Source organism: Physella acuta, unplaced genomic scaffold, assembly GCF_028476545.2.
Source record: "Physella acuta isolate Inbredline_101_S28 unplaced genomic scaffold, ASM2847654v3 ptg001431l, whole genome shotgun sequence".
Taxonomy (NCBI): Eukaryota; Metazoa; Mollusca; class Gastropoda; family Physidae; genus Physella; species Physella acuta.
Genome location: NW_026732946.1, coordinates 1 through 130,000, shown reverse-complemented (window position 1 = coordinate 130,000; position 130,000 = coordinate 1). Strand labels below are relative to the sequence as shown.

Sequence of the window (130,000 nt, the reverse complement as noted above, 5' to 3'; positions counted from 1 at the left end):
GGAGTTTGTGAGTGGAGAGTGGAAAGGGGTTTTAAAAAATTGTATTTTGCGTGAACTTTTCGGTCGACAGACCGTTATCCAACGGATAACCGCAGGTCGTCTAGTGTACATTAAAAATTAAAGACATGTTGAAAATTTCGAGGCAAATTGTTTGAAAAATTCTTATTAAATGTAATTATCTTTAATTATCCTGTAACTATCCTGTAAATCTGGGGGAGATTATCTGCGTCCCCTGCAGTGTCACAGAGAGGCTCTTGGACGGCGAGTTAAATAAATGATGTATCTGTAACAACAGTACGGCTTTACGCTACAGATATACGCAAGGTGCAAATAACTACAACATTGGCAAGGTGTGAGGTATGACTGCTTTGCTGGTAATCAGTGCTTCTTTCATTCATGTTTCCCGGCAAAAGGGCACCCCCTCCCTTCCTAGGATCACGCCCACCCCTCCGTTAAAGTCGGACCCAAACCGAAAAAGAAAGGATTGCAAATACACCAATTCATCTTCGAAAATGGGGAGGGATCGGGCACGCTCTGGGAAGGGAAGAGGTAACCATCGTGTGGCAAGAGTTAAATTGGAATCCCCGGGAGGAAGGGGAACGTAGGCCGGTCAAGGCCATCACGGAGTAGGACGGTGGAAGGAGGGGCTAGGGCTATCTGGCTTACGTGGGCACAGATGGAGAGAGCTGTCGAAAACAGAGTCTGGTGGAGAGGTGTAGCTGCAGCCCCCTGCTCCTAAAGGTTTACACAAGAATATGTCATTGTCTACCTTCCCTCCAGGACGAAAAAGATCAATATCCAATATAAATTGAAATATATACTTTGACCACCGCATCTTCCACCCCTTGTTAACTTTCAAATCCCCCCCCCCCCCTTTCTTTCCCTACCAGAGCTAGTTGGCTCTTAGTAATCTCATGGCTTAGAGTTCAGGTGACGTAGGTGTGTCGCTGGATGTGTCGCTGGATGTGTCGCTGGATGTGTCGCTGAACGGGACCTGACAGGTAGGCCGACCACATTATCAGCTACATCTGCACGACGTAGGTCGAGTCGGTAAAGCTCATGATTGCGAAACCGAAAAGTCTCGAGTTCGAACCCTCGGGCAGATGAGGCTCGTTAGCTAGGGACAGCCACTCTTCTAGGAGAGACAACTCCAAAATGAAACAACTGCTGCCTTGTAGATGAAGCAGGCTGAAATCGGAGTCAATGGCCTCAATGGCGCATGAACAGTTGACACGTATCCTTAATTGTGATGGAGGCGTGGTTGAGTCGGCAAAAAAGCTCATGGTTGATAAATTCGAAAAAGTCTCGAGTTCAAACCCTCTGGCAGATAAAGGCTCGATTCCTTCCAATACTAAAAATTAAGAACGAAGAAGAAGAAGACCAGCACGACGCTGGTTTACTTAAAAAACATTTTTGTATAGCTGTGATGTATTACAACAGGGGTCTCCAAACTACGGCCCGCGGGCCGAATGCGGCCCGCGCGGTCCTCTCTTCCGGCCCGCGGAGATTTTTTTGTCCACGGAAAAATCGTTTGTTGGTGATGGCTGAAGAACTTTGCCCGGAAAAATAAAAGACATGCCGGGAAGAAACTGGCCCCCAAACTGAAAATTAATAGTTAATGCGGCCCTCGGACTGAAAAGTTTGGAGACCCCTGTATTACAATATCAAATTTGTCATCTGTATCTTGTGACAGGTGCTGTGATAGTCCTATTACTGTTATGATTTTTTTTTTAATGTATTTCTTTTTTTTTAAATTTCCGTTCCTTCATACAGCAGGGCCTAAAAAAATCGGACCCTGATGGAGAAAAAAAATATTAAAGCCCCTTTTACAATTTCCCGGGCCTCTTGTAAACAGCCAGTCCACCCCTGCCTCCAGTTGACGGCCTAGCTGAAAAAAAGTTATCACCAAATGAAATTGCTTTCGGATTTGATGTCTAGCTTGTTAACGAAATGTCTTGGACATTGTTTACAGGGAGATAACTCTCCTAGAAATCCTCAAAGCACAAACGCAGCCAGTTAAGTGAGATATTGTCGATATGTGGAAAAAAAAACGTTTTTTTTATTATTAAAAAAATGTGATCATTAATTAAATTCAGATATTCAACGATAAAATTTTATATTTTTAGTTGTGTTTTTTATATATTTTTAAAATAAAAAAGCGCTTGATCCGTCAACTTGCTTTTCTATAGATACAGCAAACCGTTTTATAATGTTTGCTGCGTTTTTCCTTCGTTCAATGAATCTTCTTCCTTCTATTTACTTTCTAGAAATGTATGAAACTGATGTCCTTTTGTAACAAATATGTGTGCAATGTTATGTTGATGTTGATGTTAATAATTTCAATAATAAAGTTTTATTTAAAAAAATAAAAAATAAAAAATTACTTTCTCTATATTCGAAGTAGGCCTATAGAGTAGAAAATCTTGTAATCGTGCAAAATAAAAATCAAGATTTTTGCAAATCTCGACGTTATACACCTCCCTGGGTCGGAAAAACATAGTTTTGCAATCTTGTCCGCATGTCTATGTGTGTGTATGTGTGTGTCTGTGTGTCTGTGAACACAATAACTTGATTATTGTTACAGCTAGGTTGATGAAATTTCATACACAAGTATTATATCGAATTTCTAGTTCTGTATCAACTTTTCAGCGATTTCCCGTAACCGGAAGTGGAACTTTTGGTTTTTCAAAAGCCTATAACTTGAGTTATAGGCTTTTGAAAAACAGACCGATAAACGAAATTCCACTACAAGATCAAATTCTCTGCCTTCTTTCAATTTATGAGCAATTTTCTTTAACCGGAAGTAGTAATTCACGCTATTTCCAATTCATCAAAAACGCATATAAATTTATAAAGTACTAGTATTCCATTCTATTATACACATACCGTTTGACGTTCACCTGTGTGCAATTCTTGTGTTGCAAGGGATCCCCTCCAACAAAGTTAAGTATACCTGTCAACTGGTTATGCGCCATTGAGGCCATTGATTCCGATTTCAGCCTGTTTTTCTTTTTGGATTTGCTTCCATAGCCTTTTTCCAACCAAGAACAAACTTCAAGGCAGCAGTTTTTATTTTTATTTTGGAGTCCTTTCTCATTGAAGAGCTGCTGTCTCCAGCTAACGATTCTCATTTGCCCGAGGGTTCGAACTCGAGACTTTTTGATTTAACAACCACGCCAACCCCTGTTTTAAATTGAAAAAAAAAATCTTCAAAAAAAAAATCTTTTGTCCTACCACTATTTAAAGTAAATGGATTGGCCACACACTCAGGAAGCCTGTATCCAGCATAACAAGGCAGGCTCTCACCTGGAATCCACAAGGCAGGAGGAGGAGAGACAGACCAAGAAAGACCTGGAGACGTGACCTGGAAGAAGACACCAAGAAGATTGGATACACCTGGGGACAGTTGGAGAGACTTGCCCAGAACAGAGACGCCTGGAAAGCTCTTGTCAGCGGTCTATGTCCCAGTAGGGACGACAGGCAAACATGACATGAACATGACTATTTAAAATGTAGCAATCACTGCTGCCCTCGGTGCTTCTCCGTACTCCGCCACTCCTGCCTACTAGTGGTGCCCCTAAGACACTTCCTTTTGCTTGACTATAAACTACTATCAATAAGTGCTATTCAATGCTAGTTCATTAATTATTATTATTATGTTCATGGTTGATAATGTAAACACACTATCCAGCCTGTAATCAGACATTGATACGTAGACACATGCAACAGCGGCTGTGTCCGATAGATGATATTTTTCCTCCTCACTAGTAGTCAGCTTACTTAATTCTTGCTAGAGTACAGAGGCGTAGCGACTCTTCCCGGCGCCCGGGGACAAACTTTCGATTTGCACCCTCAAACTTTCGATTTGCACCCCCCTCGAACTTTTCATTTGCACCCCCCCCCTCGAACTTTCAATTTGGCGCCCCCCTAAGGTCGGCGCCCGGGGACATATGTCCCCCCTCGTCCCCCCCTCGCTACGCCTCTGCTAGAGTATATAACCCCCTCTCCCCCCCCCCCCGTATTAACTGTAGTTTCACTCTATGTAATGTGATCAATGTAACAGCGAATGTATTTTAGTTTACTGCTCTTAATGTGACCACCCTCTGTTTTGCCCCACACCCAAAAACACAGCAACCATAGCAACCACAGAAATCACAGCAAACCACAGCAAACCACAGCAACCACAGCAACTACAGGGGCCACAGGAGTCATAGCAACCACAGCAAACCACAGCAATCCACAGCAAACCACAGGAGCCACAGGAGTCATAGCAGCCACAGCAAACCACAGCAACCACAGGAGCCACAGCAAACCACAGCAAACCACAGCAAACCACAGCAACCACAGCAACCACAGGGGCCACAGGAGTCATAGCAACCACAGCAAACCACAGAAAACCACAGCAAACCACAGCAACCACAGCAACCACAGGGGCCACAGGAGTCATAGCAACCACAGCAAACCACAGCAACCACAGGAGCCACAGGAGTCATAGCAACCACAGCAAACCACAGCAATCCACAGCAAACCACAGGAGCCACAGGAGTCATAGCAACCACAGCAAACCACAGCAACCACGGGAGCCACAGGATTCATAGCAACCACAGCAAACCACAGCAACCACAGGAGCCACAGGAGTCATAGCAACCACAGCAAACCACAGCAATCCACAGCAAACCACAGGAGCCACAGGAGTCATAGCAACCACAGCAAACCACAGCAACCACAGGAGCCACAGGATTCATAGCAACCACAGCAAACCACAGCAATCCACAGCAAACCACAGCAAACCACAGCAAACCACAGCAAACCACAGCAAACCACAGCAAACCACAGCAAACCACAGCAAACCAAATCAACCACAGCAAACCACAGCAACCACAGCAACCATAGCAACCACAGCAAACCACAGCAACCACAGCAAATCACACAAACACTGCAAACCACTGCAAACCACTGCAAACCACAGCAACCACAGCAACCATAGCAACCACAGCAAACCACAGCAACCACAGCAAATCACACAAACACTGCAAACCACTGCAAATCACAGCAAACCACAGCAACCACAGCAAATCACACAAACCACTGCAAACCACAGCAACCATAGCAACCACAGCAAACCACAGCAACCACAGCAAATCACAGCAAACCACAGCAAACCACAGCAAACCACAGCAACCACAGGGGCCACAGGAGTCATAGCAACCACAGCAAACCACAGCAACCACAGGAGCCACAGCAAACCACAGCAAACCACAGCAACCACAGGGGCCACAGGAGTCATAGCAACCACAGCAATCCACAGCAAACCACAGCAAACCACAGCAATCCACAGCAAACCACAGCAAACCACAGCAAACCACAGCAACCATAGCAACCACAGCAAACCAAATCAACCACAGCAAACCACAGCAAACCACAGCAAACCACAGCAAACCACAGCAATCCACAGCAAACCACAGCAAACCACAGCAACCACAGCAACCATAGCAACCACAGCAAACCACAGCAAATCACACAAACCACAGCAAACCACAGCAACCACAGCAAACCACAGCAATCCACAGCAAACCACAGCAAACCACAGCAAACCACAGCAAACCACAGCAACCACAGGAGCCACAGGAGTCATAGCAACCACAGCAAACCACAGCAACCACAGGAGCCACAGGAGTCATAGCAACCACAGCAAACCACAGCAACCCACAGCAAACCACAGCAAACCACAGCAAACCACAGCAAACCACAGCAAACCACAGCAAACCACAGCAAACCACAGCAAACCACAGCAAACCACAGCAAACCACAGCAAACCACAGCAAACCACAGCAATCCACAGCAAACCACAGCAAACCACAGCAAACCACAGCAACCACAGCAAACCAAATCAACCACAGCAAACCACAGCAAACCACAGCAAACCAAATCAACCACAGCAAACCACAGCAACCACAGCAACCATAGCAACCACAGCAAACCACAGCAACCACAGCAAATCACACAAACCACTACAAACCACAGCAAACCACAGCAACCACAGAGGCCACAGGAGTCATAGCAACCACAGCAAACCACAGCTATCCACAGCAAACCACAGGAGCCACAGGAGTCATAGCAACCACAGCAAACCACAGCAACCACAGGAGCCACAGGAGTCATAGCAACCAAATCAACCACAGCAAACCACAGCAACCACAGAGGCCACAGGAGTCATAGCAACCACAGCAAACCACAGCAACCACAGCAACCACAGGGGCCACAGGAGTCATAGCAACCACAGCAATCCACAGCAAACCACAGCAAACCACAGCAAACCACAGCAACCACTGCAAATCACACAAACCACTGCAAACCACTGCAAACCACTGTAAACCACAGCAAACCACAGCAAACCACAGCAAACCACAGCAAACCACAGCAAACCACAGCAAACCACAGCAAACCACAGCAAACCACACAAACCACAGCAAACCACAGCTAACCACAGCTAACCACAGCAAACCACACAAACCACAGCAAACACAGCGTAAAGAAAGCGATACAGGCAGACCGCTGACACACGCTTATCCTCGTTTACCGAATTCCAGGTATAAAACAGGGATTCAAAAGTACTCACTGACACATTTCGTTTAAATAATCTGTTAGCTTCAAAACTATTTGAAAATGCACGAGTCTAGGTAGATGTGGGATAGAACAAATTAGCAACACTCGCTGGTAGCATTGCACTCCGGTAGCAACACTCGCTGGTAGCAATGCACTCCGGTAGCAACACTCGTGGGTAGCATTGCACTCCGGTAGCAACACTCGTGGGTAGCAATGCACTCCGTAGCAACACTCGCTGGTAGCAATGCACTCCGGTAGCAACACTCGTGGGTAGCATTGCACTCCGGTAGTAACACTCGTGGTAGCAAGTCTCGCTACCCATGTTGACAGGCGTGCGTGCAATAAAGAACGGCACCTGCTTATTAATGCAAGCTGAAATACAGCTTGCATCACCATCATTCATGAAAACTTCCCTCGCCAAAAACATTTGAAAGAAAGGCGGAATCCACCTTCAACAAAACGTTTGTTCCGCGGATTAATCCTGTCAGCTAATCTCACCTTACTGCTGGTGATGGTTTAATCCCACCCTGAATACATTTTTTTTTAGATTTATGACATTTTTTCTCTCGTTAAATCTAAAAAGGTTCTTCGCCTTTTTAAAAGACGCTTGCTAGTTTTTATTGTAAATTCTCAATTTTTTTTAAAAACTGCTTTTTTTTTATCGTCTACTGATCAACAGAAAAAAATAATTATAAAAACTGATCCTCTAAATCAGAAATGCAAACTCGCTGGTAGCATGCGGCCCACAAGAATTTGATGGGGTCCACAAAGCCATGAAAAAACATTGCAATACAATGCACCTTTTGAAATAGCTCAATTTTATTCTAAACGGCTGTATCATAAAAAGGAGTTCAGTTGATGCGCTAAAGTAATAAAATCTTTGTAGCCCTATATCGGCGTGTCTGGGTGTTCATCCCTATCTTCTAGTGTAAAATTGGTTCAAATCTAGGTGCCTTCTTTTAGGACATTCACTCGGGCATAAAGGGGGGGGGGGGGGTCGGGGGTAATGTTTAGCGCGTGTGTAGACGTCGAGGGGGGGGGGTCCGGGAGCACCTTCCTTGTTCAGGGGAGCACTAGACGTGTTCAGGGGAGCACTAGACTTGTTCAGGGGAGCACTAGACTTGTTCAGGGGAGCACTAGACGTGTTCAGGGGAGCACTAGACTTGTTCAGGGGAGCACTAGACTTGTTCAGGGGAGCACTAGACTTATTCAGGGGAGCACTAGACTTGTTCAGGGGAGCACTAGACTTGTTCAGGGGAGCACTAGACTTGTTCAGGGGAGATCAAGACTTATTAAGGGGAGCACTTGACTTGTTCAAGGGGGCACTAGACTTGTTCAGGGGAGATCAAGACTTATTCAGGAGAGCACTAGCCTTGTCCAGGGGAGCACTAGACTTGTTCAGGGGAGCACTATTATTATGTTCATAGTTGATAATGTAAACAAACTATCCAGCCTTTAATGAGACATTGATATGTAGACACATGCAACATCGGCTGTGTCCGATAGATGCTATTTTTCCTCCTCACTAGTAGTCAGCTTTCTTAATTCTTGCTAGAGTATTTAACACCCCCTCCCCTCCCCCGGCCCCCCCCCCCCCCCCCACCGTATTAACTGAAGTTTTACTCTATGTAATGTGATCAATGTAACAGATAATGTCTTTTAGTTTACTGCTCTTAATGTGACCACCCTCTGTTTTGCCCAACATCCAATAACACAGCAACAATAGCAACCACAGCAACCACAGCAAACCACTGCAAACCACTGCAAACCACAGCAAACCACAGCAACCACAGCAACCACAGCGTAAAGAAAGCGATACAGGCAGACCGCTGACACACGCTTATCCTCGTTTACCGAATTCCAGGTATAAAACAGGGATTCAAAAGTACTCACTGACACATTTCGTTTAAATAATCTGTTAGCTTCAAAACTATTTGAAAATGCACGAGTCTAGGTAGATGTGGGATTGAACAAATTAGCAACACTCGCTGGTAGCATTGCACTCCGGTAGCAACACTCGCTGGTAGTATTGCACTCCGGTAGCAACACTCGTAGGTAGCATTGCACTCCGGTAGCAACACTCGTGGGTAGCAATGCATTCCGGTAGCAACACTCGCTGGTAGCATTGCACTCCGGTAGCAACTCGTGGGTAGCAATGCACTCCGGTAGCAACTCGTGGGTAGCAATGCACTCCGGTAGCAACATTTGCTGGTAGCATTGCACTCCGGTAGCAACACTCGTGGGTAGCATTGCACTCCGGTAGCAACACTCGCTGGTAGCATTGCACTCCGGTAGCAACACTCGTGGGTAGCAATGCACTCCGGTAGCAACACTCGTGGGTAGCAATGCACTCTGGTAGCAACACTCGCTGGTAGCATTGCACTCCGGTAGCAACTCGTGGGTAGCAATGCACTCCGGTAGCAACACTCGCTGGTAGCATTGCAGTCCGGTAGCAACACTCGTGGGTAGCATTGCACTCCGGTAGCAACATTTGCTGGTAGCATTGCACTCCGGTAGCAACACTCGTGGGTAGCAATGCACTCCGGTAGCAACACTCGTGTGTAGCAATGCACTCCGGTAGCAACACTCGTGGGTAGCAATGCACTCCGGTAGCAACACTCGCTGGTAGCAATGCACTCCGGTAGCAACACTCGCTGGTAGCATTGCACTCCGGTAGCAACACTCGCTGGTAGCATTGCACTCCGGTAGCAACACTCGCTGGTAGCATTGCACTCCGGTAGCAACATTTGCTGGTAGCATTGCACTCCGGTAGCAACACTTGTGGGTAGCAATGCACTCCGGTAGCAACACTTGTGGGTAGCATTGCACTCCGGTAGCAACACTCGTGGGTAGCAATGCACCCCGGTAGCAACACTCGCTGGTAGCATTGCACTCCGGTAGCAACACTCGTGGTAGCATTGTACTCCGGTAGCAACACTCGTGGGTAGCATTGTACTCCGGTAGCAACACTCTATAGTAATCAATCCAACAAAAGGAAATATCCCAACAACAAACCACGCTTCAATGACTCGTTCGCCTTAACCCAACCCTTACCTCCCACCCAAAGTGGTTTGACCACATGAATATTTTTTTCCACCCAATTCCAATAGTTTTTACTTTCTCGTATATACGAAGTATAGAGAAAGTATTGTAATCGTGCAAAAAAAAAAATCGAGATTTTTACAAATCTCGACATTTTACACCTCACTGATACCGAAAAACATAATTTTGCAATCTTGTCCGTATGTCTGTGTGTCTGTCTGTCTGTCTCTGTGTGTGTGTGTCTGTCCGTGTGTAAAGTTTCGCTACCCATGTTGACAGGCGTGCATGCAATAAAGAGCGGCACCTGCTTATTAATGCAAGCTGAAATGCAGCTTGCATCACCATCATTCGTGAAAACTTCCCATGCGGAAAACATTTGAAAGAAACGGGGAAACCACCCAACAACATCGGGCACATATTCACAAAACTTTTGTTCCGCGGATTAATCCTGTCAGCTAATCTCACCTTACTGCTGGCGATGGTTTAATCCCACCCTGAATACATTTTTTTTTAGATTTATGACATTTTTTCTCTCGTTAAATCTAAAAAACTTCTTCGCCTTTTAAAAGACGCTTGCTAGTTTCTATTGTAGATTCTCAAGAAAAAAAAAATCATTTTTTATCGTCTACTGATCAACAGAAAAAATATTATAAAAACTGATCCTCTAAATCAGAAATGCAAACTCGCTGGTAGCATGCGGCCCACAAGAATTTGATGTGGTCCACAAAGCCATGAAAAAACGTTGCAATACAATGCACCTTTTGAAATAGCTCAATTTTATTCTAAACGGCTGTATTATAAAAAAGGTTTCAGTTGATGCGCTGAAGTAATAAAATCTCTGTAGCCCTCTATCGGCGATCTGGGTGTTCATCCCTATCTTCTAGTGTAAAATTGGTTCAAATCTAGGTGCCTTCTTTTAGGACATTCACTCGGGCATAAAGGGGGGGGGGGTCGGGGGTAATGTTTAGCGCGTGTGTAGAAGTCGAGGGGGAGGGGGGTGGTCCGGGAGCACCTTCCTTGTTCAGGGGAGATCAAGACTTATTCAGGGGAGCACTAGACGTGTTCAGGGGAGCACTAGACGTGTTCAGGGGAGCACTAGACTAGTTCAGGGGGGGGGGCAATAGACTTGTTCAGGGGAGCACTAGACTCAGTGGCGTAGCGAGGTCGGGTGTCACCCGGTGCGGCACTTAATGGTCTCACCCTCAGAGGCGTAGCGACCCTTCCCGGGGACATACTTTCAAGTTTTCGATTTGCACCCCCCCCCCCCCTCAAACTTTCGATTTGCACCCCCCCCCCCTCAATTTTTCTCTATATATTTTGCTATTTTTTTGGCTTGGTGTCACCCCCCTAAATGGTGTCACCCGGTGCGGTCCGCACCTTTCGCCCCCCCCCCCCCCCCTCGCTACGCCCCTGACTAGACTTGTTCAGGGGAGCACTAGACTAGTTCAGGGGGGGGGGGGCAATAGACTTGTTCAGGGGAGCACTAGATTTGTTCAGGGGAGCACTAGACTAATTCAGGGGAGTTCTAAACTTGTTCAGGGGAGCACTAGATTTGTTGAGGTGAGTTATGGGGAGTTATGTGAAGAGGAGTGCTGGGATGTAAAAAGAAGGCAAGTTTATTTCTTCATGTCTGCTGTACCGCAGAGGTAAATAGAAAAAGAAGAAGTACATTTTGAAAGATTAAAGTTTGCCGAAAATCGAGGCGGATTTACGTCATCAAAACATGTGCTTGTTAGAACTTCCGGCTGCGTCTGAGCAAAAATGGCTACCATGGTACAAGATTCAGCTACTGTAGTTCGGTCAGATCAAGATGAGAAACCTTTAAGTGAGACGTCCTTGTGTGGACATAGTTAAACACGAGGTGATTCAGGATTGTGTATTGAAGTTGTTGCTTTCAGCAGCCTGTTAGGGAGTGCACGTGTAGGTGCGATACACGCAGGATAAAATATTAAGTGGAAGTAAGTCAGATTTGTTAGAATATTTAGATTTAGATCTATTTATAATTTGTTACATGTATACTACATATCGTTATTTTAATTTAAATTAATCGTTTTGCGATTACATTTTTTGAGGGTACGCGTATGTAATTCAGTAAGTTAACACACTATATTATTTAAGGGTTTTGTTAAAGTATCGATACCGGCAAAAATAACTTCGATCCGGTCCTAGCTTTGAGCATGAATTTCACCTTGTTTATACTGGCGACATGTATACCATACATGTCTAGAAAAAAAAATCGCAGCAAGAAAGTATACAAGTTCCGTGGGAAAATAAAATTTCAGATAACATTAACTTGTTGGGAATTTTTTTTTTCTAGACATGTATGGTATAGGCCTACATGTCGTAAGTGTAAACACGTGTTAGGTTAGCATCGTTATATTGATCATGTTGTAATTGTGTTTCGATTCTAATTAAATAATACCTGCAGGGCAATACAGTTCAGTATTGAGTTTTGTTTATTCATGTTCTAATTTTTTAAAATTCGATTCCAGCTTTTTAAATCTGCTGGTATCGAAGTAAAATTCAGGGTTAGTACTATGTTTAGGGTCGCAGTTAGATTCGGAACTAGTATTATGGTCAGGGTTATAGTTAATTTGGTGACAGTATCAAACATAGCATCCGTTACGCTCTGTTGGAGCTTCTACAAGTACCATTCATTGAACTGTTAGGGCTAGGATGTGTGTTAAGACCAGGGCTAAGGTCAAGGTAATTGTTGACGCCAGAATGATTCTCGTTGCTATGTAGTCACCAGGAGACGGATGTGGTAAACATGTTGATGACGTGTTATTTACGCAACTTTATACTTCGTTGTGTAAAGCATCTTTTTAGCGCAATTTCCATACTAGACTATTGCGATTATTAACTCGTCAAGGATGGATGTGTGTCCGCAGGTTTAAGTCGTATCTCCTCCTCAACGAAGCAATATCGAGGACTAGTTCCAAAAGCAAATATGTTAGCAAGTTCCGAGGATGATTGTGGGCCAAAAAAATTCCCGGAATTCCATCCTGGATTTCCCGGAAAAGCCAAAAAACCTCGGAAAAAATGCAGTTTTTGGCCCATATCTCGGCAACCAGACCACATAGCGACTTGAAACATTTACCAATCGATTCCTGCCATAATTTAGAACAATATTGCCGAAGAAAGTTTTCAAAAATATCCTTTCGTTTGGTCACAAAAAATTAATTAAGGAAATTGCGCTTAAATTGTTTTTTTTTAATCGGTAAGGTTTATTAAGGGGTGAGGGCTAAGAACGGGTTCGGCGATTGCCATTGAGAATTTAGATAGAAAATATTTTTTTGTATAAGAATATTCTGTTTCTTTATTACCTGCGGCAGGTGATATATCAGTGTATGTATGCGGTCTTTATTCATTTTTGGTCTCAGTTCGGGGTGATAATTGAATTTGTCACAATGTGATATGAGGTACGAGACAGTAGCGTCAGTTTCTTATTGGCTACTTTATCACAAATGCAGGCTGTTTTCTTCTTCTTCGTTCTTAATTCTATTGTTAGAAGGGATTCCCTTCAACACAATGAAGCATTACGTCTCAACTTGTTATACGCCATATAGGCCGTTGACTCTGATTTCAGCCTTGCACGCTATCAAATACGAAGATGGGGGAGGGAGGGGGAGGTGCAGGGCAGGTGAGGGTGAGTAGAAGCGGTGATTGGTCCACCTGTGTGCAATGTCCATACATCTCACCTTTTCAGAAATTACGAGCAAACATTGCTATTTTTATATTAATTAATTACCTGTATAGAAACAGCCCACGCAGTCCCCCCCCCCCCCCCTTTACACTTTTCGTCAAGTTACGCGCGAGGCAAACATACAGACAGCTCCTTCCTTTTTATTTGCCGCTACTTCTTTCATCCTCGGCTCAACGCTCTCCACTCGGGACCACTCTACTCCACCTGTAAACGTTGGTCCCTCGTCCGCATTTAGTTCGTCAGGTGTTTTCTAACCCGGCTTTCAGTATTTTATTCGTGTCTGTCTCCTTGCGTTATCTAGAGAACAAATGTTTCATCGTTAAAAAAAAAAAATCCCACAATATAATTTTGAGGAGCTTTTCTCTTACGTCCGCGTTTGTTCGAGCGTGTAGCCAATGATGCCACTCAAATGTGCCACCTTTCTTTTGTGTTTTATCTCAATACATGTTTCTTCACAGTCTCATTTCGGACTAATATAACATGGAAGATTGCATATTATTATCCCGTCCTATTTACTTAACACATGGGGGTAGTCATTCAGTCCCTTTGAGCTGAGCGATTTCATCAATGTCCATTTTAACTCACGGAGTTAATCCCATATATATATATATATATATATATATATATATATATATATATATATATATATATATATATATATATGTGTGTGTGTGTGTGTGTGTGTTTGTGTTTGTGTGTGTGTGTGTGTGTAAGTGTGTGTGTGTGCAAAGGTTCGTAAGTTTGGGTGAGTGAGGGCCCTACTCATTTGCTGAAAAAAAGTATAGACAACAAAGAAGTTAGTTCCACATTACTCACGCTGAGACTTTTCACCTATTGTGGTCAGTGATAGACCATTTCAGATGGTGATTTCGATAATTAAAGGGTTGTTCTCATACAGAACTCCCCACAATGTCTTTAATATACAATGAGACCATTGCAGATGGAGATGTCGATACTTAAAATTAAGGGTTGTTCCCATACAGAACTCCCCACAATGTCTGTATTATAGAATGAGGCCATTGCAGAAGGAGATGTCGATACTTAAAATAAAGGGTTGTTCTCATACAGAACTCCCCACAATGTCTGTACTATAGAATGAGCCCATTGCAGATGGAGATGTCGATACTTAAAATTAACGGTTGTTCCCATACACAACTCCCTTCCAGATCTTGTGTTCTGACAGGAACAATGAACTGAGACCTGGTTGGGTTGGTTCTTGAGTGTGTGTGCGTGTGCGTGTGTGCGTGTGTGTTTGTGTGTGCGTGCGTGCGCGCGTGCGTGTGTGTGTGTGTGTTATTACATTTAGTGCAATTAGGAAGCTTGGCACGTGGTTAATGGGGTGGGCAATTAAATTTTAAAACTTTTATAGCTTTTTGGGGCGTCGGGGGATGAAAGATATTCGGCTGTTGTAATGGACCGCTACATGTCTTGTTAAATCTGTCCTGTTTATGAATACCAGATTTTTGAAAGATAGACGATAAAAGGTTTTTTTTAAAGAGATTTTTTTTACAATCTTTTTTTTTCTACCCACTCCACCACCCCCTCCCCCTCCCCACCCCCACCCCCCTCCACCCCCACACCACACACTTTATCTTCGTTGTTATAACCCAGTGTCGTTTTCCCAAAACTATTTTTTTTTAATTATGATAAAATACTTTAGGCTGCGTTGAAAATTTTTCAAGTTACATTTTTGGGTGGGGGGGGGGGGGGGGTTGATTTTGATTCGTAAATTTGTAGTTGTAGTGCTTTGGTTCGTTGGCCTTTTTTTGTTAATGGTTTACGAAATTTTAAAAGTACTTTTTCCGAAAATGATGCTTCAAACGACTTTGCAACATCTGCTTCCTTCTGCCTAGTCGTGTTCTTGCTGTTATCCTTATTTGTCTACAAGGTTGTGTGTTGGATTACTTTCTGGTTCACTATCAAAACCACAACTGGTATGCTTGGATAGCTGGAGATGTTGCTGTCATTTTTTCCGAAAATGATGCTTCAAACGACAGATGAAGTAGAGTTTAACTGTTATTTATACATTAAATACGGTTTAAAAGACATACACTTACAGACACAAATATATATATTTATTAATAGACATATTTAGGATAATAAATTTTGGATTTTTTTTAAACAAAAATCTGGCATGAAAACACGTGTGTTGTATCACGGATCAGAAAAAAAATCCTTTGGACACTTTTTTCATCAAACACCTCCCCTCACCACACACCCACACACACACACACACACATTTACACTTTTTCAACCATCAAAATGAGTAGAGTTGATTTCACAAAATTCTTGAAACTTTATCACCGTGTTTTATTATACTTTGTGTTCATGAAGTTTGAATGTTTAATCTTACTTAAGTAAGAAAACTTACTGTTTAATCCTTAAAACCACCACCAGTCAATTCTAGAGTGTATTCCCTATTCTCCTAAACGTTAATCTAAAATGTTACAAAATGTATGTCCAATCCAACAGAATTGGTTCACTTGTGTTTTTTATGCTGAAATATTCTTGAGTGTACGTACCCTCAAACAAAAATATATTTAGACATACAGCGGTGTTTAATTATCATCATTTTCATAATATATATGTGTGTGTGTGTTCGTGCATGCGTGCGTTCGTGCGTGCGTGCGTGCGTGTGTGTGTGTGCGTGCGTGTGTGTATTCGTTTGAGGGTGGTTAGATAGGTATATTTTGTTCCATAAAAACATAAGTAGTATATATATATATATATATATATATATATATATATATATATATATATTGTTATTGGTGGTAGTTCTGCTTGCTGTAGGCTTACTACTACAAATATGACTGAGATAATATTATATTTTCTTCCAAATCAGGTAGTTGGTCTAGAGTTACCTGAGTAAATATTTTATCGCAGGATCTAGTACGTTCACTGAATACTCTCAAATAATGTTGGAACATTGGATGTCGCCGTCTGATCGTTGCAAGTAACTACTGGGGACAAAATGTCCAGTCAATGTCCAAGTAGAGATTGTTTGGGGAAATCTGGTAAGGTCTGACCTGTGAACCGTGTTTTACTCATATATATATATATATATATATATATATATATATATATATATATATATATATATATATATATATATATATATATATATAAACTTGTGTCTGACTGTGTATTTGTTTGTGTTTGTGTGTGTATGTGAGTGTTTGTGTGTACAACCTATCATACATCAAAATCGGGGGTTGCTCCTCTGAATTGAGCTCCATAACGTTTTACTACTAAAGGTTTTGAGAAGGTCCCAGTGTCAAGCAAAATTGTCTTTAATGGATTCGAACCGTTGACTTCATTTCCTTTCTTGACCAAGGCACATAGGGCAGATAAAGTAGAGTTGATCTGTTTTAATGACCATTGGCATGTGCGCTCACTGCCCAGCCGCCTTGGATTCCTTAACGTGAGTCAGATGCCCATCAGAACTTGGACGGACAGACTTGAGGATGTGAACGCTTGACATTTGGGTTAGCAGTCGTCAGCTCTATGACCAAAACCGTAGGCTTTGGGGGGGGGGGGGGGCAAACCGTCGACTTAAAGAGAATTTTTTTTTTAATCAAGTCCAAAACATTAGCACACACAAAAATAAAATATCGCATTACATCCCCCACCCCCTGGTTGGTATGATTGACGCTGAACAATCATAACAGACTGGCATGTAGGAATTAGACGCCGAGTATCAAATAAAAGCTTAAAGACTTGTGTTCTGCGGCCGCACTTACGGCTGTCACAAGGGCACATTCAGTCTGAAGGGGACTGCATGATGTCTCCTTCATGCCGTCCATGGAATTTTCTAGAGTGACAAAAGAACTATACATGTCTTCGCAGCAATTACGTTGTCACAGCATACGTTGGAAAGGGGGGGGGGGGTAGGAATCGTTTAGAAGTCAAATGTATAGTGTCTATATATATAATGTCTGTATATAGGGTCTATATATATATATATATATATATATATATATATATATATATATATATATATATATATATATATATATATATATATATCGTATTTATATACATGTCTACAGTTCGAGTTCTGTGTAAGAACTTGGGTGTAATTGGGTTTTTAAAATTATGTAAGCATTCGAGAAATACTTACGTGATACCTACAGATAAACGGTAGATGAGGATCTGGTATGGGAATCTTTAAATGTTAGTTTGGAATTCGATCTTTCACAATCAACGTTAAAGTCCAATTTGACGTCATAGTGGTAACTGGTGATAATTAGACGGTGATAATCATAGTTGATGAGGTAATTACAGGGAAGGGAGCAACATAGCTGATTAAAAAGTATGAAAGCCAGTACATCACAGATCAAGTTCTGCGTGCGTACTTGAGATGGTACGTCTAATGCACGTGTGAGCGACAATTACGGGCGTGTGTCCTGTATTCAGGGGAGTGAATTGACAACCTGACGCTGACCTTGTGAGTGGTTTCAAGGTCGCAGTGAAATAGAGGGCGGGGGCGATCGTGGAGACTCTACAGTAGGCCGTACAAATATCATAGTGGGGAAGTGCTGAGGGTCTTAGTAACGCGCCGCATTATGGGATAGTGGTCATGGGCAGCAGGGGCCATTATGGAGGGGCTAACAGTCAATAGGCTAGGACCAAAGGCAGAGGGTATAAATGGGGCTAATAGTAAATGGCTTAAACCAATTAAAGAGAGGCTAAAAGAGACTAACAGTAAATTGCTGTGTTTTTTTAAACTAATGTTTATCATTACATTGTGACACCTTAAAAAAGAATACCAATTAAATCGGCTCATGCAAGCACCTAGTGCTTAAAAACCCCAGTTTTTTAAAATTACCTAAAACTAATTTGTAAAAAGTTACATCATCTTTATAAATCAACACAGTCATACTTCAAAATAAAAATCTCTTTAACATTTGATATTTTCTAGTCAAGTAATCTGTAAGTATTGTAAGGTGAGTGAGCAATATCTTCATATGCCATTCCTACTGAATCAGATAGCATGTACAGGTCCATTAATTTTTATAACTAATATTCCAAAACATTTCTGAGTTGTTTTTTTTTAAATCAAAATACTAAGTGTAATTTTAAAATACAAATTGATAATTCAGCCTAAAACATAAATCAAATACTTTTGATAGTACAGCAGTCACACAGCTGTATGAATAATGACATGAAGTGTGGCATTGAAAATTAAACCAACCCCATAATAAAGAATACTGGCTGTAATTGTACTATTGTAGCATCTAGAACAACCCCAGGAAAGACAAAAATAAATTCCTGAGTCTACATGGTCCCAGCATTGACTTGGTGATGCTATCTCTATAGTTTTCATTCATTCCTTGCTGCATGTTGTCAGAACTCACAGTTTACTAAATATTAAACGTTGCTGATGCTTTTTCTAGTCCATGAATGGCTTCTTTTTTTGAAAGTCTTCAAATTTATAGCATCTTCTTCATGTCCAAGAGGCATCGCATTAAAATCTTTTGCTCCAACAGTTAACATAGCTTCATTATATTGTTTAAAGTAATATATCCCCGTCCAGTTGGGTCCAGCATACCAAACACGGCAGTTATATTTGATTCGTTAAATTTTATTTCTACGGTGTAAAACCTTTATACTCAAAGAAAACGCAGCAGAGTTTTTTATTATAGAATAAGATTCCTTAGATTATAAATAAGAAAGCAAAAAATATTTTTAAACAGTTTTATAAAAATGTATAGAAATAAACAGTTAAATGACGATATAAAATTTCTAACTTTCTTGGTTATATTTTTAAAACAACTTATACATATTTTAAAATCCTAAAAGTGATATCTTAGATTTAAGGTTCAAAAGAATCTTTTAAAACACTTATCATCACTTCTCCGAGTTACGTAAAGGGAAACAATTCTGTAAATATTGTCTCCCTTTCTTTCAGTGTAAGAGATGTCCGGGCTGGATGACTGCTACCTTCCCAGCCTCAACAAAACATCATCCTCGGACTTGGAGTTCTACGAGACCGTCACCACCTCCGTCCTCGCCGTGGTGCCAATGTTCCTGATCATCATGGGGACGGTGGGGAACATCCTGACCCTCATCGTGCTCACCAGCAAGGCCATTAGCCACAAGAGCTATAGCTTGGCCATCAGCCTGCGTTTTTTGGCCTGTATGGACATTCTGGTGTTGTGGACATTGCTGGGCCGACATTTTGTCTCCGGTGTCTTAGGCGAGGATATACGGAACTGGTCGTTTGACGTGTGCAGGTAATTAGTGCATTAATTAGTGGAACTGGTTGTTTGATGTGTGCAGGTAATTAGTGCATTAATTAGTGGAAGTGGTTGTTTGATGTGTGCAGGTAATTAGTGTATTAATTAGTGGAACTGGTTGTTTGACGTGTGCAGGTAATTAGTGCATTAATTAGTGGAACTAGTTGTTTGACGTGTGCAGGTAATTAGTGCATTAATTAGTAGAACTGGTTGTTTGATGTGTGCAGGTAATTAGTGTATTAATTAGTGGAACTGGTTGTTTGACGTGTGCAGGTAATTAGTGCATTAATTAGTGGAATTGGTCGTTTGACGTGTGCAGGTAATTAGTGCATTAATTAGTGGAACTAGTTGTTTGACGTGTGCAGGTAATTAGTGCATTAATTAGTGGAACTAGTTGTTTGACCTGTGCAGGTAATTAGTACATTAATTAGTGGAACTGGTTGTTTGATGTGTGCAGGTAATTAGTGTATTAATTAGTGGAACTGGTTGTTTGACGTGTGCAGGTAATTAGTGCATTAATTAGTGGAATTGGTCGTTTGACGTTTGCAGGTAATTAGTGCATTAATTAGTGGAACTAGTTGTTTGACGTGTGCAGGTAATTAGTGCATTAATTAGTGGAAGTGGTTTATTGACGTGTGCAAGTAATTAGTGTATTAATTAGCAGAACTGGACGTTCCACGTTTGCAGGTAATTGGTGTATTAATTAGAAGAACTGGACGTTTGACGTTTGCAGGTAACTAAAGCATTAATTGCCGGATTGTACTTTTTGTGTTATACGGGAATGGTATAATTGGTGTGGGCATATAATTAGTGCATTAACTAGCAGAACTGGTCGTTTGGCGTATGCAGGTAATTAGTGCATTAATTGTAATTGTTCTTGAAATTATGGGCTGGTATTCAGTGTGTGGATACCGTCCCATGTTGTATCTACTTCCAGGGTTAACGTTGTTTCGTAACCTTGACCCTGATATCAGACTTAATCGACTCTCACGGAACCCCACCACCACCAATGATTACACACGAAAAAAATTCGCTCATCAAGGACACAAAACGGACATGTTATTAATATAAATATGGTTATAAAAACCTGACTACTTTTTGTTGGACTTTAGTAAAGAGTGGATGTATTTGATGTTTTAGTAATTTCGGTAATTAAAGATATTAAAAAATAAAATACAAAACAATTTGGTTTTAAAGTGGTTATGGAGACATAAACAAAGACCTCCTGGTATCCGATCGACTAGCATGACATTTAGAAGACAAAATGTAAACATAAATGACAGGACTATATCGTGTAGTTTAATAGAGTATAATTTTATTTTAAAATGTTCTTGGCAAGGTTTTGTAAACAAATAATATGATATGGGGCTGTCAGAATATTGAGCATGGAGTTCCTATTCAGCCAATCAATGTTTGTCTGACGAAAGTGAAACTTCCGGTTATAATTTAGGCTTGTTAAAATATATAGAATTGTAGGCTTTGTAGCCTTGAACTAAAAAAATGAAATTATTTTCAAGTTCTGTAGATTTTTCCCCCTCTTATAGAAAGTATAGAGGAAATATTGTAATCGTGCTAAAAAAGCCATCGTTTTTCACTAATCTCGACGCTTTACACCTCCCTGAGTCGGAAAAACATAGTTTTGCAATTTTGTCCCTCTCTCTCTGTGCGTGTGTGTGTGTGTCTGTGTGTGTGTGTGCGTGTGTGCCTGTCTGATTACCGTTACAGCTAGGTTGATGATTTCATATACAAGTATTATATCAAATTTGTTGTTCTGTATCAACTTTACGGCGATTTCCGAAAACCGAAGATGGGAGTTTTTCTACTTTCAATTTTTCAAAAGACTATAACTTAAGTACTGTTTCAGAAACATGAATGAAATTTCACATACAAGTAAAAGATTTAATCCTCTGCCTTCTATCAAATTTTGAGTAATTTCCATTGAACGAAAGTAGTAATTTACGTGATTTCCAATTTCGCAAAAAAGAAATATGAATTTATAAAGTACTATTATTCCGCAATATTATACAAATATTGTTTGCCGTTCACATGCCGTTATTTTTCCTTCGAGAATCTATTATGTTTTAAAATGTTTAAGTATGTAAAATTTGATTAAAAATCATGTCTATATCCCGAGGTGCCATATAATTTTCAAGGGAGGTAACATTTTTAAAATAATTATTTTTCAAACAATTGTACACTATTTTAAACAAACAGAAAATGACGAAGTATAGCATTTGTTTCAGTTAAAAATTAAGTTGTTATATAAAATACGTATCTTAATTAAATAAATAAATTATTTTTAATTGTAATATAAATTATGAGATATACTGTTCATGTAACCTCTGTAGTTCTAATTCCATTTTGTCATACATTTCGAACTTTCCAATATGTTGTCTGAAAACGGACTTGAAACAACAAACAACAACATTTTCTCTAAAATTAGCATATTACTGTTTAAATTTAAGCACTCCACACCTCAGCCATCACTAAATAATTAATTATTCAAACCCTCAAATGTTTTTGAAAACCTAAGCGAAGCTAGGCAGTCTGCCTAGTAATAGAATATTCTAGAAAGTTTAGCGGAGATCACTCCCGCTTTATTTTAAATAATATTTCAAATGTTAAATTGATGGCCAAGTTTTGTAAACCCTCAATTAAATGTCGTAAGCCTACTACGACAAACATCACTGAAAAATTTCAACCGTAGATGTCCGTTTAAAAAAACAGCGGTTGTGGCTTTATATTTGATTACCACAATTAATAATACTAAACTTAAGAACGACACAACACATAGAAAACGGTTCGTAATTTCATCAATCTTTACTACAACAAATAGCATACCTGGATCAGCTTGCTGGCTATATAAACACAAATAAATACTGTGAATGTTCGCAATCACCTTCCTGAAACATTAAGACGAAATAAATGGCGAGAAATTTTCTCATAACATATCACGATTCTACTGGTTTTATCATGTTTGACGTGAAATCGTGACGTAATCATAGCACAAACTGACTGTAAACACCAAATATAAGAACTAGCTTGAAAAAAAAAATGTGTAGCCAGTTAGCTAAGGATTGAAAGTCGATGTGTTATAAAGTGTCGAGTGATTTCTGTTTTCATGGGTATATTTTGTTAGAAAAATTTGTTATATTTTATCAGTGTAGGTTGTATTAGACCAGCGTTCATTTCAGGTGTCTACCCCCCCCCCCCCCTTAAATAGGAAATAGAATGTATATAGAAAATAAATACTTTTATCAGTGTCCGGCTCACCCCCCCCCCACCCCACCCCCACCCCCGGAATATTTCGTCGTCCGCCTTCCCCCCACCACCTCCACGTCAGTTTCAAGTAATCCCCCCTCCCCATAAGAAAAAAGTCTGAAAGAAACACTGTACAAGACAACATCCACACAGGACGCTGGGTTAACCAAGTGCTGTTGGGAAAGAGATGTGATCTCACGGTCTGTCGTTTTTTGTTGTTGCCATGGTTACAGACATCAGAGACATGTCCAGATACAAGAGACAGATATTTGAGACACAAACATATCAAGATACAAGAGACAGATATTGTAGACACAAACATATCAAGGCATTGAGTCGCACTGTTTTTTTTAGACAGAGATATGCGGGCATTAAGTTTCTCTGTTGTTTATGTACACACAAGGGCAACGTATATCTTTTTACAAGCTATTTTTTTAAACGTGTTTCTTCTGTCGTGTTTATTGCTTTATCCGCCCGTCATGGATCGAAACCTACGAGCGAAATTTCAACCACTTCTATCGAACCGATTTGTTTCAAACTTGACAAGTAGCTCAATGCAATGCGACCTAATTTTGTCATAACTTTTACAATTAGATTTGTAAATTTTTTTTTAATTAGTTAGAGATTGCTTACCACAGAACTAAGCTGATCACGGTATTACACACTTTCGCTGTGTTTAATTGGTGCGCATGTTTAAAGTCATGCCATTCGGTTGGCCTCCAATACCCTAGCAGAGATGACGGGCAGTAAATGAATAAATGAATGAATTGTATTATTTTTTTTTAAATTAATAGCACTGTTTCTGCTTTACGCTGTTTCCGATTTATCAAAAAACGCATATGAATTTATAAAGAATTAATGTTCTGCACTATTATACACACACTGTTTACTTTTCACTTGGTGCGCAATTCTTTTTTCTACGAGATTCTATTCTATTTTAAAAAGTTTAAGTATTTAAAAATTGATTTTTAAAAAATTCAATAGCACTATCTATTTAAAAGTAAAAATTAAACTGTAAATAATAAAGAGCTACTACAGAGAAGGCCTACTAAAATGTATGCAAATGTAAACGCTTGTTGTTATAAATGCTTTTTTACACATTATTTTTTTCTCTCAGCTGATTATGTACAAATTTGGTCTTTTATTCTATCTGTTGGTTAGATACAGATTTGGTCCTTTATTCTATCTGTTGGTTAGATACAAATTTGGTCCTTCATTCTATCTGTTGGTTAGATACAAATTTGGTCCTTCATTCTATTTGTTGGTTAGATACAAATTTGTTCCTTTATGATATATGTTGGTTAGATACAGATTTGGTCCTTTATTCTATCTGTTGGTTAGATACAAATTTGGTCCTTCATTCTATCTGTTGGTTAGATACAAATTTGGTCCTTCATTCTATCTGTTGGTTAGATACAAATTTGGTCCTTTATTCTATCTGTTGGTTAGATACAAATTTGGTCCTTCATTCTATCTGTTGGTTAGATACAGATTTGGTCCTTTATGATATCTGTTGGTTAGATACAGATTTGGTCCTTTATGATATCTGTTGGTTAGATACAAATTTGGTCCTTTATTCTATCTGTAGGTTAGATACAGATTTGGTCCTTTATTCTATCTGTTGGTTAGATACAGATTTGGTCCTTTATTCTATCTGTTGGTTAGATACAGATTTGGTCCTTTATTGTCTCTGTTGGTTAGACACAAATTTGGTCCTTTATTGTCTCTGTTGGTTACATACAGATTTGGTCCTTTATGATATATGTTGGTTAGATACAGATTTGGTCCTTTATTGTCTTGGCGGGTTATTGTTTTTTTTTTATAAACTGAAACCTTGACATGGGGTTCAACCTTTTTATGAAAATATTCATGACCTTGGACGGACAACCTAAAAATATTTTTATCGCAACCCTCTCAGGCGTCTAACACGTGTACATAACCTTAGCCAAAAGTGGCTCACAGCATCTTCATAAATAATTCAAATGTTTCGGCGGACGACAGCTTATTGATTTCTCGCGTGCGCGGAAACCATTTTTCCGAGGGGTAAAAATCCGCCCGTGTGCGGGAGACAGCGGTGGAGACAATGAGTACATCTTTTTTAATGCAGTGGATCTGGCGGCGCTCGTGCTGTGCGCGTGATTGGGGAGCGTGAGCAAAAATGTAAACAATTTTTTTTTGTTGCATTTGCTTGTCCCGTAAACCAGCCATCTAAAATGGTTCGGCCTTTGTCGTGGTGCTGTGTTTCAACCACGGTTTTTGGTGGTGATGGTGCGACGACAGCCTTGTTGTGATGGCGGTGTAGGACAAGGCGGGGGATTGGCTTTGTTGTTGTAGTTCACGGGTCTCCAAACTTTTCAGTCCGAGGGCCGCATTAACTATCAAATTTCCGTTCGGGGGCCAGTTTCTTCCGGGCATGTCTTTGATTTTTCTGGGCAAAGTTCCTTAGCCATCACCAACAAATGTTTTTTCCGTGGACAATAAGATCTCCGCGGGCCGGATGAGAGGACCTCGCTTGGAGACCCCTGTTGTAGTTCAACAAACTATAGGGGACAATTATGTCAAGCAGGACCGTCAGTTCATCATTGGGGGGGGGGACCAGAATGGCGCAATGGCAGGACTTGACGTAGTCTGTTCAATGTTTACGGTTTGTAAGACAATGAACATGTCTGTCTACTAGCTTTGTAAGACAATGAACATGTATGTCTACTAGATCTAGGTTTGTAAGACAATGAACATGTCTGTCTACTAGGTTTGTAGGACAATGAACATGTCAGTCTACTAGATCTAGGTTTGTAAGACAATGAACATGTATGTCTACTAGATCTAGGTTTGTAAGATAATGAACATGTCTGTCTACTTGCTTTGTAAGACAATAAACATGTCTGTCTACTAGGTTTGTAAGACAATGAACATGTCTGTCTACTAGCTTTGTAAGACAATGAACATGTCTGTCTACTAGCTTTGTAAGACAATAAACAAGTCTGTCTACTAGCTTTGTAAGACAATGAACATGTCTGTCTACTAGGTTTGTAAGACAATGAACATGTCAGTCTACTAGATCTAGGTTTGTAAGACAATGAACATGTATGTCTACTAGATCTAGGTTTGTAAGACAATGAACATGTCTGTCTACTAGCTTTGTAAGACAATGAACATGTATGTCTACTAGATCTAGGTTTGTAAGACAATGAACATGTCTGTCTACTAGCTTTGTAAGACAATGAACATGTATGTCTACTAGATCTAGGTTTGTAAGATAATGAACATGTCTGTCTACTAGCTTTGTAAGACAATAAACATGTCTGTCTACTAGGTTTGTAAGACAATGAACATGTCTGTCTACTAGCTTTGTAAGACAATAAACATGTCTGTCTACTAGGTTTGTAAGACAATGAACATGTCTGTCTACTAGCATTGTAAGACAATGAACATGTCTGTCTACTAGGTTTGTAAGACAATGAACATGTCTGTCTACTAGCTTTGTAAGACAATGAACATGTCTGTCTACTAGCTTTGTAAGACAATGAACATGTCTGTCTACTAGATCTAGGTTTGTAAGACAATGAACATGTCTGTCTACTAGCTTTGTAAGACCACAAACATGTCAGTCTACTAGCTTTGTAAGACAATGAACATGTCTGTCTACTAGGTTTGTAAGACAATGAACATGTCTGTCTACTAGCTTTGTAAGACAATGAACATGTCTGTCTACTAGGTTTGTAAGAAAATAAACATGTCTTTCTACTAGGTTTGTAAGACAATGAACACGTCTGTCTACTAGCTTTGTAAGACAATGAACATGTCTGTCTATTAGCTTTGTTAGACAATGAACATGTCTAACTACTAGCTTTGTAAGACAATGAACATGTATGTCTACTAGATCTAGGTTTGTAAGACAATGAACATTTCTGTCTACTAGCTTTGTCAGACAATGAACATGTATGTCTACTAGATCTAGGTTTGTAAGACAATGAACATGTCTGTCTACTATCTTTGTAAGACTACAAACGAGAAAATGTTCAATGCATTTGGTCGAGACGATGTCTCATGTTAAATATAGAACCAGCACCATTTGTTTTTAGCCATGATTTACGGACTAAAGTATTTAGCTTGCTATACTTTATTTTATTTCCCGAAATATATTTCTGATATTTAAAGACTACTTTTTTTACTTTCTCGTATATACGAAATATAAAGAAAGTCTTGTAATCGTGCAAAAAAAAAATCTAGATTTTTAAAAAAATCTCGACGTTTTACACCTCCCTGAGTCGGAGAAACATAGTTTTGCAATCTTGTCCGTATGTCACTATTATGCATATTTTGTTTGGAGTTCACTTGGTGTGCAATTCTTTTTTCTACGAGATTTTATTCTATTTTAAAAAGTTTAAGTATTAAAAATCATGTCTATATCCCGATTTGCTATCCCCTTTTGTTTTATATCAGAATATTCGATAAATTTTAGGGGAGATCACTCTCGGTTTATTTCGAAATTAGTGACAATTATAGAATTATATTTTTATCGACAAGATGGCGTAAGACTCAAATACCACTTTAAGCTGAAGAGCTCTTCTCGAGTTGACGAAATAGCTTTGACTTTAAGAAAGAAACGCGCGATATAATCCAATGAGCTAATGAATAGATTTGTCAGGGCAAGCTAGTAGAACGTTCTAGAAACAGAAATCATGTGTGAGATATCAGGGGCACGTATAAGCTTGTTTCTCAGAAAGCCGTTGCTACCAACACTCGATTTGGCGTGTGTGTAAACAATTTATCTGGCAAGACGACGATTTCAAAAAGTTTTAACTTTTTGCCTGTAGACCTTTTGCATTAGGTGGGGGCTTATCTGAACAAGATTCCGTAGAACTACATGTTTTGGATAACATGAAAGACCATAATAACGAAGGGGTTCGTTTAACGGAATTGTCCTTAAAATGGAATGGTTCGTATAACCGGTTTTTGTCTAAGCAAGTGGTTATTGATCAATGCCCCTAAATAAAAACAAGACTGCAATAGCACAGCGTCCCTCTACTCTGTAATAATCAGAAGCTCGACCACCATGATGTCAGAGTAGAGAGTTCGTCAATATTGTGATGACCTTTAGCGCTTTGTAACGTCAAGCAAAGGTCAAGGTTAAAAAGCGTTGTTGCGTGCCCACCAGCTTCATTTCACGCACGTACGCGCATTCACACTCTTACACTTTTATAATGTATTAATAAAATACATATTGTATTGTGTATTCTAAAAACACACACTACACCGTATATTTTCTTTCGTTATTTTCTAGATTAATATTATTGATATTCTTTATGTAAACTACCCTTTAAATAACACACTGTTGATATTGTGCGATTATTTCATAATTTTAACATAGTATCAAATATTATGTAAAGTAGTTGCAATAGTAGATCTTGATTGACTTAATATTAAAATGTGTTAAAAAATTTGCCCCATTATAAATGAAGAACCTGTAAGATGCAATAAAACAAAGAAAACCTGAACATATTCAATATTCCTTAAAAGGTTGTTTTAAAGGTCAGGGACCTTTGTGAATATCTCCTCCTAATAAATTACGAAAGCTAAATTGGGGGAGATTGGCGGACTTGAAGTGGTTAGCAACTCAGATTGGCGTGGTAAATTAAAGGTGCTAATCAATTATCTAATTAGAAGCTCGTGAAATCACTGGTAAATATGTTCCGGGGGCTTTATAGGAAAATTAGCCCATGATGAGTTTTTTTAAGATATTGATGAGAATCGTCCAAGTCTGGTACAAGTCACTCACCATTATAAGCACGTGCCCATGGCAGTTTGTGAAAGCCGGCCATATGAAGGCTGTGTATAACAGCACTCACCCAATCACAGTTAAAGTAAAGTTTATTTTTAGACCTAGCGATTTATTTGGCTGGTGAGGTAGAGTTCATATGTTTTACATATAAAGGGATGGTGTGGTCAGCATTATGCCAAGCTGTCTGTGGTTCCCTAACATCATTCAGGTACCAAATATAGCTGAGTAGACGCAGGGACGTCCTACAATCAAAAGTCCTAACAAAGATCTGAACTCAACACCTTCGGGGTATTATCCAAAGGCTCTACCATTCGACCACGCCCTTTACAGTACAAACTCTTTGTAAAAAAAAAAATTAAAATACCCACAAATGTTTTCACTACAGAAATAATTAATTGACACAGTATCACTAAGAAACATTAAAACAGTATCAGAAACATTAAAACAGTATTAGAAACATTAAAACAGTATCAGAAACACTAAAACAGTATCAGAAACATTAAAACAGAATCAGAAACATTAAAACAGTATCAGAAACATTAAAACAGTATCAGAAACACTAAAACAGTATCAGAAACATTAAAACAGAATCAGAATCATTAAAACAGTATCATTTAGAGCCAAAATTTAACGAAACCAGTTACAAAAAAATGTATTCATAACTACGAACTATTCCCCATGTATGTAATGCAATAGCAGCTATTGAGACATTGAAATTGTATATGTATAACTATAAGCCCCCTACATTTGCCACTAAGAGATATTTGTTCCTGTCCCTTTCTTTACAAAGGAAATGTGGCTTTTCAGCTTTTTTATATATATTGTCGTGTTATAAACGTATAATTCTCAAATGTCAACCTTTGTCAGGTGAATGCTATACACGTTGAGAATGTGAAGAGAAAATGTAAACGTGATATTTAGACTTGACAATGTGTTAACACTGTGTAACCTGATATATAGGGTTGACTCGGACTTTGTAACTCGATATATACGGCTAACATTTTGAAGAAAAAAAATGTGCAACTTAATATATAGGGTTGACATTTGTACAGTCTGTGTAACTTGGTATATAGTACTGACACATCTAAAAAAATTGAGTAACTTGATATATTTTACTAACATACTTAAAAATTGTTTACCTTGATATATGTTACTAACACGTTTTAAAATATTGTACCTTGAGTAACATTGAAACATGGTTCCGACACATCTAAAGATTGTGTACCTTAATATTTAGGACTGACATTTGTTTATACTCTTGGAGCAGGACATTACCCCCCCCTACGTCAGTCCCCTACCCCCGGACATTTCGCCCCTATACCCTACCCTTCTACCCCTCCCACCTCCCCGTCAATCACCCTACCCCCGGACATTTCGCCCCTATACTCTACCCTTCTACCCCCCTCCCCGTCAATCACCCTACCCCCCGGACATTTCGCCCCTATACTCTCTACCCTTCTCCCCCCCCCCCCCCCCAGGATCCACAAGACTTGGCACATCTTCTGTACGACCGTGGTCAACTGGACCCTCGTCCTGATCGCAGTCACGCGCTACGTGTCCATCGCCTACCCCTTCCGGTCCCACCTGATGGTCACTGAGGGCCGGACCCTGGTCTTTCTGGGCATCATCATCGTCATCTCGGGCTGTGCCTCGCTCATCCCCTACAAGCAGTACGTCAGGTGAGTTGGCAGGTGGGTACCCGGTACCCGGGCGGGATGGGTACCCTGGACATTACGGCAAAGGCGTAACGACCCCTCCCGGCGCCCGGGGACAAACTTTCAATTTGGCGCCCCCCACCCCCATATATTTTTTATATTTATAATTCAAAATAGCAGCTTAAGTCAGAGGGTCGGCGCTCGGAGACATATGTACCCCACGCCCGCCCCTCCCCCCTCGTCGCTACGCTTCTGCATTACGGATACCGGTACCCAAATAGAGATGGGTACCTGGACATTACGGATACCCGTACCCAAATAAAGATGGGTACCTGGACATTACGGATACCAGTACCCAATAAAGATGGGTACGTGGGCATTACGGATACCGGAACCTAAATAAAGATGGGTACCTGGACATTACGGATACCGGAACCTAAATAAAGATGGGTTCCTGGAAATTACGGATACCGGAACCTAAATAAAGATGGGTACCTGGGCATTACGGATACCAGTACCTATATAAAGAAGGGTACCTGTATATTAAGTGTACCCAAATTAAGATGGGTACCGTGTACCCGGTGAAACCGTTACCCTACCCTGATTAGTATCACTAATATACAACAAGACAACTGCTCACTATGTTGATCTCAGATAAGTTATACTTATATGTCACACTTACTCTACTCCACCTGCTCAAATAGGCACAATATAAATTTACAGATACCTTATAAAACGTTGTTAAATTGATGTTCTTTTTTCTGTAAGGGGGAATGTTACCTAGGAATTTGTATTACGTGACGAACAAATGGTTTTCACATTTGCCTACATTTCTTAACTCTGTCACTCGATATTGCCTTGTCAAGAATATATATTTTTGTGTGTGCAAAATATCATATCTGTCGTGGACTTTCATCCAATCGACCTGGCTAGGTTCTAGACTAACGTGAAACCAAACTAGACAGAAGTGACGAGGTCTATGTTGAAGTCATAGCCCCTGTGATGAAAAAAAAAACAGTTGGAAGAGTCTGGTTTTGTGTCATATACCTTAAACGTTGGAAAACTTTTGAACAAACTTTTTTATTGCAAGCTTTTGAAAATATAAAGTAGCGAGATTTCAGGGCAATTTTTTGACATCTCGTGAAGCTAGTTTTAGGGCAATTTTTTTTTCATCTAAGTAACAAGATTTCAGTGCCAAATTTTAGCATCAAGGGTAACAAGATTTCAGTGCCAAATTTTAGCATTTAGGGTAACAAGATTTCAGTGCAAATTTTTTATATCTTAGGTAACACGATTTCAGGGCAAATTTTTGACATCTAGAATAACAAGATTTCAGGGCAAATTTTGTATATCTAGAATAGCAAGATTTTAGGGCAAATTTTTTATATTTAGAATAGCAAGATTTCATGGCAAATTTTTGACATCTAGAATAACAAGATTTCAAAGCAAATTTTTGACATCTAGGGTAACAAGACTTGAGTGCAATATTTTGACCTTTAGAGTAGCAAGATTTGAATGAAAGGGTAGAAACAGAATTTAAACGAACGCTCCTAATATTTTTACATGCAACCTGATCGCCTCCTCTGGACTTGAAGAAAAAATTCTTTAAAATTATAAATTCTCCGGTTGTTGTTGATTGGTCAATCTTTGTAGTAAAATGAGATCAGCCTCTGTTTAAATTTTATTCTTGTAATCTAGTAATGGCTCTGGTAGAGTTTTACTATTTTACCAAATTGTATTCAATCACGTTCAACAAGGCCATTAATCAGTGCTCAAATTCGAACTCGTATTTTGAGAAGCGATTTCTTTCTACTTCAATACGTGCACAATTTAAATAGGCATCCGATGTACAAGTTTAGCCTAGTGGTTGTGTACATGTATGTTGTAGTCGTCGTGTACACAATATAGTCACTGTGTAAATGTAGTAGTCGTTGTGTACATCTAAAGTACCAGTCGCTGTTTACATTTGTACTGTAGTCGCGTTAGTTTTCTTATAGTATTAAAATAACGGGTTGTGTGACTATAGATGAGTGTGCTAATCTAATTTAAATTTAATTTGACATTCATATAACGATTATGAGTGATTATAAAATATGGATAAACATGCCATATATCCTAATTGTGTGTTAACCCATCATTCATGTGGGCCCCTTGTAGAGCATAGGGACTCGAACACACATCTCCATCGTACCCAGTTTTCGACGATTCTTCCAGTTAGGCCCACGACATTCCGACTGTTCCTGTTCAATAACAACTGATCATTTCCATGTTTATTTTGATCTTCCAGTCTCTGATTAAATATTTATGTTTTTGTGTTCCAATGCAACAATTTACAAAATATTTATGTTTTATGTTCCCGTACAACAATTTACAAAATATTTATGTTTTTGTGTTATCGTACAGCAACTTGCAATTCAATGAAGAATACTTAGTGGAAACCTATAACCTGACGCCCATGGAGTTTTTACATTTGACCTGCGACCTTTGCCCCCTGAACCCCAAGGCCAATGTGTCCCATTACAAGTTCCTGTTGATGTTGCCCAACTTTATCGTGCCGATGGCGTGTGTGCTGGTGTTCCACTGTCGGATCGTCAAGACGTACCACTGGCTCTTCAACAAGAGGCAGAAGCTGCAGCAGCAGTACACGGAACAGGGTGGGTTGAGGTTCGAATCTTCTGTATCACACAGGGGTGGGGAGTGGCATGGGTAAGATGTGAGGGACAGGGTGGGTTGAGGTTCGAATCTTCTGCACCAAATAGGGGTGGGGGGGAGTGGCATGGGTTAGATTTGAGGGATAGGGTGGGTTGAGGTTCGAATCTTCTGCACCACACAGGGGTGGGGGGTGGTATGGATTATATTTTAGGAACAGGGTGGGTTTAGGTTTCAATCTTCTGCACCACGTATGAGGTAATAAATTAGTTGTGTGAATAAAGAGGAGGGGACGATTGAATAATCTCTCCTGGGCAGATGAGGTACGATAACACGTATCTAGAATAGACAACTCTAAAATCAAAACAACTGATGCCTTATAGTTTGTTCTTGGTTGGACAAAAGGCTGTGGAGGCAAACCCGAAAGAAAAGCAGGCTGAAATCAAAGTCGTATGACATATATGGCATATAAAAAAATGGCACGTAATACTTAATTGTAATGGAGGGAATCTCATCCAACACTAGAATTAAGAACGAAGTAGAAATATCTCTATTAGGTAAATATTGAGTTATCCGTGAAGCCACTGTACAAACTTGCTGATTTAAAAGATTTACAACTTGGTGTTTTACAGTACTTTTAACAGACACTCATAATTCAATGTAATGTCTTTTTGTTCATCTCAGTGGAGCGGATCAGCTTCCTAAAGAAAAGCGTCAAAAATGGCTCGGTGACGTGTGAGGACATCAACAAGATGGAACACTTCGACATGTCCACGTCCAAATCCCCGCGCTTAGACCCTAAGCTCTTAAACTCCAACGAAAACATTGAGCTCAAGTCGATTCTGAGGCAGAGTAAACCCACGGGTCACTCATTAAAGAAAGCGAGATTCTCGCATATCATGGACATGGAGACTTCCAAAATTCTAATCTTCGAAGACGACACTGAAGACCCGAATCAGGACGTGAAGCATCTCTCCTTCTCCACGCTAGTCGACCCCTTCTGCATCGAAGAGCTCAGGCTGTGGATTGACAACGAAGAGAAGGCTCTGAAGCGGACGCAGACGGCTGTCGACATTCTCTCCATGGCCTTGAACCTCGGCTGCCCGTACAGGATGAAACGGAAACTCTCCGTGGACGGCGAGGTGTTAACCCCGACCCCCACGCCGTGGTGCCGGTGGCTCTTCATCAAAGTCTCCACCCTCAACATCATCTACATCTCCACCGTCCTGATGTTTCTCTTCAACACGCCCTACGTCGTGTGGTACATCTTCTCGCCCTTGTTTTTCGGGCACTCGCGAAGGGAAATCACCCAGCGCATGTCCATGCATGCCTTAATCAGCATCTGGCAGCTGGCCAGCAACGCCGTGAACTGTATCGTGTACGTGTTCCTCAACAACAAGATGCAGGAGGCGTTCAGGAGCTACCTCTCGCGGCGCTCTGTCAGCGAACACGTGGAAGACTTCGTGGAATAATTCGACGAGTTGTTTGGTTTTCTCGATTAGCCATACCCTCGCTGTCGTATATCTATTATATCGCTCGTGACAGTAGATTATAGATTAGGGTTGGGTTTGGGTTAGGGTTTGGTTAGGGTTATACGAAGCGTTGGTTTTAGTTGTTTTAATTTCCCCTTGCATTTAATTTTTTTTTTATCAGCTATACTAGAAATACAAACATGAGGGTATGGCTAATCGACTTGTGTCAGTTTTTGTTTTTTAATGGTGTGAATGAATAAAACCATGTTTTCATTTTTTTTTATTTTATCTTAGAATATTTTGGAGCTTGTACAAAATCAATGTATGCACGAGTTAGAAAGACAATTACTACATGAACATATTCACTATTATCATATTCGGTCGGACGAAATAGTATTTTCCATATCAGTTAATTATCTGAACTAACTGCAAAACGAATCGTTACATTACCCGTTAGAGCGTGTAAAAAAAGAACATAGTCCCAAATCTGATTTGAGTGTTTTAGCATACAGAGGACAAACATTACTGGCAACACAAACATTACTGGCAACACAAACATTACTGGCAACACAAACATTACTGGCAACACAAACATTACTGGCAACACAAACATTACTGGCAACACAAACATTACTGGCAACACAAACATTACTGGCAACACAAACATTACTGGCAACACAAACATTACTGGCAACACAAACATTACTGGCAACACAAACATTACTGGCAACACAAACATTACTGGCAACACAAACATTACTGGCAACACAAACATTACTGGCAACACAAACATTACTGGCAACAATCTGCTTAGCGAGACGGTCACAGGAATATTTATTGTCTCCCGTGTAAATTAATGCAGTCTAGACGTTAATGGGGACATTAATGTTAATACGTATGAATATAGACTGGGAACTTCGACTAGGAAATTCGTGGTGGGATATTCATGGTGGGATACTCATGGTGGGATATTCATGGTGGGATATTCATGGTTAGAAACTATTCATGGCTTAAAACTAGTATAGACCTAACCTAATACTAACCTTGGAGATCTGGACAAAACTGAGGCAATCACACACGTTTTCATACGCCGTATATACCCTTTCATAAACTGGTACAAACCGGACTATTACAACTCACTGCACGAGAACTGAACAAGGACGAACGGGATAGGGTACCTAGTAACAACAACATTCACCCCCATTCATCCCCCTTCACTCGTTCGCTACAATATATATTCGGCTGGTATATTTTCGTGGAATATTCGGAAAATATATTCAGCTGTGGTGTTTGGCTGAAATATTCAACTAACTATTCTGATGGGATATTTACCGGGAAAATTCGGTACATCCGTCTGATGTATTAAGCTTGACCATTCGACAGGATCTCCACCATTTATTTTAGAGAAACAGGGACTGAGGCGTGAAATTAACGAAAAGAAAAATTTGTTTATGAAAATATACCAACGATTCCTCATTGTTAAAGCCCACTTTACCCACTCTTGATTCCCATGTCGGTTGAAAATGTTTAGCTACTGCTCTAGGTATGTTACCACCTAATTTTATAGTATTTTTAAAACTTTTATAAAATCTTAATTTAATAGCTAAATACATTTAGTTTCTAGAAAGTCTCAATTTTACTCTCACGGGATTAAGTCAGTCGGTTATCTCTGATTTTTAAGGGACGGAGTGGCCTAGCGGTAGAGAGCTGGTCCGCTAACCCATAAGACTCGAGTTCAAATCCGGGTTTAAAGCAGTAGACCGTCCCTGAGTCCACCCAGCTTTGATGTGTACCTAACTCACGTTAGGGTAAGTAAAGGCTGGGCATAGTGCTGACCATACTATACCTTCATATGCTGAGGTCACAGAAACAAGTAAACTCTACTTCACTTGCCCCATAAACCGTATGGTTTAAAAGGGAACTTTACTTTGTCTCTGATTTTACCCAGCCCAGATGGATACCGGGCAGGAATCGGGGAAAGTAAATGCGGCTGAGCAGAGTGCTGAGCACTTTGTGCCTTCATATGTCGATTCCAATAAACAGGAGAATTCTGCTTTATCTATATTATCGCAGATCACATGCTACTAAGAGTTATGTGATCCATAGTTACGTTAGTAGGAAAGGACATCTATTCCCCCAGTCAAAATGTCTAAAATAACACCTAGAATAACTCTAAAATAACACCTAAAATACCTCTATCTGTTCACGCATACAGACTGAGACGACAGACAGACAGGCGGAAATACAGATAGATGGAGATATGAAGACAGACAGAAGTTGTTGACGACTTAAAGTACGTGCGTATGTTCTTTTGGAAAACTTGATACGGTTCAAGATAGCTTGAGTTTCTTTCGTGTGTTGGCTACGTCATGCTTGCTCCTGCACCTACATGTGATGTGGCTGCTCGTATATCAGATGGTGATGTTGACACTGCTCGTGTATTAGATGGTGTTGCTGTAGCTACTACACCAACATGTGATGTTGCTGCTCGTATATCAGATGGTGATGTTGGTGTTGTTCTTTTACCAGATGGTCTTGCTGTAGCTACTACACCATCATGTGATGTTGGCGCTACTCATATCAGATGGTGATGTTGACGCTGCTGTTATACCAGATGGTGTTGCTGTAGCTACTACACCAACATGTGATGTTGCTGCTCGTATATAAGATGGTGTTGTTGTAGATACTACACCAACATGTGATGTTGGCGCTCGTATATTAGATGGTGATGATGTTGCTGCTCGTACATCAGAAGGCAACGTTGTAGCTTCTACACCAAAACCATCTTGCCGTAGAAAAAAGAAAGAGCGGGCAACAATTTAGATTTTATAAAACAACAAATGAAACCACAGAGTCAAGGAATGATTGTAGCATACACAAAAAAAAAATAATTAAAAATCAATCATTTGATGGTGCTTTTATAATAACGGTCATAACTTAAATCCTTACTTTAGTATTACCTAACTTTAATTAGTACACAAAAACGGATTAGGCAGTAAAAAAACAGCCCGATTCTATACGAATTTTCAACATTTTATTTTTGTAAAACAGATAAATAAAAATGTCAAAGCGCTTTGTTTAGATGTAGATTTTTATTTCAATGTAAATTCTAAACCAAAAGCGATATAGGACAGCTTAAAAAAATTTAAATTACAATTTAATTTATCTTTATTTTATTTTTAATTTAATTTTTTTTAATTAAAAAAAATGTTTGTTGTAAATGGAAAAATTTAAACTTCTTTGTGTTTCATTTAGATCAGGGGTCTCCAAACTACGGCCCGCGGGCCAGATGCGGCCCGCGAAGTCCTCTCATCCGGCCCGCGGAGATCTTTTTGTCCAAGGAAAAATCGTTTGTTGATGATGGCTGAGGAAGTTTGCCCAGAAAAATCAAATACATACCTGGAAGAAACTGGCCCCCGAACTGAAAATTGACGGGTAATGCGGCCCTCGGACTGAAAAGTTTGGAGACCCCTGATTTAGATAAATAGAATCTAAAGTAAAAGAGATTGGTAACTCAAAATATTTTTTTAAACTAATTTTAACTTCACTTTTTAAATAACTGTATTTACTTGATTTATTTTTATTTTAAACATTCCGTGTTATTCTTATTGTTTTCGACATTTAATATTATTACATTTTTTGTTATGTTTCCTCTTACCGAAACTTCAAAGGTATCAACTTTTGTTTTTCGTTTTTATTTCTGAGCTATTTTTTCACATGCTGTATGTTGATACCGGATATTGTTGATGCCGACAGCGAAAGAACCGACGCCGTACAACAGCTGTCACTGGCCTTAACATGAGACGCGTTTTCATTATGCTCCATTACAAGTTGGGGCGGGGAGAGGAGGGGGATTCTTTTTTTTTCCAGCAATTACTGCATAAGTTGTTTAATTAAATTTTTTATTTTATTTTTTTTATTTTTGACTTTTCATCATCCTTTGATAAAGATGTGCATAAAAACATGCTGCTGTTATCAATGGAAAGTGATAGAAGTGTGCAGCTGTCAGTTTTGTTGTTGTTTTTTTTGTTTTTTTTTGTTCTAAAAACTGGAGGAACAAAACAGGTTCGCACGGAGAAAGGATTTTTTTTCACTTGGGTCAGGGTTGTTGTTATCTGGTGTAAAGATTAGCAGTGTTTCTTCCAGACATTTTTCTCCGGGGGCAGGGGGGGGGGGGACGACTTGAAATTTTTTTTGGGGGGGGGGGGTGGGACTTGAAATTTTGGGGGGGGGGGGGGGGCGGACTCTGTAAAAAGTGTATATTTTCTATATAAATTCCATTTCGGGTGGGGGGCGAAGTGATGCCTGGAAGAAATTCTGACGATTAGGCCGGCGTCTTTACGTGTGCTTGTTTTGTCCAGGGTTTCATTCAGACTGGTTTCTCCGGGTGGGGTGGGCAGTTAAAACTTTCAACTGGGGGGGGGGGGCACTTAAACGTTCTGGGATATTGGAGGCTAACGTATATAAATTGTATTTATAAATTGTATTTTTTTTCATTTCGTTCGTGGTGAAAGGGGGGGGGGGGGAGGAGGTTGAATGTGACCCCTTCCTCTCCCGAAAAGATGCCTGAAAGAAACTCTGGGTTTATGTAACACCGACTGTGCCTGCCGATAAGAAATCATACACTAGTACTCACACATAGAAAGGGAATATTCTTTACCAGTATAAAGCTGTATGATATTTTCCTTTAACTGACCACCACTTCAAAATTATATAAAATTCCTATCTTTGACACCTCCCCCCCCCACCCCCCGCACACACAAAACAACGCAAATACAAATAGTTTTTTAACATAAAACTTATAATTGTAAGATAATTTCTGGGAATCATATTCAAAAAATAGCTTGTCACATAGGCTAAAAGTTCCTTATGTACTGTAGTGAAATATCCTAATATTGTGTTAGAAGCCAGTCGCGTCGACGTGTGAGAAAATTAATAAAATCTTAGGGACACTGTTCGATATGACTCCCCTGACCCCCTAACCCCAGGGTATGACAAAATAACAAGGCGCCCCCCCACCACATTTTATTGTGTCATATGTGGACAATCTCAACCTATAATTCTTGCATGAGTTCCCATACCTGAGGGAGGGGGGGGGGGGGGGGGGTGGGGTGGGGGTAGAGAGAGTTGTTTGAAACAAGTCGCGACTCTTGCCACATCCCCAATCGTTACACCTCGTTGGAAAGTGGGTGGGTTGGTGGGTAGGTGGGTGCGTGGGTAGATGTGTGGATGGGTAGTTAGGTAGGTGGTTGGGTGTTTGTGTATATGATATAGATTATGCACATTTCCATTTTGCTAGCTTAGTTACAAAACTCGAACTTTCAAACTGGTTTGGCGTAAGGTTAGTTCATTAAGCCAATTGAGCCCTACATTAAAAAGTGCGTTTTCATTCAAGCCCAACGCACTAATTAAGGCTGTCGCAAGAGATGTAACATATTTCAATGAAATTTCATTTTTCTTTTTGCGCTTTTTTCTGTGTGCGCTTTTTTCTGTGTGCACTTTTTTCTGTTTGCGCTTTTTTCTTTTTGCGCTTTTTTTCTGTGTGCGCTTTTTTTCGTTTGCGCTTTTTTTCTGTTTCTCTTTTTTCCGTTGCGCATCTTTCTGGGAACCCACATACTTATATGGGTATGCCTTTTAAATTAATTGAACATAATACCATTCTTTGAACATACCCCCCCCCCCCCCCACACACACACACTTACTCCAACGTAAGTGCACCCACACCTTACGTTCATTTACATTGGATGAAGGTGAGATTGGGGCGCAAAAATGTATATATTTCCAGGTAGAGGTCGCACTGTTTGTCATCTCACAACGTATATTTTAAAAGGTCATAAGTGGCTGGGGGGGGGGGGGGGCTTCTATAAATAACGTCATACACCGGGTGGAAGATATAAAGTGGGTGTGTCAAGGGAGGGGGAGATAATGCAAAACATTTATTTTCCTAATTATGGCTTCTTTTGTTAAACTAATTACTCAGATGTGTGTAGCTAAATGAGATATTGAGTTTTTAATCAAGCAATCTCCATTAATAGCAGTTTGAACTCCCCACTCCGAACCACTTTATTTTTGTTAGTGTAGAATTAATAACAAGACATCTAATTAATATTACTGCAGGTATCTGGATACTTAATATAAATGACAATGGGGGGGGGGAGGCGCCAAACTGCTAATTATTTATGTTTTTATTTAGGAGGTGTTTTAAGCCTTTCGCCCTTAACTGAACTTACCCCCTCAACCCCAACTAACTCTACACAACCAACTGCACCTAATCCCCTACCAAATGCACCTAATCCCCTACCAAATGCACCTAATCCCCTACCAAATGCACCTAATCCCCTACCAAATGCACCTAATCCCCAACCAACTGCACCTAATCCCCTACCAAATGCACCTAATCCCCTACCAAATGCACCTAATCCCCAACCAACTGCACCTAATTCCCTACATAACCATCTAACCTTTATTTAGCTACTATACACAGAAAAAAAAACGGACTTCAATATGCCAACTTTATTAAAATATTCTATTCATCTTTCTGTTTACATAATGCCAACTTAAATTTACAAAAGAAATAATTAAAAACCATTGTCGTAAGCTAATCAATAATTAATTCAATTGACCTGGTGGGTAACAGCGTGTCAGTTATTAGGAATTGTGTTGGACATCGGTGATCGCTCTCTTTACAGTTCACTGGGTATGGTTTAGCGACTTTTATTTAAAACACCGTAAGAATCATACAATTAGACTTTTATTAAAAACACCGTAAGAATCATACAATTAGACTTTTATTTAAAACACCGTAAGAATCATACAATTAGACTTTTATTAAAAACACCGTAAGAATCATACAATTAGACTTTTATTTAAAACACCGTAAGAATCATACAATTAGACTTTTATTAAAAACACCGTAAGAATCATACAATTAGACTTTTATTTAAAACACCGTAAGAATCATACAATTAGACTTTTATTTAAAACACCGTAAGAATCATACAATTAGATTTTTATTTAAAACACCGTAAGAATCATACAATTAGCTCGGATTAAGGTCAGGGCCTGGATTACAGATTATCGATGCAAAAATAGAGTGGTATATTTCTTGCTGACGTATTTTTGGTAACGATTTACCTAAGGTACTTCCGCATCTCATTATAGATGAGGTACCTCCCTTAGTTGGGGTACCTCCCACCATAGATGAGGTACCTCACCCCCTTAGCTGAAGTACCTTCCACCATAGATGAGATACCTCACCCCCTTAGCTGGGGTACCTCCCACAATAGATGAGGTACCTCACTCCCTTAGCTGGAGTACCTCTCACAATAGATGAGGAACCTCAATCCCTTAGCTGGAGTACCTTCCACCATAGATGAGGTACCTCACTCCCTTAGCTGGGGTACCTTCCACCATAGATGAGGTACTTCACTCCCTTAGCTGGAGTACCCCCCCCCCCTCATAACAACACACTATTCCTGTCACAACACCGTTCCCCCATACCCCACCCCAGCTCCAAGTAGAACCAATAACATTTTTTTCTACTCACTTTAGGCTTTAAACAAACACGCTCGCCTCCCCTGCTGTGTATATGGACGCCATCTGCTACCAAATTATATGAAAACATCTATGGAAAATACAATTAAATGAAAACATTATTAAATATTAGTTATATCTTATTAATGAAACATTTTGGTATAGATTTATTGAATATGGAAAAAGGGATTGGTCCTTTGAGAAAGAAAGAAACATGGCTGTTGCACGATACCTTTTTTATATCGGAATCGACTACATCACTTTTTGTTCATAATGTTAAAAAACTGGCTTTCCTGGTTACTTAAAATGTCGATACTTTCAAAAGCACGGACAGTTTTTGTCAGAATTATTTATTTTTTTATTATTTTCGCCTTACCTTAATCTTGTTCATTATACTAGTCCAAGCCTTTGCCCTAACCCTAATTTAATACTTCTCAGTTGCCTTAAAGCAAATCGATAGCATGGGAAAATATAACTCGATACGATACTGAATAGCCCAAAGGCGTTTACTCCTGCAAGAGAATATGAGTGACGGCACATGACCTTTTGAACTCTGCACTCAAATATTAAAATTGCTGCACCAGATTTTACAGACTTTTCAAACTTGAAGATTATTTAGTTTTTGTGAAATAGCAATTTCATTTTCCATTATTATTTCCATTTCAAACTCAAGAAGATTATAGTTCACGATCATTGTAAGAAAAAAAGAGCAACGATTACATTTTCCGATCATTTTCCAATTTTAAAAATTTCACCACAAAATTTTTATAATTTTCCGCACCAACTTAAAAAAATATTGAACGCAACTCTGATTTCGTTTTCAAATGTAAACATGGCGACTTTTAGCGTTACCATTTTTATGGTACTGTGTTTTCATGCGGCTAGAGCGCATTGTAAGAATTACAGTACTTAATTAGAGTATTTAATCAGAGTTTTAATTACGGTATTTAATTAGAGTATTCGAGTGCTGCTTATTCGATGTATACTGTAACGTGCCTGTGTATTATAGATCTAAGTGGCTTAGCATTTCTCTTTCGTGTGCAATAGCCTAGGTGTAATATTGCCAAATGTTATTTTAGGGGTCGTTTTAGCGTTATAATATAATTTAATTCGGTCAATACATGTTCAGGATGGGATGGTGTGGCATAGCGGTAGAGCGCTAGACTGCTAACTCGAAAGTCTCGAGTTCGAATCGTGGTTCAAGTCAGTAAAGGTCCCTAATTGGTACCTAACTAACGTTGGGAAAAGTAAAGGCCCAGACATAGTGCTGACCACATTATCTCTTCATCAGTGGCGTAGCCAGGATCGTCTCAAGGGGGGTTCCAATTTTTACCCGTGGACAAACTTTCGATTTGCATCCCCCCTTCATACTTTTTATTTATATACCGAGGGGTCTATGGGGGGTTATGACCCCCCCCCCCCCCTAACCCCCCCCCTGTCTACGACACTGCTCTTCATATGCCGAGGTTATATGAACTCGACTATATCTAAAGAGCTATCTTTATACATATGAAGCACTTTGTAAAGTCGTAGCCTTGCTGACGCTGCAGCATTTGTTTAGAGAAGTAGCAATGTGGACAGCTGTAGCATTGTCGATAGCTGCAGCAATGCCTTGCTAGTTATGTAGCATTGCCTTACTAGTTATGTAGCATTGCCTTACTAGTTATGTAGCATTGCCTTACTAGTTATGTAGTATTGCCTTGCTAGTTATGTAGCACTGCCTTGGTAGTTATATAGCACTGACTTGCTAGTTATGTAGCATTGCCTTGTTAGGTATGTAGCACTGCCTTGGTAGTTATATAGCACTGCCTTACTAGTTATGTAGCATTGTCTTAAGCGCTATGGTGAAGCGTTAACTGTAGTTTTCTCTAGTCGTACAACATCCCCTTATGTTGTAGCCTTATCTTGTAAAGTAGCGTCGCCTAACAAAGCTGTTCACCTTGTGAACAAAACAGTTTGCTGTTGATTGAGACTCTCCACTCATTGCATACAGTCTGTATAGTTGCATTAAGTATAGCATGAAAGGGAACCTGAGTTCATTATTGTGGAAGTGGGGAGGTGGTATTTCAATAATCAACAGCTGCAACAAAGGTATTTCACCCTTTGAACTAAATATTTTGATGTATTATATAATCGATACTGCAAACACTTTAATTTGATATATTTGGACCACACACGTAGTAGTTATCAGCGATACTAAGGATTCGATTACTCAAAGTTTATGTACATGTGCGTGTATGCATGAACGTGTGTGAAAGAATGCAAGTGTGTGTTGTTGTTTTTTTTGTACAATGTACGTGTATGAATATGTGGTTGTGCGCGTATATGTATGTATTTGAATGTGTGAGTGATGTGTGTGAATATGTGACTATGTGCTATGTGTTGTATTTGTATGTTTCAGTGTTGTGTGAATATGTTACTGTATGCTATGTGTGTGTGTCTGTATGTATGTTATGTGTGACAGTGTGACTGTGTGTTATGTTTGTGTGTCTGTATGTTTGTTGTCATGTGTGAATGTGTGACTGTGTGTTATATGTGTGTATATGTATGTATTTGATGTAAATGTGTGTGAATATTATGACTATACGCTCTTAAGTGTGTGTATCCTTATGTGTATTATGCAAGTCTGTGTATGTATACACACCTCAGATCCAGCTACTTACAGAGAACACGATCATACATGATCCGGTTCATTAACTTCGCGGATCAAAAGAAATTCTAAGCTCGGTTAAGCTCGGCTAAATCTGCAAACCTAATCTCTAGCTTGCGTTGTTTACTTCTCTCTCCTTGTTTCCCCACTGAATCTCATTGTGCAATGTTTTTGATCCGTTTTACGGTCATCAATAGTCGTTAAACATCCGACGTTTGTTTAACTCATGCAAGAATGACGTTGCGCATGCGTCAAATAAAGAGGAGCAGACGTGTAGAGGAGTGCAGGCAGACGTCACAGTTTTTTGAAAAAACAATATTTTGATATTTTATTCACATTTTTTTAAAAAAAATGACGTTTGTCGAATGAATTGTGTGTTTTGAGCTTTATGCGAAAATTTATCCTTATCAAATTGCTGAGAGTGATAAGAAATTTATTATGTTAAAGTTTGTGACGATAGCTGCTTATTATATTACAGTTTAGCACAAGACGGTGCCTATTATATTTATAGTTTGTGAAGAAATTTCACCGTCATATTAGAATTTATATCATCCCTATTCAATTGCCGTCTGTGAAAATAGTTCCATATTTTATTGCAGATAATTAGAAAATGCTGCTATTCCATTAGAGTTTGTGGCAAAAATTCCATATCATATTCTCTTACAGTCTGTGACGAAGGGTTCTACGGCCACAAGTGTGAACACAAGTGCGGAAACTGTGTGGGGGGCCCCATCTTCTGTGACGCCGCCCAGGGTTTCTGCGTGAACGGCTGTACCTGGGGCTACCAGGGGGACACCTGCAAGGAGAGTAAGTTTTACCTGACCTACCCGCAGGTGTTGGGGTAACCTAGGTATACAAGCATACCTGGAGTTCAAAACACCTGGTCGTCAAAACATGAATTTGTGGTCGTTACAAAATTTATTTTATTTCCTATAAACGACATTCGTTTTAGATTAAGTATTCCACCAATGGTAACTTACGCCTAATGGGAGGGGGGGGGGGGGTAATTGAGAATTATTCATGGACTATTTATATCTTAAGTCTGGTCAGCCCTCATCCCAATCCGCCACCCGTTCTAACCTTAGTTTTCCCAATGCGTCAACTCAAGGCATGTTGCTATCCCCAGAGTGTAACGCCGGTACCTATGGAATCTCCTGCACAGGGGTGTGCTCACCCCACTGTAACGACACCACTTGCCATCACGTGACCGGGGAGTGCTGGGACAAGGGGTGCCACCCCGGGTACACGGGGCCCAAGTGTACTGAGAGTGAGTAAGAGTCACTGACGCACAATTTTGATGAACCCGCCTTTACGTCTAATCGACAACAAAAGCTTCGCAATGACACCCGACGCCGCAGACTGAAACTGCACACTGACTCTCAATTGACTCTTAAATCATTGACCATCCACGACCTGTGACGCCCGACTCTGTCACTGCAATTTTCTTATGACGCGCAACCTCACTGACTCTTAACTTTATTGATCGTATCCTACTGCTGACGCACGTCTTTCTCCATTACTCAATAGCCGCTTTATGATAAGCTGTCAATGACTCCCAACTTTACTGACTCTCAATGACTCTCAATGACTCCTTACTTTGCTGACTCTTAATGACTCCCAGCTTTACTGACTCTTAATGACACCCAACTTTAACGATCCTCAATAACTCCCAACTCCTGACTCTCAACTTTACTGACTCTCAATGACTCCCAACTTTACTTACTCTCAATCACTCCCAACTGCTGACTCAACTTTACTGACTCTCAATGACTCCCAACCAGTGGCGTGCACTAAATTTCCCTACCAGCTAGAGGGTGGAGGGACTAGAGGAGCGCTGTGAAGAAATTATTTTTTTTTACGAAAAGACGTACCCAGTCGACATGGGATCCGAACCCGCAACCAACTCAATCACGACTCCTAGGGGACTAGTTAAGTCCCCCGAAGTGCACGACAGCACGCCAGTAGTAAAAAAAAACCCTGATTAAGACCACAAGATCCACCTACTTCTAAACAACACTTAGTTCCCTGATATCTCCATGCGTGTCACCTGTAAACTGTCACCTGTAAACCACCTGTAGACAACCTCCATGTGTCCTCAGCGTGCCCCAAGCACACGTACGGCGACAACTGCACCCTGAAGTGCAACTGCACGCATGACTGCGGCTGTGACACCGTCCACGGGCTGTGTGTCACCATCGACCAGTGTCGGGAGATGAAGTGGAAGGCCGAGCAGGATCTGAAGGCGGAAGGTACCTGGTTCCTCTCTCTCTCTCTCTCTCTCTCTCACTGACCCAGTGGCGTACGCAGAAGGGGTGCTGCGGGGGGGGGTGTAATAACCCCAAAGGACCCTTACCTGACTAACATCCATTTGGCGAGTGTGCGCGAGTGTTTCCTTTTGAAATATTTTAAATATCTTATCATTCTTAAACTTGTTATGAAACTAACACACGCACACATGAATATATATATATATATATATATATATATATATATATATATATATATATATATATATATATATATATATATATATATTTATATATATATATATATATATATATATATATATATATATATATATATATATATATATATATATATATATATATATATATATATATCAGCTAGCATTATGTTCGTCTTATTTCATGTGAGTCAGCCAAACGACGCTACGAGCGACAGGCGGGGACTGAGCCAGCATCAGGCAACACCAAACGTGAGTACTTCTGTCCATCCACCGCTGTCAACACTGCCGAGATCGTCAACACTACTAACAGTACCAACACTACCATCCTTGCCAGCATTGCCTTGTTTTATTGACATCTTCTCACTCCATTGTCCAAATTTTTTAGTTCTTTTATTTTTATATCCGTACGGTTTGCGGTTGTGTTTTGTTTTGTAGTTGTTTTTTTTTTTTTTTTTTTTTTCCATGCCATGATTTTTGTGTTTTTTTTTTACTGTTTAAATATCCTAATGATTTTAATGTATTAATATTTTTAGTTCATTTTTTTTTAATTTAAATTTATTTGGTACTGTATAAATTTGTTAAAAAATTAATTGAAACATATTAGGCAAATGGGATAAATTTTTTTATTTCATTCTGTCTCAAGGGGGTACTCAGATGATGTGTTCGGTGATGGAGAAAGAGTTTCAAGAACTCATGCTTAAACGTGAGTGGTGACCTACATGCAGTCTGTGCACTTAGTTAAATAACCTTTAGCGAGACTACGCACTTAGTTAAATATCCTTTTTAGGTAGCCTGGGCCCCTAGTTTGGTTAACCTTTAGGTAGCCTTCACCCCTAGATTGAGTAACCTTCAGGGGCCCCGTCCCTGGTTAGGAGCGTGCGCCCTGGTTAACCTTTAGGGAGCCTGCGCCCTTGGGTAGGTAACATTCAGCGAGCCTGGTTAGGTAACTTTTAGGGAGCCTGCGCCCTTGGGTAGGTAACATTCCGCGAACCTGGTTAGTTAACCTTTAGGGAGCTTGCGCCCCTGGATTTAGAGCTGGATGAAAAGTCGAAGTTTCAGAATCTTGATACACCGCCTGTCATTCTTCTTGGTAGAATCAATGTCTTGAAAGTCTTGAAGGAAAAAAATTGCCATCTTCAATGAACCGAACCAACCTGTTAGTATAAACTACATTGTGTTAAGGATTAGCTTAGGATTCTTGCATTGTCTTCGGCGATACACGCCTTATAGAACACCTGTGTAAAACAAATCGATTGGTATCCAACATTCTAATATTCATTCACCTTTAAGCCGTGACTATTAAGCTTAGTAAAAGTGGAGTTACGTTTTTGAATCTGATGGTGAATGGGGGGGGGGGGGGGTAGATAAAGTAGAGTTCACCTGTGCCTGTGGTCGCGGCCTGTGACGGGTTACCTTGTCGCTTTCACTTTCGCAAACATATCACGTGCACGTTAGAACTGGTTAGACTTAATTTAAGGATGTCCTGTAGACTCAAGCCCCGGGTACCGAACTCGAGACTTTCTGGTTGACAGTCGCAGGCTCCACCACCCAACCACGCCGTTCCATTGGCTTAGTAATGCCAAGAAAAGAAATCTACCTCTCTGTGTTACAGTACATGAGGCCATCTTTATGGTAGTGAAAGTGGTCGTTGTTGTGGTCTGTATTTCAGTGACCAACAAGGTGGACATCCCCCAAATGCCGCTGTTTATCGTCCTCAGTGTTACCATGATCATCATGTTCATCTTGGGTATATGGTAGGTCCAGTTATCCTCAGTGTTACGATGATCATCATGTTCATCCTGGGCATCTGGTAGGTCCAGTTATCCTCAGTGTTACAATGATCATCATGTTCATCTTGGGTATATGGTAGGTCCAGTTATCCTCAGTGTTACCATGATCATCATGTTCATCCTGATCATCTGGTAGGTCCAGTTATCCTCAGTGTTACCATGATCATCATGTTCATCCTAGGCATCTGGTAGGTCCAGTTATCCTCAGTGTTACCATGATCATCATGTTCATCCTTGGTATCTGGTAGGTCCAGTTATCCTCAGTGTTACCATGATCATCATGTTCATCTTGAGCATATGGTAGGTCCAGTTATCCTCAGTGTTACCATGATCATCATGTTCATCCTTGGTATCTGGTAGGTCCAGTTATCCTCAGTGTTACCATGATCATCATGTTCATCCTGAGCATATGGTAGGTCCAGTTATCCTCAGTGTTACCATGATCATCATGTTCATCCTTGGTATCTGGTAGGTCCAGTTATCCTCAGTGTTACGATGATCATCATGTTCATCCTAGGCATCTGGTAGGTCCAGTTATCCTCAGTGTTACCATGATCATCATGTTCATCCTGATCATCTGGTAGGTCCAGTTATCCTCAGTGTTACCATGATCATCATGTTCATCCTGATCATCTGGTAGGTCCAGTTATCCTCAGTGTTACCATGATCATCATGTTCATCCTGATCATCTGGTAGGTCCAGTTATCCTCAGTGTTACCATGATCATCATGTTCATCCTAGGCATCTGGTAGGTCCAGTTATCCTCAGTTACCATGATCATCATGTTCAACCTTGGTATCTGGTAGGTCCAGTTATCCTCAGTTACCATGGTCATCATGTTCATCCTTGGCATATGGTAGGTCCAGTTATCCTCAGTTACCATGATCATCATGTTCATCCTGAGCATATGGTAGGTCCAGTTATCCTCAGTGTTACGATGATCATCATGTTCATCTTGGGTATCTGGTAGGTCCAGAGATTAGTGAGTTGACATTGCAAGGGGTCGAGGTTAGGGTTAGGGGTTAGAGTTGTGTGTGTGGGGGGGGGGTTGTCTTAAGGCGATGGGGTTGGTTTTCTAGTTAATGTTGGTCTAGAGATAAGGTTGGAGTATAATTTATCTTGGTCTAGTGTTAAGGCTGGTTTGAAGTTAAAGTTGGCTATGAAATAATGTTGGCCAAATGTTAAGGTTGGCCATGAATTAAAGTTGTCCAAAAGTTATGGTTTGCCATGAATTAAAGTTGTCCAAAAGTTATCGTTAACTATGAATTAAAGTTGTCCAAAAGTTATCGTTGGCTATGAATTAATGTTGGCCAAAAGTTATTGCTAGCCATGAATTAAAGTTGCCCAAAAGTTAAGATTTGACTAAAGTTAAGGTTGGTTTAAAGTTATGGATTAAACCGAGTTAAGAGTTAAATGGCGGTTAGTATTAATTTGGGTTAGTGTTTTCTCTAATCTAAATCTAACTCATGAATTGTATTCATTTGTATTCATCTGGGGGGGGGGGTGTATGTGCAAGCTGTGTAAAAAAAAAAAGATGCTGGCGTTTAGAGCAACATGATAAATACAATTATACGTGTCCGACAATGGTATGACAAAGACGACCTTGCATTAAAGCCGGTTAGTCTGGGGCATTAGCATAACGTAATCGACCTCGTCCCGACCGTAGGCGTAATGGATTTCTGCACAACCAAATCCAATTCAGCCTCGTTCTCGTTGGGCTTATGACGTCACTGGATCTCCTACTTCCTGATTTGTTTTTTTTTTTTTTTTTTTTAAATAATCGATTCCACGTTTCGTACTTGTTTATTATTTATCTATGCCGTAAACTGAAGCATATGATGGGGAATTAAGCGCAAATGAGAACGCTGCAATCGTGTTTAATGACCGCCATTGAAGCAGAACTTAGGCTATAAATAATAGCGTAGACTGACATTTCCGCCTGCGTTGTAAAGGGTGCTCTTAGAGTATAAAAAAACATGATTCAATGCCTATTATATTGAACTATTTTCTGGGCAACGCCCATGGTTTCTGTGACGCGGACAGGCGCATATTTGCGCATGTCAAAAAGAACGTTTTGAAATCTTAGGCGAGATTTGACGAAGAGTCGGCCATGGTTTTAAACATTGCATTAAAAACGTTTGGTTTTTTTTTTGTTACTGAAAAATTACAACATAGACAACATGAATTATTTATCTAATTAATAAATAGAAATTGATTTTTTAGAATCATCATTTAATTTTTTTTATAGACTCGCAATCACTTTTTAAAAACACAACTTGCCTTCCTTATTCACAATTTGTATCCCTTATTATTCACAATCACCTCAATTGTTTAAAGTTTGTTTCCCTTATTCAAAACTCATTATCTCCCTTATTCACAATTACCTCCCTTAATCACATTTACCTCCCTTAAACAACAGCTTCTCCTGATAACAGGAAACACCTAACATGAAGACGTTATCTGCTAAGGAAGAATTTCATAACTTGCATTCGACACACACACACACACACACTCACACACACACACACACACACACGCACGCGCGCGCACGCATACACACACACATACACTCACACACACGCACACACACCGCGCGCGGTAAGAAAGCGTTACATCAAATTTTTCTTTATGAAATGTGATTGTCCAAAGCCTTCAGTTAATGTTTAGACCTGTGTATTGAAAATAGATTGGACAAAAAAATTAAAATTATTAATAACAAGTTGCTCTTCATTTGTATCCCTTTACTAAAGGTAAAAAAAATCAATTTATATTGTATATTTTCTTTTTGAAGCAATCGAAATCTACGATTGTGTGTAAGTGGGGTGGGGGCCTAAGGTATTGTAAAAGCGTTTATCATATCTTCAGAAAATGTGTTTAGTTTACTATGTTAAACACATATAAAGGCTTGTCATTATTTTTTAAAAATCATTTTAAACCGTTTCAAGCATACACTCACGCTTTAAAGAATCCTCTTTAGACCTAGCTATCCACTGGGCAGATGAGGTAAAGTTCATGTTTCTTGAAAAAAGGGGTGGTCAGCATTTTGCCCATTCATGGGTAAGGTCCTCTTCAGAGCTAGGTGAACTCAAGGCTGTTCATCTGACTTGAACTCGGATTGGAACTGGCGATTTTCGTTTAACAGGCTAGTGCTAATATGTGAATAATAAACAATTGATCTACTAAACAATACAAGTTTCAAGATAACATCAATCGGAACTGATATAGGGTCAGCGTGGTCGAGTCGGTATAGCTCGTTGTAAAAGCCTCGAGTTCGAACCCTCTGGCAGATGAGGCTCGTTAGCAGGGGACAGCCACTCTTCTCCAACTCCAAAATCAAACAACTGCTGCCTTGTAGTTTGTTCTTGGTTGGACAAAGGCTATGGAAGCAAATCTAAAAAGAAAAGCAGGCTGAAATCGCAGTCAATGGCCTCAAGGTGCATAACCAGTTGACACGTATACTTAATTGTGTTGGGGGGGGGGGATCCCTTCCAATACTAAAATTAAGAACGAAGAAGTAGAAAGAGCTTATATTTTTTTTATTGTTTAACCACAGCGATTTTCTCGTGCAACGGTCCAAGGATAACTACAGAGCCAACTGGGAGAGGGAGCATCTGGACAAGGCCCTGGAACTCGCCGAAAACAGGGGAACTTCCGAGAAGCAGGAGGATCAACAACCGTCGGAAACTAACGCATCTAGTGCACAAGATCAACAAGCGTCGTAATGATTCGTTTTACGACGTTGTTTTTTTTTTAGTTTATTTACCACTTCACTCATTGATTCCATCCGAATGACGTATTTAATATATGGTGTTGACGTCAGTTTATCAAATGTATAGTTTTTCGCTGTTTTGAAATCGGTTCATTTTCAATTTTTTTTTTGTAAAATTTGATTAAACAGAGCTTTTGGCCTTTAAGTAATACATTATTTTTTTTAAACTAGTATTTGATCACATTTTGTGTGCAACTGTGTATGCAGCAGGGTAAAAAAAATATTAAAAAAAACTTCGCTGTGAACGGTGCCTTTTAAGCCATGAGGAGGAAGCATGAATGAAGAAAAATAGGGTTAATGTTTTGAAACACCTCGGATGCCAGGAGTTCATCCAAACCATAATAAATTTAGCTTTCGTTTATAACCCCTAATAATAACCATGGACTTATCTGCAAGAAGAAGAGCTGTTTCATTGTTTAACTTATTTTTAAACAAAAAATACATAAATTAGGCTGTTATATGATCTCAAAACAAATACGTTTCGGCCATTTCTGAAACTTTAGAATAATATAGCAGTCAAGTAATTTTAAAAGGAAAGGCTTTGATTCAATTTTTTTTCTCACAGAATAGCGTAATTTGGAAAAATATGGATGGGCAAGTTTCGTGTGGATTTAATTAAAATTTGCACGGAGCCTGGGTTCTTTGGGGGGTGGGAGGGAGGGGTGAAAGTCGTTTATTTTACCTCCACACCGCCCTGAGTTAGAGTTCCCTCGACACCGCTATGTGTTAGCCTTACTGCAAACCACCGCCCAGTATTAGCGTTACCTCGACACCGTTATGTGTTAGCCTTACTGCACACCGCCCAGTATTAGCGTTACCTTGACACCGCTATGTGTTAGCCTTACTGCACACCGCCCAGTATTAGCGTTACCTTGACACCGCTATGTGTTAGCCTTACTGCAAACCACCGCCCAGTATTAGCGTTACCTTGACACCGCTATGTGTTAGCCTTACTGCAAACCACCGCCCATTATTAGCGTTACCTCGACACCACTATGTGTTAGCCTTACTGCACACCGCCCAGTATTAGCGTTACCTCGACACCGCTATGTGTTAGCCTTACTGCAAACCACCGCCCATTATTAGCGTTACCTCGACACCACTATGTGTTAGCTTTACTGCACACCGCCCATTGTTTAGCGTTACCTTGACACCGTCTAGCTTTAAAAAAAAAAAGAATCGCCTCACTCAGTAATTTTGACCTAGCCCCACACTCAACGCATAATTAAAGAACCCATGGACGGGGTTTAACAATTATTTGGTCCCATGTGTTGAGTGGCGGGGTGGGGGGCGACTCGGGCGGCAAAAAAAAAATGAAAATTAATTCATCGACTAGTCTAGTAGGTGTTACCCCTTTTGTTTTTTTTGCGTCAAATGAATTGAAAATAACTTAAACACAACCATCCCATCTAATGAAGTTTTGTCTTGCTTTTTTTTTTTTTTATTACAAAAGATGTAACAGTTATTGTGCTGGCTCCCACATTTAAAACTTTAGGTTGCCGGCTTTTATCATTCAACTTTGTAACAAAAAAAAGTTCTGTCGTTCCGTTTAAAATTTATTTTTACGCGTTTTTTTTCCAGGTAATTTTCTATCTATTTTTAGGCCACTCAATAAACTTGTGTATTTAAATATTTTTTTTGTTCAGCTTCAATCAACATTTCCTTTTCATTCTAATTTTTGTGCCCGTACAATTTGTTTATTTTTATCGAACAGTTTTTTTTATTAAACTTCTTTTTATCAAACGCTAGCGAGTTCTGGATAATGGGCAGATAATCCGACACAAAAGAACGTGTAGAAAAACAAACCAAAGCGGCTTCTAAAATAAAAAATCCAGGTAATATGTTTGACGCATAGGCGTATAGCCTACACTTTTCTTCTAAAAATGCATACACTAGTAGCGATCTTTCAGCTACAGTTGATTACATGATGTAGATTAAACTTTGTATTTGTTAGCTGGTCTAATTATCTTAGGTTAATACTTTATTATATATTTTATGTGTGATATGATAAGTTCGTGTAGGGGTCATCCATAAATGACGTCACGCTTTTTTGACGATTTTTACCTCCCCCCTCCCCTCCGTCACACGTCGTCACAGAGCCAGACCCCCCCCCCTAAAATGACGTCACACCTCAGCCTACAACCCCCCTCAAAATTGCTGTTGAATTTTTTTTAAAACATTGATATTTTTCCAAAATCGTGTCTGAACTCTGTCAACATAGAGTATTTTGATCAATTCCTGTTACAATTTATTAAAACCGTTTATTAAAACGCGAAATAACGGCTAAAACTCGTTTTCTAACATTGCTTTTTTATAATGCAAAAGTGTGACGTCACACCATCTACCCCCTCAGCCTTATCACACACCGTCACAAAATTACGGACTCCCCCGTGCGAGTGTGACGTCATTTATGGATGAGCCCCTAAACTTAAAAGTCCAACTAATTTTAGCGCCATTATTTTCAGGGTTCTTTTTAAGAACCTCCGAACAGTGGCGGAACTAGAAAAAAAGGGCTCCCCCGCAAAGAAAAGATTAGGGCCCCCTATATATATATATATATATATATATATATATATATATATATATATATATATATATATATATATATATATATATATATATATATATATATATATATTTATTTATTTATTTATTTATTTATTTATTTATTTATTTATAAATATATCCTGAGTAATTTAGTCTACTTCATTGCAATAAATAACCATTCTGAGAGAACAAACCAGAAAAAATTTAGTCCAAACTCATTTAGTTATATGGAATCTTCATTTAAATGCTGGTCAAAAATATATAAAGACGTTAGCTTGATTCGTGAATGGTTTCTCGCGTTATGTTTATTTTTTTCATTTTTGGCTTTTATAATATCAATTTTGAAAACATTGATTTTTATATCTATATTATTGTATAGTACGTCTTATTTAAGTAGCAATTCAGAGAATCAATTGCTTTTTAATATACAAAGTACAAAACTATTTAAATGAGCTTCGTGGGCATCCCTATTTTAAAGAAGGGCAGTAAGTCATGGAAGTAGTGTGAATGTTTACCTACCTTTCAAACTATAGCTCTTGTAGGTTTTAAAATATTTTTCTACGCAACAATCTCTGCTATAGTAGATCTGGTTTTTTTTTTTTTTTACAAAACCACTTTCAAGATGCATGAAAAACATAATTTTTGAAAAAAAAATTCAATGTTTTTTGGTAGGAACTGGGCCCCTAAACGTCCTGGGCCCCCCCCCCCCCCGCATTGCGGGGTCTGGCGGTATGGTAGTTCCGCCCCTGCCTCCGAACCGGAAACACGCCCATCCCTATGTCTGCTGGTTCTAATTTTGTTTAAATGATGACATTTGTCATTGCAGTCTCGGACAAAAAGTATGGCACACAGAGGACGCCAATTTCCATTAAAATAAATCTAATTACGCATTAAGGAATTTCCCATGTAAAACAAAAACGCATGACATTTAAATAATGGAATGTCTGCGTTTAAAAAAAAACAAAAAAAAAAGATTTTTAGATTCAATTATTATATTTTAATCAGAAAATTAATGCAATTTATATTAATTATAATCTAATAAAGGTGCCCATAAATCGATAAGACAGATTATTAGGCTAGGTTATAAAAATAGCCCAGGAAGCATTGTCTGTTTAAAAAAAAATTAAATATAAACTAATTACTTACTTTTACATAACTATCTTTTTAATTGTAAAAAAAAATTAAATATAATTTGCATGTAAAAAAAACAAAAAAAAAAAAAAAACCACCGGAATTTTATTTTAAATGGGACATTGTATGAATAAATGTTAGAGGGGTTAACTTTCCAATTACAACTCATCCCCTCCCACCTTACTCCCATCAACTTTGGCTTTCCTTTTGCCGTTTTTACCTCCCGTCTAAATCCGAGAAGTCACTCGTCAAGAATGGTGGTCACACTGTCGAAGACGTTCTTTAAATGCAGAAGTCATGAATAATCAGAAACTTCATTTTCCGGTGTCATCCTTGTTGTTTTTGTGCTTTTTTTTTCCATTCTCGTTCGCTTGAAGCCCCGAGGTAAAAAAATAAAAAATAATAATCAGTCGGCTCTTGAAATGACTTTCGATGGTCTTGCCTTAAATCTACCCTTGCCCAATACTCACTAGATGATAAGGTAAAAGCCGACCTCGAAATCGTGCTCCACATAGAAAACACCAGGCTTAAAGAACAATGTGATGTTTGTTTTATAAAACATTTATGCTTCTAAGAATTGCTGTATCGTTATAGTACTATTCTTGTTAGGCTTTTCACATTTCTAAAAAGTCATGAATATGCCCGCACTGTAAGTTGGAGGGAGGGGGGAGGAGAGTTTGATAACACCCCCTTCCAGTTGGACATTCCTTGCAACAACAAAAAATCACCATCATCTTTTCCCGTACGTTCAAAAGACACATGGGGCAGATGAAGTAGAGTTTATCTGTTTCAATGGCCTCGGCATACGAGGATAGTGCGCACAGCCGCATGTGCTTCACTACCATGAGTCAGTTACCCATCAGAGCTGAGTGAACTCAGAGACGTCCTTCAGCCTTCCTCTAAACCTTCGTCATAAACACTATCTTTCGGCCACGTCGCCCTACAGATCCTGTGTACACCTATGGACATAAATAATTATAATGTTTTCATTGCATTACGTGATTCTTACAAGGTGGACAGCAATTGTCCAATCGACCAAAGTTCAAACCTAGACAGGAGTTCTGGCGGGATCATCGAGTCGGTAAAGCTCATGGCTGCTAAACCAAAAAGTCTCGAGTTCAAACCCTCTGGCAGATGAGGCTAGATAGCTGGGTCCAGCAACCCAGCTAGGAGCTAAGAAGAGACAACTCCGAAATTAAACAAATGCTGTCTTGTAGTAAAAAGTTTGTTATGGTTGGACAAAGGCTATGGAAGCAAATCCAAAAAAAAAAAAAAAAAAAAGTAAGCTGAAATCGAAGTCAACAGCCTTCGCGGCGCATAACCAGTTGACACATGATACTTCATTGTGTTGGAGACAATCTCTTCCAACACTAAAGTTAAAAACGAAGAAGAAGAAGAGAACATCGCTACATCATTGTGTCCTGAATTTGTTTATGAAGCGTAGTATGTCACATTCGTCAATAAGGCTGTTTTTGCTAACTAAACTTGACATTTGTCACTATGATTTTGATTTTTTTATTAAGTGAAGCTGTTAACGTTTACAGTCAAAATAAATGAGGCTATAACTTAAAACTTTAAGGGAATGATAACGTAATTGGTTTTAGATCTTTTTTTAGCGCAATTTCCATTCTGGAGAATTGCGTTTATTAACCCGTCATTTCTGGATGTATGAATGTATGAATGAATGGATGGATGGATGTGTGTCCGCAGCTTTAAGTCGTATCTCCTCCTCAACGAAGCAATATCGAGGACTAGTTCCAAAAGCAATTATGTTAAGCAAGTTACGAGGATGAACATAGGCCAAAAAAATTCCGGGTTTCTTTCATGGATTTCCCGGAAAAGCCAAAAAACCTCGAAAAAATGCAGTTTTTTTGCTCATATCTCGGCAACCAGACCACTTAGCGACTTGAAACATGTACCAATCGATTCCTGCCATAATTTAGAACAATATTGCCGAAGAAAGTTTTCAAAAATATCCTTTCGTTCGGTCACAAAAATTTTTTTAATTAATTAAAATTTGGACCGAATTAGTAGGCATTTTTATCCAACCACACCACACGCGTCATCACGTTCAATAGCTGCGCCATCACGTTCAATGGCTGCGACATCATGTTCGGTAGCTAGGCGCGCAATGGTTTTTAGTCATGTAACTCTATTGTAAATAAAACATGTAAAATACTGAAAAAAAAATTAATAAAAAACGTTTTAATAACTAACCAATGGTTTTACTAACCCTGCTCTTGATTTACGCTACGACAGAGCTATTTTTAGATAACATAAGGAAATCGCGCTTAAATGTCACTAGACTTTTTAATTAACTTGTTTTTAAATAGGGAGGCGATAAAAAACGATTAAAAAAACAACTCATACTTGGGCTACCCGCCTTTGTTCACGCAAGTCTTTAAATTCGGTCTCAGAAGTACTTTGTCATTTCAATAATGAGACGTCACACATTGTCACGAAAGTCCAACGCCCCCCCCCCCTACTTCCCCGCTTAGATTGTGAAGTCATGGACGGCTCCTAAAACCGCTAAACTAAGAATCCTTTTGCTAAATGAAAATCTTTTTATCTCAGACAATAATTAACAAAAGCTGAATTCTTTATCAACAAATTCTAGGAAATGGTGCGAATATTATTGAGTTTTAAGAATGTTTCTGTGCCATTTTAAAAATTTAAGACGGATCCTTGATTCTAAGCAACGATTCTTCCGCACGCAAATTTTCACTTTAAACCCCGGATTCCATTCTCTGTCACATCGGTCTCTTCTTTTTTCGTTTCTTTTTTCTGTTTCGAATTTTTATCCAGTTCTCCTTCTAGAAACGTCTCTAGGGCTGGCTTTTCAAGATAATTTTTGTACAAAAAGTTTAATTATTAAATTGAGGTTACCAGGTGTAAAATTTTGAATCATCCGTTCTAGTTCTCGTCTACTCTATTTAAAACTCTACAGACTACAGTGTGAAGAAACTCAATGAGTTTTTATCTGAGTACGTGTAGTAATGTGATGGTTTCAACTGCTGACAGCGAAAGGAAATCATACTTGTCTGCTGAAGTGGTTTGCAACTGCAGTGGAGTATGTATGTGACTGGAGGTGTTGAAGTTTTAAGCAGGAGGGGGTGGCTGGTCCGTATACAGGGGGGGGGGGGGTATTGACTGGGTCGTATACAGGGGAGGGAGGGGGTGACTGGTCCGTATACAGGGGGGGGTATTGACTGGGTCGTATACAGGGGAGGGAGGGGGTGACTGGTCCGTATACAGGGGGGGGTATTGACTGGGTCGTATACAGGGGAGGGAGGGACTGACAGCGCTGTATGCAGGGGGGGGGGGAGGAATCGGCTGGGCTGTACACAGGAGGGGGGGCTGACTGGGCCGTACACAGTAGGGGTACACATGGAGGGGGGGGGGGCTTCCTGGGTTGCAGAAGGGGGCGGGGCAATATTTATCATCGTGCTGCTATCACAAATTATGAACAGTCATGGTTATAGAGTATTAATTGGCTTCGGGTGTTTTTCATGGGGGGGGGGGTATTGCAGCGTATTCCGTCCCATAGTGCTTATATCGAGGTTTGGGTTTATGTCATGGGGGTTTATGTCATGGGGGTTTATGTCATGGGGGTTTATGTCATGGGGGTTTATGTCATGGGGGTTTAGGTCAAAGTGGTTTAGTTCAAGGTGGTTTAGGTCAAGGTGGTTTAGTTCAATGGGGATGTGGTGGGCTTATGTAAAAAAAAGGGGGTTTTAATCAAGGGGCCTATGTCGAGTGGGTTTAGATCAAGGGGTTTATATCCAGGGGGGGGGGTTATGTCAAGGGGATTTAGGTCAAGGGGGCTTAAGTCAAGGGGTTTATTTCAAGAGGCTTATGTCCAAGTAGTAAAGGGGCTTAAGTTAATGGGATTTGTGCCAAGAGGGTTTACGTTAATGGGGTTTATGACCAAAGGGGCTTATGTTCGTGGGTTATTTGTCCAGGCTTTACCTGTCATGACATGAGCTGCCTGTACCCTACTGTCCATAACTCAAGGTCAGAATGCTGACACACATTGAGGTGGGTCACGGTGTCCGTACAAAATGGGCCAACCAAAAAGTTGGAGGAACTCAACAGAACAAATGTTGGAAAATCACGTGCTTCTTGACTTGCCAAATAAACATGTAAATTATGTTTTGGGGGATTTCTATCAACTTGGAATATTTAAAATTCTATTTATATTTTTGTAAAACGTTTGATTAAAATAATTAAGATTAATTGCTCAGCAAAATTGTAATTATGTAAATATAATATTTCAATTTTTAAAGTTCTTTAAGATATTAATCAATGATTTTTTTTTTATTTTTTTTTCTAATCAATGATGAATTATTTTCTGTTGTATGTACTTAAAACGCAACAATTGAATCATCACCAAATTGCTTTTTAATATAAGAAGAAGAAAAATCCAAATAGGGCCTATTCTTTTTTTTTTAAATAATAATAATAATAACAATATTATAATAATGATAATATAATTAATTTCTTAAGATAATCATCATTACATACTAAATGTTTCCACACAACTACAGTAAACAAATTATTTCGACTGTGTGGGTCAAGTTGACCAAAAGGCCATTTTCTTTCACAAGTTACTGCCCTTGGCACCGTTGTTATTCTAACAAGGGAGATAATCACCTAGCGAACATTCTTAATGTATAGTGAAGTATCCTGTCAGACCGAATGCTCTAAAGGGCAGATGGAATATTGTTCTGTTGCAGGATCATACAGTCAGCGCCGTGCCCAGTCATCTTACTTTATGACTTAAGTCAGGTTCCCATCAGAACTGGGTAGACAAACTCGCAACTTTCGTTCAAGAAAACGTATACTCTGCCACCCTATCACACCATTCCATACAGAGGCGTAGCGATGGGGGAGGGCAGGGGGGGGGACATGTGTCCCCGGGCGCCGACCTTAGGGGGCGCCAAAATGGGTTTGAAAAAGTAAATGAAAGTTTGAGGGGGGTGCAAATCGAAAGTTTGAGAGGGGGGGGGGTGTAAATGGATCGAAAGTTTGTCCCCAGGCGCCGGGAAGGGTCGCTACGCCTCTGATTCCATATTTCTATTATTACAAAAATACAATTTAAAATATTGCATCAACATACATCGCCTTGATTTTGGTTATAAAAAGTGAAGTAAAGCTCCCTCTTTCTGATCTAACGATCCATAAGGCAGATGAAGTAGAGCTCATGTTTCTTGACCTCAACATTTGAAAGGATGGTATGGCCAACACTATGCCCAGCCGCCTTTTTTTACCCAAAGTGAATCAGGTACCCGTCAGAGCTGAGTGGACTCAGTCTAGTAGTCCCGAGTCCAAACCGAGATCCGAGTTCGTGAACTTCGGACTGGCAGCCGAACGCTCTACTATTCGACCACGCCGTTCCATTATAAAAGATATTTTTTTTAATCTAGCGGTCTGTAAACACGGATTTAAAAAAACAACCAAAAAAAACCTTGGTTTTGATGTGTCTCCGTTGATGGACATGTTTTTAATTCACGACTTGTTAACATCCATTTATAACGTGTCATTGTGTTTACATTTAATCAATTATTGTTTTGTTTCGGTGCATATCATCTGTGTTATTTTTTTTTTAACTCGGCTATATCTGGGTTAACATATAAAGTCCATAATATTTCGACATCGTTGACATATGTAGAACTTGTAATATTTTCCCATCGTAAATAGGTGGCTTTGAACTCACCCTCCCCCTCTTTCACATACTCTACCCCCACCTCCACCCCCCTCCCACCCGAAGAAAAAAGTTAGGAGGGGGAATTTCGCTGTTGGGCCTGAACATCGTACCCGTGGAGAGGGGTAAGCAGTAGCGTACGCAGGGGGGGAGCAGGGGGAGCGGCCGCTCCCCCTCTGGTCATTTTCAGCAAAGTGGCGCCTTTTTTGAAACTTTTTAAACTGAAAGTTTTAAACAATGATATTTGTTAAAAAAATATTTTTGGTCGGCACAGCTAAGTAAATCACAAAATTTCTTTTCATGCAGCAATATTGTACTAGAGTAGTAATGTCTACGTTTACAACACGTATTAACAGCTGCATCAGTTTGCCATTCTAAAAATAACCATTACGATGCATTGCAATGTTTAAAAAACCTCTACGGGTAGTACGACTTGGCAAGAGGGGTGTTAAGTTTAAGGCAACTGTATAATGTATTTGCTTACGAATAAATGAATTAGAAAATGTTATACATAAAACTTCACACATAATTACTTTATATATACAGTTTAAATCGTGTGATTAATTTTAAAAAAAATTACAATAAAGAAACAAATACAACTGATGTGGCACTTCTATTTAAATTTACTTATGAGCAAACTGCGTAGTGGCGGGGAAATTTTGACAAGGCCAAAGTGATTACAATTACAAACTATATGAAACAGTTACAACCCCCCTCCCCCATGGACCCCTCTGTAAAAAAAATATTGTCATAATACCACTGCTACTTATTTAAATCTATTTCTGTAATATGTATTAGTGTAATATATATTTGTGTAATATATATGTATGTTTAGAACAGTCATCTAAAAACTGTCGCTATGTTCACTCTGAGTTGGTTATCCCCCCCCCCCCCCCCAACACACACCTCACCACCACAATTGTGTAGAGCGACATTAATGTCACACCTAGGTATACACTGGGTTGGATAACTGACCTAAATTGACCGGACAGTGGTGAATGAAGTTGAACCCCCCTCCCCAACCCACCCCGGACTGATCTGTTAAGTACATGTAGAAAAACGCGTAATGATGTACCAAAGTACCATGCCGCCAGAAAATTAGCTTTTTAAACGTAAAACTCTGTGAATACTGTTTTTGCAAGTACCAGTAAAAAGGTGTGTGATCAATACAGTGATCTAACCCATACCTTTCACCATGTTAAAAAATGATCTTTAAAGAACACAAAGAAGCAGTAGTTAATTAAAAATATATGATCTGAACTAAAAGACCAATATTTTCATTTAGTTAAATTCCGAGTGTTTTTCAACTGAATCGAAAATTGTGATTTTATACCAACTCTGATTTTAAAAACTTTCATTATGCTGTAATACTTTAGCATTTATGATGACGATATATTAAATTCTGATTATAGACAAAAACATTTTGTAAACACGAATAGTGTTAAACAATTTTATTATAATCTAAAGTAATTATTTATTTGTGTTGACATTTATAATTAAATGTGTAGAGATATACATATTTATATTAAGAGAGTGATTATTTCCCCTATTTCACTTAACTTAAATAATTTCCCAGGAATTATTATGTAAGAAAATTTTTTTTACAAGAATTACAAAACAGATTGTGTTACGTTCATTGTTTTTGGTTGTAGTGTGTATATATATATATTTTTGTTTAGATTGATACAATTTTTGTTTTGTCGGCATACATTGTGTGTTTTTTCTTATTTCTTCAGAGTGCTACTTTCAATTTATTTTACATCATTTCAAAATAATGACATATAGCTACAAATTATATATATATATATATATATATATATATATATATATATATATATATATATATATATATATATATATATATATATATATATATATATATATAAATTCGGCGCCTTTTTTTTGCTCTTTTCGCTCCCCCTACAACGAAAACCTAGATACGCCTCTGGGGGTAAGGCTGCATAAGTGTGTGTGTGGGGGGGTGGGGGGGGGGTGGGATTGAGACACCATGAGAGAATGAATCACTGCCTTAGACGATCATTGATTTAAAAGTCGAGATCTGCGCATGCTTTGTTCACGTGACTGTAAGACAAGACACTGAAGCCCCATCACCCCTGTCCTCTCGTGTGCAACTGCGCCAGTTACGTGCGTTCACTGCTCTTAGGGCGACAAAAAAATAGTTCTTCTTACTTGAAAGGCCACATTCCGTCAAATGCCATTACATCTTCAATCAGACTCAAGATGGCGGGGTAAAAAATTAAAAAAAAATAAAAGATTTTTAAAAAAAAAGAACAATTACTTGAATTGGGCCGTCAAGAATAAAAGGACAAAGAAAAAATTCAAAGGATTCCTTGACCTATTAACTTGAAGAAGATTCCAAGTTTTTAAAAAACCCATTCCTTCAATGTGACAGGAGGGCGAAGTGTGCCGCTAGGAGAAAGAAAATGGCGAGCTCGAGAAAAACGATTTGACAAGAACAGCGACCAAGGATAGTAAAAACTAAGCTGCAAGTTTTTTTTAAAATACTTTTTTTGGGGGGTCATCGATAAATGGCATCACAGAAAGAGAGAGTGTGTGTATGTCGTAAGGTCGTCCAAAAATGGCTTTACACTAGAGGCGTAGCTAAAGGAGGGCTTTCGAACCGGGCGCCGACCCGTAGGAGGCGCCGCTAAACTGGGTAGAAAAATAAAATAAAAAGCTCATTATGAGATGCATTACTGAATTATACTAAGCCGAAGTTAGGAAAAACAGACTGCTACTTGGTTTTAAGGACTGTTTTCTACACCAGTTGTGAGATACCAAAATAAAAAACCGTCCGACTCATTAATTACGTTTGGCAAAAAAACGCCCCCTCCCACAATTAGGAACAGTCGCCATGTATATATAAATAAAGGTTGGGGGGGGGGGGGACGACGACGACGACTGATATTTAGCCCTAGACGCCGGAATGGGTCGTTATGTCTCTGCATAACACAAACGGGTTTTAAGAGAGGGACTGGGGGGGGGGGGCATCCATAAAAAACTTTACTACACCAGGGGAGTTGGAGCTGTCGTTCTTTAATACAAGTAGACACCAAGGTGTTTGGCGGGGGGTTGTCTATACATAACGTTAAAAACCTAGAATAAATGACGTTAAAAGCTAATGGGGATTAGATGCTGTCCATAAATAAAGCTTAACACGAAGGGTAGATGGGGGGGGGGGGCGTCCATAAAATAGTGTAGGTAGCGTGGTGTTATATGAGAGATGAGGGGGGTTAACAAAAGCGACGTATTTTTGGTAATATTTATGAAAAAGAATAATGAGAAATATACGCTTCGTGTATTTGACTCTGCTTGAGTTAAGAGGTTCGTGACGTCTTTTTTTGCGGGAAAGGGGTGTGGGTGGGGGGGGGGGGGGGGGGTGTGCCTAACCTCATGTAAAAGTGTCAGACTATAGGGATTGACCTAGATCTATAATTTACATGAAGGCGTGACGTCACTTTATGAAAGTGCTGTCAAGAAGAAAATACAATTTTGTTATTGTTAAACTATTGTGTACGAGCCGCCCCGCAGCGTAGCATACGCCGCTATGTAGTTGTTTTATTTTCTACTTTTCAGTAATTCATAATTTGTGAATTCGACAGTACCAATGCTGCCATTGAAAATATTTGCTTTAAAACACTAACCCCCCCCCCCTCCCTTTCCCCCAACCCCTACCCTACACCTCCCCCCCCCCCCCCCCCCCCGTGAAAGCAGCCTCCTCTTAATAACCTCCTGTAAGTTTAAAATCGTTTCAAACTAAATTATCTGCCCCTGATAGCCGTCACTAAACCCGTTTACGATTTGTAAACATTAACGTGACCACAGCTCACCAGACAATGTAGGGGGTGGGGTGGGGGTGGTAGTGATAGTGACCGAGAGAAAGAGAGGGGACTGCAAGGAGGCGCTTGCAGCTTGTTTTCTAACGGATCCCAGAGGAGAATTATATATATAGATACTCGTAGTTAGAAGAACGACGTAGAGAAAGGAGGGGGGGGGGGGGGTGAATGGCACTAGTGTTCATCACCGGAAGAACCAATTAGCATATTAGGTGACAAATTGGGCGTTACATAACACGTCAATTCATATTGCATACGCAATTATTTCAATAGCCCGTACTTAAAAAAAAACAACAACATAATAATAATTCTAAAATAATTGCCTATGGTAACCCAAGCTCACTCATGGGAGCGAAGTCCGACAGTACCCTATTGAGAGTCATTTTTTTTTTACTTAGTGTGATGACTTTTTGAGAGGGCATGAAGTGATGTTTATTTTTTTTTTTTTTATTTTTTTTTTTTTTACGTACGCTCGCGATCGTACTGCTGTCTGCTGACATGTTTTTTAAGTGGATGATGAGTGGTTCTCGGTGGTAAATAGAGCAACCGCGGTCGGACGTGTTGCGAAAACGTCACAACGTGCCGATTGAATATAATCGGTCAATAGAGGGTATAAACGACGTCTTACAATTAGGGGGGAGGGGGGGGGGGGCGGAGCCGCGGGTTAGTATTTAATTACACCGTGTTTTAGTTGAGAAGAGCGTAAGAAATATGCATGAAAGAAATACACGTAGTATTTCTTTAAAATAAAAAAAAAACAAGAAAAATTTCATAATTTACGTTAGGATATTCTTGTCATTTTTTGGGGGTTCGGGGGTATAAGTTAGTAACGTAACGTTATACCAGGTGGGGTGGTATTTCTGACGGTGACCGGGAAAATGCGCAACAGAAACTGCGCCTAAAAATTTTCGCATAGAATTAAAAATCGAACATTTATAGTAGGCCCTATAGTTATAGACATTGGGAAGGATAGATCACACATACATTCGTACATTTTAGCATAACACATTTTTTTTTCCGCGGAATAATTTCTGCCGTATAAATTAAAGGGAAAAGAAAAACCGTTTAAAGCAGAGTGCATCATTTATGCACTTTTTAATATCAATATTTTTACCTACAATTGTAAGCCATCGGATTATTTTGGTTTTACATAATCATAAATGTATTTTCTTTCCGATAGATATAACCCATTACAAGGGAAGTAACAGCAGGGTTTAAATAAGGTACATAACATTAAAGTGTAAACAATAAGTAACAATAAAGGAACAACCAAGGGAAATAATAATTAAAAGACTTAATGGAGAAAGCAGTAGAAAACACTCAAGGGAATATTGTGGACTTCATTAAGCAAGGAACCAGTTAATGAACTCGATATTTAGTGCGCAGGGTACCAGGTTATGGACTGACTGGAATCAGTACCCTACTGTCGTGTTACACTGTTCCTGTTGAACTCACTCCAGTCATCAACAGGTATCATTTTCTTTGGAAACTGTCTCTATCATGGCATCCCTGCAGAGGAAACTTCTAGAACAGAGATGTAATGATACATAAGCCTTTACTTGTTGCATACAGGGGTTGTCTAATCAAGTTAAGGGTTGTCTAATCAAGTTTAAGGGTTGTCTATCAAATTAAGGGTTGTCTATAAAGTTCAGGGTTGTCTAATCAAGTTAAGGGTTATCTTATCAAGTTTAAGGATTGTCTATCAAGTTAAGGGTTGTCTAATCAAGTTAAGGGGTTGTCTAATTAAGTTTATGGGTTGTCTATCATTGGCATCACAAAGCTGAGATGTTTGCCCACATAAATTAGAACAGGGTTAAGAAAGTGATGTCACATTCAAGCGAGTTTGAAGTTTTTTTAACTGAATTTTTGCAGGTAGCCTAGCTCGCTTTTTTTAAATAACTTTTTTTGTAAAAAATAAACAATCTTTACAATGTACGTAGGCTTTTTAAATAGAGATTAGTCATATTTTAAAAGAACAGAAATTTCAGTTATGTAGAGGATGGTTCTGACTTTTTGTGAAGATGTGAATGTGTGACAATGGGTAGTGGGGGTGAAATATTGCAAAAAAAAATTAGATAATTTAAGTGGCAATGTAATAAAACAAAGACTAAAATATATGAACAAAATTTATTGAATAGCTGACAAAATGTTTTCATGTGTCATTAAATAAAACAACAGACAAATATCAAATAAAAACTTACACAAGCAGGTAAAAGAAAAAGTCCTCAATGATCTAAAACAATAAGCATTACCACTGTTGACATGATCACCTAGAGAAAGCAGTTTTACAATGCTAAACCTTTGTTGCGGTACTAAGGGAGACAATCGGAAAAAATTGTAAGACTAAAAATCTTTTTACAAGTTACAGTTCCTTTCACAAAAGAGAATTTGGTCATTTTTTTGTTTTGAACAAGTAATAGTGGCAAATCCTAAAAAAATTGATATCAGAATACAACATAAATATCAATTTAGATTATGTATAGACTGCACATAAACTTGAACATTCAAACTAAACAAAATAAAAAAGAATGTTGTATCACCTTGACTTCAGACAGAAAGAAAACCCAACTTCATGCGAAATATGATACAAGGTTGACAACATCAAAGATGTTTCCACTTTCTTGACACTATGCTTGAATATTTCCGTCTAATTACACATCACTTTAAATAATAACTTAATAACATGTTAATTATCCTCCCAGCTCTAATCACAGTACCAACAGAAACAGTTACCTGTAGCTTGTATCTACAAAATTACACTTTTAAAAAAAGGAAAATTGCCCATGAACAATACTAACAAGAATAAACAACCACCATAGCTTCTAAGCACAGATATTTAAAATGGACACTGAAAGGAACTCACAAAAAAAAGTATTTATTTAAAAACTGTACACAAAGTAGAAAATACTTTGTGTGGATTTTGTTCATATTCCAATGACCATGCTGAAAAATGAGCTACAAATTTGGTGAACACTTTAAATATACAAAGGAGAAAAATAAAAAAAAACACATTTCATGAAGAAGAAAAAAAACCAAAGTAGAGTTTATAACTAAATTAATGAAAGACATTCACACTTGTCTGGTTGAAATACAAAATTCTCAGTGATGAATAGTTGTAATACTAGTCTGACATGTAAGTTGTTTTCTTCGTTACTTGGTATAAATGATAGAGAGTAGACATTAAAAGCTGAACACCAAAGCATAAGTTCTATGTTTTTTAAACAACCCAAAAGTGATCCTACCCGTTCACCAAGATGGATGAATACAAGCAAACTGCTGGTGCTGGTGCCAGGCAGATGTGGTCATGTTGGCGAAGGAATGCTGTTGTACCACAGATAGTTACATCAACAATCACAAGTACACTAACAAACTCAGCAGGTGAGATCTAGCTGGTGTGTGTGTGCGCGGATGGGCTCACTCTACTCATGTTGACGACAATGACAAAAGAAAAGTAGCGGATGGCCGACCTAAAACTATTCTTTGAATACGATTTCACAGAGTCACTTTTTCATCCACAACTCCAGGAATATTTAAGAGGAAAATTTTATTACATGAAACGGGTAAGTAAATATTTTAGTAATATTTTAAAATGTATATTTAAATGCACATTATAGGGGACCATACAAGAAAAAAAAATGGGCACTGGGACCACTGGCACTAATTATAAAATATTTTTGTATCACAATATTAATTCATCTCCCTTTTCAAGATAACTTCAGGTAGATCCTATTTAAAGCTAACACATAATCCTAAGGATTTGAATAAAGTACATCCAAAACATGTGTTAACTAAGTTGATTTTGTGCAAAAATATCCATGATACCTACTTATATATTGAACATCATGACAAATTTTACACCCCAAACAAGTAAGTCTCAAAAGCATTTTATGGTTATAACCATTGCAACAAAATTTCAAACCAATGTATCCCAAATTTAAACAAAGAAACATTTGTTTATAAAGACTTCACTAACAAACAACAGATAAAAAATTACATTACTGACATAGAGGAAACAAAATGGTTCATTTCACACCAAAAAAATATGAAGTATTTGTTTCTTCAACCTTTTTCCATGCACAACTGATTATCCAGAAAAAAAAAAAAAAAAGTTAACCCAGAAAATAAACTGGACATTAAATATACATCATATTAAATGAAGCTGTACTACAGTGCCAGGTTCATTTAAATTTTTTTTTTCAAAATTGCTTTTTAAAAAAAAATGGTTTTGCTGTGAATAAAAAGAGAATGCATACACCAAGCTTGGTGGGAAGAATTATATATGCTATAGTTAAACAATGACTACACCAACTACACTGGAAAGTTATTTAAAAAGTTCTGACAATTATATGAAACAAAGCAACCTCAAGGGTAAAGTGTAGTAAATTCAACATGGTGACAGCAAGCAAAAAAAAAATTCTTATAAACTCAGGTAGGTTCAAGACAGCTGTGATCTCATGCAGCTATCAATGTAATACACTTTTAATAATTAACCTTTTAGTTCGTCAAAATCACAAGTAAGATTTGGGAAAGAAAAAAAATATTATCAGATGGCTTGTATAACAGAATATTTTGAGCACTGGCAGCTTTGACACATAGTTATCTAGTTTAAAAATTCAAGTGCGGCTGTTGGTCAGACAAGCAAAAAAAAAAAAAATTTAACCCATATATTTTTTTTGAAAAAGAACTGAAGCCAGTAGAGACTAGGACAAGACAAACTGAGGCTGCCAGAGGCCTAATACTTGTGTGTTTATTCTCCAACAGCTTCCACATCTGTGTGCTTCACTTTGGAGAAATCAAAGTCCTCTCCGGTAATGCGCTTGAAAATATCCAGCACATCATCACAAGTGGTTTCAAAATGAGTTGTGGCATCGTAGGATTTGGAGATGAATATCTGAAAATGGAAAACAAATTTAAACTTATTTAACTTAAACTTAATTATTTTTCTTTATTTTCTTGATAACTAGTAGTAGCTATTCAGCAAAGTAATGACTAAGCAATTTAAATTCTTGGAGCTGGCACAAATTTTTCTGACTAGGTACATTGTTATGTAAAAAGTGACCAAAATAAAATATACAGAAAGGTAAGTATAAGGTTTAGTTTCCAGCAATTATTACAACTATTCTACTACCATGATCAAACTATAAAAGATTACAGACAACTTTCAAAATGTTATAACTCCTGTCTTAAAATTTTTCCACACACTAGATTAGTACACAAATTGTTGTCTCACCTTGTTCTCTTTGCCATCATCTTTAGGCTCTAATAGGTCAACAACACTAACAAATCTGTTAAACAAGTAAAACAAATCATTTGAATCTCTTGGAAAACATAAGAAAATAATAAGCATGCAGGAAACATGCATTTAAAGTGTGAAACTTTATTACAAGTTATAATAGCTTGTTACTAAAACTTGTACACATTCATTTTTTTCTCTAAATTTTACGCTTTAATAAAGCTAAGATTCCACACGCTGTACATAGCAGAACTGGACATTTTAAGGATGAAATACAACTATAAATCTTCTTTCTTCTTCTTCGTTCTTAATTATTAGTGCTGAAGGGGATCGAGATTTATCTGCCAGTGGGTTTGAAATCGAGACTTTGTTCGAATTTATCAACCATGAGCTTTTTGCCGACTTGACCACGCCTTCAACACAATTAAGCGTTACGTGTCAACTGGTTATGCGCCATTGAGGCCATTGACTCCGATTTCAGCCTGCTTTTCTTTTTGGATTTGCTTCCATAGCCTTTGTCCAACCAAGAACAAACTACAAGGCAGCAGTTGTTTAATTTTGGAGTTGTCTCTCCTAGACGAGTGGCTGTCCCCAGCTAACGAGCCTCATCTGCCCGAGGGTTCGAACTCGAGACTTTTCGGTTTAGCAACCATGAGCTTTACCGACTCGACCACGCCGACCCCCAACTATAAATGTTTTATCAGTTACTTGTACTTTTTAAAAACCAACACAGTTTAATAAAAGTATTTATATTTATCAAACTTTTAAGTCCAATAATAAAAAAATTTCTTAAAAATTCCATTAAATTGATCGAACTAGCTCCACCCACCCACTTTTAAAGCTGTAATTAATTTATATTTTCAAATATATTTTTTCGAGCACTCCAAGTCATAACCTCACAAACCTCTCAGGCTGGTTTATTTTTTCTTTGTACACTTTTAAAATTAGGCTAGTTCTAATTACTGAAGACAATTTTATAACTTGGTCATCTTTCCCCCTTAGAAGAAAATTTAAAAGAATGATACCAATACTAACAGATGTTGGCCTTTTGCATCATGCAACGCATCGCAACGATATAAGTGCATAGTAATTGTGTGGAAAATGTTTCAGTAAAGTTCTCTAAATAAAGAGAGAAAGACAAAAGAATCCTTTACTTTTCTTCTATTGCTCCCAAGAGGTCCAGGCCTGGCTGAAGCTCTGCCTCAGGGTTGTTAGTCTCCACTGTTGTGGCTACAATGGCCAGGTAGTAGTTTTTGGCACAAACATTGTGGGCAGCTGACACCATACACACATATATATCTGGTGAGAAAACATGCACATATTTAATTTATTACATTTAAGTCAATATATATATATGCAGATCTGTTGAATAAACAATCTCATGAGTGGCCATACAGGGTTTCTACACAAAAGTTAATTTCAAAATCCTGGATTCCCAGAGGAAACAAAAAACTCTCCTGCCTTATATAAAATGCATAAAACATGAGCAAAAATTTAAAATTTATTATATGAATTACTAGCCACAAAAACACAATGGAGAATAATAACAGCATACCATATGGATAACACTATATACAAACAATAAACATATGTATACACTCTCCCTTGTTTCATGAACCACTTTTGAGTCAATTTTCAAAGAGATATTTGTAATTTGATCCTGTCTGCTTTAATAGAAAAGTATGATGAATTTTAAATAAAAAATTCTTTATGACTGCTATTACGATCTGCATTTTCAGTCAATCTTAAATTCTATAAACTTTTAAAGAGAAGTCCACTAACAAGAAGTGAGACTTGGCTCAATTTCTGGTTTCTCAAAAACATTAAGAATTAAATTATTTTATAAAGCAGTATATTCTTAATACTTTTCCCCGCATTATTTTCCTCAAACCACTTGCTAATTTTGGCACAAACTCACCTACACTGCCATAGCCTAATTCCACTGGAAGTGCTGTCCCAAACCTTAATGTCATTTACAAATATTTTAAAAGTTTATCTGAGATTAATACCACTTTATTTATTGGTGATTATAATATATTTTGAATTATTTCTTTTTAAAAAATCCCTATAGTCCTTAGGAAATTTGAAAATTACCCTAGGTCTATCTGTAATGTTTCTTCCTCTAAGAGTTAACATAGCTTGACCAACTAAGTCAACATCAGTAGGAGGCAGTAGTAGACTCATTGGCGACAGGAAAGTAGAAACAGAATTTTTTAAAAATTGTACATCAGATGCACCCAACTGTTAGTAACAAGGAGTGTAAGAAATAAAAAAAAATTCCTGTCTAGTGTTAGACAACACATGAAATCTCTCCAAAATGGGCTGATCAAGTCAATTTTGGCATCACATAAGAAAGTGATCAGTCATAATAAAAATAAAAGGACTTTGTGTTTAGACACAAGAGATTTTATAAAAGTGTTGACAGCAAGGAGAAAAAAAAACAGCACTAGATGAAATCTTTGCAATCCCAGTTTAATGAAAAATGCAAAAATAAAAAGAGCATACATAAAGTTAGGGGTGACTGAATTTTAATAAAGACTTGCACTTGCACACTTGCAACATGTGGCAGCTTTGATGTTATCTAACAAAGCTGTGAACACTGGATTTAACTTACAATGTGAGTTTCAAACTTAGCCATAGGAGATGGAGGCTGAAGGAGTGACAGAAAAGCCTAAGTAATGTAGCTAAATGATAGGAACTTGCTTTTGTTTACTGAACTTGTGTGAGACTTTATTGCTTTTTCTGTTTGAGACACACACAAGTTGCACAATGCCAACAAAACGCTTCAAACAAATTTTAATGCCGAGATGTATTGTCATGTTCTACTACTGTCGATTGAAGGACAGCTAATTTATTCAAAATAAAAAACCCACAAAGAGTTTTTAAATCCAAAAATTGGAACTCAAACTGACATATAGAAACTTAAACTGAACAGAAAAGCAAAAACACATTACCAAAAACCTGACAAATTATCATAAACACACAAAAAATCTCACAAATTTAATTGAGGATAATTTCAGGAAGCAGTTGGAACAAGAGTTTACATCTGTTCCTTCAAAAGATTATTTTCAAAGCACATGTTCAGGTTAAACACTTACCATCGTTCCTGTTGACCTGGTTTTGGGGAATGATGATTTGAACTGACTGTCCATCCTTGGTATTTTCAATTGGATGATTTAGGATGCAGATTGCACGAACAACCTTAGTTATGGAAATATAGAATCTTGTTATAATTCCCTTGCCACTTGTCTTATCACTTATTTAAAAATAAACTTTAAAAATAATGGCTGACATTTATAATGACTAGAAATTTCCATAGCAACTCAAAAGCACGGAAGCGTAACCACTTGATTTCATAAAAACATTGAAGTCACTTTGTTAAAAGATGTAATGTAATTTTGACATGTTAATTTTTTTTTGTTTTTATGGAATGAAGTAAGCCACTTTAGAATTTTCTCAAGAAACCATTCAGTTTTTAGTCAGTCTACTCACCTGTCCTACTTTCTTGCAGTGATCTGGGGCATAGGTTGGATCACAAACTACAATACTACATTTGGCAGTGTCTTTACCATCAGACACACCCACCACATGGCCATCCTCCATGACTATTTTGTCAACTGGTTTGTCCAACATGTAAGTACCACCATAAATTGCACTCAACCTACAAAATGGTAGGGAAATGTCTATCATATGTTTAAGTTATAGTAAAACAATTAAAATAGTATTAGAAAAATAAAGCAATTGCTAAAGAATAGAACCACTATTTAACACACATACACTTTTAAGTTAAACATGTAGACCAAATAGAATACTTTCACAATTTTAGATCACTTTCAGCTTTTTTTTTCTTATTTCTTTTTTTTATAACTAGCTTTAAACAACATTAACTAATTTCATTAATTTGAAACTGTTGAACAATGATGTATAGATTATCCAAGTTTAAGTATTCATTTTTAATTTTGATAAAATTTAGATACAGCATTTTTCCTACAACAAATGTTGGTGTGACTAACCTAGCAAAGCCTTGTGGAAGTTCACCTAAACCATATAGAGGATACAAGTAAGGAGATTTGCCATATCTGGCTAAGGAATCACTGTAGAGACGACACTTTTTAATCAACTGGGCACATGGCTCCATCATGTATCTACAAAAGACAAACAACGTGTAATGAATCATTTTAATGTTAAATCTGATGATTAAAAAGGAAAATAAATATTTTTCTTAAGAACAATTAACATGTAATTTACATTTTTAAAAATTTACTTAAATAATGTAAATAAACATACTAGTTCTACCAAAATAAAATTAAAAACCTCAACTTACTTATCATTTCTAAAAAGAGCTAAAGCATGTCCAGTGAAATCTTGAGTGTTTGCATCAAGACCAAATTTTTCATAAACTTGTTTAGAAACCATGTTAGGTTCCACCCCTTTCCATGTCTTAGGGTCTTCAGCATCGTAGTCTTGAACAAACTGGAGGAAGTTTTTGAAGCGACGTTTTTCAAAAATTCCCATCAGAGCTGTGAAAACAAGTAGGCTTGTGAAATATTTTTACAGAAAAATATACTAATTCATTTCAAAATGTTTGAAATAGAAGTTTAAAAAATAACAAATGGTAATTCATTCTATCACCCTTTCAATTCATGTGATTAGTTATAAAAATATTCACTGTTAAAAAAATGAATTTATGAAAGTAATTGAACAAGAAACTAACAGCTCGTAAGTAGTATAATACTTCCAACAGCAAAATCAAAGTTATTCTTGAAAAGATTTGCTTCAAATAAGAAAGAATTGTATAACTATAGGAAGTATTAAGTATGGAACCTAATTATTTATTTATATATATTGTGAAGATAATTGTCATACGTATATTTTTTAATTCAGTTTAAGTTTCAATTTTAATGTCTTACATGATGCAAGGGCTTCTTTTTCATCAGCTGGAACCTTGTAAATTTTCCCACCTTTATACACATAACTACCATCAACAGATTTGAACTCCAAGTAGCGTGTGACACCAGTGTGAATTAGCAGTTTAACAAGTTGACCTGCAGAAACACAAAATTTAGCCATGTTAACTCCTTACAAGCACATTACAGATGAGCTCTAACAAGAACTAACTTACTATTAGAGAACTCTAACTGGCACCAAAACTTCCTTACCATTAGCCATGAGAAATTTTGGGATAAGATCAACATTCCAGTCTCGTCCTCTGCCATATTTGTCACCAACAACAGGCTTGCCAAAATGTTGATAAACCTTTGAAAACAGTTTAAATACATTAATTTGCCACGTTTTACCTGTATTAATGTTCAGCTATAGTTGAATGGTATTTAGAATAACATTTTATAGTTAAAGAAATGTAAAACTTTTAAAGAGCTTTACCTGCCCAACCTCGCTGACCCCTATTCATAAATTAATAGCATAGTTTACCTGGTCAAGAGGAGTCAAGGAAGCACTTTCACCGCCATAATATGCGTTCCTGTCTAGATGTAAAACTTTTTTCCCAGACACAGATAACATACCACTAAGAATGCATTCCTGAAATGATCATAAATTAAAATACTTAACTCTTACTTACCATAAACCACACTGCTAAAGAATAAGTGGTAAAAAATGTGGTGGTAGTAACAGAAAGGCCAATAACTTGGGAAACAAAAGAATGTTTTTCAAAAAAAGAGTTAACACCACAGATGTAAAAATGTGATGCAACAAAAAAAATGACTTAGATCTATGTTTTTTATAGGCCTACATTTTTTTCTTTAAATTGAAACAATTTTGAATATAGCCATTAGTCTTTAAAAGCAGAGTATTAGGTATTGCTGTATAAATCTAGATCTGTCCTGTACTCTACTACTAGTGAATAATAGATCTAGAACAAGTCTAACTTAGTGCTAAGCTGATATAGTCTCGAGTAAAAATCTAGTTTTAGTTGGTTACTGATAGTCAGTGATAGTGGATTTAAATCTCATCGGGGGGATTTTTAAACCAGTGTCTGATAAGTGATAATATAACCATTTTTAAAAAGCGGTGTTAGGTTACTGGTAGTTAACTTAGTAGATAGTAATACACACTTGGTTTGCTAATATCAATGCTAATCTTAGGGCCTTATGTTAAATGTTATCCCTATCCCTAACCTCAGTCCTACCACATGCCTAACCTAACCCGGTATACCCCTAACCCTAATTTCGAACCATAAAATTAGTCGAGGTTACAATACTACTAACAACCTAACACGCCTATTTTCAGATGAGTCTATTATAGGACATCAGTATTCTCAACCATCCTAATTGTGAAATAAAAAAGATAAGAAGTGTCTCACTCTCTGTCTCAGCCATTTTAGTATTTACTAACTTCCAACACTAAGTTAGGCCCTAACCCTTTCTTTTTATAAAATAGATCTAGATCTTGGTTTCTAGATCTATTTAGTACTATGACAAGTAATCCCCAATACCCATGCAGATGTTTCAAAGTATCTTGATTCTAGATCTAGATTGATCTCGAATCTTGGATTAATCCAAATTCATGACCCTTTTCGATTTCGATGAATCAGAGATGAGATCTCGATTTCACGGTACTTCTGATCTGGCTGAAACTTCGGGGTTAGAAATCAATAAATTGTTGAACCATTAATCTACTCTTGGATATTTTAACGTTTTTATTTACAACAGATTACCTTGAGCCCTGTGCCCATGACGATAACATCATAAGTATCATCCATTTCTAATTTTTATTTTATTTCCTAGGAAGTGAAGACTAAACTAGACACTCAGTTACACCCACTGATGATGCTTACACCGGGCACTATCAACATGTCCACTTCCTCTACGCGTATTAATACACTAGACTTACACAAACTACCGACATAAACCATTTATTTGTATGTAAACAGAAACTGCTTAGCAACTTTTTCATACAACTGTTCCACTTAAACATTGCACAAAAATGCTTATCTTCTTGCATGTATAATTTAGTTAAATTATATTTTTTAATATATTCGACAACAATGTAGACCTAGATCTAGCAGTAATCGTTTCTTTTTACTCAATCGCCTAAAACTGGACACTGTTCAGAGTTTCTTCCAGGCATAACGCGGACAGACTAGATCTATGAGGCCGACACAAAAAGGATGACACCCGAAATTCCGACAAATCATAAGGCCAACAAAGGTACAAATTTAAATATCGCAAAATATAGGTATCTGCATAGCTCCCCTCTATATATATACAACTATCAAAGAACGAAGTCACCGTCTACATGCAACAAGGCGTAACGTTCAAGAGACAAAGCTAGTTGCTATCATTATAAATTATACGGTAAACAGTTGGGTCCAATCCACACAGGATGGCGAGAGTGACTTAAACACAAGAGATAAACATCATAAGATTGCAAAATATGGGTCGGTACTGTCTTCAACATCTGACATGAGCATGGTGATAAGGGCTGATATGGGGGGTCATCCATAAATGACGTCACGCTTTTTTGACGATTTTTACCTCCCCTCCCTTCCCTCCTCACACATCGTCACAAAAAGTCAGAGAGAGTTCAGACACGATTTTGGAAAATATCGATGTTTTAAGAAATATTCAACTGCAATTTTGAGGAGGGGGTGTAGGCTGAGGTGTGACGTCATTTTTAGGGGGGGGGGTGTCTGGCTTTTTCTGACGATGGGTGACGGAGGGGAGGGGGGGGGGGGCAAAAATCGTCAAAAAAGCGTGACGTCATTTATGGATGATCCCTTAAAGATCGATATTTTTCCAAAATCTTGTCTGAACTCTGTCAAAATAGAGGATTTTAATCACTTCCTATGAACAGTTTCCTAAAACGCGAAATAACGTATAAAATTTGTTTTCTAACATTGCTTTTTTATAACGCAAAAGTGTGACGTCGCACCATCTGAACTCCCCTCCCCCCTCGTCATACACCGTCACAAAATTACGGACCCCCCCCCCCCTCCCCCTGTGAGTGTGACGTCATTTATGGACGACCTCTATGTCATCAAAGACATCACTGTGAACTAGGTGCTAAACATTAATTTTATTGGAATTTTTTGGTTAATAAAACTTGTCGGCTTAATGTCCAGTCGGCATTTTCTATGTTGGTTTTATGTATATGTCGGCCTTATGTCAAATTGACCTTTTTGATGTTTGCCTTTTATATATCAGCCTTATTTCCTGTCGGGCTTTTGTCTTCCCGGCCTTTTGGATGTCGACCTTTTGTTATAAATAGATAGTTCCTTGTGTTAATTAAAAAGAAAGGAGCAATTTTTCAATTTTTTTTTTGCAAACTCCGCTTTTCTGGTGTATTTAGTATCTAGCACAATTGGTTAATTAAGCGGTCGTCCTTAAATTAATTGACTTTTTTGACGACTTTTACCGCACTCCTCTTCCGGTCCGGGGTGTGCACCCTACCACCCCCCCCCCCCCAAGCGAAATAAAACATATTTTGAAAATGTATGCTATACTTTAACCAGTGTCAACAAAATGTGCCCCTTGTCCAAAAGTTTCAAGTGCCCCTCCCGCCCTCCACCCCCCACCGGAGAAAGATCTCTGAAAAAACATCCTCCCCCCCCCCCCGATGTATGGACTACACTGTCAAAAACGACGTTGGATTGTCAAAAACATTTGTAATCTTATAAAATTGATTTCGCCTTATGCTACAATTCAAATTTCCAATCATATATCAAATGGAACTGTATCACTGTAGGCCGTATTTAAAAATAGACTTGCTTCAAGTTATTAAAATTTAAACCATATTCAAATTTTAAACTGTGAATGATTACCATAATAAAATGATGATTTAGATCTAATTTTAAATTTCTTTTAAACTGTTTTTAAGCACATAGTCAAACTAACTTGACGCATTTATAAGTCTAATTTCAGTAAATGACAGTTTCAACTTCTGAATAGTGCTGCATGATACGCTGATGGCAAAGTTCTATTACTTAACTAGGCCCAGATCTATTTATTTTATATAGGCTAGGTGTGCCTATGCTTATACGCCCCTTTAACTTTCTTGTCTAAAAAAATCCCCCCCCCCCCCTCCGAAATACATCATGTTTACTAATTAGGCCTATTTATACTTTTAGTTGGCTTACACTCTATTGATTTTTGAAACAAGAAAACCATAAGCGCGGTAGTTACCTTTTGCGTTAACGGATTAATGGTTATTTACGGTAAAAAATAATCGGGAGACTCATATAAAAATAGTTCGCGGTTTAAACCCAGGTTTTAATTCAAATAACTTCTAGAAAGTTATTGAAATAATTTTATACAGATTAGACGTCAGAAAATTACTCTTTTGAAATACCGGTGTTTCGAGTTTATAGGTTATGATCACCATCATTACTTAAAATAAGTAGGTCCATTATTATTGTTCTGCAGTTAAGGCATAATGTATGTAGTAACATCCTATCCTAGGCCCCCCTAGATGTTGTAATTATAAAAATCGATACATTTTCTAGACGTATTAATTCGATTTTTATATAAAATTTAAGCGCATTTTATTTTATAACAGTATTAGATAATAATACAAGTTTTGTCTACAAACAGAATGACATCGTAACTTACGATTGCTGCCGAACAGCAAATATGGCGACTTACTTTGTTGACATCAATTGTATCTAAGACCTAAGTTCATCTAGGTTGCACATTTATAATTTAATTTAAAAAAAAAAAAAGTAAACATCAAAACATAAAGTGAACAAAATGTGCTTAGATTTTTTATTTTGCTAACTCATGCGGCTCTTCCAAAAATTATGGCCGAAAGTAAGCGTACACCATCATCTTCTTCTAAGGAGCCGCTGAAAATCAGGGAGACAAGCCCACTTTCACCAAGAAATGCACCTCACTCATCAGACGGTGATGGTGTGCGACGAAATTCTCGGAGCCCTATATCTCTTGAAAACGTTTCAGTTCCCGATATAGGAGATGGTAATTCCAAATGCGTTTTGTTTGTGTGTAGAATTAGAATTTATTTAGATCACTCTAGTCGAGAAGTCTCTCTAGTAGTCTCTAGCCTCTCTAGGGCAGGGGTGAGGGGATCTATTATAACATTTTTCTTCTTGTAATTGTAGTAGATCTAGATAGATCTAGAACCTAGCTAGATTGAGTAGATCTAGAATCTAGGCCTAATCTAAAAGTAAAATAATCTAAAATTCTAAATCTATCAGTCAGTAGCTACTAATCTAGATCTAGGTATTTTTTTACGAAGTGACTTTGCGTCTCGCAGAGCGTGGCCAGTAACCAAGTGGCTGCGCATCTCACAGGTTGGATTTGCCATCTTGTGATTGATACAGCTTACTTTTTCCTTTTCCAACACATCCGGTGTTGTTGAGTCAACAGTGTGCCAGCTGTAGACTGTAGTTTATAGACCTGGAGGTCCGAGTTCGAACCTGGGGTTAGCACGACCGATACTGGTTTCTTTTTTACATTTTATTTTTTTCATATTGAAAACATGACGTGTTATTCTTTTTTTTAAAATAAAATTTCCAAACATCGTCACTGGCATGATTGTTTGCTTACGTTTACTATCACATGCATGAAAAATCCCACCAAAGTCGGCGTGGTCACTGTGAGTTCAACAGGCCTAAAGCAAACATCATAGTATGAACACAAGTTCACGAGATCGTCTGTGTCTTCACCTCTCCCCCCCCCCCCCCCCCATCAAGCAAATTGAAAGTTTTTTAAGTTCACATAGGATTAATAATATAGACTTATATCTACTATCACGCATGCTAGAGGGCAGTTTGATTAAGCTAGATTGCTGCTAGATCTAGGACTATCATCTGACCCACTACTGACACTGTACTGTTTTTCTTAGGTGTTGAAATAATACACTTAAACTAGATCTAGATCTATGTCAACATTAAATTGCTAACATGAAAAAAAAAATCGGGCAGTCCTGATATCTATATTTTTTTAGATCGTGTGCCACCTAGGGTAAATGATTTAGCATAACGCAGAGCAAGCCCTGCAAGTGTGGCCTTAAGCGTAACGCGGAGTCAACCACGCAAATGCAGCCATTTTTTTAAGCAGGCCCCTAAACAATTCTAAATATAGTTAAGTAGCTTAGAACCTAGATTACAGTCTGCAGTTTATTTATCAAGTTTATTATTAGGCCTACACTACTGATTTTTATGTGATTAGCCTACTCATTAGTCATTTTTTAACTGAGTCATTAGTCTGATTGGAGCTGATTAATATATATATATATATATATATATATATATATATATATATATATATATATATATATTACATATACTATAGCATATACTATAGCGATACAGTTTATTAAATTTATATTAGTAACACTAGTCTAGGCTTACTGATTTCATATTTTAATATCATTGGGCCTAGTTATTAGTGTGATTAGAATTTAAAGCCTTGAGATCTATCATTATTATTGGGCTTAACTAATTGAAAAGTAATTATTTTACTATTGTCTTAACATTCTATCAGTATCTTATTTTTAAGTAAAATATATTAAATTAAAAGTAGATCCAAGCTTATAATAGTAATAGAACATATAAAGGCCTATCTATTAATCTATTACATGTAAATGAAATTTGAAATTTCAGGCCCAACCTTATGAGGCTCTTAAAAAAACTCTTTAGTTTTGTGGACAAAACTAATTTTGTGGACAACAAGTAATAAAGAAAACTGGAATAATCACTTGTGACTTATAAGCAGACAATATTTAACTGACTCATGCATTCAGGACTGAGATTATTAGCCTGTCTTGTAGCTAGTTTTCATAACTTTTAAAATTGTAAATCATTAAATTTTCTATTTTTTTTGTGTACTTCAGAATCTTTCACTAGAAGTTTACTGCAAGATGTATTTGAAGAAACAAGGGCTCCATCTCCAGTGGAAGGTGCTGCCAGCCTTATACTGTTACGGTAAAGATGAATACATACACGAGTTGTCGTGGTTGAGTCGGTAAAGCTCATGGTTGCTAAACCGAAAAAGTCTCGAGTTCGAACCCTCGGGCAGATGAGGCTCGTTAGCTGGGGACCGCCACTCTTCTAGGAGAGACAACTCCAAAATCAAACAACTGCTGCCTTGTAGTTTGTTCTTGGTTGGACAAAGGCTATGGAAGCAAATCCAAAAAGAAAAGCAGGCTGAAATCTGAGTCAATGGCCTCAATGGCGCATAACCAATTGACACGTAATCCTTAATTGTGATGGAAGCATGGTCGAGTCGGCAAAGCTCATGGTTGATAAATTCGAAAAGTCTCGAGTTCAAACCCTCTGGCAGATAAGGCTCGATCCCTTCCAACACTAAAAATTAAGAACGAAGAAGAAGAAGACACATATACACTGAAAACATTAAAGGTGCTTATGATGACCACAAACTCAACACTTTTTTTTTCTTTCAGAAAATCCTTGAGTTTGCAGAATTTGCACAACCACATAGCTGCAAATTTAAAGGAAGTCTCAGACAAAGAGACCAAGTCCAGTAAAGATGGTCCAGACTTTACCGTTGGGAGAATGGGCCCCACGGACTGCACGTTTGATATATCAACAAGTGTTGGGACGCTTATTGTTGATCCTGACAAATTAGGGGTATGTTGCTACTGTAAAACACAACTCCTGTCATTGTTTTAGAAATAAATACAAAATACCGTGATATTATTATTAATAAAATATACTTTCAAGTAGGACACATTATCACTGAAATACTTGTATTTGTAATGGTAAATACTGAATTATTTTGTCTACTTATTAAATACTTTTCTTAATGAAATTTCTATAGTTTAATTTATTAAAAACATAATTAATTTCCTTATAAAATAAGTTTGTAGTAAAGCGCTTTCTATAATTTTTGCTAGCCTACTAGTCAAATAAGTGGTTGTTCACTTGCTGATTAAAGTTCCCTAGGGATATTGAGGTGTTTTGTATTTTTCTTATACTGTCCACAAAGTTGCCTAATTTCAGTTCATTCAAATTTTCTTTGTTTTTCCCCCCCTCAGATTGCTAGTCATTCTAACTTCAGCAGCATCAAAGCCAGTTGTTGTGTATTTCAAGGTAAGATTAAATAGCTGGTAACATCAATGCAACATCAACGTTTACTAACTCAACACTATAAAAATATCTTTCATAACTGTAAACCACCACCTATTTCCATGGAGATTCTCTTTTCCCCCCTACATTATAATGTATGGACAATCTTAAAGCTTATTCCAAAGCAGTGAAAAACTTCAATTATCACACTTACATTGTCAGTTTAAGTACTATTTAAATTGACCAATAACCACAATCGTTTCAAGATTGATAAAAAAAAAATCTTGTTTTACTTTCTCTAGGTAAATGGGTGTATGAATTGATGCTTGCATCTAAAGGTGTGATGCAGCTAGGATGGTGCACAGCAAACTGTAGGTTCTCACAAGAGGTAACCATGGTTACAGACCTTCATTTCTTATTGTGTTGTGGCTGTAGATATTTAACTGAATATTTAAGTTGGGGGGGGGGGGGGTCAACATATTTTTTGTTAACCTGTTGGTTTTGGGGGGGGGGGGGGGGAGTTGTGTGGCGATAGCTAATTTCCTAAGTTAATAATAAATGGAAGCCTTACAGATACATTTGAACTAGAGACTTGTAGGTTTTCATCCTACCTTTTTACAGTGTGTTATGTTTTTATTATTTTTTAAGTATTTAGTCATAGTTGGAAATAAAAAATTTTCTAATGATGTTGATCAAATAGGAAGGAGTTGGAGATACTAGAGATTCTTATGCCTATGATGGTAACCGTCTTAGGAAGTGGAACATAACCACCAAAAGATATGGCCAGGTAAGGCTATTAAAAAAACCACAAAATTAAGACCTGTCATTTAGTTTAACTGGTGGTTTTATTCAGACTAGGAAGTTTGCTTGGGCCGTTAATTTAATATTTTGTGGTAAAGAATTTGTAAGATGAATGAAAACAGATTGGTTTTTAAGATGTATTTGTTTAATTATTGAAAATGTATTTGTCTATTCTTTAAAAATGTTTTTAGAAATCTGTTTTAATTTAAACACAGTAATACAGCCTACAAATGTTTATTAAAAGATTTTTACTGTGGCAGCTGGTTAAGTATATCAAGTTCATTTATTTCTTTGACAGCCTTGGATGTCTGGGGATGTTATATCATGTGCAATAGACTGTGATGAAGGCATTATCACATTTTACAGGTAACTTTATAACTGAGCTTAATGTAATTGCTGACTCATTGAATTATTTATCACATGTTGCTATTGACATGGATTACTTAAGAAGAAAATGGGATTGTTAGGAGAATTGAAATTAGTATTCTTAAAACTTGTTTTTAATAGCAGATTTTCATAGATTCAGCTGTGAATCATTGACATATGTTGGTGTTGATTTTTGTTTCAGAAATGGGGTATCGCTTGGCGAGGCTTTCAACAATGTGCGTGTCGGTCCTGGATATGCCTACTTCCCTGCAGTCAGTCTTTCATTCACAGAGAGTGTTCAGGCTAACTTTGGCTCCCTGCCACTCAGATATCCTTGTGCTAACACTGTCATGAAAACCAGTCATATCTCATTATTGTAATGCATTTTTTCTTAATGTACAGATCATCGGAATTCTCCATTATAAATACATTTATCATTTTATAATTTAAAAGAAAATCCTCTTTTATTATGCTTTACTTATTTGGTGCAACTAAGATTGGTTTTTCAAAAATGCTTCTAAACAGTAGCTAACAAAAGAGGTCATATCATTTTATATGAAGGTTTGGGGGCTTCATAAGTACACCCAGCTCTGCATAATGCCCATTATTTTGGTCTTGTTCTGACATTTACATTTATTGTAAATCTAAAATCTCTGATGCCCTTGTTACAAAACTTAAATCTTTGACGCAGTTATAAGAGTTAAATAAATCCTAACAGACTGAGAATTCTTTAGATCCCCTGTTTTCCTTAACTGAGATCAAATACCCAGTGGAAGGCTACAAGCCCCTACAGAGCCCTCGCTGTGAACCAGTTGCTCAAGCCGATCTCTTGCTGACATATCTTCAACGACTTTTGCCTAAGATGGTGGAGGACGACCAGGTGTGTTGACATTGGTAACTCTCTCACATAGACATTACCAGGTCAACCGTTTGATATTTAGCCAGGCAGACTGGAACAGGGTTAAGGGTCAAGCATTTCTCTCACCCATGTTACCAGCAGCTAGACACATGGGTTTCTGCCAGGCTTTTTTCTCCCCCCCCCCCAGTGCATTAACCACCTGGTTTGGACATGAGGGGCAGCTTGGTCTGAATACACTCTACTGTCTCAAGCCTGGGTTGCAAACTTGTAACTTTTGGTTTATTGTAGACCATGGCGTTCCCTATTTAAAACAACTAATTAAACTGATGCAGTTTAATTAGTTATAACAATGCATTCTCGACAGTTAAATACTTTGATAGTAACAGATGTAGATCCCAACTGCAAAAGTTAGACATCATAGTTGTTATATATTTAATCAAGATTTACTATAAAAGTCTTGTGGCATATTTTATCATATGTTAAACCAAACTTTACAGACAGACAATCTTTACTTTATTTTGCTTCACTATTTTGAATGAAAACAATCTTAAATTTGATAAATTTTAACGAAAACACAATTTTAACTATAATACATTTTAATGAAATAAATTTTCAAAATACTACATTTTAATGAAAATAATTATAAATATAATAAATTTTTATGAAACCAATTTTCAAAATACTAAATTTGAATGAAAACAATTGTAAATATAAAAATTTCAAGCATAATGTTTCTGTTCATCCAGTGCAATAGACAACATGGAATATCTAGCAAGAGTCAATATTCAACAACAGTTTTATCAGACAGGAGGTCACATCAAGCAACATTGACTCTTGTTGCCTCACATATATTTCATAAATTAGCTCCATTATTGGTAAGTTATTATTCCAGTTATCAATACAACAAGCTTAGGATGCAGATGGGTCCAAATCAAAAAAATTACTTTTATATGAAAAAAATATATATTCAGATTCTTTTATGTGAAGTTTTAAATAGCCAAAACTTCTACAGATATTTTGTTTACCTTTTTAGGTTTTAAAAAATGTTCTGTTATTCATGCTGCAGTATCTGCCAATGTTATTAGAAGTACTGAGTTTAATTTCATGGAGTTATTTTAAGTGTTTTGATTTTTATAACATTGTATTAAAATTTTCAGAGAATACCCTATGTTGTAGATAAATGTTTGATAAAGTTACTACTGGATCTATGTGACTATCAGCACTGGCAAGATGAACAAGCTTTAATCCACAAACTGTTAGATCTTATCTGGATGTTATTGCAGGTCAGAAATTTGTTCATGGCTCCTATGCAGCTAAAAAAAGATAATTGACCCCAATCAATCAATGACCACAAACAGTCACTAACGACAATATGTCCATCAACAACAGCAGCCACTGACTACAAACTATCACTGACCTCAAACTATCACTGACCTCAAACTATCACTGACCACAAACTATCACTGACCACAAACTATCACTGACCACAAACTATCACTGACCACAAACTGAACTACACAGGAACCAGAGTTGAGGGACTGCCTGGAACACCTGGCAATATCACTGCTCAATGGCTATAGGTACCACCCCTTTCATCCCGAGTTTATTTATCCTGTGAGTTGGGCATTTTCATATCTTTACTTCACTAGTTCATTTATACTCTTGATGCTGTTTTATATTTATCTAAAATTAAACATTTTCTGATAATCATTTATCATTTCTTGTAATTAAATAAATATCTTTAAATTTTGCTTTCTAGAAAAAATTCTTGGCCTTGACCTTGTCGGTACTAAAACATCAGAGAACCTGCAGACATCTCTTGACAGCTGTTTTATATCCTTTAGTTTTTATAGATTTTAGTAACCATGTACATTTTTAAAAATTCTATTATTTTGTTTAAAAAGTTATTTATTTTTATAGTTAGTTATATACATTTAATCAAAGTAGAAATATTTTAATTGTAGGAGAGATGGATTTGATAGGGGAGTGTATGTTTGTATTTGTATATGTGTCTTGGGTACCAAATGAAGATGTCAGAAATATTTCCTTGACTCCGCCCACCTTTGAACGAGTCAAGTTCCCTGTGTTCATGCACATAAAGGCACCAGATGACCCTAACCTTGCCAGATTGCTGCCTTCAGTCTGGTGGGACAAACATATGAAGGTAACACATTTCATAGATTACTCCAAAACATATGAAGGTAACACATTTCATACATTACTCCAAAACATATGAAGGTAACACATTTCATACATTACTCAAATTGAGGAAAGTTTATCCAAACGATGGAAGTTGTTGATACTGTATGGTACCATCACATTTGTTAATTACCATTTTAGTGGTTTTTTATTATTTTAAAAATTTTTTTTTCTACAAACTTGAGTCCTGGATCCGAACTATAAACTTGAGGGAAGCAATAGTGTGCTGTACCACTCAATCATGACATCTCCTTTACTCATTCAATAGGATTACCTAATTACATTTTTCCCAAGTTTTCATTGCCGTTGTATTAAAATAACTGGGCTTTTAATGACAAAACCCTCTTACGCCTCAATTAAAGCAATGATAAATTTTGCTGATCAAGCATGTTAATTTTGCCGATCAAGCATGTTAAATTTTGCTGAGCAAGCATGGTAAATTTTTCTGATCAAGCATGGTAAATTTTGCTGAGCAAGCATGGTAAATTTTGCTGATCAAGCATGTTAAATTTTGCTGATCATTCAAGCATGTTAAATTTTGCTGATCATTCAAGCATGTTAAATTTTGCTGATCAAGCATGGTAAATTTTGCTGATCAAGCATGTTAATTTTGCCGATCAAGCATGTTAAATTTTGCTGAGCAAGCATGTTAATTTTGCCGATCAAGCATGGTAAATTTTTCTGATCAAGCATGGTAAATTTTGATGAACAAGCATGGTAAATTTTGCTGAGCAAGCTTGTTAAATTTTACAGAAAGATGAAGATGACAGTGATGACAGTAGTGAAGAGGAAGATGTTGATGCAGCGCAGGCTGATGAGGATAAAAAAAGTTTTATGGAGTGTTGTGAGAGACTGGGGGAGAAAGTTGAAGGTGAGTACTCCATCAGCTGGTAGAGTCTAGCATGTGAGGATGTTTGATACTGTCAGACTAATGTCAGTCACCTAATTGTATAAACTACTTATTTCAATTTTTTCCAGGTTAAATCTTTTTTTGTTTTAAATTAAATTAATTTTTAGATTCAGGTGTAACAAAACTTTATGAAACATTTATGACAATTATTGCTAGAGTCACATTGAATGAAATAATACAGTGCAAGTATTTTTTTTTAGAACTGGAGTCTATGCAAGTTGAGCTACTGAAGTGTCTCCTGATGAACACAGACAGAGTGGATGTAAGTCAACTCTTTACGTAAATCTTCAAAAGAAAATTTTTATGGCTGGTTAATGCATTATACAGCAAGTTGTTTTAACAAGAATTTATAAAAATATATTTATATATATTGTTATACTTAATTAACTAAAATTATTATTTCCAGAATAAAACATCAAGAGATATTTTCCTGGACAAGTTGAAAATATTCTTGAAAGAAAACAGTGGCTTCACCAGGGTATGACAATTTTATTGATCTGTTAATTTTTTTTTTACAAATTGCTAAACACATTTGTATCTACATTTACTAAAAGCATAAGCCCTATTAAAAATTTAACTTAAGAATAAGGTTTGTAGTTTTGAATGAGAAGTTATTGTTTTATAAATGTAAGTTGGTAATTTATTATTGGTAGGTGTTTAAACAATTTTAAAAAAAAATGCTTTTGTTTAAATGTTGCTAATTAAATGTTTGTGTAATTAAAAAATTCAATATATTAATTCTGTGGTATAAAATGAATGTTTACGTACAACACATGCCATTGATTTGATTGTCTTTTGTTCCCCATAGCTGCAGATTGCCCAATGTGCTCTGCCGGTCAGCCTGTGTTTCTTTCATCGACTTGTGCAAGCCCTTAGGTTCTATTGGGATCATTTTTCTGCCGAGGATCCAAACTTCCTACCTAGCTCAGGTATTCAAACACACCTTGTGAATAGTTTTGTTACTAGTCAGCTGGGTAAATTGTAACTACTGTCAAGAAAAAGGTAGACTTAAAAAAAATTATAAAAAAATGAAAAAAATTAGTTTTGGTAAACACTAGGTTTGTAGAAATTTAAAAACCACTCCTCAAACTGAAAAGGGATAGATTTATTTATGACCTAAGCTTGTGCACCAATTTACATTATGACCTTAAAGTATTGAAATAGTAGATATGTACACAACCCACTGTTCTTTCTTTTCATACAACAACAGAAGCATTTATGCCAATTCAGTGCTTCTGGAATGATACAAGAGATTACTATGAGCTTCAACGATGTGGGGGCCTTATGAGTCACTTAAATCGACAACTTGGCAGTAAGTACATTGTTAAGTATTTAAAACTTTTTGTGTTGTGCACAGCTGAAAGAAAACTTTATTTAGTTTTTCTAATAGTTTAAAATTACTTTGTAGTATCTTTATTTTAAATGTGTATTTATTTTAACCATAAACTCAACTTTAATTTTTTTTTTTTTTGTTTCATGTGCTATTTTTACTTTTTTTTTAAAGCTGAGGTAAACAGAGCCCAAGGGATTGAAGTACAGGAAGATGGAAGAGTTGTCAAAAAATCATCCAAAGATGCTGGTGAGGTCTTAGTTGATGCATTGATGCTGCATTGTACTGTTCTTAACTGTAACATTATCATTGGCCCACAACTAGTTTTAAAGTATAGATATTCTGTTTGCGTTTTGTTTGAAAATGTCATCTTTGGGTTTTCCACACTTTTAGGCAAACCCAGTGAAGATTTTTATCCAAAGCTGGAGATGCCTAGTGGGAATTCTCTTCTGGATCTCTTAGACTGTGTTGTACTACTGTATCATGTAGCTGCCCACAAACAACTAGGGAAGGTAAGGCTGGGTTTGATAATTCTGCAATAAGCTCTTTTCAGGAATAACTTCATAAGTTCCTAACAAATATAACATTTTTATAAAATAGAAATTCTATATAGAATTTATTTTTATCATATATACCAAGGGTCTCTGAACTTTTCAGTTTGAGGGCCGCATTAACTACCAGATTTCAGTTCGGGGGCCAGTTTCTTCCAGGCATGTCTTTGATTTTTCTGGGCAAAGTTCCTCAGCCATCACCAACAAACGATTTTTCCTTGGACAAAAAGATCTCAGTGGGCCATAGTTTGGAGACCCCAAATTTAAACTGTGTTTTTATTTTTCATTGCATGTAAAATACTTGCAAGTTTTCAAGATATCTAATAAAATAATTGTTCATTAAAATTTGTTTCTAGATGTGTGCCTTAAGGGACAGCATGCAGGACTACATCCAGAATATGAGGGACACAGAAAGAAAGTTAAAGAGGTGTCCTGATGGTGTAAGTTTATTTTATATTAGGTGTTCTGATGGTGTAAGTTTATTTTATATTAGGTGTTCTGATGGTGTAAGTTTATTTTATATTAGGTCATGATGGTGTAAGTTTATTTTATATTATGTGTCCTGATGGTGTAAGTTTATTTTATATTAGGTATCCTGATGGTGTAAGTTGATTTTATATTAGATGTCCTGATGGTGTAAGTTTATTTTATAATAGGTGTCCTGATGGTGTAAGTTTATTGTATATTACGTGTCCTGATGGTGTAAGTTTATTTTATATTAGGTCATGATGGTGTAAATTTATTTTATATTAGGTGTCCTGATGGTGTAAGTTTATTTTATATTAGGTCATGATGGTGTAAGTTTGTTTTATATTAGGTGTCCTGATGGTGTAAGTTTATTTTATATTAGGTCATGATGGTGTAAGATTATTTTTTTTATTTAAATGATTTGACAATATGAATGTGACTTTCAGCTGGAAGAGGTCAAAGTGCATCTGTCTAATGCAAAGAAAGTGTTTGAGGATAAAATTGTTGAACAAGCTCGACAGATGGTGTGGGTGGCCAAAGTCATTTACTCTAAGGTTGGTATGGGTGGCCAAAGTCATTTACTCTAAGGTTGGTATGGGTGGCCAAAGTCATTTACTCTAAGGTTGGTATGGGTGGCCAAAGTCATTTACTCTAAGGTTGGTATGGGTGGCCAAAGTCATTTACTCTAAGGTTGGTATGGGTGGCCAAAGTCATTTACTCTAAGGTTGGTATGGGTGGCCAAAGTCATTTACTCTAAGGTTGGTATGGGTGGCCAAAGTAATTTACTCTAAGGTTGGTATGGGTGGCCAAAGTCATTTACTCTATGGTTGGTGTGGGTGGCCAAAGTCATTTACTCTAAGGTTGGTATGGGTGGCCAAAGTCATTTAAAGGTGGGTATGGGTGGCCAAAGTCATTTACTCTAAGGTTGGTATGGGTGGCCAAAGTCATTTACTCTAAGGTTGGTATGGGTGGCCAAAGTCATTTACTTTAAGAAGCTTTAGAAGAATCTAGTAGTGGGCAGTACTTAAAGTTAGCTAAAATATACTCTATAATAAAACCCTGTTTCATGTTCAATGCTAATCTTGTTTAAAGGATTAAATTAAATAATTAAATTTATGTTTACAAAATGCCTGTACCATTATAGCAAAGGAATAATTGTTTTTAAATAAGAAATATTTTCTTTGTTTCTAGTCAAAGCAGAGAGATCTAGCCTGGCTGCTCAAAGTTGTTCTAAAGACTGTAGAGAAAGCGTCGGCCTATCACAAGCTGTTCCAGTATGTTCCAGAGTTTTACATACAGACAGCAGTCAACACTTTCAACGCACTAAAGAATTTCTTACACCCTACCACAAGCTTTCATATTATTCCAGGTAGGTTGTTTTTTAAAACATATCTAGAGATTTATAAATCCATGTTTTGAGGTAAACAGTATTAAGTATAAAAGTGCTAATTTAAATGCTCACCTTTGTTAGTGATTATAGTGAACTAATTTATTCACACATTCAGTATGCTGTTAGCCAATTTACCATTATTTACATGGACATTTCTTGCATATCTTATACATTTTAACTAATGTATGAAATAAATGAGAGGGATGGAGTGGTCTAGTCCTAACCCAAAAGTTCCTAGATCTGGTCAGAACTGGAGACTTTAAAATTATGATTTTACATTCCACCCAGTTCTTAGTCAAAGAAAGATGGCTGGGAAAAGACTGATGAGCTCTGCTTTGCAGACCATCTGTCCTGTAAAGTAAAGAGATGTGCTAAACCTATTGACCAGATATATGCCTATATTTATTAAGCATACACAAAAGTTTACTTGCAAATGTTGGCAATAAATGCTTTAACAAAACATTTTTTCAGATCTTCACAACCTTCTTACCCGCTACGCCACATTCCTGGTTAACCACTTCTTTGATCCAAGGCTGGTTAGCAATGGTAGGTTCTTTAGGTAGCAATGGTAGGTTCTTTCGGGAACAATGGTAGGTTCTTTAGGTAGCAATGGTAGGTTCTTTAGGTAGTAATGGTAGGTTCTTTAGGTAGCAATGGTAGGTTCTTTAGGTTGTAATGGTAGGTTCTTTAGGTAGCAATGATAGGTTCTTTAGGTAGCAATGGTAGGTTCTTAAGGTAGCAATGGTAGGTTCTTTAGGTAGCAATGGTAGGTTCTTTAGGTAGCAATGGTAGGTTCTTTTGGTAACAATGATAGTTTCTTAAGGTAGCAATGGTAGGTTCTTTAGGTAGCAATGGTAGGTTCTTTAGGTAGCAATGGTAGGTTCTTTAGGTAGCAATGGTAGGTTCTTAAGGTAGCAATGGTAGGTTCTTAAGGTAGCAATGGTAGGTTCTTTAGGTAGCAATGGTAGGTTCTTTAGGTAGCAATGTATGGTTGAATGGTAGAGCATTTGACTGCTAACCCGAAAGTCTGGACTCTGTATTACGTCCCTGAGTCCACCCAGCTTTGATTGGTTGCTGACCGGATAGGGAGAGTAAAAGTGGCTGGGATAGTGCTGACCACACTATTCCTCCATATTCTGTGGTCACTGATAGTGAGCTCTATTTTACCTGCCATGTGGACCTTAAGATTCAAAAGGGTACTTTACTTTTTTGAAAGTTAGGTCGTGTAGTCTTTTGATCACATTGCTTAGCTGATTCTATAGTCAATATCAAAGTGTATCTTCCTTTTTGCTTGGGTTTTATTTTACAATTTTAACAAACACATAGGAAAGGTCAAGATATCAGTGTTGAAAATAAGGTCAAGGTTGTTGAAATTTATAGATCTCACAGAGTTTGTTTTTCTTGCTTTTATTTAAAAGTCTTGTGGGTATGCAGCCCTTTAAAGATAACTGTTGTATTACTAATCTTAAACCTAGGCTTAATGAACCTACAAACTACATTTGTTCCTAACTCATGTTCTAAACCTTGAATTTGTAGACCTAAAGGATACATTAGTCCAAGCTCTAGCCTGCCTCACCTGCTACCCTGATACACTCAAAGTGCTGGAGGAGCTGCCAATGGAGAGGTCAGTGCTACAGGTTACATGCAAGATTGTCATAGCATTACTAGTCCTTAGGATTATCATAGTATGATATTTATCTGTTATTGCTTAGGTTTTTTAAGATTTTATAAATATTTATGGTTTTAGCAGTTTCGTTTTTTAAAATGACTATTTATCATTTTGTGTTATGGGATCCTCAAAAAATGTTGCTTCAGTTCTTCTTCACCACACTCAGTAATCGAAATCATTTGAAGAATTGAAACATAATTTAGAGAAAGATGGTGATAAAAGACCAATGATATTTTGGTCCTAGGCTTTCTATTTATTTAAAAAAAAAACACCTCAAATATGTGAAAAATGATTAAATTAAATCAAAATTGGAGAAAACATAATTAAATAATAGTGATGTTTTTTAATTTTAAGATTTTGTTTTGGAATATTTTCAGACGTATATCAATGCTTCAGTCATTGATAGCCCCTTATGAGAACAGATCCTGGGCCCACACAAACTGGATTCTTGTGAGAATTTGGAAGGTAAGAGCTACTTTATTGTATATTTGTAAATGAGAAACATTGTTTCTAATTTTTTGAACAAGTCATTAACTACTTATATATTCTTATTATTTTTAAAAAGCCTTGAATGATTAAATTTTTAAATTATAAACAACGGATGTGGTTATTGTTATTCTATAATTCCTGTTTCAGGGATGTGGTTTTGGCTATCGCTATCGCTACTTGCCAAATTTGATCCCCCACAAGGCCCAGCCTACAGAGTTCAGCTATGTTAGTCTACAAAGTAATGCTTGCATTTTTTGTTGTTTGTGTGATTTATACAAACCATCAGCATCAATAATTATATCATCAATCATTATATTTGTATCAGTTCTTGATACAGGGAATAAAAAAAAAAATAGCTCTTAAATATCTGATTATAATTTTTTTTTAATGAGAAACCCCAATAATAAAACCTTTCAGTTATTGTCTTTTTATTTCATTGTTGCTTTTTTAAAATTAATTACTGTCCAATCATTTCATTGTTACTTCTTGAATGCTGTTCTATCATTCATTATTTCACTGTTACTTCCCCATCACTTTGTTGTTACTGTTTCTTACTTTTTTATCTTTTAAATTCTCATCAGAACCATGTCCGTCTAGAGAGTTCCAAAGTTTACTCGCAAAAATCTTGCTGGATGATGAAGCAAGATCTACAAAATTTTTAGATTCTCTAATGAACCAGTTGAACTGGTCATTCTCTGAATTTGTGGGCATTATACAAGAGGTTGGTTGTACAATTAAACGTAGCATTTTTTAGACAAAGAACAGTTGAATTTGTGGGTATTATATGAGAGGTTAGTAGAAAAATTAAACTAACAGATTTCAGACAATAAATTGATTCTGTGTAAACTTTTTATCATTTATTCAATAGTACCAGTTGAAGCTGGTCATTTTCTGCATTGGAGGGCATTTTCTAAGACCAGCAATTTTAGACATTAAATCATTTCTCTGTTTTTATATATTGTCATATAGGTATTCACCATAGCCTTTACATCTGACAGTCAAAATAAAAGTCTAAATCAACCAACAATAAATTTTTTTTTCAAAGGAATCAAAATTTGCTTAGTAGCACAGATTTACTTCCTAAAATGTACTCTCTAAAAGAAGTAATAATTTTTCTTCTTGCACATTGAATTCAGTGAAACACTATATTTTACTTTTGACATCTCTAATGTACTCAACTTTGATAGGTAGCCTAGGTTGTGTGTATTAAAACACTGTGTTGACCTACTTTAAAAAATACCTGTATGTGCTAGCAGATATTTCAAAAGAGGGTCATTTTATGACTACCAAAACCTGGCTTAAGATTTGAATACACAGAGCCATATAACCTTTTTATAATGGATAAAGTTTTAATTTTGTAGATCCAGTCACCAGAACAGAGCCATATAACCTTTTTATAATGAATAAAGTTTTAATTGTGTAGATCCAGTCACCAGAACAGAGCCATATAACCTTTTTATAATGGATAAAGTTTTAATAGTGTAGATCCAGTCACCAGAACAGAGCCATATAACCCTTTTATAATGGATAAAGTTTTAATTGTGTAGATACAGTCTCTGGCCACCAGAACAGAGCCGTTGCTGTTAGAGTCTAGGCAAATTAAAATCTGCGCTGCCTGCTTTGAGATCTCCGTCTGCCTGTTGAGAGTTTTGGAGATGGTCGCCACTGTTGCCCCACAGGTCTTTACTGATTGGTCAAGACCATCTGCTGAACTTTTCCTCAAGAGGTTAATGCAGGTAACCATTTAAATGTAACCAGTTTTGTTTATTTTGATCATTACCTTTTGTATTATTTTAAACGATATTTTCCATTTTTTCTTTATCTGCTGTTAGTTTCAAATATTTTCAACTTAACTAGATTTTTTCATTGTTTATTTTAAACAAAAATGTTGCTGCTTCTTTGCAATTATTTTTTGTTTGTTTTTAACTTAATATTATTTTTTAAATCTTCGCAATTCATTTTTAACCATCATTTCCTTAAGTTTAATTTTCACTGTTTTTTTTTAAAATTTTGCCGATTTTGAACTGAAAGTTTGTAGTTAGCTGAGTGTCAGTACTTATATTTTCTTGCATCTCTGTTTATCTACAGCTTTTAAGCCAGATCATGACCAGGGTCACTATGAAGGATGGAGCATTTGAAAACACAGTTGCTTTACCAATACAAGGTATTCTTTTTTTTCTCTATAGAATTGCGGTACACTAATGTGAAATATTCACCTTCAAATGATATGCCCAAAAGGGTTAAAATATATAAAGATGGCTGACCATGATTAAAAAGCCTGTTTACTTTTTGTTTAGGTTTAGACAGTGTAACCTTCTACCCAATACTTACAGTTACTGTTGGGGTCATGGCCCAACTCATTGTTAGATGCGGGGGTAGCAGGTAAGTCTCCCATTACTAAACAATTAACATTTTAACTACACACTTTTTTCAACACCTCTGTACAATAGGAGCCAAAAATTTTTTTTTTAATTATAAAGTTTTAAAATATGATTTTTATAAGATTAAATCACTTTTATTATTTAAGTTTAAGACCATTAAATACAAAAAAGAATGGACATTTTAAAAAAAAGTAAAAAATATATTATTGCTATGATTTAAAACGAAATAGATTAAACCTGAAAAGTTGCCAGATGTCATATAACAAAACAATAAAAACTTGAGTAACGATAGAAACTCTGGTATCCCCAGCCAGGAGAAAGCCACCAGGTCCCTGCTTGTAGACTCCAGCTTCTCACTAGAGTCCCTCAAGTTTGTCCTGGCCAACAATGTTGGCAGCAAGCAGGACAAGATCTTCTCCTTTAGGAAGTGTAAGTAGTGGAGAATTATGTTTTCCCTGAGATATTAAAGCATCATGTATTACATCCACTGGGTACAATGAATTTTTCCACCAAACTATATGTATGTATATATATATATATATATATATATATATATATATATATATATATATATATATATATATATATAAGTAGGCTATATATTTAGATTCTAGTTTTTTGCCTTACAGGTTAAACTTCATGTTTGATCATATTAGTGCTCTTTACTTGATTGACAATTTTATACATTGTCTGATGTATTACAAATCCTATTTTCAAATTAATAATAAGGATATGATAGTTTTATGTTTCATATGATGACTGTTCATTTGTAATTTCCAAATATGTGGCAATACTTTCATTCCCTGCTCATGATAAACTAAATAATAAATAAATGGTTTCTTTAATCTGATTGACTATTGGATGAATGGACCTTGAAAATCAAGTCACAAAGCCTGGGACCCTCTCTGTACACACAGCAGATAGACTGAAGGGAGAGGCGTTACCTATTGAACTTTTTAAGATAAGCTAATAGCAAATTAAAATGTAAAAGCTTAAATAACATTCACAAGAATGGGTTTTTTGTGTGTGTAATTTAAGATGATGAAATAAGTCAAGAGGAGATTGAGGATGTGGAGAAACTTTTGGCCTACCTCACCCATCAACAGGTGGCTCTGTCTGCTACTCAAGAGGTAAGTCACCTTCTCATGGTTACCATTTGACCAATCAGAATACACTTATCTAGGTTTGGTAATTTACGTACAAAACAATCTATAACATTAGTTTAATATTGTGTTAGCATCTTGAACATTGACATGTAGAAAAATGTTGAGATTTTAAAGTTGCCATGGGTGTTCTTCATACATGTAACCACACACCCAGGCCAATGTTGTTTAGGCGGTAGTTATGATGTGCTTTGTTGATATTAAAAATGTAATCATTATATATTTTATTGCTTAAAAATATTTTTAAAAAATGGTATATTAAAATGGTTATTTCAATGAGAAGTAAAAGGTTCTGAACTGCAATGTCATTTGGGGGATAGGGGTAGCCAGTTTTTGTTTTAATTTTGTATAATTATAGGGAAGGGGGTTGGTAAATGTTAATTTAAAAAATGTGACCTCATTAATGAATGTAAAATGAAATTTAAACTTTTGATTCCTCAGGATGTGAAAGATGAAGACCTGTGTACCATATGCTATGCAAATCCACAGCAAGCCATATTTGTTCCTTGCGGTCACACTTCTTGCAGGTAATAAGCAAATTTATTCTGAAGTTGAATTTTTTAGAATATAAATGCGTAAACTTCAATAATGCAGCACTTTTTTTTACCTATAAAAATGTGTTGGTAATAAAAATACTCACATTCTAAGATTTTTAATGACATGAAATTTCTTTTTAGAAATTAACAATTTTTATTTAAATATTTACCTTTTAAATTTAATGTAAGCAAATCTGTCTTGATATACAATACATCATTGAATTAAGTTGATGTAGGCCTACACATATAGTTGTTTTTTAGCGTACAAAAAAAAGTGTACTAACTCACTGCAATCATCAGATACTTTTTGAAAAATATATTTAAAAAAAAATATTTGTCATTACACCCTAATAAATATGTTAGGGTTAACAAATTTTTATGTTTACCTAAATTTATCAACACGAGAACAAGTTTACTAGTCATTCTATTTTTTTTCGCATGATCTACATTTTCTTTGTTTATTCTTCTTCTTCGTTCTTAATTATTAGTGTTGGAGGGGATCGAGATTTATCTGCTAGTGGGTTTGAACTCGAGACTTTGTTCGAATTTATCAACCATGAGTTTTGTGCCGACTCGACCACGCCTCCAACACAATTAAGCGTTACGTGTCAACTGGTTATGCGCCATTGAGGCCATTAACTTCGATTTCAGCCTGCTTTTCTTTTTGGATTTGTTTCTATAGACTTAGTCCAACCAAGAACAAACTACAAGGCAGCAGTTGTTTAATTTTTGGAGTTGTCTCTCCTAGAAGAGTGGCTGTCCCCAGTTAACGAGCCTCATCTGCCCGAGGGTTCGAACTCGAGACTTTTCAGTTTAGCAACCATGAGCTTTGTTTATTGAATCCACACTATTATTAAAATAAATTTCTTTTTGATTTTTCAAAAATGAAAAATAAAAGTCATTGATAACGATTTGATTCTTTCACACATAGTAAGTTTTAAAACCATCACCCTTGTTTTATTTCTCCCAGGACCTGCATCACACAACAGCTGTTGAACAAAAAGGAATGCTTCTTCTGTATAGCCACCATCACTAAAGTCACTGATACCAAAGGTCGCCATATTTTAAGAGAGCATTTCCAGACTGCAAAAAAACCTTAACGATAACCATCATTACTGGGATGTTTTTTTTAATAGTTGTTTTAAATATTTAAGAAGATATTGGCTGTGTGTTATTATGTATAAAAAAAGGAAAATTTTTTATGTGAAAGTAACAATTTCTTACAGTGTACAACTTAGTTCATATATAGCCATTACACTTTGTTTTTACTGTAATACAAACTTGGCTGTGCATATTTAGAATATACAGCACTAAATTGATTTTGAGAGTGACCTTATTACAATTTTTTGGAAGATAGGCCAGTAGAATTTTGAATTTTATTATTAACTGAACTTACTTTATAATGATCCCTGTATATTGTATACTAAAACAGAAATTTGAAAAAAAAACGTTTTTAAAGCTATTTTGGAAATAGATATTTACCATAATGAAATATCAGTCAAACAGTGTACTAATTTTAAGTTACAAAGAATATATTGCCTTTGTATTGTTGTAATTAAAGTAAAACATTGTTTTAACTCAGAATATGTTTATGCCACTGTGTTATATATTCATTGATTCTAACTTTACTGTGTGATATGATGTTAAAGATTATATAGCGTTGAAGCATCTTAGGGTAAATGGCTTGTGGTGATAGCAGTTGTTAGGCTAACAAAAAATTTGACATGAAGTCTTTCAATGAAATGTGGTTTAGTTTTGTACCTGCTATTGGATGTATGCTTACAAAAGAGTGAAATTTGTGTAGCTTGAATATAAAATGGGTTTTCGAAAACGTGTTTAAGATTTTTTATTAAAATAGATTAATCACAACCCCCAAAGGTAAAGTTTTAAGTGATAACATTTAACCTACACTACATGTACAAATGTTTCTACATGTCATTGTTAACTATAAATCTTTTCTGAGAACCTATAACTGTGTCGATATTTTACTAAGTCCATGTCACCAAGTGCAACTGAATATTGTTTATTATATTTTATATATGTGTGGCTTTTTGTGGGAAAAGAGAAAGCTCATTATTTGTCACTTTACACGTTTTGGAAACAGGTTTTTGGATTATGTACTTGGATCATGTAACACAAAAACTACAAATCTTTAAAATATTTAAAAATATAACTGTTATGTACATACATGTTTTCTTGAAGTAGTTTTTTTAGTTTTATATACACATTTGGTATTGTGCTAATGAACTAAATTAGTAAAATATTAATACTTGGTTTCACAAATTAATAACAAAATTTTCTGACTGAGAAAAAAAAATAGTGCTCAGCACATCATTATGGTCACACATCAATCAGTTTAAAATTTCTTTTGTGTTTTTATCTTAAGTGGCTAAAAATGCAATTGCACATGAATATAATTATTCTGCTTTTGTTCTGATTTTGTATTATAAAAATCAACTATAGTTTATATTAAAAATCAGGATAGCAAAGGTAAGCCACAGAGATTTTGGTATTGGTCGTATCAAATCTAACCACACACACACATACAGGCAACTGTCCACTGATAAAAAATTTTCGAACATTGTTTGCAGATTATCAACATTTAATAGGTAAACACCTCTCATAATGTGCAGGAGATTGTAGGGCAGCCAATATGCATTGGTGATTATACATAACATTCTGAGACATAATTTATTGCTATCAGAACTGGTGGGGAAATGTCTAGTTTTTTAAAAATTATTTATCTGAATTGTTTGAATTTAGTCTGTTGTGTAAATATATTTTTTTTACAAAGTAGTCCTACATTTTAAAATCAAGATATATTTGTAAGTGCTAATGCATGCCCTATAAATTATCTTGTCTCCAACCAGTTTCCTGACTTCGGTCAGAAACTTTTTATAAAAAGTTATTTTTTAATAACTGATAGAAATAATTTGGGTTTATTTTTTTTTTTAAAATCAAAATGTGCTCAAGAAAAAGAAGACAGTCTGCTTATAATACTCTACTTCAACATGTATAAATAATCTGATTTGTAGAACTAAAAAATGCATCATTGTGAAGTAGTGCTGAATTGATAAGTTTTAAAAAAAAAAAGCCATATCTGTTTATTGAAATATCTTGTTTTTGTATTTTGATATCTTTTTCTAATTGGTTAAATGTATGTTGAGTGTTTTTTTTCTTCTATGTAATCTCTCATCTGAAAGAAAATATTCCAAAAAAAAATGAACAACAATAAGGAAGTAAAGAAGTGACAAACATTTTTTTGGTCTTTTTTTTTTCCAGTTAATTGTTAGAGGTGACCATTTCATTGGAAATGATAAAAGTGCTGCTTACATACTTTATATTCACCTACCTACAGTGGGGTATGAGGTGCATTGCATACATTTCTGGGACTATTTATGGAATGGAATTGATCATGAAGTGTGACTTAACTCAATACTGATCACCACATTAAAACAATTTTATTAACGTGTTTTGTGTAAATTATCCATGTGTTCAGTAAAATGTGCATGGTTACTTGGTATACTGGTGGTCCTCGAGGCAGATGAAGAAGAGTTCAGCTGTTTCTGAGAGCGCGGCATAGTGTGATCAACGCTATGCCCAGCCACCATTAATCCCCAACGTGAGTCAGGTATTCATTAGAGCTGGCGGGCTCAATGATGTCATATTGAACCAACCCAATAAGTTTGATACATGGTAGGAAATACTTAAACAATCATCTATCCTTGTATAGTTAGTTTTCAAATGCAACACACTAGAAAATATAAAGGTAATAAAAACAATACAAGTGTTATATTTAGGTATATAGTTTATTTTATTGTCACTGAACAGCAGTTAATGAACATTTACACCCTAGCCTAACTGTCATGGTAATAAATCTTTCATGTTACTCCCACACCGGTACAGCAGAAAATAACTTTTGGTTGTTTACATTAGCTACAGCACTTATTTAAAAAAAAAGTTTTGATTAGTAAAAAAAACTTCACTGGCAAAATATTCTGTAACAAATAATTTTTCATTGTAATGCTTTAGCTTTACAATTTTTAGAGATCATATTTACACAGATATTGATTTTACTTCACAAAAGTTAAGTAACAGTAGAACATACAACTTTTTATTATTAGCTCCAATGTTTACATTCTTATGCACAAATATATACACTGTACATTATAAGCCTGTATGGCTAAGCACATACAAAATATGAAGTTGTTGATACCTTAGTTTCATTTTAAATGCAAATTTAAAAAAAGCCCTATTTAGGCTAGTGGTTTCCAAACTTTTGTGATCACACCTTCCTAAAAAAATATATTGGCTCCTCCCTTCGGCCTTTCCCCCATAAAACATATTTTACCTATTTGTTTAGTTATGTGTATTTGTATGAGCGAATGGTCTATACTTCTAAAGAACAAATAATTTTTAGTTGCACGATAAAAGGTTAAAACAAGATCCCACTATGGGATAGGTAAAGGCAATATGAAACATTGCAAAAATCATTTTGCATTAGATAAAAAAAAATATTACTTTGGTGATAAAACTAATGTAATGAATATAAGTATTTATTTTTAAATACATTTTTGTTAACCTAAATGATACATTTCTGTTAAACTATCTCCCCCCCCCCCCCCCAGCATCTGTATGCACCTACTTAGGTATCCAAGCATCCCGGTTTGAAAACACTGATTCAGGCTGAAAAACAAACACAAAATCTGCTGTATAAAAAATTTCTTTTTTCCTAAGTAGTCCATAACATTAAAATTTGCAAATGCCAAATGCATCAAAATGTTTGTACTTATTAAAAACTTAAGACAAAATGTATTACAAATGTATTGCATACTTGCTTTATTTAATGTTCACAGAAATTACAATAATTCTAGTGCCAAAAGTCACAAAACATAAATTCTGTGTTGATCGTGATAGAAATACTGTAAAAATATAAATTTGACTAACCTAAAGGCTTGCATACTCATTAATACAGCTACTACTGTTTCATAAAACACTGACTTGTATACTTTAAGAATGGACTTCTCTATTGCTCATTAAATACAAAATTAAAAACATGAAATTTGTATAAAATAAAAAATGTATGAAACAATAAATTCACCAGTAAAGAAAAAATTGAGAAAAGATATGTAATAAAAAGTAAAACTTGTGAAATGTGCTGTAAAAGTAGAAAAATAGATCCCAATATTAAGTAGATTATTGTTATCACTCTAGAAATAGATTTTAAGGCGATGTTACATAAGTAGAATGATCAAAACAGAAACCCAAAGATAACAATCGAGACTCAGTCAAGATTATTTGTGACTCTCTTAAGACTCATTCGGCACCTAAAGGTAGTTTTTTCAGCTTTTTAAATGCCATAAAACATTTCATACATTGATAAAAATCTGGCATCTTTATACCAAACCTAAATTAATTTCCAAAATCAATAATACAAAGCTCCCCACCCCCACATTTTGTGTCTAAAATAGCTGTTCCACAAAGCCCATTTTGTTCTGGTAAGTCAGAGTTATATTTTGCTTCAAGACTGGTGACGGAAGTAGAATTAATGTAAATAAAAAGATGGCACTAAAGAATTTTTAACCTTAAAAGATACACCTAACACTTTCATTTAATGAATATGACTTCAAAATTTATAAAATCAAAGACATAATAGTAATATTATAATTCTAAACAACAGGCAAGAACATCTTTTATATCAGTAAAATGGGCAGGAGCTCTTAAAAAAAACCATGGACCACACAAATAACTGCAGTTTCAGGTGAAGTTTCAGCTATTGGTTGGTCATGTCGCTTTATGCTTTTTCAAAATATTGATATCATAAAACCAAAATTTGTATATATATAACATACATATACACATACCAAAATTATGGAACATCCCCATAACTAAGTCCTGCATAAGCCACGGCTCAAAATTGTTAAAAAGGTTAAGTGTAATTACAAATTGTTTACACTTAAGCAACTTAAATGCCTTTAAGGTAAAAATAATTGTATGTTTCTAAAACTATTTCGTCATTTATTGAATCACTAAGAAAAACTACTGGACAGATCATCCTGAACAAGAACCAACTCAGAGAAGAGTTCCTGGAATTGTCTACAACATGCCTTATCTAAATAGAGGCTCAACTAAATAACTAAAACTTCATAAAAATGTACAAAGTGTTTGACTCTAAAGTCAAAATGTAGGCCTACTGTGATAAAAAAATACTTGCTTACATTATCTGGCGACTAGAAATTTGTGTTGATCTGTAGTATATTTATTAAATCATTCCCCACTTATCTATTCTCAAACATGCTAAATATGTTAGCAGTTTCACCAAAAACAACATAAAACACAGCAGTTAAAAATGCATGATAAGTAACAATGAATTAACAAAATTTACAACTGTACAGTGACAGAAAAAGGCTATTAAATTATCTGACTACAGTACCAAGTTAGGGGTCATGACAGAATTGTGACATCATTTATGGGTGATCACACATCATAGCTTAATTCTCATCTAAAACATTTTATCCTGAAAGTATACAATCATATAGTACTAAAAGTTTCTTAAGCATTACAGTTTTTAAAAAAAATTGTAAGCTTAAAGTGAAAAGAATTCTTCACTTAGCACCCACCCAGAGGTGCACAAGGCGGTAGTAAAGGAGCACCGTCTGAACAGCCTACAGGCAACATCTCAGTCAACAGCATGTAGCACATTTCATGAAATGTCCATTATCATCAAACTAGGATTTAGAATCTAGCTATGAACAATTTCAGCAATAATTTTAGGAATACCTAGCTATTCACAACCCAAGGCACAAACTCACGGTACATCTTGTACACTACATAATTTTAAATTCATACAATTTTTTGTTTCAAACATTATCATTAGAACTTAAAAAGAATGATCTAAACTTTACCTAAGTAGTTAATTCAAAGGTAGTTCATACATACATAAACAAAAATGATTAACAAAGTTTTCAGAGATTACTATAGTTAAAGAAAATTAACAACAAATTATCCGTATGTAAAAAAAATCTAACTAGGTGACACAACTACCAACAGAACATTTTAAGCTACTGTATTATTTTAGATGCTGTTTTAAAGGCAATTTAAAAAAAAATAAAAGTCTGCTTGAATGAATCATAAGAATTTGTACTACAAATGCAAAGTGTTGTCATAAATATGTATTAAAAATATTTACAACCAGGTGTCAATGTTTGTATAGGAAAAATCAATAGTACATAAGAGAACTCAATTGATGAGTTGGGTTAAGCTGATTTTCAACAATCAGATTCTACTGAAGCTTCTTCAAAATATATTAAAAAGCTACAAACAGATCTTTGATATAAAACTTTTAAAAACAAATGGACAGAATTTTTTTTTTAATCATGAACATGTGTTTAGATCACACAACTTGAAAACAATCATTTTTAGCTTTAAAAGTATTATGATCTTTTTGTGTAAATGTACTAAAAATATTATGCCTTCTTTTTTTTTCAGAATGAATTATCAAGGAACAAGGTTAATGAGCATAAAAGCAGTTAAATTTGTGAGCAAAAAATCACAGCCGTAAAATATATTTTAGTAACTGTAGATATGAAGGGCTTATTTGGAAGAAATCAGAACCGAGAATGGCTTGTCACAAATACAGACGAGAGAGCTTGTAATCTTTTATTCCCCAGCATCCTGTGATTTTGTAGGGGGCGTGAAGCCTGTCAACTCTTGGTATACAAGTTCTGTGGTAAAATGCAGCAGTATAAAATTTTATCAGAAAAACAGATCAGATTTAGACTCACTGCTTTGATAATTAATAAAATTTAAAGCCAACATTTTCAGTTATTCTCTAAATTCTTTGAGTTGAACAGTGTAAACAATGTATAGATGACAAAATTTGATCAACATAAAGATTTTTGGAGCAAAATTCTGCTCTACTGAGATCTTTAACAAATGTTAAACACAAAAATAGAAATATTGTTAACAACAAATTTAAGAAAGAAAAAATATAGATTACCTTTCACCAAACATCTTAGGTATAATCTAACCAATTTGAATGTTAAATTTCTGCCCACATATTGCTTAACATATACAGAAATTATTGTAAAAAACATTTCTTAAGCCTCGGACTTGCTCATCATAAACTTAGCCAACCTCCCTCCTTTCATCGAGAACTTCAGTAATGGACAACCCTCAGGGTCACTAGGTACACTGAATGTGTGGTAGTATTCTAACCATACCAATAATAGACACATTGAGCAATAATTTTTTTTTTACTTTCTTTCTTCTCAATTTTTCTCTCTATATATGGATTCCACCAACAATATACTCCAAAGCTGGTTACTCAAGATGTATGGTGAAGGTTAGAGACAAAACTAATGTAAAAGTAACGTATGTGGTAAAGTCTTACGTCTCCATCCCTCAGTATTGAGGCCTTTATTTTCAAAAGAGCTGTCAAAAGGTTGAGCAGTTGGTTCATCCTCTGGGTCATGGTACTGCCTTATGTAAGGGTGCTGGAGGGCTGCGTCCACTGAGATTCTAGTGTCAGGGTCAAGGTCAAGCATCTTTTCCAACAGATCAATAGCTGAGGGAGGACAAGGTAGAGGGTATGTTAGAACGGTGTACCGGACTTTAGAAACTAATTGTTACAACATAAATGTGAAGGAAACATTTTTTTTTAAATTAAAATATTATTTTTTTAGCAGTTGATTTAATGCAGTAATAATTAAAAAAAAAAAACAACTTGGATGTAATAATCTCATGACTGAGATTTCAATAGAGCTCAGTTGTTGTAAATATCCCATCAATTTGTTTCATTTTGCTATCTATATCTATTTCTGACTACATACAAAATTTTCCCCATGATTCCTCCTAATGACCATGATGGGATTTAGCGACGTAGTTGGTACCAAACATATAGCTTAGCATTCCCTAGGATTAGACCGACCTATAGGCGACCCGTAATCTCTCTATCGGAAACTTAGGTATGCACTCCCAAGAGGATCTTACTTCCCTGACTGCATTCATTGTCTGCCTCAGAAAAAAGGCCATTTATACTTAAAAAACTTAGACAAAATCATCTGTTCAAGATCAAAATACCTTGTAAATTGGCACCAGCAAAAAAGTTTTGATAATTTTTCTTCTTGAGCTTTGGCAACGACCTGATATAACCCTGAGCCTGGTAAATAGATAAAACAGTATGTACAACAAATCAAGTCAGTTTTAAAGCTTTTTTCTGTTTAATTTGAAAAAAAAACAACATCACTTTGCTTTTTTATGTCTCTTAAGTTGAAATGAAACCTGATTTCTACAAACAATCAACATTCTTCTTACCACATAAAATGCAAAAACTAAATTAAAAAACGTATATTGTGATGCTTACGTCCTTGCTGGCAATTTTTGAAATAAACTCTTCAGAAGGTTTTCCAACAAGTCCTAAAATTTTATTAAGTTGATCAATATGTAGAAAAAAGTTAAGGAAAACCTAAGCTAAATGATTTTTTGCAGCAGGCCTACTACCAAAATATTCTGAACTTAAATTTATAAAAGTTACACGAGACAATGAAATATTTAAAAGGATATGATCCATTCCCTTAAAAAGAGGTTTTCTTGTAATCATTTCCCCAAGGATGCATCCAACAGACCATATGTCAACTAGAACAAAAAAAAAAGGTAGTGTTGTTATTTTTAAAACATTCAAAAGTTATTCTTTAACATTAAGATTGAAACTATAACATTTTTAAAACATTTCATTTTATTGTTTCATTTCTACAGTAGCACTAATTGTCTAACACAACTATTGCATATACAAGAAAAAAAGTGATTAAAAACAATAAAGGTTAATTTCATAATTCATGAATATTACTGCTACAAACTTGAAAGACAAATGCAAATCAAAAGCTAAATGAGAGTAAAGAATTAAATCCTGCACTTGATTGTAACAAAGAATACCCCACAACCCTTTACTAAGAGATTTACAAAAAAAAAAAAAAAACTATAAAAGAAAATTACCTCTCTCATTGTAGTGCATCCAGTTAAGTATAATCTCAGGTGCTCTGTACCACCTACACACAACATATCCTGTCATCTCTTCGGCATTTGACCGAGCCAGTCCAAAGTCCAGAATCTAGGACATGTAACGCACTTTAGATTATAGGAAACAAAAAGTGAGCAAAAAAAGAAATACCTATATCAACCCAATTTGTTTGCAATCATTTTTAACTTTGGGTAAAAGAAATATCTTTTATCTCAAGGAATTGAAGAGTAAAAACAATAATTTGTCTTGAATATTATCAAAACCAACAGAACATGAACAAAATTGATCTTAATTGATTACAAATCAACATCATCAAAATATTTTGTTTTGCATAGAGTGAATTATTATAAAGCTGTCACACACAAAAATCAATGTTCTAAAAAAAGAGCAAAGTGTTTTTTATAAACATTACTGTATAGGTATTAAAATAAATTAATTACAGGAAAATTATAGTAATTCATTATCTAAACATGTTAGTAAATAAAAAACAACAACTATTTATTTGTCAATATGAAATTCTAACTCATAAAAGAAATATATTAAATGTGTTACATCAAACAAATAAAACAGTTTTAAATTATCAACTTAATCTCACCAAACAATTTTTTAAAAAGTTTTACAGTTAATTTATTAAATAAGCAATTATATAAACTGCAAAATTTAAAACTTGAATCTAAACGCAAAAATTGAAAATTACCTCTGGTACTACTGTAATGCATAATTAAGAGTTTACAAATTTAGAGGAAAAAAAAGATTTTTTAAGAAAAAAGTATCTCAATATAAAGTCAGATGGGTCCTTAAACTTACCTATACTATATTGATACAAGGTTATCTGATGACTGATAATTATCTTAAGATTTTAATTCAAACTAAAAAATAGTACTAAATTTTTTTATTCAAGCATGGTAATAAAATTATTATTTTTCAAATCTTTATATTTCACTTGCAAAAGATATTTGTTCCTTTTTGAAAATAATTCAAGAGCAACTTTAAAAATGCAACTTGGCAGGTAGTCTCCACCACCAGACACTTCTTTGTTGAGACTCCAATAGTTAAGTTACTCTTATTTAAAAAAAAAAAAACAACTCAAGTGCACTTTCATGTACCTTTCAAAACAATTTTCTTGCACCATGTAATCATTTTCAAGATTTTAAAAATATGTCCTGCGGCATGAATTGTGCTGCTCATTTTTAAGTTTGTATATTAATACAATAAAGATGATTTGTATATGGATTTGTATATTTGTACAAATTCACGGGGTCTGACAGTCTAAAAGTGTGCATGCAAGTCATTGTTATAATTTAAGGCCTACCTTTAGCTCAACATTCTGGTTAACTCCAATGTTGTTTGGCTTTAAATCCTGTAAATGTAGTAATAAAACACTTAACAATTTGTGTTTAATTTAGTTAAACTAAATAAGAAAAAAAAACATTTATTTTCACACAACTTAGTAATAGTTTATTGATTTCTTTCCCATGTACTGATATTAATGAAAACCACTTTCACTAAAGCATTGTGTAGAAAGAAACATAAATAGAAAATGAAAAATACAGAAGATAAATACTTAATGAACAAAGATAATGAAAGCCAGCTCTGGTACTAACCCTGTGAATGATTCCAGCTGAGTGAATGTACTGAAACAAAGAAAAAAAAATTATCATCAAAATAATCTTAAATTAATATTTTAATTTTATATTTTACGTCATCATTAATACATTTCGGAAAAACACTTTTATGTTTTAACTTTAAAAGTAAAAAGTAAGTGTATGTCATGCCAATTTATCCTATTGTTTTATTTTTATTGCCTTAATTTTACAATGAATGCGAAGAAAAACAATGCATTTTGTGTGCAAGGAAATAAATAAGATTTAACAGTATCAGATATGGTATGGGCATGAGATGCTCAATTAAGCATGAGTTGCTCAATTACAACAAATTTGTTAATTTTAAACTTTGTAGCCTTAAGTATTAGGTTAACTATACATAAAGACCTCAAGGAAATTATATTTTAAGAATTTTTTTTTGCTAGAACAATCATACCTTAAGACCCCTAAGAATTTGGTAGAGAAGAAATTTGATATGCTCATCTTGTAGACTTTGACACTTGAGTATGTCATGAAGGTCAGTGTCCATCAATGGGGTTACAAGATATCTGAATAATAAACCATTAGAAAAATATGGCACCATTTTACAAACTAGATGTTTTGGAAAAAGTATAACAGTTTAGTAAGTAATATTTGAGTAACCAGATTTTTTTCTACTGAACTAGAATGACAACAATTTCTAAAAATATAATAAAGGATTAAACAATTTTTATTTTTATTTTAATAATCTTTATATGAAAAAGTTAAAAAAAATCTTACTAGAGTTTGCTTCAGGAGTTTGTATTTATGAAATTATAATATAATAAACATTTAAATCTGTATGTACTTACACATCAGAAAAGTCTGCAAAACTTTTGTTTGGTGTAAATATATCCAGGAGGTTGATCAACTGTTGAAAGAAACAATGAACATTTTTATTGCAGCCAGTTAATAATGTGTATACAAAGCTTGAGTGGTGACAGTTAATTCACTAGATGTGCAGTTATCACTAAATGAAACTCACCCAACTAAATTAAAGCTGTTCTTAATCTCCCCTTTTCTAGGCATCAGCTGATTTTATATTATAAAACTATTACATTTATAATGCGTCCGTCTATGTACACTTATAAGGCATGTGACGTTCAACTGATTGGATCAAATAATCTGATGATAATTGTCGAGTTTTGATGTGATGTTAACAATATTGTTCACATATTAAACCATAATACAGAGATTTATTATGTGAAGATCTCTAGCAACCTTGAAATACAAAGGTTGATTACTTAACATAGTGAAACATTGTTTAATACGAAGCACTTTTTTAAAAAATGATTCAACAAAAGCTCATAGAAAAATAAATACAATAAAGCTTTAATTATATAAAAAAGTATAAAAGTATATGATCATTATCTTCTGAAGTTAATGGTGTACCAGTATTAGCATTTACTTTGCCCTATATAAATAAAAGTGAGCACAAGTTTTAACAGTACAGGTAGTAGCACAATTTAAGACTAGACAGATCTGAATCAAACTTGAAACTATTTACATTTGCTTGAACTTTGAAGGAGATATTTAGACAGATAAGGATGGTAAAGAATAGGAAGATCAGAGTTTGGCTAGTATTAACAATGAGTGGCTGTTTCTTTAAGTCAACATCAGGCAGGTAAACAGGTGATCTACCTGTGAACTCTAGCAGAGACAAGCCCTATGTGCTCTACTGGCCAGTACCTAAATATCTGACAATAAATAAGGCAATCATCCCTGGAACCTTTTGAAGAAACTTATTAAAAAGTTGTATTGGAAAAAATGTGCACATCTCTTTTTTGAAATTGTCTTTTCCCAAGAGTAAAGCAAGCCTGCCTTTAAGAAAAACTCTTCTCATTTACATGCCATGCTAAATTACCTAAACAAAAATGAGAATTGTGCTCACCAGGTAGGTGTAAAAAGAGAATAAAGATAAGACATAAACATTCTGGCGCACAAATACCATGTTGTTTTAAGTTGAAACATGCAGATGTGCCAGGGCTAAAGCCACTTTCTTGCCCCTGCCAGCAAGACTCAATGCTTGCATTCTCTGTCTCATGTCTTAATTCTATGAGAACAAGAAGTCTGGAACCAAACCAGACCAAGCCTAATTTTTAAATAAGGATATTGTCGAGGAAGTCACAGTTGGCAGAGATAAAGCTTAAAGCAAAATAATGACATCTCTACAGTTGTTTCATGTGGTTGAATAGTAGAACATGACTGCTAACCCAAAAGTCTTGAGTACAAACCTTGGACTCAAGTTTGTAGAACATCCCTGAGTCCACCCCTCTAAAGGGTACCTGACTCACGTTAGGGAAAGTAAAGGCCGCGGTGCGAAGGTAAAGTGTTGACCTCACTATATGCACATAAGCAGGTGAACTCCACTTCACTTAACCCATGGACCATCAAGTTCGAAAGGGAATTTTACTTTTTTTTTTAAACTTGTTTCATAAACTCTTACATAATATATATATATATATGTAACTAGGGGAAGTTACCAAGAGACATAACGTGTTACAGTCTGACGTCACAGTGCAGGTGTTGGCTGATGCCAAGGAATATCTCGGGAAGCGATACGAAAGACGGTCTGTCAACTTTGATGTGACAGGATGCAGGTGGCTTATTAAAATCGGACTGTACGACAGAAGCGGCGTAATTAACAGTCTGATGTAACGATTAGAATCGATTACAATTACGATTATGATAGGACCGAATATGAGTACGATTATGAAGGGGATATAAAGAAGGTCTCAGAAAGTCAGTCTCTCTCTCTCGGTCAGGCAGTATCAAGTTGGTTATATTGTGTTAAGAAGGACGTTAGACATGTGTATTCAGTTAGATGAAGCCTAGTGAGGACTGTTGGGGGTCCGTTGATTCAGACTATTATTGTGAAACATCTCTCTTGATTCAATATATTATTGTGAAACATTCTTTGATTCATGTAATAAAAGGATCAATAATGAACCTGCATCTTCGAGTATCTATGCTGTGGTCAATGTTGTGTGGAATGAGTGGTTAGACTCGGGAAGGTCACATTTGGCGTTGTCGGCAGGGTAGTCAGAGACTCGTTACATTTGGCGTTGTCGGCAGGATAGACTCGGGGACTCGTTACATTTGGCGCTGCGAGCAGGGTAACTGTTCGCTCGTTACAATTGGCGTCGTCGGACAGGATGAATTCAACTAGACTTGCCGCTTTAGGCACCCATAGTCAACCTTGTGCATAACTGTGTTTAGTGTGTGTGTGAATTCGGACATTCAGGAACTGTGAAAATTGAGGAACGAGGAAAATTTTTTCATACACACACGGTAAGAAAGAACTCTTTTGTTTTACTTACGGAATACAATGTCTACTCTGGACGAGAAGCGGACCCATATAGTGGTCCTACCCAGAGAGTCCCACATTAACAAATTTTACGGGGACGGTGATCCAACTTTAACCAACAGGTTCAGTGAAGAGGTCAAAGCGGCCTGGGCCTCGAGAGGCATGTCACCAGAGGAAAGATTAAGACTGCTGATGGGCAGTATAGGAGAGACGGTTAGGGCAGAGGTCAAATGCCACGATAAAACCATCCAATCAGATCCGGATAAGGTGCTGGATCTGATTATGGAGACCTTTGGGGAGAGACGGTCGGGATCGCAACTGCTAGCAGGGTTCGTAGGCTTAAGGCAGAGAATGGCGGAGAGTGTGATGGAGTACTCACACCGGATGAACAGGGCCTTTGATTCGGTAAAGGTCAAAACACCTGACATTGATGTGCGCCTACTGAGGGACCATTTCATCGAGGGGCTAGCAACCCCGATCCTAAGAAGAGAGTTGAAAGAGGAGGTCCACAAAGACCCGCAGTTGACCTTCCTTCAGGTCAGGAACTCAGCGATCCGCAGGTCCGAGGATGAGGACCAATCGAACTGTTCGGTGGACAAAGTCTCTGTGCCTGAACAGAGACAATCCCCACCCACAGGGGCCGACACGATGGAGACCATGATGGCTCAACTGTTGGCCCACCTGGTTAAGGTTGACCAACGATTGGAGAGGTTAGAAAGCAGGTCAACAGCTGAGAATCAGGGCAAAAACGGGACAAAACAGAGACAGGTTGGACAGCCGCGACCTGCCGCTCCATCGCTCCGGTGGACGGCTGACGGTCGACCAATTTGCTTGTCCTGTTCACAACCCGGACATATGGCACGGTACTGTCCGGTGAAACGATCGCCCTCTGTACGGCAGGTCAAGGCTACAGAGCGGCGAGGTAATGACTTAGTAAACAAAATGACACAGAAACACAGTAAGGAGAAAAAGAAAGGTAAAACACAACTAATGGAAAAAATGAACTGTGAAATGAACTGGGATGTTGAAAAGTTTCAAGTGAACAATTTGTTGGTAGAGAAAAATGATGATAAGAAGGAAATTGGTAGACTTAAGAATGAGATCTCAATGTTAACCAGGAAACTGGATAGGGAAAGGTCATGCAAATTAAAAGCACAGGAAAAATGTTCATCTTTAGAGTGTCTGTTATCGGAAGAAGTAAATAAAAATAGTAGACAACAGAACAGTGTTGGCAAACTAGAAGAAATGAAAGAGTCTCAAACAAGACTTGAAGAGAAATTATCCGATATTGAAAAAGAACTTCAAAGTACAGCAAGGCTGGGATCCATCGAACAGCGATGGGCAGCAGAATTGGCACTCGTTGACCTAGAGAGAAAACATCGCCCGGGGCGGTCCAATGGCAATGCGGACGCCTTATCAAGGAATCCTTACGAGAGACCGGGCGATGAGGAAGAAACGCTGACAGGAATATGTGAGGTCAGAGCGTCAACAGATATCCCTCATGGGGTACAAGTGATGTAGAACGGACAGACCGGGGTGGAGCACATATCCACAGAGCCCGGACATATGGACAGTAGTGATTTTAATTGCCTTAATCACAAAAAGATAAGAGATGCCCAGAGAACGGATAGTGGCTTACAACCGCTATTGAAATACGTCCAGGAACAAAAATTCCCAGGAAGAAGGGAAAGAGAACAATTTGGTCGAGAAACAAAGAAAATACTGAGTCAGTGGGACCGTCTCAGTATAGAGGATGGTGTTCTCATGCGGAGAATTCATGACCAAATTGATGGGACAATACACCAGGTGGTGGTGCCTGGACAATTACGAGAAGAAGTGATAAGGTTGGCACATGACAGGGCAGGACACCAGGGTCAGGACAGGACGCACAAAATATTACGACGGAGGTGTTACTGGCCCAATATGGAAATGGAGGTCAAACGCCATTGTGAGGCTTGTGTGAGGTGTCAGCATGCGAAAATGCCAGTTGTCAAAATGAGACAGCCATCGGGACACCTATTAGCGACAAAACCACTAGAGATTGTGGCTATGGACTTTACGTCGTTGGAGCAATCATCGGATGGGACGGAACATGTGTTGGTAATGACTGATGTTTTCACCAAATGGACTGTGGCGGTGCCCACACGAGATCAGACTGCCAAAACAGTGGCAAAGGTCTTAATAGAACATTGGTTCATCAAATATGGCATACCAAGACAATTACACTCTGACCAAGGAAGGGCCTTCGAGTCAGAAGTAATTAACCAACTGTGCAGCCACTACGGGATCAACAAATCTAGAACAACCACATTTAATCCGAAAGGAAACGGACAGTGCGAGCGGTTCAACCGCAGCATGCATGATTTGCTGCGTACTCTAGAACCTGAACAGAAAAAAACGTTGGCCTGATTTTCTCCCAGAGTTGGTATATCTATACAACTGCACACCCCATGCCACAACCGGCTTTTCGCCATACATGTTGCTGTTCGGACGGGAGGCTCGACTCCCCCTTGACTTGTTCCTAGGAAAAAAGGAGAGTATGACTGGCTCATACACTGCACTGGAATATGTGAATGAACATATGAGACGAATTAGAGAAATGTACAGGGTAGTACAGGAAAGACTAGAACATGAAGCACGGCGAAGGGAACCGCCGGTACAGACAAAGGACCCGCCACTCAAACTGAACGACAGGGTATTACTGCGTAGCCACCCGTTAGGCAGAAACAAAATCCACGATCTCTGGGGACAGGAGATATGGCAAGTCGTGGAGATGCCTAAAGTAGCAGGTGGCCCCTTTAAGATAAGACCCATCGATCACACCAAACCGGATCGGTGGGCGAATATTGCTCAATTAAAGAAATATTGTCATAGTCAAGGAGAGCAGTTACACACAAGGAAACCCAAGACAATTAGGGAACCGGAAACTATAACGGAAATTCTCATACCCATCCCGGAACCATGTCACCATCAACAGCGCAACAGCGACACACAAAGGGAGGATACCGGCAACAAGGAGGATCCCGGTCCCTCCAAAAGCAGAGAGACAGTAGACCATCAGATAAGTGGTCCGCGGAGAAGTTTGAGAAACAGAAAGAATACGAAATTTTTTGTCAGCAACCATCAATTCTTTCATGGTCGCGCTGGTATGAGAACAGACTGTTCAAAAAGTCATAAAAGTGAACTGGTGAGGGCACCAGATGAAAAAGGGTGGATGTGAGTTCTGGAACTGTTTTGTGTCTGAGGAAGATGATGTAGACACATTGGATATGTGAAATAGGGATAACTGTCAATCTTATACGAATGTGACGACATTGACAGTGAGTGGAACAATAAAATTTTTTTTACGGTGGTGCGATGGACTTTGAAGGACTGCACCTGCCAAGCGTTGTTTGTGGTTGATAACACACAAAAAAAGGCAGGGGTGGATGTAACTAGGGGAAGTTACCAAGAGACATAACGTGTTACAGTCTGACGTCACAGTGCAGGTGTTGGCTGATGCCAAGGCGTAATATCTCGGGAAGCGATACGAAAGACGGTCTGTCAACTTTGATGTGACAGGATGCAGGTGGCTTATTAAAATCGGACTGTACGACAGAAGCGGCGTAATTAACAGTCTGATGTAACGATTAGAATCGATTACAATTACGATTATGATAGGACCGAATATGAGTACGATTATGAAGGGGATATAAAGAAGGTCTCAGAAAGTCAGTCTCTCTCTCTCGGTCAGGCAGTATCAAGTTGGTTATATTGTGTTAAGAAGGACGTTAGACATGTGTATTCAGTTAGATGAAGCCTAGTGAGGACTGTTGGGGGTCCGTTGATTCAGACTATTATTGTGAAACATCTCTCTTAATTCAATATATTATTGTGAAACATTCTTTGATTCATGTAATAAAAGGATCAATAATGAACCTGCATCTTCGAGTATCTATGCTGTGGTCAATGTTGTGTGGAATGAGTGGTTAGACTCGGGAAGGTCACATTTGGCGTTGTCGGCAGGGTAGTCAGAGACTCGTTACATTTGGCGTTGTCGGCAGGATAGACTCGGGGACTCGTTACATATATATATATATATATATATATATATATATATATATATATATATATATATATATATATATATATATATATATTACTGAATTACTAAAACACTAGAAAAGAGAATAAACATATAATAAAGAGGAGTAAGAGAAGAATAAAAATTGTTTTTTTTTTTTTATAATTGTTAGAATTAAAACTAACTCACATTTTCATGATCAAAGTGCCTGAGCATCCTGATTTCTCTGTAAGCCCGCTTGGCAAATATCTCAGATTGGAATGGTCTAGCCAGTTTTTTAACTGCTACTCTTGTTTTGGTCTCTACATCATCTGAAGCACTGGGAACAGAAACAAAAGAAACACAATGAGTGGGAAATTTATATATATATATCTCAGATGTGAATGGTCTAGTCAGTTTTTTAACAGCTACTTTTGTTTTAGTCTAATCATTTGAAGCATTGAGAATACAAATAAAAGAAACATGAACAGTGGGAAATTTATAAAAGGACCAAATAAAAAATATTTTCACAATACATTCAGAAAGTACCACCACATGCAAGTCTTATACATAGTCTATTTCTCCTTGGTAGCCATGTCACCAGGTGCTAGAGATGCCAGCAACTTAAACAAACTACCTGACCAGAGCGCCCCACCTGAATGTCAGCCAAACACAACAGCTGTGTTACCTGGAGCAGTCATTCACCTTCAGCAACTGCTTGTTTCAAGGGTTTTAGTTCATGATTTTACAGGGGGGAAATCATGCATGGAGTTTAGTCAGTATTGTATTGTTACTTCATGTTTTATATGGAAGTTATCTTTCAAGCTACCAAGCCAAATTTCCTGACTGATGCACTAACATACAAGCAAAGTTGGGAAATCTTGTCCAAAGAAAAAAAATGTAATAGATTGCTAAAGATACACTAAAAAATGCAAATTTGAACTATGATCGATTGAAAACATTATTTTAAAATTAAAGCTCCAACAAAACTAGCCCAGTAGTAAATTTAACATGTATAATCTTTTATTATCTATCTTCCATAACCCATTAGGGCGAGTTAATAATAGTAATTAGCTGTACAAATCAGAATTGTCAGACAGCTAAAATGTGGCTCAGAAAACTACAGCCGGTGGGGGAAGGGAAGAAAGGGTTAACTGTTGTACCACTGTTGTGAGGTGGGTGTGTGAGGGAAGACCAAGAACTTGTTATAGAACAGTGAACAGCTGTTAAGATAGCTGGACCACAATAGTTGTTTCTATAGGCGGGTCTCCAGCACAATGAGTGTCATATCCGGTACAATTTGTGATCAACACCACGTGACAATTTGGTTCAAGATGAGGATACGTGTTTTAAACGTTGTACATTTTAAAAATAGCAACGTTTTCACAAAGGGGTCGTCCATAAATGACGTCACGCTCGTCGGGGAGGGGGGGGGAGGGGTCCGTAATTTTGTGACGGTGTGTGATGAGGGGGAGTTCAGATGATGCGACGTCACACTTTTGCATTATAAAAAAAGCAATGTTAGAATACGAGTTTTAGCCGCTATTTCGCGTTTTAAAAAACGGTTTTAATAAATAGGAATTGATCAAAATACTCCATGTTGACAGAGTTCTGACAAGACTTTGGAAAAATATCGATTTTTTAAGAAAAATTAACCAGCAATTTTGATGGGGGTTGTAGGCTGAGGTGTGACGTCATTTTAGGGGTCTGGCTTTTTGTGACGACGTGTGACGGAGGGGAGGGGGAGGGGGGTAAAGATCGTCAAAAAAACGTGACGTCATTTATGGATGACCCCAAAACAAAAAAGTTCGTTTTTATGGGTTCAGAACGTAAGAGAAAAAAACAAACCTATCTTGTCTATTTGAACGTGCACAGGAGAAAAATCAAACAGGGAGAGAAAAACGAACCCTTTTAAAAAAAAAAACAATCGTATCTAAATTATTTTTGGTTAAATCTAAAATTAACGGCAAATGGAAACGTGTATCAAACATCAGTCAGTTTCATTGAATGTTTAATAAAAAAAATGTTATGGGGGAAAATGTTTAAGGCCTTGCTGCTAACATTAAAAAAAGAAAAGAATTAAAACAATCTGTTTCTTATAAATATCTATATATATCTATATCTATCTATCTATATATATATATATATATATATATATATATATATATATATATATATATATATATATTTCTCTTCTGGGAGCCGTTAGAAAACAAGCTGCAAGCGCCTCCTTGCAGTCCCCTCTCTTTCTCTCTATCACTATCACTATCACCCCCACCCCACCCCCACATTGTCTGATGAGTTGTGGTCACGCTAAATGTTTACAAAGCTAAATGTTTACAAATCGTAGAGCCGGGTTTCTATTAGGGGCAGATAATTTAGTTCGATTTTAAACTTACAGGAGGTAACTAAGAAATAACTAAGAGGAGGCTGCTTTCACGGGGGGGGGGGGGGGGGTGTAGGGTCGGGGAAAGGGGGGGGGGGGTTAGTGTTTTAAAGCGAATATTTTCAGTGGCAGCATTGGTACTGTCGAATTCACAAATGAATTACTGAAAAGTAGAAAATAAAACAACTAAATAGCGGCGTATGATACGCTGCGAGTCGGCTCGTTTCTTATAATGGTTGTGTCAGCATGTTTTTGCATACAAGGTTTTCTGCCAGTAACACATCTATTATAGCTCATATTGCTCCACAATACGGACAGATTTTCTCTGCTTTTTCCACTCTAGCTACAAAAAAATCACCACACTATCTCTTCGTGTGTTTAAAGTTCCCTTCAATCCAATTGCCTTCCTTATGAGTTAATGCTGAAAACATTCTTTGCACTTAAGGTTTAAAAAAAAACCACAACACGCCCACCACATTTCGCTAATCTCAGAACTCCAAATTAGCTGGGAACAGCTATGAAGTGTTGTACGATTCATAGCAAGTTGTTTGATTTTCTCTACAGAAATCTCCATGCTAAGATAGAACGGGTTGACAAAGTTGAGAAATAGCTTGGAGTACGCCCCAGAAGTAAACTGAAGTGCTGGTTTTTAAACACGACACCACAGTATACATATATACACGTATGTATGTAGGCTAATAACAATAGCACTGACTAGAACGATAATCCCAGTCAAGATGGGCTGAGTAATAATCATTAAAATCAATGTAATTTTTTTTTTGTGTTGTTTACTTTAGTTAAAATCCTCCCACTCCTTTTTCGGTCACTAAACTACCTAAAAAATTCAAATTCAAAGTGCAATTGTCTTTAGCCCATCCAGAACTAAAATGTAATATGTTATACATTAGGCCCACTTCCCTTCTTTGTCCGAATTTTGAAAATTACGCATAGGTATGTAAACCCCATCAGGCCAGTTAAAGAATTACTTATGTGGATGTCGGCATTATTTCAGAACATTCAAATCTAACAATCCCCCTTCAACATTCCTCCCCCTACTACACACAAACACTTGAAAACCCCTCAAACTGTGTTCTTTCACTCCTTGCCAGGTTTAACAACAGTTTAAAAACGAAACAAAAATGTGTCATCACAGAAGAACAAAAACCTGGCCAGAAAATGCTGCTCGTCGTTTTACTGTGAGGCAGTGGTGTAGCTACCGTAAAGCTAGCGTAAGCAAGGCATAGGGGCCCTTTTTCGAAAGTCTGAGGGGGGGGGGGGTGCAAATCGAAAGTCTGAGGGGGGTGGGGGTGCAAATCGAAAGTCTGAGTGGGGTGGGGGTGTAAATCGAGAGTTTGTCCCCGGTGGCCGGAAAGGGTCGCTACGCCTCTGAGGGGCCCACTAACACTTTTTTCATAGGGGCACAAAAATCCTAGCTACGCCACTGCTGTGAGGATACGTTTTTAACAGATTTAGGGAAGGGGTTTTAATCTAGAGTTTTTAACTGGGAGATGCTACTTCAACTTAACACGAAATGCTTTTAAAAAGTTCGGTTTTCATTATTTCAGTCTCATCGCTGCCGCGCGTGGTTGGACCGTGCGAACATAGGGTAGCCACGTGATTACTTGGAGTGGTGATAATTAACGCAGTTTTTAAAAGTATTTCAAACAAACACAAAACATTCTTGGGAAATTAGTGGGTGAAGATGTAGCGAAACGGAATTTAAAAAGTTGAGTTTGAAAGAAAAAAAAACTTCGCACAAACAAACGTATAGCCAGCTAAAATTAGGGTGGGATTTCTTTAACTTTTCATCTAAACGAGCTACGCTAGCGCAGATGTTGAGTACAGAGGCAGTTCAAACGGTGTTCAATATTTCCCTCGCATGCAGTAAGACGAAAACAAAAATCTTACCCAGCAAAAATAATGCACGCACTCAAGAAATTATTTTATAAACTTTACATTTTTAGGCTGGTAACTAGATTATAAAAAACGATAATTTAAAAAAAAAATTATTGTGCTTGACAGCTTTACAACTTTTTAACAGGTAAAAAGCTGTAGACCTAAAAAGAGTTTCCCCCGTGATGCCGATAAAGTGATAAGTTTAAATAGCGTGAAGTATTTTCTCTAAATTCTGCTTACTAAATCAAATTAGAAATTTTTTAGATGGATAAAAATAAATTTCGTCATTACGTTAAAAGGCATTTTAGATTTACTACTCAGGAAAAACTAAAGCGAATTCAAAACCAACACAATTTGGTATGTCTCCTGGATCTATTCAAATATTCTTACAGCTGGTACATTAGACAGTGACACCTTCAACCCAAACTAAAACTGTAGCCACAAACCTCGTTTCCAAAGGGTTTTAAAATATCTTTACAAACCTCAAAATATGTCGGCTCTTGTAGTTTGGATCGAGTATGATATAAAGCAGTTTTACAGAGAAAAAATAAATTCAGTTTTTAAAGAGATATTACTTGGAGGTTACTTTTTTCGCTTATTGTAATGTATTGTGGTAATGTCCGCGACCAGCGCTACATGAGGCGCGTATAGATGTTTGCGCAAATAATAGTGTCTCTTCTATTTCTTTTCAATTTATTTTTTTCGATCAAAATTACTGTGTAAAATTTTCTGCACCACTTTCAACCTCTTGGCACTTTATGTATGAGTGAGACATCGTGCCAAAAACACTCTCGAAACAAAAAATCAGAATCACCTTTAACACAATCGCTGTGAGTAAAAATTCCGTAATGTGAGGTCAGAATCAAAGTAAAAAATACTGGAACTGTGATGTCATAATAGAGTAGAAACGAATCTCAATTGGACCTCAAACACCATGAGTAATTTCACTTTCAAAGCTGTCGACACTTCGACTAACTAACAGAAGAGGATACCATCGAAATGACTCACCATAGTGACATTATAGACGCGTTCTTTTACATTAACATTGACCAACTGGAGCTGGAGGGAGGGGTGGGGGTGACTGATGTATCTAAAATTAGGTAGACTAAATTTTTTTCTACAAACAATGTTGCAGTAAAAAAAGGCAATTCTTATTTTTAAACAGATCACTAATCATTTTACTTCCTTATAAAACGGTATTCATTATATAATATAATAATAGTATGCCGACTCGTATTGGTATTTTGTTTTGACTCAGCACATTACACGCTGCCTTTGTACTTTTTAAAAACAAGGAACTTATTTATTACGAAACAATATTAAGTACAATACCCATTTACCCTAGCGCAGACGCGGTAATATTAATGGAGAAAAGAGCAAGATTATTTTAACGTTAATCTGTGGGGGAAGGAATCTCAAGGTACGGATTGTAACCCAACGTAAGTTTACCGGTACGGCAAACAGTGAGACAAGAAGGCACCTTTTTCTCTCCTCTAAAATTAAGGTGAACGCCGTACATTTGGTTTCGTTAAACATTGGTTGATATATAGAGCTCGTGCTAGATTAGAGCACGGTTAGTTTAGAGTTGCATCCCCTTCGCGATAATGAGAATGTCTTCCCCCGTATTAGTGAGGTCGCTCAAAGCTTTATGGTGTTAACGCGCGACACGTTTACTCTTCATTTATTTACACCTTAATGTAAATATGCAAAAAATAAATTAAAAATAAATCAAACGTTTCGACATGAGTGTAGTGGGGTGGGTGTGTATACCATTGCCTTGTAATTTTAGTAGGGATTAACACCTCTAAAAAGTCTTAAGATAACATCAAAATGTTCGCTGTAAAGTTTAAAGTTAGAGAATTGTTTGACAATGGGAATGTGTGTAAGGGGGGGGGGGGGGGCGGGGAGGGAGGGAGGGGGGTCGAAGGGATAGAAGGGGAGGGGGGGGGCGAACACACTGTTATTGACTTTGAGTCAGAGAAGAAAGGTACACGTTTTTTGTAATTAACACATGTTCATTGAAAGGGGGAGGGGTGAAAAGTTCAAGAGTCTTTTAAAACTACTTGGATGTTGTTTTTTAAACATTGGTAAACGAACGAAACGGCAATAAAATACTTAAAAAAAACTTTTTAAAAAACCACGTTTTTCTTGTGGACTAAAAAGTAGAAAATAACTATTTACATACATTTGATGACAAAAAACGTGGGTACGTTCACCATCAAATTTCCCGACCCATCTGCCCGACCCACGTTTTTTGTCATCAAATGTATGTAAATAGTTATTTTCTACTTTTTAGTCCACAAGAAAAACGTGGTTTTTTTTAAAGTTTTTTTTAAGTATTTTATTTTCTCCTTTTTAGTCCGTTGCTACACATGAAAAACGTGGTTTTTAAAAAAGTTTTTTATATAGTTTATTTTCTACTTTATCTAATGACTTGATTAAGTATGAATTGACTAAGTGTTTATAAATACACGGACTAAAAAAATCTTGAGCGACCAGGATTCGAACCTGGGTTGTCGCGGCCACAACGCGAAGTACTAACCACTATACGATCACGGCCAGCGCGCTCACATCGATTGGGGCCGAAGTAACTGTGTCAATAAGCCTCCAGTCTTGTCGGTATCTTTAGAAATCATGTCCTCAATTTTATGGTCCTTGGGGCGTAATTAAATTAAGCTAATTACGGTCTCTAATTGCTAGTTTTTATTATTGCATCTGAAATTGTTAGGCGAAAGTAACCTGCATGCCAAATTTCAGATCTATAGAGCAATCAGAAGTGGGCTAATTTTCGATGTCAATTTTAACAACAAACACACAAACGCGAAGCTGAGTTAATAAAAACGTGTTAATAAAAATGGGAGTGAAGATGCAGGGATGAATAATGAGAGCCACTGTACTAGTGGATTGCGTCAACATCGGGGGTACACATTTTGGTTAGTTATACCAAGTCACCGCTTTGTCGGGATAAGCAAGAGACAGAACAACTCCGATTTTCCTCATTCGGTTAGGCTTAGGGATATGGTGAGGTACCGTTGGGTGGTACTTATTTAAAATACCTAGGTTAAGTTGTGTGAGATGATTTAGGATGTACGGGAGATTAGTCAAGGAATATGTACAAAGCAAAAATATTTAGTTAAGTTCACTTTTTTAACCTAACTGTCCATATTGCAAGTGAAGTAGAGTTCACCTGTTTCTGATGTGTCTTCTGTTAAAAAAGAGGAACCTCAACACATCTGTATAGGCTACACTCGAAGATTTCGTTTTATTCCCGTAGCAGCTAAACTGCCCTGATAATTGTTTTAAAATAAATGTATTTTTGTTACGAAAAAAAAAAAAAACGACATTAATAACTGAAGCCCCGTTTTATTCTTGTTCTCTCTCCCGACCCCGTTCTTCTTTTTCAAAAGTTTACATTAGGCCTCGGTAAAAAAAAAAAATCTTTAGAGAGATCCTCTCTTTACACTGAGAGAAACGGAAAATTACGAGATTGTCATTTGCAGAACGTTGCTTGTCTACCTCAACACATCCCTACATTCAGAGTTGAGGTTAACAGAGAGGTCGGCAGAGGTCAAAGAAAAAATTTGGAACACTTTAAACATGGTGGATGTGGAGAAAAGGGGGTAAACCCGACGTGTATGCCAAGATGTTTATTTTTGTTTCAACGCTTGGGACTGACGGGAAAATAATTTTCGTTAAGAGATATGCATTGTAGTGTAGGCTATTACAACATTTAAAAAAAATGTCCGACGCTATCTGTGTTCTAATGCTAAAAGTCGTCTCTAGCCATTGACGTAGATCATAAGCAACATTAGGGCCAAGTAACAGAACAGAGACTGATGTTTTTCATCATTCACAATACGACCTGGCCACAAACACATTTCCCATATATTACATCTGTTGATAGTTTTAGTTTAGGAGATGCCAATGAAATCAACTGAAATAGCGTGCGATTTCAGAGAGCTCTAAATTCCACTTTAATAACTTCAGTTCCAAGGGTTAAATTCACCTACGCCTTTATGTGACCGAGATGTATTAAGAAAATATGTGTATAACAGTGCCAGATACACATAAATACACCTGACATTTATATATCTTCGTTCACATGCAACATTAAATGTTCAAGATTTAGACCTATATACAATCAAGTGTAAACCATTTTATAACAGGCTCACAGCAAAATAATTTTTTTGCGTACATACAATCGGTTATTATCATTAAGTTTTTTTATACGTAGTCATCAAAGCCACACACATAAACACACATATAGACCCAGTACTTGGTTAAAAAAAAACACGAATGTTATTTCCAGTGATGAACGGTAGAACGCATGGATAATTAGATATTTGCTTTTGTGTGCACGCAAATCCATGCAAAAAGTCTGGGGAAGGAGTTAAATGCGCGGATTATTAAAAAAAAACAGAACCAGTATCACGCGATTATTATGATTTGCATATAAAGCTAAGTGGGGTGCAAGGTGTAAACTAGAAAGAACACGGGGAGTACGAGTAACCTCAGTAGGGTACTCAGCACTGTGGGAACATTCACGTTTATCCATCAGAGCAAGACCATTAGTAATTAGTAATTAGCTGGTGAAACTCGAAGGGAACAGGGGGGTAGGCTTGGTAAAGACGGGTGGATAAACACAGTATCAGAATAAGACAGAATCAGAGGCGTAGCGACGGGGGGCGGGGGTACATATGTCCCCGGGCGCCGACCCTAGGGCGCCAAAATAAGCTCATTTTAGCTGCTATTTTGAATTATAAATATAAAAAATATATGGGGGGGGGGGGGCAAATTGAAAGTGTCCCCGGGCGCTGGGAGAGGTCGCTACGCCTCTGGACAGAATACCCATGTATTAAAAATTATTATAATATTCAATAAATATTTTAAAAACTAACAAGCTAAGTATAAAGTGAGGATTCATTTTGAAGCCTACATTATTTCATCAGTGTATTTCGTGTATACTAATTATAATGGTAGGTATGCAAATCATGTTTCGAATCAGACTGAACCCACTTCCGGCATCCAAACCAAGGAACGCCAACGGTTCCTTCTAATGTCAAGTACCTACACACTCCGGACAACACCCACTTGAAACGACAGCAGCGCAGTATCCTATCTCTATCTTCCTATGTCATAGGTCGCTGGACAATGCTAGACGGGACAAAACAAAACACGCTTCGGATAATAAACATACACTTAAAAGACACAGGACGCCCCCTGTTGACGCATTCGATAAACCACGACATAGCCCGTAATATACGTGGTGAAAGTAAAAAATGTTTAGCTAGTCTACGTCAGATGCGCAAGGAGTTGCTCATCCTATATCAAACTGTGCCCATAAAAGGCAGTTTGTTTTCCTCTCTAAATGTTAGAATACGGGATGCCATGAATCAAACGCCATAACAATTTGTAAGAGATATAATATATTTTAAAAACCTACACAACATACACAATGTGTTTTAAAACCTATAAAATGATGGTGCTAAAATGTGTATGTTAATAAAGAAGAAACAGAAAAAATCTAGCTAAACGTTGAGTCAAGGGTTCTCAGGTGTTCGTTTTCAACATCAGAAAGTAAAACTCTTTCAAGTGAAATTAGCTGAGAACTTTACTGACTGTATTTACTACACACTTCACTAAAAATATACAGATCTAGGCCTACTGGTTGTTTTTAAAGACGTAGCTGATTTTGGTTGTGAAATTTCATCTTTAAAAGACAACAGCCATCCGGTGTGTGTATTGAGTCCAAAAACAGCAGAATGTGGCTTAATTAAATCTTATATAACTAGTATGCGTGATTGTCATCAAATGCATATCATGTTATTTCAAATATGACAAAAACAAACCAAAAACAAATGTGTAGACCTGATTCACAGAAAATAAAAAAATAAAAAAAGTTTTGTTGAAGCAAAAGTAAGAGACGAACTACACAACCCCGCCATCAACTCTGGCCCCCAGATATACAGACTACTAGATCTCTGGCTCCCAGATATACAGACTACTAGATCTAGATCTGTCCACTTTGATCCCCGTGACAGTTTAAGTCATAGCTTGATTCGCCGTATGGAAGTCGCGTGTATGGGGGGGGGGGGGGGCTAACATAGACTGATCGAAGTGTGTAGTGTAGATCGAAACACCAGCAACCAACATCCGACAAAGGAAACACCAGCAACCGGATCCGGCATAGGAAACAACAGCAACCGGATCCGGCATAGGAAACATCAGCAACCGGATCAACATAGAAAACACCAGCAACCGGATCCGGCATAGGAAACACCAGCAACCGGATCAACATAGGAAACACCAGCAACCAAGATGTGTCATAGAAAACATCAGCAACCGGATCAACATAGGAAACATTAGCAACCGGATCAACATAGGAAACATCAGCAACCGGATCAACATAGGAAACACCAGCAACCGGATCAACATAGGAAACACCAGCAACCAAGATGTGTCATAGAAAACATCAGCAACCGGATCCGGCATAGGAAACACCAGCAACCGGATCAACATAGGAAACACCAGCAACCGGATCCGACGTAGGAAACACCAGCAATCGGATACGACATAAGAAAGCAACCGGATCCAACACACAGCCACCAAGATGGGTCATACGAAACACCAGCTACCAAGATGTGACATAGAAAACACCAACAACCGAGATCTCACACTTAAACACCAGCAACAACTGTTTACTAAAAGACGAGTATCTATCAAAGCTGACGTCGACATCCTTCCAATTAATTAAACACATAATCGGTTGTCACTAGCCCGGTCCAGTAATTATCGCCACGGATTTACAAATGTCTACACCATTTTCCAACCACTACACTCTAACCACTCCACTCTCTTCTTTCTAAACCTACTGTTCATCGTTAATGTTAGTTCTAAAAAATGTTTCTTTTTGGCGTTTCAATTATCCAATCGTGATTAAAAGCACGCCATAATTTTAGTATGCGATTGGGTATGGAGAGTATGGGGAAGAGTAGATCCGTACGTTATTCATAAGCAATGCAGAGAGACATAGCGAAGAGATCCGATTAGGTATAGATCTACGTGTGTCAGTCTTGAGAAGGAATCAACTCTAGCGTTACCATGTCAAGTGGCCAGAGAAATGCAAAGTTCAACATGATTCGGATAAAAAAAAAGTTTTGTCAACGTGCCGTAGCTGCAGATCTTACATCACGTGACATATACTTAGAATGTTTCCGGTATCCAGTCACTAAAGGACTTGAAATAAAACTACTGACAAAACTATATTTAAATGCAATAACCATTCACAAGCGACTATTTCAATTCACAAGTGACTTTTAATGTACTTTATCTGAACATAGAATTTACTTAAAACAAATCACGCTTTTTCCCATTGCTTGAACCAGAAGACTTGGTATACTACCATAATAACATTTGAAGGAACAAGTCCACTTATTCGAAAAAAAAACTGCCTCACCCCCCCCCCCCACCGAAATTCTAATCCCATCCTCAACGGGTAATCAGCACCATCTACAAATGTCA

General features: G+C 37.1%; 5 protein-coding genes across 6 annotated transcripts; 3 read left to right on the top strand and 2 right to left on the bottom strand.

The window, feature by feature from the left end:
• Positions 1–11,429: 11,429 nt before the first annotated feature.
• Positions 11,430–34,632, top strand: LOC131927694 (uncharacterized). 2 transcript variants are annotated; one of them, XM_059283458.1, is made up of 6 exons: positions 11,430–11,606; positions 16,238–16,368; positions 19,266–19,590; positions 30,115–30,315; positions 32,695–32,945; positions 33,625–34,632. In XM_059283458.1, the coding sequence occupies exons 3-6, from the start codon at positions 19,274–19,276 to the stop codon at positions 34,410–34,412; spliced, it is 1,557 nt and encodes a 518-aa protein (XP_059139441.1). In that variant the 5' UTR covers positions 11,430–11,606; positions 16,238–16,368; positions 19,266–19,273; the 3' UTR covers positions 34,413–34,632. The 2 variants fall into 2 exon arrangements, with proteins under 2 accessions (XP_059139441.1, XP_059139442.1); XM_059283459.1 differs by lacking the exon at positions 11,430–11,606 and having other exon boundaries at positions 16,207–16,368.
• Positions 34,633–42,767: 8,135 nt separating this feature from the next.
• LOC131927697 (protein draper-like) lies at positions 42,768–52,574 on the top strand. The gene is made up of 8 exons (XM_059283463.1): positions 42,768–42,838; positions 45,262–45,402; positions 45,722–45,862; positions 46,695–46,844; positions 47,255–47,311; positions 47,706–47,765; positions 48,732–48,816; positions 52,406–52,574. Exons 1-8 carry the CDS (start codon positions 42,778–42,780, stop codon positions 52,572–52,574), a joined length of 864 nt encoding a protein of 287 aa, XP_059139446.1. The 5' UTR covers positions 42,768–42,777.
• Positions 52,575–67,973: 15,399 nt separating this feature from the next.
• LOC131927696 (rab GDP dissociation inhibitor beta) lies at positions 67,974–77,916 on the bottom strand. Its single transcript, XM_059283462.1, has 11 exons — positions 77,767–77,916; positions 76,524–76,631; positions 76,253–76,349; positions 76,004–76,138; positions 75,418–75,613; positions 75,107–75,238; positions 74,586–74,754; positions 74,192–74,294; positions 72,248–72,392; positions 71,091–71,145; positions 67,974–70,751 (listed from the first exon to the last, which is right to left on the bottom strand). The coding sequence occupies exons 1-11, from the start codon at positions 77,809–77,811 to the stop codon at positions 70,608–70,610; spliced, it is 1,329 nt and encodes a 442-aa protein (XP_059139445.1). The 5' UTR covers positions 77,812–77,916; the 3' UTR covers positions 67,974–70,607.
• Positions 77,917–80,675: 2,759 nt separating this feature from the next.
• LOC131927698 (E3 ubiquitin-protein ligase RNF123) lies at positions 80,676–102,493 on the top strand. Its single transcript, XM_059283464.1, has 36 exons — positions 80,676–81,022; positions 82,902–82,992; positions 83,472–83,658; positions 84,066–84,120; positions 84,399–84,484; positions 84,797–84,883; positions 85,196–85,263; positions 85,466–85,594; positions 86,029–86,143; positions 86,869–86,997; positions 87,280–87,405; positions 87,644–87,736; positions 87,882–87,955; positions 88,184–88,286; positions 89,075–89,192; positions 89,432–89,493; positions 89,638–89,709; positions 90,040–90,160; positions 90,442–90,543; positions 90,736–90,810; positions 90,955–91,073; positions 91,469–91,552; positions 92,027–92,134; positions 92,772–92,949; positions 93,442–93,516; positions 94,507–94,594; positions 95,017–95,104; positions 95,276–95,366; positions 95,710–95,849; positions 96,676–96,864; positions 97,217–97,292; positions 97,426–97,510; positions 97,820–97,938; positions 98,548–98,639; positions 99,114–99,199; positions 100,179–102,493. The coding sequence occupies exons 1-36, from the start codon at positions 80,848–80,850 to the stop codon at positions 100,306–100,308; spliced, it is 3,816 nt and encodes a 1,271-aa protein (XP_059139447.1). The 5' UTR covers positions 80,676–80,847; the 3' UTR covers positions 100,309–102,493.
• Positions 102,494–103,013: 520 nt separating this feature from the next.
• On the bottom strand, positions 103,014–118,911 carry LOC131927695 (mitogen-activated protein kinase 14; the record flags this gene model as incomplete). The annotated part of the gene is made up of 12 exons (XM_059283460.1): positions 103,014–106,932; positions 107,601–107,774; positions 108,290–108,368; positions 108,573–108,653; positions 108,774–108,844; positions 109,202–109,316; positions 110,539–110,586; positions 110,831–110,860; positions 111,267–111,378; positions 111,661–111,719; positions 118,408–118,537; positions 118,886–118,911. Coding segments are annotated over 12 exons (990 nt in total), but the record flags the coding sequence as incomplete, so codon positions are not given.
• Between the last annotated feature and the right edge of the window lie 11,089 nt (positions 118,912–130,000).

Coding starts and splice junctions, on each gene's coding strand:
- LOC131927694 (XM_059283458.1), top strand. CDS start 19,274: ATGTCCGGGCTGGATGACTGCTACCTTCCCAGCCTCAACAAAACATCA. Junction 30,316..32,694: donor CCCTACAAGCAGTACGTCAG/GTGAGTTGGCAG, acceptor GTTATCGTACAG/CAACTTGCAATTCAATGAAG. Junction 32,946..33,624: donor GCAGCAGTACACGGAACAGG/GTGGGTTGAGGT, acceptor TGTTCATCTCAG/TGGAGCGGATCAGCTTCCTA.
- LOC131927697 (XM_059283463.1), top strand. CDS start 42,778: ATGGCGACTTTTAGCGTTACCATTTTTATGGTACTGTGTTTTCATGCG. Junction 46,845..47,254: donor GCAGGATCTGAAGGCGGAAG/GTACCTGGTTCC, acceptor CATGTGAGTCAG/CCAAACGACGCTACGAGCGA. Junction 47,312..47,705: donor AGCATCAGGCAACACCAAAC/GTGAGTACTTCT, acceptor TTCTGTCTCAAG/GGGGTACTCAGATGATGTGT.
- LOC131927696 (XM_059283462.1), bottom strand. CDS start 77,811: ATGGATGATACTTATGATGTTATCGTCATGGGCACAGGGCTCAAG. Junction 75,239..75,417: donor GCTCTTTTTAGAAATGATAA/GTAAGTTGAGGT, acceptor TGTCTTTTGTAG/ATACATGATGGAGCCATGTG. Junction 72,393..74,191: donor CCAGGTCAACAGGAACGATG/GTAAGTGTTTAA, acceptor TTTTCTCACCAG/ATATATATGTGTGTATGGTG.
- LOC131927698 (XM_059283464.1), top strand. CDS start 80,848: ATGGCCGAAAGTAAGCGTACACCATCATCTTCTTCTAAGGAGCCGCTG. Junction 91,553..92,026: donor TAAAGAGGTGTCCTGATGGT/GTAAGTTTATTT, acceptor TGTGACTTTCAG/CTGGAAGAGGTCAAAGTGCA. Junction 97,939..98,547: donor GATCTTCTCCTTTAGGAAGT/GTAAGTAGTGGA, acceptor GTGTAATTTAAG/ATGATGAAATAAGTCAAGAG.